The 144179-nt window shown below is 44.5% G+C and overlaps 2 protein-coding genes across 2 annotated transcripts; both read left to right on the top strand.

The window, feature by feature from the left end:
• Window positions 1-48501: 48501 nt before the first annotated feature.
• LOC311241263 (uncharacterized protein) lies at window positions 48502-110697 on the top strand. Its single transcript, XM_084330027.1, has 9 exons — window positions 48502-48541; window positions 59075-59236; window positions 88677-88787; window positions 88957-89148; window positions 89298-89391; window positions 89492-89579; window positions 89898-90053; window positions 90156-90402; window positions 108136-110697. The coding sequence occupies exons 2-8, from the start codon at window positions 59089-59091 to the stop codon at window positions 90399-90401; spliced, it is 1035 nt and encodes a 344-aa protein (XP_084186153.1). The 5' UTR covers window positions 48502-48541; window positions 59075-59088; the 3' UTR covers window position 90402; window positions 108136-110697.
• A 25290-nt stretch (window positions 110698-135987) lies between these two features.
• On the top strand, window positions 135988-143531 carry LOC311241536 (uncharacterized protein; the record flags this gene model as incomplete). Its single annotated transcript, XM_084330384.1, has 3 exons — window positions 135988-136016; window positions 139030-139470; window positions 143494-143531. The coding sequence occupies 3 exons, from the start codon at window positions 135988-135990 to the stop codon at window positions 143519-143521; spliced, it is 498 nt and encodes a 165-aa protein (XP_084186510.1). The 3' UTR covers window positions 143522-143531.
• Window positions 143532-144179: the final 648 nt, after the last annotated feature.

The raw sequence follows: 144179 nt of genomic DNA, 5'->3' as shown, positions 1-144179 counted from the left end.
GGTCTACACACTATGACTTATTGTGCGTTTTTACATTCCCTTTCTCTCTGAACCTGTGCCACCTAATTAAACAACTACAGAGTTTCTCTCCAGTATGACCTCCCATGTGTCTTTTCAGACCTCCTTTCTCACTGAACCCTTTCCCACAAACCGAACAACCAAATGGTTTCTCTCCCGTATGAGTCATCCTGATGTAAACAAGACGGAAGTCCGCATCCGCAGAAAGTCTCTGGTCCGCATCCCCTCAGCAACCGTGTGTACCGAGCCGCACTGCATTGTACCCACTCTGCAATCTGCCAATAAAGCCCTCAATCAATCAATCAATCAATCAGGCAGGAAGAACGGGCAGCCTCAGCCCCACTCCTCATCAGCCCGACCCCTGGAAAACAGAGCAAAATTAACAAAAAGAAAAACAACAACAACGCCCACACAACCCCCAGAAACACACACCCAAGAAAAAAACCACAATAGGCCACAAGACAGCTCCGACAGAGAGCCACCTCCCGCGAGGAGGGACGTCCAGCCTCGCTCCCACCACTGCTTCAGACGGAACAATGACGGCCTCCTCCATTCCCCCAGCTCCCACTGGAAAGAGAAGACTCACATCATTGTCATTACTCACATCAACACTAGATGGGGCCAACACACAAGCCGACGCCGACGTAGAGGGCACAATACCACTGTCATTATCATTGACAATACCAGGTGCAGCCACCACCAAGGCTGGCACCGGCATTCTGGGCATGGGAAAAAGGATAGGGATAGGATGGGCAGTACCATCAGGCACCGCGTCACTGACCGACAAGCCCACGTCAAACAAAACCCCCCCAGCACCACCCGTCATGGCCGTCGTAAGTGCATCTGATGGAACAACTCCCGTATGCACATTCGCCAGAACGTCCGCCACAACAGGCCCCGCTGAAACGCAAATGACATCTGATTTGATCAACACCTTACCCCCTGGCAAGTCATTACCGAGGATCAACGACACCCCCTCGACCGGAAAACGGCTATCCACCCCGATCACGACCGGGCCCGACACCAGATCCGACTCTAAATGAATATTGTGTAGCGGCATTCTCACCACCTGCCTACCAAAAGCTCTGACTCGTATCCCAGTATGTGTCCTTGATCTGTTATCAAAGGGTAGCACGTTCCTACGGATAACCGACTGAGACGCAGCAGTGTCTCGTAGAATAGTTACAGGCACCCTCCTACCACCCTTGCAAAATGATACCCACCCTCTGCTAATAAAGGGTAAATAGGTTGTCATGCCTTCAGGGCTGGGCGATATAACGATAAATATCGCGATATATTTTAATAATCGATATCGAATATCGGGAAAAAAATCGATTTTTTTTTTTTTTTTTTTTTTTTTTATTATAATAATTTTTATTTTTTTGTGACCTGCAACAGGGCAGTTTTAAAACCAGAGACAGTGGACAGACTTGTCTGCAACTTAAAGTAATGGCTTTGCTTGTCCAAATGACAATACTGACCAAATTGAGATTTATTTTTCTCTTGTCCATTTATTTTGTTTGCTTTCTAATTTAAGGCTACGTTTAGACGAGCGTTTTGTGAACAGAAACCGCAAAAGTCGTCTTGCGGTTTCACTTTTAATTTTGCGTTTAGACGAGCGTTTTGGGGTGGAATTCTCTGTGCAGACGAGGCTGTAACGACGGAGCACCGCTGTCACACGATTGGCGCATATGTCACATGACGTGCTGTGAAGACCCGCCCTACTCTGCCTCTGATTCGCAGACTGTGGATGGGGAATGTGATTGGACCAAAGCAGAGTCACTCACAGACAGTGGGTCCACTCACGCCGCGGGACAGATTCTTGTGTATTTAACCCTTTCACTGCCACACGACAGCCGGTTGTGTGATAGTAAAGGGTTAACCTTCTGTCGTGTGGCAGTGAAAGGGTTAAAAGTACTGCTATAACGCTACGTTCAGAACACAGAACGGCGCGGGCCAGTCGAGGCACCTGCTGGCCCTGTAATTGGAATGAGTACACTTTAAATCCTTTAACGAGGATCCATTGGAGGGCAAGTCTGGTGCCAGCAGCCGCGGTAATTCCAGCTCCAATAGCGTATCTTAAAACTGGACTGATTCTTGTGTCTTTAAAAGTACTGCCAATGTAGCCTTCAAGTGATCTCCGTTGATATAGTCAGACATACTTGCTTTGTTTACGTCTCGGCTACTGGCGCTTACCTGCTACCTGTGACGTAAGCAGTACGCGCGACCAGAGCCGTGACAACCCTTTCGTCATTGTTTTAACAGATTTATACGGTTTAATAGTTTAGACGAGAGCGCAAAGGTTTTGCGTTTCTAGGAATTCCACCCTGGAAGGTAGTCTCACTTTTTTGCGGTTTCACCCCGTAAAAACGCTGTTGCCGTATAAACGAAAGGCACATCCGTAAAAATATTTTTGCGGATTCACCTGCTAGCGTTTCCGTCTAAACGGGGCCTAAAATACAGTTTGAAACCGTCTGTACACAGTAGGCTATGTGTGCTAGCAGAGCTAGACTCCAGTCACGAGTCACGGTGCACATGTGCAGTGGTTTGTCCACCAAAAAAGCGCCAAAAGATCGAAAATAAACTAGCAGAGCCAGAACTGTTCAACTCCCCTAGGCTGGAGCCACAGCCAGCAGAGAAGCCGGTTTACTTTAGCTTTTAAACCAGCTGCAGCCTGAGAACTGGAGTGTGAGGGGATGTAACACTAAAGATGGCGGCAACGGGGGGGCTCCAGTAGCTCACCGCATATCTCGGTGCTATTTCTGCGTCGGGGAAAACCGTGCTGCGTCACGGATCTGGTGGACTCGAGTTCGATTCCCGGACCCGCCGTCATTTGCCAGAATGTCTTCCCCTGATCTATATCCCGTTTCACCCTGTATCTGTCGGGCATGCTTGACCAGAAAAGCGATAAACGCTAAAAAATTTAGTTTAAAAAAAAAAAAAAAAAAAAAATTGCAGCAACGACAAAGAATTGCTGCAAAATAAACATACATCTATTTTTTTTAACTTATAACAATTTTGATAATTATCGATATCGAGAAATATGATAACATTATCATATCGTTATCGCGATATGATTTTTTGCCATATCGCCCAGCCCTACCTTCACCCACAGCAGTGGGCGTCGCAACCAACGATATCTGTGGCATCTGTGTGGTAGGACTGTTAACCCTGTAAAGGAGAGCATAACAATTGTCTTTGATATGCCCTTTTTTCCCGCAATGAAAATATACGCGAGTGTCTCCCCCCATTCCTCGCTCACCAACTCCACCTGCGTCCGCATGTGTTAACTGCTATTGCCAGAGGCTACCAGTTTACCACCGGAGCTCCACCCCGGTCTGTCCTCTCCACCAGGACAGCCAGGCTTGACAAACAGCACCCTGTGTGTTAAAACAAACTCATCCGCAAGACCCGCAGCCACCGAGCACTTAGCCACCTTCCATTCATTGATATACATCGCCACATTCTCGGGCAAACAATATGACTTGAATTCCTCCAAGAGAATGAGCTCCCGCATTTTAGCCAGCACCACCGGTCAAACAACAGCTCTTTCTCATATGCAAACTCCACATAGGTCTGCAAGCTGCTCTTTCTCAGAGCCCTGAATCGCTGTCTGTATGCCTCAGGCACCAGCTCATATGCCCTGAGAATCGCAGCCTTGACCGTATCGTAGTCTTGGGTGTTCGGGCACAGCGACGCATATACATGTTGTGCTTTTCCCGTAAGATCACTCTGGAGCAGCAACGTCCAGTGTCGTGGCTACATTTTCGAACATGGAAAAATATTTATCCACATCCTTTTCTAAAAACTGCGGTACAAGACGTAGATACTTAGTCACATCAAACCTATCCTCAGGGTGTGCAGCGCGCGCCCCTACCCCAAGTCTCCTGAGTTCGAGCTCGTGCATGCGAGCACGCTCTGCCTCGGCTTGGTCACGGTCAACACGCTCAAACTCATGCGCACGAGCCCGTTCCGCCTCCGCACACACACGTTCCGCCTCCGTGCGCACACGTTCCGCCTCCTCGCGCACATGCACACGTTCCGCCTCCGCATGCTTTAGCTGTTAAGTTCTAGTTCCAATTTCCGCAGCCCTAGTGAGCCATCAGAGGCTCGGTCTAACTCCTCATCGTCATCCTCGCCCTGCAACACCTCCTGGGTGGTCAGAGCATCCACCAATATTCCCCGCTGCTGCTTTTTCCTACCCGGGGCAAGCTTAACCCCATAATACTCTGCTATCCCCGCCAGCTCATCTTTTGTGCATACGCCTAACAATCCCACTGTCGGCCTATGCACAAAGTCTGCCACTGTTACCGGCATCTTTGCGCCACCCAGAAATTAACAGGGGAGGAGAGAGAGAAACAAAACCGGATCCGCCCCTACCACTAAATATGACCAACCACTATATATATAAAAAAAAGAAACAATCTAGACACCTAGAGAACAAAAAAAATAAAAACGGCTTCACCCTATGTGTCTGTATAGTCTGGTCCTACCTACTTCGGCCACCGCTCCACTACCGCAGTGCTTAGGGCAGTCCCAACCACCAACCACTGTTACTGCACGTAAGAAATATGGACGAGCACTGGCATGACCGCCTAACGCCTCCACACCTAGAGATATTCGCAAATTAACAACTGTCGTGTGTCAAAACAAAACCTAAACCCATCCCCAGACGTTCTCAGCCCTCACTATAGCACCCCCTATGTAAGTAAACACTAGACACACGCCGGCCTAGGAGGAGCCTGACAGGGTTCTTCTAAAACCCTGACCACATATGGTGTGTCCCCAGGCGATGGAAGGCACCATATATAAAATGGTCCGACTGCCCTAGCTGGTTGAGAACGCTCCCTGTTGGAGAAGTATTTGCCAAGGGGTCTAAAACATGGGTCACACACGACACTGTCAACCATACCTCACAGTGTGGGTCCAGCCTAGCGGCCACCACCAAATGTTTGCTCCGAATAGTTTGGCTCGAGCCCCCATATTACGTTACCATTGACTACAGGAAGGCTCGTTGTCTGGTCAATGAAACATAATAAGGAGACGGTAGCCAAAGTCATTCATAAAGAATATGTAATATATAATTACCATGGTCTTTGTAATAAAGGAACATAAGATAATAAACAAAACAAACACAGAACTATACAGACAGGATCAGCACCAGACGAAAGGGAGGACAGAATACTTATACACAAGGGGATGACAAGACAAGACACACCTGGGTTAATGGTAATTGAATACACCTGGGGAAAAACAATAGGGACTACAACACTAGGACAGAGGACTACACCTAGACATGACGACTCACATTAGGAGCGCCTGATCAGGGCATAAAACTTAGACCCACACATAACAGTATGTTACTTTCTCATCTCATTAATTTATAAAACTTTGTTTCTCTATAGCTTCATCTCTTCTCATTCTCTTAAATAAATGTTTTATTTTAAAGGGGAACTATCTTATAAATGGCCTTTTTCAGTGTTTAGCATTGTTTCCTAGCTATGTGGACTTATATTAATATGATCTATGTCTCTAATTCTCATATTGGCGCATTCTTCCAATTCTCCTCTCATAATATTCACCCTCGCTGAACTGAGTCATCTGAAAATGTGCTGATTTGTGATGTCAGAGAGACACCGCTGCATGATAATCAGCTGAGTTTCCACACAGTTCCCACAGTGGCTGGAGCCCAGGCTCAAAACAGCTTAAGATCTTGAGGTAGAAAAATGCTGTTTTTGAGGACTTGATTAGAAATACAAAACAATTAATTAAAAAAAAATAAAAAATTACAGAGGTGTTCCATAAACCCACAGGAATTGTGTAAAAGTGCCCAAATAGTGAAAGAAATAGTAAAATAGTTCCCCTTTAAACAACACATACATACACAACATATAACAACATTCCCAATGCCCCCCCCCCCCACACACGCATACATACATACATAAGAGAAGAAGAAGGATGCGGAAAGAGACACACACAGGAGGGACAAATAAATAATTAAGAGGGCATTCTTCCCAGGTTGCCCATGTAGGTGAGAAACCGTAAACTTCTCTATGGAGCCCCTTGTGTCTTCCAACCAGGAATATGGTGATGTCGGACCAGATGACTTACAAGCAAAAATAATCCTCGCTGTAAGAGAGGAACATGCAATAACATCTCATTGGCTAGAGCGCAAATTCAAGATTATTTCAGGAACTACAAAGAGTAAAAATGGTTGTAGGAACGGTTTGGGAGGGGAGAGGGAGGTAGGGAGGGATTTTAGTTTGTGTGGTGGACGTGTTACAACTATAAATAACTAAATGTTCTAAATAAATAGCAATGTTGAAATTGAGAAGTTTGGACTTTTTTTTTTATTACAGAGAGAGCAAAGTAACGAAAAAGGTTCCGTTTGGTACCGGTATTGATTCCTAGGTACCGGTATTGGTTCAAATGTGGACGGTACCCAACCCTAATGGTAGGGCGATCCCTTGGCTTAGTTATATATATATATATTTGTCTTTACCTGTTTTTTTTTATTATTATTATAAAATGTGATAGAAAAAAACTGTGGATACATTTTCCACTCTGTGTCTCCCGTATTTGTAGATTGAAATGAGCCCACAGCCAGCTCTGTACATACATGTAAGAGATATAGCCCTAAACTACTGAGCATGCTCCAGCTTCCTGCTTTACAAAGGATTAAACTAAGGTGAAAAGTGGCCGGCTTCAGACGACAGCAGTCGAGGTTTACCACTCCTGCCCAACACACACAAGGAGGGGAGGCGCTGAGCATTTACTTCACGTTACTCCCATAGCTGGCGAGAGAGGGTGGGAAGCTGATTGAGGGAGACAATCAAGGTATCAGGAAATTCAAATGACATGCCCACTGCAGTTCTGTAGTCACTGTAGTGACTCAGAATGATGGGGGAAGAGTTCAGCAGGGGGAAAGAAGCTGTTCCTGAGCCTGCTGGTCCTGGATCTGAGATTCCTGTAGAGCCTCCCAGAGGCGAGGAGGGTAAACTGTGGCTGGGGTGAGAGGTGTCATTGCTGATACTGCGTGCCTTCCTCAGACACCGTTTGTGATGGACAGTCTTGTTAGCAGGGAGTGGTGAACTAGTGATGTGTTGGGCTGTTTTCACCATTCTATGCAGTGCTTTCCGAGGCAGAGCAGTCGCCATACCGTGGATAGAGAAGGGTGGGGGTTAGGGGGTTGGTTTGGGGACTTGAGATTCAAGCTATTGTTAGGATAAACAAGGGGATTCTTCCACAGAGTACCAATGTATTTTGTCCCCGGTGGCTAAATAATATTTCAGACCAAATCCATGCAAATACTAGACAAAACCTGTTTTTCATAATATGTCCCCTTTACGGTTGACATTGTTTTTGAAACTGTAAAAGTTATGTTTACAGTTGAGAATTGTATTTTGAGTCATGAACTATTTACTGAACTTTACTATCTAAAAGTAAAGCTCTTTTGGATCTTGTGGATTTAACAAAAATGTGATATTCAAATGGGTTCCAGGTTGTATCTTTAACCTTTATAATCATCCCTGATTATGCTTGACCTATGTTTTCTTAGTTATTTGAGTTAAATCTCTTTTCTTCCTCCTTCTTATCTCCAACTCAGATATCTTCCCTGTCATTCCCTCGAGCAACAAAGAGAAGGACATAGACAGAACAAGGCAATGGTTTGACGAGTGTGGGACAAACGTCACTACAAAGAGAAATGTCAAAAGACACACACACACCGGAGAGAGGCCATGTTGTGACCAGTGTGGGAAGACATTTACTACAAAGCAAAACCTCAGAATACACCAGCAAATACACACAGGACAGAAACCATACCACTGTGACTTTTGTGGGAGTAGCTTCAGGCACCAAACACATTTAAAGGTGCACCAGCGTATTCATACAGGAAAGAAACCCTACTCCTGTTGCCAATGTGGTAAATCCTTTAGTCAGTCTTCTAATTATTGGAAACACCAGCGTATGCATGTAGGAGCGAAACCCTGCCACTGTGACCAGTGTGGAAAGAGTTTCAGTCAGCTATCAAATTTAAAGGAACACCAACGTGTTCACACAGGAGAGAAACCATTCCACTGTGATGAGTGCAGAAAGTGGTTCAGTACATCATCTAATTTTAGGAAACACCAGCGTGTTCATGCGGGAGATAAACCCCATCGCTGTGACCAGTGTGGAAAGTGTTTTGGTACGTCATGCAGTTTAAAGCAACACCAGCGTATTCATGCAGGAGAAAAACCTTACAACTGTGACCAGTGTGGCAAGAGCTTCAGAACATCATCTGGGTTAAAGCGACACCAGCGTGTTCATATTGGAGAGAAACCATATGAATGTGACCAGGGAACAAACTTAACTTTTTGACTTACCAGCCATTTGGCTGGTATATTTTAAAAACGACCAGCCAGGCAGATTTTTTACCAGCCAAAAATTATAAATAGCTTTTTAGTATATCGTCATGTGTTATTATTACTATAATACTCTCATATGCTATTTTCAATTAATATCATAAACAACATAAGGAATATTAGCATAATTTTGAGTGGACTGAAGGAATGAGTCAGCGTTAATAGTTTTAAATGCAAATAATTTATTGAAACATAGTAGGGTCGGTTGGGACACACACACACACACAATGGGGGACCCTGATGTAAACAAGACGAAAGTCTTTCTCTGGTCTGCCTCCCCTTAACAATTGTGTGTATTGAGCCGTACTGTATAGTACCCATTCTGCAATCTGTTAAATAAAGTTTTCATTCATTCACACTGTTTCAACTCACCACCCCCGCATCATATTGTAGTCTAGTCTGTCTTCAAACTTCCACTCCTCTCGAAACTTTTTTATATTTGAATATCAACATTATCTGTCCATCCTCAGTAATCCTCAGTTTACTATAATATACTCCTGACTGACTTCGTCGTCTTTCCAAACGCACGCACACACACACACACCCTTTCCCCAGTCCACACTGTCTGCTGTTCTCTATGGCTCTGCCTCTGATCAGGATTAGCTTGTTAGCTTACACTAATGTAACGTTCATTTCGGGCGATGTGGGCATAAAGGAATGGCGACGATGCAAAGCGTGTTAGATGCATTTGACCCGTTGTGAGAAAAAAAAACACCAGACTTATTTCGGCTCGCAAAATAGCTGCACTGCTGTGTAGCGCTGCTCCTCTGCTTGACCGACCTGCGCCGCAGACAATAGTACGGACTGGGCGGATATGACTCATCGAGTTTGCCACAGAGTTTTTTCAAAATAAGAGTATCATATGAACCGAACGTTGCTAGCTGACGGAGCCATAGATATTATGACTGGAGCTGCGCTTGGGGCGGAAATGAGACCCGCACCGGATTTTTTCAAAATAAGAGTATTGATATGAACTACACGCCAGGTGGTGGGCAGACCTCTCATTGTTAGTCGCCAACCCTTAAATCGGGTACTTATTTTGTTCCCTGAATATGACTAGTGCTTTAAAGGCTGGTCAGTCAGTACAAATAAAAGATTCACCAGAAGTGTGTTCATGCAGGAGAGAAACCCTACCATGGTTGTGTTACCGATGACGTAGTTAATACTATAAGCCTTTTCTTTGTAGGTGCTTGTGTGAGACTGCCCATAATTAGTCATTGGGAGACTGTAGGATGACCGAACACACGGCAGTGGGGCTTGCAGTTTAAGTTTAAGGTTATTTGGATCCCCATTAGCTGTTACAAATGGCAACAGCTACTCTTCCTGGGGTCCACACAAAACAATAAATACAAACAAACAACATAATTAAAAATAAAACCAACAATAAACATACGAAACAATATACATAACATAATCAAACATAATTCCTCCCCACACACCCATCCAACCCAACCCACCTCATTACATTAGTGTTGTGAAGGGCCAGATTAAACCGAATATATATATTTATTTATATATATATATTTAATTGTATTTGTATATTCTCTAATATTCCCTGATATCCCTTGTATATTCCTTGTACAATATGCATTGAATATCCATTCTAGCCTACTGAACATCCCATAATAGTCTCCATTCTACTATTGGTCGAGACCTTGGTGCCAGGCTGCCATACCCCTCAGACCCAGTTCAAACGTACCGCTCAACATGTACGAACAAGTCCTAGTTCCGCGTAGGAATTTGGCTACCGCACCACTAATGGGACTATTTGTTCATAGTGCGTATATATACTGCGCTACTAAAGTAGGACTTCCTTTTCAGTCCAGTTTCTTACCCTCCAATAGAGTCACAGACCTCCCCGCGACGCCACGTGTGGGAGTAAGGCCAAGTTCGGCTTACCATCGGTATTGAGACATCGTGTATATTAATATTTGAATAGTCATATTTGGCACTATATCGTCGAGTTGGACGTAGTCTATTAAGCTAATAATAGTCTGTTAATATATAGTGCTTCGTGCGGTGAGAATACTACCGTAGTCAGTACCCCATCGTTTCGGGCAGAGAACTGGCTGCTTATCCAGGGTGGTTGACCCCACGTGAAGCTGCACCCGAGGAGCCCCAGAGCCGACGAGCGAGTGGACCTGTATACCGGATTATTCTACCGACGACAGCCCGCCTTCCCCGGCACGGATTATGCTTTGTATACGTTGATTATTCCATGGATAAAGACCCCCGACACTGCCGTGTGTTGGAACCCCCCCCCCTGGAGAGGACGCAAGGTGAGGAGACGCTCTGCAAGACGAGGTCGCTTCACGTCTCTCCTCCGTGGACCGGAGGACGCCGGCCCACAAAGAGTCCACCTGCTTTCATCTGTGGTCCAAGGATCGCCGGCGCATTGAACGGCACTACAGTGGGTTCACCTGGGATACCCTTGGCCGGATGAGGCAGCCGGATTCTACCCCCCCCCCCCTTCCTACTCCTGTCGGCTTACAAGCGACCGGATTAACCCCCCCTAGTGTATCCAGTATATAATCATTCAAGTATCATTGCTGTTATTCCTTAACTATTCCAGGTCGTATATGTACCACCTGCGCCTTCAGAGATTGGACATTCTCTATTGATATACCGACGAATACTCTTGCCATAAAAGTGCATACTAATTCCCATTCATAAATGTGATTGATTTGATTAAGTGCTTGCTCTACACACCATCGCTGTGTAGAAATAAAGACCTATTTCTAATTCGTACATTTGTGTTGGATCCGTTTCATCTACGTGACAGTGTTCATCATAATATATTTATGCCGAGTACTGGGTGGCCGAATATTAAGTACAAAGGTAGTGGTAGTAAGTATCATATCTAGTAATACAGTCAGGGAATTGTACCCCTCAGTTACAATTGGTCCTTCGAGCCGGATGGTAATTAGTGTAATATTAATATAGTGTTATTAATATTGAAATGGTCTATGATGAACACTCCACGAAACGATCCTCCTAACCAACGCCCGCAGCGCGAACGACGGCTCCCTCAGTACTTAGAGGCTTACGCTGTCAGTCAACAACCTAGTCTTCTACTAACAGTAAACGCGGTAAAACTAGAAAGTAAAAGTATGTCTAACCCCAACGCCCAGACTACCCCGACCATAGAGGCCCCTACGGGCTCTAATGTAACTGACCAAGTTCACGGTGGGGACCAGTGGGAACCAGACATGACTTCACACCCCGCCAGTACTGAAGAAGTAGTCCCCGATGAGTCCCGGGAGGAATACAACGCTACCGAGAGAGAACTCGGCACGGAAGAAGACGGGGAGAGCACCGTGGAGATAGAGCTCCAAGGCTCCGCAAGGAGTACCCCGAGGGAAGGCTCCCCTATACAACCGCCTTCCCCCAGCGAGGCAGAGAGGACCCTACAGCAGGCCTTCCTCATCAGCCTGAACGCCGCTGCTGAACGCGACCGACTGCAGATCCAGCAGCGGAGCGAAGAAGAGCATATACGTCTAGAAATAAGACGCATTCAGAGAGAAGAGAATGTGGCCCGAGACCGAGCAGACAGCCAGCGAGCAGCTGCTGGTGCTCTACGGGACGCAGAGCGCGACAGACAGCAAGCGCAACTAATAGAACAGCTGATCAGACGGACAACACCCTCTCCCTCCGCCAGAGGCTCCAGGAACTCGTCTAGACACACCTCCAGGGCGGCATCCCCTAGCCGAGTAAACAACCCTGAACTTGACCAACAGACGAGGTCTATACCCCCCACAGACCACCTCCCCCCACCGGTCCAAGCGAGACCTAGCAACCGGGAAGGAGCAGCATATCCTGTGGAGAGGCTAAACCAGAGACTACAAGCACTGGATGACCTAACTGAAGACGAAGAGGAAGAGGAGGAGAACCACGCCCGACGACAGCACAGTACTCTACCGGACCAGGAGGTCCGGTACAGCCCAGGCTATACTCCCGCGGAGCTGCGCTACAGACCCCCGACTCTATACACGGGTGAGCACGACGCACGACCCGCACCGAGGAACAGCACCTGGACAAGCGGGCCATGGTACACTGCCGGTACCAGCCCATACCAAGGAGCGGGAGGAGACTCGCCTAGGAGGCCTCTCCCCCAACGCTCGCCGATGTATCCACAGTCAGCGTCATACATTGGCACGCCTATGGTACCCGACTTCACCCAAGAGAACCGGGCCCAGTATACAGAACTCCGCATGTGTCTGGAGACCATGTTGGTGGATGTCTTGGATGAACGCCATAAATACGCCATCCTACTGAAGCACTTAAAGGTACCCCGCGCACATAATATAGCGCTCGCCTACGCGACTTCCACCACCCCATACACAGCAGCGCTGGTAGCATTGGACCAGAGGTATGGGCGCATATGGGATTACGTGATCCAGGAGATCCGACACATCGACCGCTTACCCCCAGCAATAGACAATCGAGCACTGGACGACCTGTCCATCAGAGTGCAGTCCCTGGTAGGGATGTTGGGAGCGCAGAGAGAGAAGGGGAGGCATGAACTTTACGCCAACTCAAATGTGGAAAGGATCTTGGAGAAGCTGCCGCCCGCTCGACAGGAGCGTTTTAGGCGGCAGAGAGACCACCGAGACCCGAATGGCCCCGAACCGAACCTCCTCGATCTAGCAGACTTCCTGGCGAGAGAAGTCAGCAGCCTACGGCTAGATACATTCGGACGGAGCACCCCTGGCTCCAGAGAAGGAACCAGACGACTAAATGATGGAAGAAGATCGGTGACTGTGATGCACCAATCGGAGTCAGTACCGAGCAGCAGGAGCCACAGTACCCCCTCCAGAACGGAGAAGTGGAAGATAGTGTGCCCCTACTGTGAGAAAGAACACTGGCTAGCGCAATGTGACTCCTTCCCCAAGCTGAACGCGGAGGAAGCAAGTCAATGGATAAAGTCCAACAAGCGCTGTTTTCGCTGTGCGCGCTCACACATGGCAGCCGAATGCCGCTTAAAGAAAAGGTGCACCAAGTGCGATGGAGCCCATCTGGACATACTTCACGACAGTAACAGACGGCGCCCTTCACCCGCACCATCCAGCAGCAAAGCGAGCGTCATGTACATCGATCCCGCCAGCAGTACTCCTAAAAGTAGTGCGTGTGACACTAAGCTACCAGAATAAAGTCCTGGACACTTACGCCGTCCTCGATGACGGGTCAGAGAAGACCCCGCTGCTCGCCTCCGCTGCGGCCCAGCTAGGGCTGCGGGGAAGCGAAACCCAAATGACAATTCGGACAATAAGACGAGATTTGAAGACGATAAAGGGCGAGAATGTCTCATTCTCTATCGCAGCAAGCGGCCAGCCTGAGCGACGGTACCAGATTACAGACGCTTTCACCAGCCAAGAAATAGGACTGTCGCGGTACACATACCCCGTCGCCAAGCTGATGGAGAAATATGTACATCTGCGCAAGTTACCGATCCCGCTCATAGACAATGCTATGCCGACCCTGTTGATAGGCTCCGACCATGCAGACCTCATTGTCCCGATAGACCGGGTTCATACCGGACCCCGAGGCTGTCCTGCAGCAGTCGAGACCCGTTTGGGATGGACTCTCCAAGGCCCGCTCGCCAAATCTCTCAACCGAAGTACAGCCACTAGATGTCTCCACTCCCGAGTCACAGAGGGAGAAACCGCACTCCTGCAACACGTAGAGCGGTTATGGACCTTGGAACAAATGCCCTTTAAGAACGGAAAGAAAGACATTCGCTCTAAAGATGACATTTACGCCATTCACCTCCTCGAGACAGGGACCAAGAGAGTCCCGGTCAACGGCGTGTTGAGATACGCCACGCCACTCCTGCGGCGAGAAGGAATGCCTACTTTCCACGCCAAGACAGACGCCACAGAACGGTACCTGCTGAACACGGAGCGGCGCTTAGCCAAGAACCCCGCCCAAGAGAGTGTATACCGCGCTGAGATTGAGAAGCTCATCACAGCGGGACACGTCACCAAGATGGACATTAAAGAGGCTGACCAGACCACTGAATCGTGGTACGTGCCTCACCACAAGGTCCATCACAACGGTAAAGACCGCATAGTATTTAACTGCAGCTACCAGATCGGATCCCAAAATCTGAATAAAGAGTTACTGCCCGGTCCCACACTCGGCCCCTCCCTACTCGGCGTTCTACTCCGCTTCCGCCAGGAAAAGGTGGCCATCAGCGGGGACATTAAAGGAATGTTCCTGCAGGTGAGATTAGTAGAGGAGGACAAGCCCCTGTTACGGTTCCTATGGAGAGAGAAGCCAGGAGATGAGCACCCAGCCATCTACCAATGGGAAGTCCTCCCCTTCGGAACGACGTGCAGCCCCTGCTGTGCTACATTTGCACTACAGAAACATGTAGCAGAGGACCCAGCAGCGGACGAAGAGGTCCGACACAGCGTAAAGAACAGCTTCTACGTAGACAACTGTCTACAAAGCCTTTCAACCCAGGAAGAAGCCGAGGCTCTCCTGATTAAACTCCGCGCCTCATTGATCAAAGGCGGCTTTGATCTCAGGCAGTGGGCCAGCAGCGATCCGCAAGTACTGCGCAGCCTCTCCTCCGAGGACAAGGCAGCCAGCAGCGAGACCTGGATGGCTACAATCCCGGGAGAAGCCCAGGAGATGACCCTGGGATTGGTGTGGCGATTCAAAACAGATTCGCTTCACTACAGACACAAGCCCCTGACTACGGAGCAGGGAAGGCCGGCGGCGGCGCCGACCACCAGACGGAGTGTGTACACAACACTCGCCCGACAATATGACCCGCTAGGATGTATTCTACCGTACACCACCAGGGCAAAAATGATTGTACGAGCATTGTGGGACAAGGACCAGGGCTGGGACGACCCCATTCCCGCACACCTTGCATCCACCTGGAGAGAGTGGGAGATGGAGCTCCACTCACTCCCAGGCGTTAATATGCGCCGAAGCTACTTCCCACCCACGGTGAGGCCAGAGACATGTAAAATGGACTTACACGTCTTCAGTGACGCCTCAGAGGTCGCATACGGATCAGTAGCCTACTTGCGGGCCCAAGAAAAGGGGGGAGAGATCTACACAGCATTTGTCCTCGCCCGCTCGAGAATAGCCCCACGCAAGCAACAATCTATCCCACGTCTAGAGCTCTGCGCAGCCCTAGCCGGAGCGCACCTAGCCACGCTCATCCAACGTGAGCTCACCATACCGGTGTCTAGAACAATCCTGTGGTCAGATTCCACGACAGTACTCGCCTGGATCAAATCGGACTCATGTAAGTACAAAGTCTTCGTGGGAGTCAGAGTCACCGAGATTCAAGACTTAACCGAAGAGTTAACCGGAGAAACAGAGTGGCGCTACGTTGATACAAAACAGAACCCAGCTGACGTCATCACCCGGGGAATGCCCCTAGATGACCTCACCCGTCGCAATGTCTACAGTGACGGCCCCGCATTCCTAAGACTCCCGGAAGGACAGTGGCCCATGCCTATCCCGAGGGAAGCAAGTCCAGAGGAGGTGGAAAATAAGAAGTCTGTGTTCTGTGGATTGAGCACCGTAGCCTCCACCGACCCTAACATAGACGATTGCACGTCCATAGAGAGTGCACAACAAAGAACATTCCTGCGGTACCACCCGGAGTGCAAGTCCCCCGCTGATATGTCAGCAGCTAACTACGAGGAAGCAGAATTGCTTCTACTGCAGCGAGCCCAGAGAGACTCGTTCCCCGATGAATTGGCCTGTCTACAGGGAGGAAAGCCCGTCCCATCCGACAGCAGATTAATTCATCTGGCCCCCGAGAGCGACGCTCATACCCTCATCAGAGTGGGTGGCCGCCTACGCAGAGCCCCCAATCTACCGGATGACATTAAATACCCGATCGTATTGAACAGCCGACACAAGGTCACAGAGCTGATTATAAAGAAATACGATGAGGATGTACATCACGCAGGAGCAGAAAGAGTCTTCGCGGAAATCAGACGTCGTTACTGGATCCTACAAGGAAGAGAGGCGGTACGACGCTTCCAGCGAACATGTCTAGACTGCCGCAAGTGGCGCGTGCAGCCCAGCATACCAAGGATGGCTGACCTTCCTCCATGTCGCCTCCGAATCGGTGACAAGCCATTCCACTCAACGGGTATGGACTGCTTTGGCCCGCTGCACATAAAGAAAGGAAGAGGAACCGAGAAGCGGTGGGGTATTGTATTCAAATGCATGACCACCAGAGCGATACACATCGAGCTTCTCCCGACCATGAGCACAGACTCATTCCTTATGGCCTTCCGTAGATTCACATCACGGAAAGGAAGACCGTCTACCCTATTGTCCGATCATGGGACAAACTTCAAAGGCGGCGAAAGAGAGCTGAGAGAGAGCTTCCAAGCTATGGGCCCAGAACTTAAGACCCACCTCGCTCCAGCACAGGTTGATTTCCAATTCAACCCCCCAAACGCACCCCACTTCGGTGGCACTTGGGAACGAGAAGTGCGCTCCATAAAGACAGCCCTGTACGCAGTACTTGGGGCCCAGACTGTGGCGGAAGAAGTCCTAATGACAGTCCTCACGGAGATTGAGGGAGTACTTAACTCGAAGCCCCTCGGATATGTCTCCAGTGATGTGGCGGATATCGACCCAGTTACCCCCAACACACTCCTGATGGGGCGGCTAGATCCTGCATTACCCCAGACAATGTACCGGCCTGAAGAAGCGAACGGCCGACGAATGTGGAGGTACAGCCAAGTATTAGCCGACAAGTTTTGGAGCAGTTTCCTACTGCACTACCTACCGTCTCTACAGACCCGCCAGAAGTGGGTAAAGGAGAGAGACAATTTGACAGAAGGAGCAGTCGTCATGATTATTGATCAATCACTGCCCAGAGCTATGTGGCCGGCCGGCCGCGTAAGCAAAGTGATCACCGGTGCCGACGGCAAGGTCCGAGCAGCTGAAGTGCTCGTCCAGGGTCGCACTTACACCCGTCCCGTGGCGAGGCTCATAGAACTGCCCCGACTCCCAGACACAATCGATGATGACCATGACCCTATAACCCTATGACTTTGTGAAGTTGACTGACCCCTACAGCAAACCCTTATGTGTAAATAGACAACGCGATTAATCTGTCTCTGTTTAACTGATTAGGTCTGGGACCAATCAGGGGGTGGCTGTTGTGAAGGGCCAGATTAAACCGAATATATATATTTATTTATATATATATATTTAATTGTATTTGTATATTCTCTAATATTCCCTGATATCCCTTGTATATTCCTTGTACAATATGCATTGAATATCCATTCTAGCCTACTGAACATCCCATAATAGTCTCCATTCTACTATTGGTCGAGACCTTGGTGCCAGGCTGCCATACCCCTCAGACCCAGTTCAAACGTACCGCTCAACATGTACGAACAAGTCCTAGTTCCGCGTAGGAATTTGGCTACCGCACCACTAATGGGACTATTTGTTCATAGTGCGTATATATACTGCGCTACTAAAGTAGGACTTCCTTTTCAGTCCAGTTTCTTACCCTCCAATAGAGTCACAGACGTAAAGCCTCCCCGCGACGCCACGTGTGGGAGTAAGGCCAAGTTCGGCTTACCATCGGTATTGAGACATCGTGTATATTAATATTTGAATAGTCATATTTGGCACTATATCGTCGAGTTGGACGTAGTCTATTAAGCTAATAATAGTCTGTTAATATATAGTGCTTTGTGCGGTGAGAATACTACCGTAGTCAGTACCCCATCGTTTCGGGCAGAGAACTGGCTGCTTATCCAGGGTGGTTGACCCCACGTGAAGCTGCACCCGAGGAGCCCCAGAGCCGACGAGCGAGTGGACCTGTATACCGGATTATTCTACCGACGACAGCCCGCCTTCCCCGGCACGGATTATGCTTTGTATACGTTGATTATTCCATGGATAAAGACCCCCGACACTGCCGTGTGTTGGAACCCCCCCCCCTGGAGAGGACGCAAGGTGAGGAGACGCTCTGCAAGACGAGGTCGCTTCACGTCTCTCCTCCGTGGACCGGAGGACGCCGGCCCACAAAGAGTCCACCTGCTTTCATCTGTGGTCCAAGGATCGCCGGCGCATTGAACGGCACTACAGTGGGTTCACCTGGGATACCCTTGGCCGGATGAGGCAGCCGGATTCTACCCCCCCCCCCTTCCTACTCCTGTCGGCTTACAAGCGACCGGATTAACCCCTCCTAGTGTATCCAGTATATAATCATTCAAGTATCATTGCTGTTATTCCTTAACTATTCCAGGTCGTATATGTACCACCTGCGCCTTCAGAGATTGGACATTCTCTATTGATATACCGACGAATACTCTTGCCATAAAAGTGCATACTAATTCCCATTCATAAATGTGATTGATTTGATTAAGTGCTTGCTCTACACACCATCGCTGTGTAGAAATAAAGACCTATTTCTAATTCGTACATTTGTGTTGGATCCGTTTCATCTACGTGACAGTGTTCATCATAATATATTTATGCCGAGTACTGGGTGGCCGAATATTAAGTACAAAGGTAGTGGTAGTAAGTATCATATCTAGTAATACAGTCAGGGAATTGTACCCCTCAGTTACAATTAGCATTATACCAAAATATTACAAAATTACTAGTGAAATATTCAAATGTTATATATCAAGCATTGTGCCTGTACCCAAAAGTAAGGGTTTGCACAATGTCCTTGAAGTGCTTGATTTGTCAAAAGAAAGTCAAGGCCTGGAATTCCTTGAAAACAGCAAAAAGAAATTAACAAGTCCTTGAAATTCAAATGAACCATTCGTATTGAAAGTTTTGTTCATCCATGATAAAATAGTTCTGAATCAAGAAATAATAATAATAAATAAATATTATTTTATTTTTATTATCTAAAGTGTAACTAATTGTCAGAAATTGGTTTTAAGCCATAAATATTGGATCCGATTTTCTTTTCAATAAAATACAGCATTTAAAAGTGAATTGTATCCTTTTAAATGCCCTTTTAAATGGAGAATAGTGCTTAGAAAGGTACTTGAAAGTCCTTGAATTTCATTTTGCAATGTCTGTGGGAACCCTGGGCTTGTAACCCAGACTGGGGAGCTGCATGGGTGCATTACAACCCCCCCAGCCCCGACTACTGACGTGAACCAGTAGCATCCCATCAAATATAATTATGTTGTTTCTATAATATACTGTATATCAAAATGGATCCGCTCCCCTTCAGAAGTTAATTCAACACAAGACGCCAGATAGGAGGGCGATGCGTCCCGACATTTGGCTCACACAACGACGTTGATGCGCCAACTGCACTGGCTATACTGCCACCTGGTAGCAGTGCTAGCCTTCAACTAACGCATGTGCTATTAAGCACATAATGGACAATATCACATGTAGTTGAGGTAGAGTATAACGTCTAAATATAATACTGAAAAGATTATCCTTGTGTAAATAAGGATAGGCAGCAGGGAGGTCTTTTCAGCACTGTAGGTTGTGCCTAATGTGCAGGTGAAGTTTTCCCTTCGGCGTCTCCATGTGTCGACAGACATGTTTCACTCTCAACATGATCACTGGCGAACAAAAAAAAAACTCCTAGACAGCCATCAATCTGTATTCCCCCTCAGTCAAAACGCTGAAATACGCGGACGACACCACCATCCTAGGGCTGATCTCCAACAACAAGGAGGATGACTACCGGCTGGAGGTGGAGCGGACACTAACATGGTGCAGAGAACACAACCTGATACTCAACGAAAGCAAGACCGTTGAACTCATCATTGACTTTCGGAAAATCACACCCACTAAAACACCCATGCTCATCAATAACCAACCCATTTCAGCCACAGACACATTTAAATACTTAGGAACACACATCAGCAATAAACTCAACTGGGATCATCACACCACTCATCTACTTAAAACAGCCAATCAAAGATTATTTCACTTGAGACAACTCAAGAAGTACAAGGTTAGGAAGACGTTAATGATACAATTCTACACAGCCATAATACAAAACATCATTTCACTCTCCATCACTGTATGGCGCGGCGCGATAGTTAGATAACCTTGGTGGGTGGGGAACAACCAGGATTTCACTGTCTGCGACAGAGTTGGAGAACTATCTGACTCTCTCCCTCGGATCACACACACACAATGGAGCCGCGCTGCCGCTTGTGATTGGTGGAGGCGGGACCAGGCGATACAACTGATTGACAGTGGAGGCGGCGAATGGAATGGCAGATGGCACTCTGCAGAATACTGTAACAGCCAGGCAGTGAGCCAGGTAGTTTTGTAATAATGAAAGGTCTGTTATTTAATGTTTGTGTAAGGGCTATTTTAACTGTTGATGGGTAGTGCATCAGTAAAGTGAATATGGTATTGTGCTCTTGCTCTGTTTGAATAGGTGGAGAGAGTGGTTAACTGTATTATAATAGTAAATAGACAAATATGTTGTGCTCTTGCTTTTTTCTTTTTGAAGGTGGAGAGAGTAGCATTGCTAGTGCCACAACAGTTTTATTTGAGGTTCATAACAGTACATTGTACTAAGCAATTGTTGGCTCATTAGTTTGTGATTCACATGCACTAAAATTCACCAGAATGCAGGAAATTAAGTCTTTGTAACAAAAAAAATCCTGGTGGGGGACCTTTTTAATCCCCGCTTAAAAAGTGGCCTGACTGGGGCTATATTTCGCGCTATATCTCCCGGTATGAATTATTTCCCCAGTCCGGCCCTGAGTCGGCAACACACCCAAACACACACTACACAGACTAGATAGGATCATAAAAAGGGCATCCAAAATCATTAACTGCACACTCCCCACCCTGGACTCCATACACAAACATCACACCATCACACGCGCACACAAAATCATCAGTGACCCCCTGCACCCAGCTCATCACCTCTTCCAACTCCTCCCCTCTGGTAGGAGGTTCAGGTCACTGGGCAGCCGCACAGTTAGGTTCAACAACAGTTTCTTCCCCAGGGCAATATTACTTAACTCCAACTCCTAATTTTACCCCCTGCTGTTATGTATGTTATGTTTATGTTATGTTATGTTCCATGTGTCTTCTTATGTCTTTGTGGACTGTGGTGTATTGTCGCAGCTACCACCTGCACTGTGCTCGAATTCCACCGGCCTGGCCGTGTGGCAATAAAAGGAACTTGAACTTTAATGTGTTCCATTATTATAGACTTCACAATTTTTTTTTTGATATACTTTTTTCTCCCATTTTCTATTTTTCTCCCATCCCAATTTCGTATCATCCAATTCTACCCTCCCCTGTCTCGAACGTTGTTATGCCATGCCTCCCACAAGCCGGCTGCAATGTGGACTAAGCCTTACATCACGTGTCCTCTCCGGTACTCGAGGAAGCAGCAGTCACATCTTTTCACCTGCACAGCGCGATCTCTCAGCATCGGGGGTCTGCGTTTGGAGGGCACGCCGCCCCCGTCGCTTCTTGATTCTGCTGCGCAGGCGTACCAACCGACCTGTAGGAGTCGCTGTCCACAACGTCCGATCCCCACCCATCAGCTTCCCACCCCCTAATACTGCCAATTGTATTAGTATGAACGACCAGCCAAGCTGATAGCAATGCGGAGAGCTGGGCTCGAACCCAGCGTCTCCTGCATTGGTGGTGAGCGCCTTGCCCACTGCACCACCTAGCCGCCCAGACGTCACTATTTAAACAGTGGCCACAGTCGTTATTGTTGACAGATCACATCAGAGATGTGAAATAATAACATTTTACAATTTTTAGAGTTTGAGAAATTACATGGACATGGATATTTGGACAAAATAGCTGATATTATCACATAGGCTGCCCACTATGGCTGCACGATTCATACTTTTTAACTTAACTTTTTAAAATGATGACGAAAAATAAGAATCGTGTGAGATAATCGTGATCTCAATTCTTAGAGAAAAATCGTGATTCACATTTGAGCAAGAATCGTGCAGCCCTACTGCCCACTGTTGTCATGAGCTTTCTACATCTTCACAGGGCCTTCCATGCATATTTGAGACAGATAATTGAACCGTTAATGTTGTATTGTTTATGTCAATAATGGGACATCCCCGGTAACTAGAGATGAACTTGTATTTTAATTAAAGATTCAGTATGAATAAAAAGCGTAAAAAATAAGCTTGATGCATTTTCTAATGGAACGTAATGTTGATGTAAATTACCCAAAATGTTAGAACTGTTGTTGTGAGAATGATGACTAAAGCCCTTTGATATCAACAAAGTAAAGCCATTTCAGACATCCAATCTGCGTCCTCTGAAATATTGCATAACGCACATGGGTTACTCTGATTGGCCCATCAGTCACATCTAGCTGAGGGGACACGGTGCTCCCAAAGGTTCTCCCAGGCACCATTGGGGGCTTTGAGAGACACACAGGTTCTTGAGGAAACCCAGGGGATCTTAGAGGTACTCCTGAGGAACTTCCCATTTTTACAGTGTATAGTGTCTAGTGAAGGCCACACCCCCTCAGCCTACTGAGAGTTGGCTCTGCCTATAAAACACTTATAATTAGTGCTGTCAATAGATTAAAAAAATTTACTAATTAATCTCACAATTTTCTGTAATTAATCTAGATTAATCTACTTAAAATCGAAGCTTGTAACAGATATTTACTTGAGTAAAATCATGGAATTAATGTAGAATCAACACAAAGAAAGTATATTTAGATTCAAAGACTATTTGAATAGCTTTCTTCTATAACTTTCTTAATAGTTTCTCTCCTGTGAAATACAAATGTTCAACAAAACCATCAACATTGACTCAGCTTTAAAGACCTCTTTCTTATATCCGCGGCGCTAACAGAAATAAAAACAGTGCAGATTGGCTTAGAGGACGATAATGTCTTGTATGAACTACCAGTAATATAAATCATAAACCCTTTGATCGCCGGGGTTAAATTCATAATTTACCATCCCTCGCCAGCCCTATTTAACATGGAGAAGTTCCCCTTCTTTGCAGGGCTATAACTTTTTAAATTGTATTGCTAAATTGACATTACCATGGCCCATTCAAAGGCCTATATCTATTGTTCAGGGTGTAGCAACGTTATACTTTTTCATTCACATATTCATACTAAAATACGGTCTAAAGTATAAGTATGTTTTTATCGTTTTCTGCAGCTTTCTCCAGAACGTGATTTATAGCCCCAAATGCATTATATTGATGATTGTATACAGTTTGATAGCAATCGGCGCGAGAAAAAAAAAATTCAAATGGACGTACTTCTAGAAGTTACTACGTATGATCTGATGATGACCGGATGGGCGGGGGGTCGCTTATAATTCCGTGGGCAACGTTATATCATTCATCTAGTGTGGGTGATATGATCATTGGAGCAGTTAGTATAGAAGACATTACAAAATAACGCTGAAACTCACCGTAGCTTCCTCTCGCCGTTGGGAGATGAGCGTGGAACAGAATTTTTTCTATTATGGGATATAGAAATACCCGATCCATTTCCAGGTTGTATAATAGTATATACGTCCAAATCATGTTGTTTATCGAGTTATTGGCAACGGATCGATATCCATTGTGTCGAGCTCGAGTCCCGGGACCTATAGCGAGTGATCGGACCAAATTGAAATGAGCACCAACTTCCACTTCCCTGTTTCTTCCCTGGGCGATCTGCCGATCGGCCACCAGATGGCGCTCTTGAACCGTTAGAGAGTTGACAGGGGTTCACCAGTACATATAATGTCTCCGGGGGAGAAATATGATTTCGATCACAGATTTTTGAAATATTGATATCAAAGACGCTGTACAGCGTCATCGGCAGAATAAGCATGGCGGGGAATGACGTGTTTCAGCGTCAACGGCGATTAAAGGGTTAACAAAATGTGTTCCATCTTCATGTCAGATGATTTTCAAAAAGGTGCATGAGTCGATGCAAAAAAAGAACAAGCAAAGATACTGCTGAAAGTTCAGAATGTTGAACATTTTTCACTCCATAGATTAATCGAGATACATTTTGTTTAACGCTTTAAATAATTTAAATTAATCTCAAATTAAAGCATTCACTTTGATAGCCCTACTTATAACAAATCAAATGATGCATCTGAAGTTGACCAGTTCACAATAAGCAATGTATGACTTCATTGTACTGCATATTTTGTTTTCCATTGGTCTATTATCATTTATTGCAAAATTCTAAATAATTTTTCATTAATTTATTTAAACGGGGAATAAAGCAGACAAAACAGAATGAAACGTGATTGAAATACTTGTGGGTTCTATTCAGCAGCTGGTTTTCAGAGGTTCAAATGTTTCTCCTTGTATTGAGATATTTATCTTGTTATATCGAGATCTATTATTCTTATGACATAATATTTGCTTGTTATATTGAGATATTTATCTTATTATATATCAAGATCTATTATCTTTATCTATATATTAACAATTATTATTGTTATGACATATTTTCTCATAATATTGAAATCTTTCTAATGAAATGTTTTGTTAATTGTAAGCATTTTACACCTGCTTCGATGTGGTAATAATATGTCAATGTTATCGTTCATAATAGAATGTAATTTCAGCGTTTCATATTGGAACGGTATTTATAGCCCTAATGTGTACAGGAGCCACATCCTGCCTCCTGAAGAAAGTTATTGGCTTTTTTATGGATCCTATCATCAAAAGATGGTCCTCTAATGCTTAATGTAAGGTGTCACAGGATCCTGTTAGGGTCATAAAAGCAGGGGGTAGAGGGATGTTGGCAACATAAATGTGGGTTAATGCAGAAAATGTAGGATAGGTTAAATCCACATCTTCATGGATGAAATAATTTTTTCATATTTAAATTATTGTGCGACCTTGTGGTCTCAAGCAAACTGATTTTATATGTCAAAGGTACTTGCTTGTTTAAGCTAATGCCATTCAAATTAGTATCAAATCAGTAAAGGAACCATTTTTAGCTTGAGGTGTAGTTTGGCCAACTGTCAACTGTTCACATCATTTTTGTAATCTTTCTTCCAGCAAGGCAGCAGGTAACCACTCCCCAGTGTCGCTGCGCCTTCTTGCCCCTCCCTGTATTTGTAAATTGTTTATGTAAAAAGAAATAAGAAAAAAAGGCTTGGGATACAACAGCCCGTACCTGTGCATATCCCCGGTCCCCAAGATGGATGGAAGTGAACGAGGAAACTGACCCTTCGGAGGGATAATGGTGCTGCAGTGCTAACCACAGGGACAACAGTGGTTGCTGTCGTACTTGTAGAAGATAGAGCAGTTGCGGCTCTACCACTAGGGGCGCTAGGGCGCCGACCCACCTGTGCATGCGTGTGTGTTCCGGTGTGTGTGCTAAAAAAACTAACCACTGTGTGTGTATCGCTAAAACATTGAGTGTCGTTGCATGCCGAATAAAGACCTCCTCCTCCTCCTCCACCTGCTGGCCAGCTGCTGTTAAATCAGAGAAGAAGACAATAAAACTTTTTCGTTTTTGTGTTTTATAGCCGTATAAATAATATAAACATGTTTAAAATTAATAATATTTACTCATTTTAAGTATGTTTGTATTTCCAATGCACAATATAACGTTATTATCTAAATAAAAAAAACATCGTTTTCCAGAGCAGGAAGTGACATCAAGTTTTTTTTATTTTTTTTATTTTTTCGTATTTCTCGGCCCGGGCTATACGCGATAGCGCTCTGAGTGCGCGTCACAGTTTGATCGCTGTCTCCGTCACAGCCAATCAGTGCATACGGCGTTGTGCGTTGAAATATGACTATTATGTTGGAATCCGAGCGCGATTTGAAGCGGTCTAGGCAGCAGCGTGACTTCCGTGAAGAATTTCCATAGCCGCATTTCGCGGAGACGCTCTCTGATTGGCCGACGCCAGTATTTTTTTCCATGGCAGAATTTCACAGAGACGATCTCTGATTGGCCGAATCCAATTTCTAATGTTCCAATTCTAGCTTCTAGCTTGGTTCCTAGGTTGGTCCTAGGTTGGTCGGTGGAGATAGTTGTGTTGTTGTGAGATGCATGCAGCTGTTTGTCTTAGAGCGTGCCGTGCCGTGACTGCAAGTTCTTTAGACTGTTAAGCTTAGGCACTCTTTCAAAGTTGGTTAAGGTTAGAGTTTGTCTTAGAGCATGGCGATAGAACGCCAGGTAGTTTGCAGTCTGTTCGAGCGGAAATGGACAAAGGAATGTACTTGTTGAGTGTTGTGCTAACGAGCTCAGCTGAGCTAACACTTGGCTAACAAGCTATATGGCGGATTATACACGTTTATCAAGCTCTCCTGCCCTGGACGTTTCAACTAAACAGTGAGTCTTTGTCTTAGAGCAGGGCGATAGAACGTCAGGTAGTTTGCAGGCTGTTTGACAAGGAAATGGGCAAAGACACAGCTCGTCACTCACACAGTACTTGTTGGCTAACTTGGCTAACAAGAAGCTATATATGGATTGCAGTGTGGACATGCATGGACATCAACACAGTCTGGACAGTGGAGTGGAGTGGATATACTTTATCAAGCCCTTCTGCCTGCTGGACCACTGTGCGTTTCAACTTAACAACAACAAGGTAGAGTTGCGATCTCGCTCGCTCGCTCTCTCGCTCGCTCGCTCTCTCGCTCGCTCACTCGCTCTCTCTCTCTCTCTCTCTCTCTCTCTCTCTCTCTCTCTCTCTCTCTCTCTCTGCTTAACGTTAACGTTTGTAAATAGTTTTTTTAGGAGCAGTACTGTTAGGCTACTGCTGTGCTGGCCATTCATGAAGCGAGACATTGCTGATTGTTTATTTATTTTATAACACAAGACTATGACTACCAACTGCCTAGCCAGCCGTGTATCAATCTTGGATGCAATAATAACGTTACTTACCACACTGACTATGTCGATGGCTCATTGATTTAACTACTGCAGCTCTCTCGGATTGAAAATACGTGGATTATGGCTTGTTCAATATCGTCTATGTTTGAATGAATGAATGAATGAGAACTTTATTAACAGATTGCAGAATGGGTACAATACAGTACGGCTCAATACACACAATTGTTAAGGGGATGCAGACCAGAGAAAGACGTTTGTCTTGTTTACATCAGGGTCCCAGATTTTCGATTCATATCGATAGTTTAATAGCTAGCCTTGGCTCGTTTAACAATATGCAAAATATGTGTACAGCCCTGTACTCATACTGAAGTTATTCTTGGTATATAATAGGTCTGATTGTGTAACGATTAACGAATCGATTCCACGTCGCGCTGTGTGTGAGAGAGAGAAGGAGAGAGGGAGAGATCTGCCTGTGTTTGGAGACGGAGCGAGTTTTGTTTCTAACTTTTCTATTTATATTGTGTTTCAAGTTGTGAATTAGAGTCTAGACTATACTTTATTTGACTGGTTGTGTGTTGTTGTAGTAACAGCTGAGCGACTCGTTCATAAGAGCCGATTCATTGCCGTGAGCGTGAGTCGAATCGCTCACGTCTTGCCATGAGTCTTGCGTGGTACAGTACTGTACTGTACAAAATATTTGGTATAGCGCCCCTAGTGGCGAAGTACCCACCGGCCGCCACTGAGATAGAGGTGAGACTACTAGTGAAATATCCCTTTAACCCTCAGGCATCAGTTTAATTTACTACCCTCTTAAATAGGGCCTGTCTAAGAAAAAGGTATATCATTTACAACATGATAATTACTGCTACAGATCCTGGAGTTTGCTGACGATGTCCAGTTATCTTGTTTGACTGCTATGGTCCATGTTGTGCTGGGTTGTTCCTTTCAGAAAATGAAGACTTTGATTTTGGATAATGTTAGAGAAATTATTTTAACTTACCGATGTCCTGATCATCTGTGGGCTCCCTTCAGTCTGGTAGAAATATAAAAACATTACAGATTCATATTTATTTCAGCATAAATCTTTTTAACAACTTCAGCCATGCTTAAAACTACCAAACATTCAATCATTTTGAGGATTTTAACCCTTTAAATGCCTGTTTGATTACTTGTTGTCACTGCTGTTATTTATGAAAAGAAAACAACGAAAAAGTAATTTTCCATGTAACAAATGTTGGGGGATTTCTTTCAGTCTTTCATCAGTCTTTAATGTGTCAAGGATTAGCCAAAATATTGATGCCTTATTCGTTTTTGTGTAGCATCAGATTAAGGACAAAAATGTCCACTTAGAAAAACTGCTATAAAGAGTATACAGATTCATTATTGTTTTCTTGTTTTTGGATTCAATCTTTTGATCAACTTCAGTCCTGATCAAAATGATCAGATATTGAATAACTATTAGGATTTTAACCCTTTAAATGCCAGTTTGATTACATGATGATACTACTTCTTGTGAAACAACACAAAAAAACAAGGTATTTTCCATATCATCATCAACCTTTATTTATTCTCGAAAATATAATTGAGGTCACCCTCATTTTTCAATGTCGTTGAGACTTTACAGACATTTCAATGCACACATTTCTACAATATAACAATAATAAATATGAATAACTATCTATATAGTACTCTTCACACATAGACCGCAGTCCAGAGTGCACCACAGCAATTAGTATAAAATGATCATAGGCATAAAATCAGCACACAAATTGACAAAAAAATAAATAAAATGCATAAATTGCAGACATAAGAATAGGTATAAAAGACAATAAAAGTAATGCAATGTAAACATGCAGACTTAAGAATAGGCATAAAATAAGTACAATAGTACAATGTTGCTCGAAGGCATGTGTGTGAACCCTCCCGGAACAGTCAGTCCCCCAAACACCCCACACATCAATCACATCCCCATCCAAGACACACCCCCCCGATAAAGCACGCCATGACCGAAGGAAAACACAAACAGCCCGCGCGCCACTCACACCGCCATGCACGGCGACGGGAATGCCACCTCTGCGGGCTGCCCCATCTCCCCCGGTCCCGGTGCCCCCGCCACCACGAGGAAAACCAGCGAATCCCACGCCCCCACCCCCAAACTACACAGAGGAATGACGCGCCCCAGGACCCGTAGCCACGCCAAAGGAGACACGACTCCACACACTCAAGCAGACAGACACAACAGCGGCCAAATGAGAAGACATGCAGGATCGGGATGGTCTGAGATGACACCGGGACCCCCGGGACACCCCAGAACACAGCAGAAGCCACAGCGAGCCCCCCACGCAAGGAACCCCAAAACCAGCCAGCGAACCGAGGGAGGGAGCCCAACGACAAAAAACAACCAAAATCCACCAAAGCACACGCAAGAGACCAGTACCCAACTCCAGGGAAGGTCCAGGAAAGGTCCAGCCGAAGCCATAGGCTCCAACCGAACCCCCAGACCACCAGTCCCCTGCATGCACCCCGACGGACCCTGGCCTGCCCCCATTGACGAACTCCCGCAACCCACCGACACCCCAGGGACCCCTCGCATGAAGAACCCACCACAACCCCCACAGCACCCCGAAGTGTCCCAAAGGTCCCAGTGCCATACCAGACCACCCACAACACCACACGCCCCCCCATCCAACCACCACCATGTCCATCTACCCGAACATCCAGAATCACTGCCCCCCCTGGCACGGCTACAGGCCATGGAGAACACAACCCGCCACCCCCCCATAGAATCCAAAAGCAAAAACATAGAACCCACCGATCCCCCCGCACCGGCAAGGCCACCAGGACCAGAGGCAACAAAGCAGCCCACAGAAACGATACCCCCACCACCACACACAAACAATCCAAGTACACTCAAACTGCCCACGTCCCCCACCAACCACAACACACCTCACAGGAAACTGCATCCCAAATGAAGACAAACAAAGACCAATGTGCGAAACACCTGAAAGACTATATACTGCTGTCGTAAATTAAATGGATCAAAATGACCCGTATAAGCATTACAGGAGGGATCAAAATCATCTAGCTGTTTCTGGAAAAGGCCACAGGAGACCTCAGTCAAAAGCTAACAGTGCAACCCTTCACCCTTCACCTAGCAGCTATAGGAAAAAGCCCAGAGTGCCATAAAAATAAGAACAGACCAAATGGCAAACAATGAATGAATGAATGAATGAATGAATGAATGAAAACTTTATTTAACAGATTGCAGAATGGGTACAATACAGTACGGCTCAATACATACAATTGTTAAGGGGATGCAGACCTGAGAAAGACGTTTGTCTTGTTTCCATCAGGGTCCCCCATTTTCAATTCATATAGACATTTATGACATACACAACATACATGACATTTATGGCATAGGGACATATAGGTATTTAGTACTGATACATTTGTGACATAGGCGGTATTCAAATATACAGTACTGTTACCCCTAGATCCTGACAGAGTATATACATATGATGGGGAGGGGACTGTACATTAGGAGGGGGTGGGTGGGTGGGAGGGAAATATACATACGGCGGGGAGGGAATATATACATGCGGTGGGGAGGAGACTGTCTATTAGGAGGTGGTGGGGGTTTTGGGCATTTACGGTGGCCAGTTTCGAATTGCAGCCTCCCGTAGGTGCTCTTTAAGGGCGGTTTTGAATGTGGGCAGGGATTCACATTCCTTTACAGCTTTGGGTAGGGCGTTCCACATTGTTGTGGCATAATTGCGAAACGTGTTTAGTCCCTTGTTTGAGCCGAATCTGGGTTTAACATGATTTGTTGAGCTTCCTCTGGTGTAGTGGTTGTGGTATTCACTGACCTTTGGGAAGTATTTTGACATGTACATGGGCACCCCGTCGTATATGGGGGGAAGATGACACATCTTCCCCCACACAACGAACAGGGATGGTGCGGCCAATAACTAACTTTAAGTCAAAAAATGACAGCCTGAAGGCCGGAGAGGAGATAAGAGGGAAGAGTTCTGTTTACTTTAGTTAGCAGACCAAACAGGCCATTCTGGGAGACCCACTGTTAGGGTGAGTGGATAATATATTGCAATCTGTATGAGGGCCGCATTCAGCGACATTTGGTTAAATCATTCTAAGAGAAAAACTAGTTCATGCCCCCACGGTAAGGCAGACTGCGTTAGGGTCACCTTGTAAAGGCAGCTGGCCAGAGGGATTATGCGTTACCAAAACTGTGCAAAAGCTAACTCCAAAAGTAAAATAGTCATCAAATAAAAAATAGTATAGGAACACGCAGCAATTAGAAGCAAACATTTTGATACCATGAAGGACAAATTGGCCACTGAGAAAAGCTAAAATGTATCATGGTGAACTTATATAAGGATTCATAAAATGATGTTAAATAATAACTGGTAAGAAAGCTAAGTTAGATTAAATCATATTATCTAAACAAAGTAAACTTAACAACCTACTTAATTAGTTGGTATATAAAACAACAGTACTGCCTTCTCTTGACTCATTCTTTATCAAACAAACAGTACTGCCTTCTCTTGACTCATTTTCTATCAAACAGCAGTACTGTAGTTGCAAAGCTGGTATGTAATGAATGTATAGATAACAGTACTGTATTTCTATGTATGAAATGCTTCATGTTCTGGAAAGTTGTGTGTGTTGAACTGGGCTGGAAAAAGGGTTTAATCAAACAATTTGATTTTAATCCGTATCATTACAAGAAACGGCCAGAAAAACTAGTCTACCTCCTTACATGGAGGAGGAGACAGCCAGCACAGGGCGTTAGCCAATGAGAAGAACGCCGGAGTCCTTGAGACCGTGACAGCACGTTTCAAGGACTCGACCAAGGGGGGAAGGGTCTTTTCTCCTATATAACGCAGGCATGCAATAGGAGAGGGAGGAGCGCTGAGACGAAAACTGAAACAGAGGAGACGGAGACGAAAAGCAACTTGAGACTCGAACCTGCAAAACTCCAACACTGAACGAGAAAAGAGATGCTACAACGAGAGACGCAAACCTGACAAACTGTCTAGAGATAGAAATAATTGATGCTGTAGTGTGAACCAGATAATTTAAGCTGTTGGATATTCCAATAAAGCAACGGTCAGACTGTTTACACCTGCCGCGCTGTCTCCGCCTCCACGTGATTTCCAAAGGACCACATTTGAATGAACTGTTACTTTAACGTGTAATACAACGAGCAGAGTAAGCTATTCCACTATACACTAGAGAACGATCATATAGCTATACATAGAATCATTGAGAATTTACGTTACTGCCCTAAACTAATATAAGTAGGCTAAGTCAAAAACAGTTACAGACTGTTGCAGGCAGGCATGCAAGTAAACCTCTAAACTTCCCCTGCGTTATAGGTAGTTTCATCTTCAGCGAGAGCTGAAGAGAGTTCCATGTAGTAGTAGGGGCACTATAATGAAAGGCGGATTTTCCAAGTTGGGTCTGTATATGGGGGACCTCCAGTGTAAGCCAATCATTTGAGAGTGTCATATAGGGTCTATAGTGTTCTGAACTAATAGTGATGAGATAAGGAGGTAATTTCCATTTATGGCCTAAGGATAAATAAATACCAGTGTTGATTTTGCCTATCTGCCAGAGAAGACTAACCCACTTTCTCATATAAGAATGATGAGCAGAATTTAGTGGTTTAAGAGTAGAAGGGGCAGCATTTCTATAAGTCACATCTCCATAATCCAAGACTATACCTTAATTTACTGGCAAGGTTGTTTATATGATATTTAAACAAAAATGTATCATCGAGCCAGATTCCAAGATATTTATATTCAGTTACCCTTTCTATATCAGACCCATTTCTAGTCGAGTAAACTATTTTGATCAATATTTCTGGCCCGGGAGAACACCATGAATTTAGTTTTGCTTGCATTTAATACAAGCTTAAGGGCCTATAAGCTTATCTTGCAGAGCATTAAATGCATGTTGTAGATTGTTAGTAGCTAATTGTACAGAATCTGCGGTACAGTAGATAATTGTGTCATCCGCATATAAATGGCAGCCCTTCAAGGATAGAATAATATCATTAATATAAATAGTAATAGGGCCTATAGGATCGATCCTTGTGGAACACCTTTTGTAATGGGCAAACATTCTGACTGGGTTTGGCCCACTTTCACACATTGGTTTCTGCCTAATAAATAGTTCCGGAACCAACCACAAACAATCTCATCAAAACCAATACTATACAGTCTATTCAACAGAAGAGAATGATCAACCGTATCAAACGCTTTGGATAAATCTATAAATAGGGCAGCACAATGTTTATTTTTGTCCAAATGCAGAAACAATATCAGCTATAAGTAAAGTGGTGGCTGAGATTGTACTATGGTTGGCTCTGAAACCAAACTTAGAACAGAGTTATTAGAGAGAAATGTTGTGAGAATGGGTTTTAAGCAGAGCCCAATCGCTGAACACAGGAGAGGAGAGAATGGAGCGTTTCAGGTTGTTTAATGGTATTCCCAAGTAGGCAAGAGTTACATCCAGAAATGTACAACAGATATGAATTGGGAATGTTCTTGGGGTAAAGGGAGCAGGTGCACTCCAGTGCTACTGTGGACGGAAGGCACGGGTCCGTGTCAAGAGAGGGAGCAGGAACTCCTTGGTAAGCTCCAGGAGGGTCCAGACCAGCGTTTCCGTTAGAACATATTCGTGCCGGTCTGGGTGACCTGCAAGATTTCTATCCCCGGACATATTCCTGAAATTCCGGTCAGAGTTTTAAACAGCAGTCTGTTATAATCACATTTTTATGAGCTAACGAATTCCGTTATATTGGACATTTGTATTAATTACATCAAGCGAAGAATGAGAAATTGATTTGCAGAATCAAATTACTATCTCTCGCCTCCCAAGTTAGTGCGATACGCTGATCCAGCATCAAGCTCCCGCCCCACAGGCTTGCGCTGCAGCAGCTCTGTCACACGCACCCCCAAATGAATCTCGAGTCGACATCGCTTCACCTCGTTGTATCAGACACGTCACGCATATCATAATGTTCAACTTCACACACAGCAAACTGTAGTTGATCATCACATTGCCTCGTTTGCATGCAGAGAGCGAGAGGACGAGCCACATGCTCGTAATGCGTTTGTTGATTTCATTATAGCCTACATTTAGTTATAATCAATTATATGCATTACTATGTGACACGGCAGTCAACCAACAGTTGCATTATGATTAAAAAATGTCAACACTTACTCACCCCGTCTCGTTCTGCCTATCCGTTTTGTACCTGCGACTAGATCCCCATTGCATTGGAACAGGTGGACTTCTGCGAGGCTCGCAACGGTAGCAGCAGACTGGGGATGCTCTTTGTGGTTCAATCAATAAAGTGTACTTTGTGTACGTTCAATCAATGTTATCTCTCGTACATCATAGACGCTAGACTACTAGACTATAATGTCGTACCTCAGCCAGGAGAATTTAACTTTCCACTCGGGCCGCCGCCTGAACGCTCGACATTTGTTTCTTTTCCGCGGGAGCATCGGCGGTCTCTGTGACTTCAGAAGACTCATCTTCGTTGTCAATGTCATTATTATTAGACCTGCTTGTGCTTGGTTTCATGAAATATTTGTTAAGTTTAGCTTGTTTGGCCATCTCTTTCTCTCGCTCGTATAGCTGTTTGTCGTTATTATGGTGGCCAGACAGGCTCAAAAAAAGAAAAAAAAATATTCACATCCGAGCGGCGCCATCCGCGCTTTATTAGAGCGAAGCACAATGAAACAAATGTAATGATTGTTTCGTTCATCGCATAGGCTATTTAATTTTAGCCTATTTTAATACAATTCAAATAATAAAATTGTGCTTAGAGGAATTATTTCCACCGGACATTATGACCGGAGATATTTAAATATTCGGACTTCAACATATTTTGCCAGTCAAATACCGGTAATTACCGGCTAACGGAAACGCTGGTCCAGACAGGGACACGCTGGCACGGAAGTCCTGGGCACAAGAGAGGAAAGTTAGAACAGGGAATAATCACACAGGGATGTCTAGCAGGTCTTCGGACCGAGGCGTCGTACCTAGGTAATGATACTAACACCACGACGACTTCTGGTCAGCGTCGTCCGGTTGAAGTAGGGTCTTCATCATCAGGGGATGGGATACAGCCGTGAGGAGTGAGGTGCCTGGCAGCGTGCGAATCAGGGGATGAGGTGCAGCTGAGTTGAGTGACAGGAGGTGAAGGGGTGCTGACCATATAAGGGCGTGAGGCTTCCGTGGTGGATGGAAGGGAGGATGAAGAGGAGTGTGTGGTGAATGTGAGGGGGGAAGGAGGAGGAGTGAAGAACGCTCTCGCTGTGATTATGACAAATGTTTTGAGTTGGTTATTCACTAGTGATTCCAGAATTTGAGCTAAGCAGGACAACTTGGAAATTGGACGATAATTGTTCAGGTCAGTTCTGTCTCCACCTTTATGCAAATGAGAGACATGGGCCGTTTTCCAAATACTGGGAACTATGCCTGTTAATTAATATAGAGTGATAAAAAAATATAGGCTATTTGCTCTGTGATTACAGGGGCAGCTCATTTAAGGGTCCAAGTTGTCCTCCCCAGTCGACTTTCTGGTATCAATAGACACCAACATATTAAAAACAGCATTAGGAGTAATAGGCTCAAAGAGAAATGTGGTGGTAGGCCCTTCATTTTGCTCTAGCAATCACCAGGAGGAGACCCTTCACAGTCATGCTCACAGTCTACTTCATTAAACAAATGTCCAGCTTTGGCAAAATGGCTATTGAAGGCTAAGAAAATATCTTTACCTTCAGTTATCAAACAGTCATTATATTTTACCTCTGTAGGCAGAGAAAGGGTAGCCTTGGTTTTATTTGAATTTACTGCTTTCCAACATTTAGTTGGGTCAGAGTATGAACTTGTGATTAATTCTAAATAATAGCTTGATTTAGCATTTTTTTTTTTTTTTTTTTTACAGATGTACATTTGTTTCTAATCTAAAAGATAACCAATGGGATGGATGCCCAGAGAGTCTGGCTAGAGTCGAGGCTCTATTCCTTTCTTTGAATAGCAATGATAGCTCAGGTGTAAACCAAGGAGTTGACCTATCCTTCACTCTGAATTTCTTAAATGGTGCGTGTTTATAAATTATTGATAGGAGAGTTTTACTGAAGTCTAAGGCCAATTCTATATCCGGAATTTCAGAAGTATATGAGATGTCACTATTGAGTAGATCCAGGGTTTCCCATTAATGACCTAGACTGTGGCGGCCCGCCACAGTCTAATTAGTCCCGCCACAGTTGTATAATGAACCAAAAAAAATTAATTAAAAAATAAATATATATATATATTTTTACAATTTTTTTAAAATATAAAGTTTGTCAATAGGTATGTATCAGTAGTATTGACATAAGGGTTTTCTCCGTTCTCCTTTATTAACGTACTTGATTGATTGAAATTGATTGATTGAAAACTGATTGCAGAATGGGTACAATACAATACAGCTCAATACACACAATTGTTAAGGGGATGCATGCAGACCAGAGAAAGACTTTTGTCTTGTTTATGTAGCATCCTGAATATTCTGCTAAGTATTCAGAAGTGCTGACTAACTGTTACTTCCCCTGTGTGTATAAAGTGTGATAAACAGTGTTCCTTTTGATATCTCGCCCGGACTACTAATGATGCGAAGTGCTACTCTTTCTCCGGCTTCGATATGGATCACTAACATAACATTGAAGCATCTTTCTCCCTTTCTGGAGTGGTCCTATAGTGGGATCAGTTGCGGTTGCCAGCAGGGGGCAGTGGTGGCAGGTGGAGCGGAGGAGAGAGAAGCAACGAGCAAGAGATGATTACCTGGAGGGCGGAGCACCAGGAAGTTCTCTTCGACAGTGAACTCGGACATGAACGGTCGCAACGGGCGTGTGCTCAGGAAGAGCCCCGTTGGAAGAGTGATGTTGAAGACCCCCATTGGAGAGCGACGGGTGATAGAGTACTTGCTAGATAACGTGTTATCCTAGAAGTACAAGCGATAGTGAAGTGTGTGAGTAAGCGATACGGAAAGAAGGACCAACGTCCATAGATAATGTGTTATAGTAGCAGTGTGTGCGGTGTATTAGCATGCTGCTAACGGCTATATTGACTCCAGTATACTACCGGGCGCGCGGCGCTGAAGACCGGTGGTGCATACAGCCACGTTGCGTTAGTAGTACAGACGATAGCAGGAGGGTGCACTAAGACCCACAGTTTAGCTGTGTTTAAGGTAGCCAAACAGTTTAGAGCACGCCAGCACCAGACAGCAGCCCGCAGTGGACGTCTCTTCGACGCCGCAGAGGACACCTCTCCCCACCAGCAGAGGTCGCCACAACACAGCACGCTCCTCCAGTTTCACCACTGCCCATGCTGTCTACCCCAGCCCGCTGGCTGTGCTCGCGGGATCGCCCGACGCCATCTTGTCACCCGGACGAGAGGTGATGAGAGTGGGTCCGCCATCTTGGCTAAGTACAACGGTACCTCGTGTGCCCACAACAATATCCATTCGAGCGAACGCTAACGACCAGTGTCTAGGGGTACCCCAAACATTATAAGCCGGCTTTAGAGTAGGTTTTATTTGGTAACGTGGGCCCACATTTAAATGGTTTCTTTTGTATTGGTGTATTACTGTGACATTCTTGAATTCCCATTGAACTACTTACCTTGTGCCTGGGTCTCCCCTAATCCAAGCAGGGTTATTATTACTGTATTGAGCACGAGGTGCCTATGATGGGAATAGTGTTCCCCTACAGTACAAGTGAGAGCACCCGTGCCGTTTATGAATACATGCCATATGAACCACATAAAGTACAACTTGTAACTGATAATTGACCAGGCTTATATATAAAGTAGATGTAAATGGGAGCACGGTGTGTGTGTCTATTTCTGATCATATGCTAACCTTGTGACCGGGTAAATACTTGTGACTGGTATAATTATTTAACCCTTCCACCCCATTCGCAGCATATTCATTGAGGGTCTATACAGGTGGTCAAGGAAGGGTACTGCTTAAAGGGAAGCCCAATATAACTATTGAACTGACAGTCACCGGGTGTGGGAGGGCTGACGGAGGTACTGGGGGAAGTGAGAGTGTGTGGGGAGCTACTGCTGACCGCCTTGGAAGGCGAGGAAGACCAGAGTACCACCCCCCAGGTTAGTAAATCCTGGGCCCCATCCGCTCCTGCTGCACGCCCTCCAGAACCACGTTCCGGGCCAAAGACGGGGGTACAGATAGATCCAACTCTATTGTATCCTGCTACCAGGTGGCTGTGTATCACTACTCCCATAAGCAGGGATAATCCACCCTTCTACATTTGGCGTCACAAACAGGATCAACATCCTACTCCACTTCCTTGACGCAGACCAGTAGAGAGACCATGATGTGGTCCGAAGACGAGAAGCGCGCCGCGCAGGAGATGGCGGACAAGTACGAGGAGTGGTGGCAGCAGGCCGACGCAGTGAAGGAATCGACCGAGCAGGCACTCCAGGAGAAGCGCTACCCTCAGGCGGCTCTACGGGAACAACGAGACGGCCAAGACGCCGCCACCGAAGTGAAGAAAGAGGAGGCAGTCACCAGGGAGGAATTGGCCGCACAGGTGAAGGCCCTGGCCGACACAGTGAACCGACAAGCAGGCCTCCTAGACCGACAGGCGCTGGCCCTGGAAAGGACCCAAGCCGCCCTTGATGGGGGAAGTGAGATGGTCCTGCCCCCCACGAAGGGTCCCGCCCGGGGCATGATCCACGCCGCCGCCGCGGAGGGACGCAAAACCCCTCCTCTCGCCGACACACTCCAAGAGTCGATCCGACAGCTGTTCGCAGGCCAAGAGCGGTTGGGCGCGCGCCAGGAACAGCTCTTCCAGGCATTGCAACAGGAGCGAGACTCGCCCCAGAGAGGCGCCGCCGGACGGCAACCTAGGAGAGACGTGCCCACGGCCCCGCGTGGAATGCCCAGGCGAGACGAGGACGGGAGGTTGATATGCTACACCTGCCAACAGCCGGGCCATATTGCCAGAGATTGCCCCTGCCTCGCCGGTGGACCACGCCCCGCCCCGCCCCTTCCCCCGCTCCCGAAGCGCCGGGCCCGTTGGGATTCCGACCTGGACCGCGAAGGGCGATCGACGGGAGCCGTCGACCCAGTCGCGTGCAACGGCTGCGTGGTGGTCCGGGTGGACGAAGTCCGGGCTCTGCTAGGCCCGGAGGGATGGACCGAACCGCGGGGGTCTCGACAGTCGTCACAGGACGGATGGTGACCCAGAAGAGGAACCGCGGGTACGACTGGGCGGAGTTGCGGCGGCTTCAGGCGGACGACCCCGAGCTGGAACCAGTGTAGCAGGCGGTGACCCGGGGGATCCAGCCCTCTAAGACCCCGTTCGATCGGCAACGGGAGCGGAGAGAGGAAAGCAGAGAGCTCGGAGGCGGCAGCGAGGCCGCCGAAACGCATCAACCATGGCAGACAGCTGAAGACGAGGAGAGCCCGTCCAGCCCGGCCGCCGAAGTGTTCGCGGCGGACAAGAAGGTCATCGCAACCAAAATCTTGGGGACAGTCAGATGGTTCAACGTCAGAAACAGATATGGTTTCATCCACAGGAATGACACGAAAGAGGACGTGTTTGTACACCAGACGGTCATCAGGAAGGACGACCCAAGGAGATACCTTTGCAGTGTGGGGTATGGAGAAACTGTGGAGTTTGATGTGGTTGAAGGGGAGAAGGGAGCGGAGGCGGCCAACGTCACCGGCCCAGCAGGCGTTCCCGTCCAGGGGAGCAAGTACGCCGCTGACCGGAACCGCTACCGGTGCTATCCCCGCAGGAGGGGCCCACCCTGCGATGGAGAATACCCGGAGGACTACCAGAGAGGTCCAGACCAGGGCGGCAGAGAAAGGAGAGGGCCTGAGAAGAGAGAGCCCGACAGGAGAGAGCCTGACAGGAGAGAGCCTGACAGGAGAGGGCCTGAAAGGAGAGAGCCCGAAAGGAGAGGGCCTGAAAAGAGAGAGCCCGAAAGGAGAGAGCCTGAGAAGAGAGAGCCCGACAGGAGAGGGCCTGAGAAGAGAGAGCCTGACAGGAGAGAGCCTGACAGGAGAGGGCCTGAAAAGAGAGAGCCCGAAAGGAGAGGGCCCGAAAAGAGAGAGCCCGAAAGGAGAGAGCCTGAGAAGAGAGAGCTTGACGGCAGAGAGAGAGACAGGAGACGCGACAGGTCCCGGAGTGGAAACCGAGACCGCGGGAAAGACAAACCCAGGAGACAGAACTATTACAGAGGCTTCCGACCAAGGGGTTCCCCCCGTCCCAGGCTAGTGCGAGACAGAGAGGAGAACAAGGGGAACAGGTCAAAAGGAGGTCAAGGAAGCGAGGACGGCCCGGACCAGGGGCCTCGTCGGCGCCGCTACCGGCGCAACTTCAACTACCGCCGCAGACGCCCACCGGCCGGCGGCAAGCCGGGCCCAGAGGGCGGCGATGGAAACGTCAAGGGGACGTCAGTGTTCACGGTTCGTCCCGAAAGAGGGGGCCCCGAAAGGACCGTGCATAGAGATCGGAGCCAGATCTGCTCCTTCCCGGCCTCCGACCCGGAAGAGCGGACGAGGGCTCCCCGGAGGATCCCGATGAGATCGCGGAGCTCATCCGAATCAGACGTGGGGGGTGCCTTCGTTTACCCTCGAGAACCGCACCCTAGTGCGTGTAACCCACCCAGGGCCCCGCGGGTCGTCGCTGAAGCAGCGCCGAACGAGGGAGGAGAGGTAGAGTTGGTCCCCTCAGGAGAGGACCTGCCAGCAGGGACGGACGAATCTGACACGGAGTCAGACGCAAGGGGGGTTGAGCGAACCCGGCCCCAGAGGAGCACCAGAGGTCGGCTACCCGCTCGGTATCGCCAGGACTATGTGCTGAAGAGTGTGTTTGTGGAACAATGTGTACAATTAATGAAACAATGTGTGAAACTGTTGGTCTAAGGACCGTTTTCATGTGATTAAACTGGTTTCATTGAAGTAACTTGCAGAGGACTTGGCAAGTTTAAAGTGGAGGGAAATGTAGCATCCTGAATATTCTGCTAAGTATTCAGAAGTGCTGACTAACTGTTACTTCCCCTGTGTGTGTATAAAGTGTGATAAACAGTGTTCCTTTTGATATTTCGCCGGGACCATCGGAACACACGTGGGCTGAGGAATGGCTTGAATGGAGCCATCGTGTCACGCAGCTTGGCATAGTTAGCCACCTGGTTAACAAGGCCGAACCAGCTCCTGATATCCGTCGTGGAGCCCGGTGTAGGGAAGTCCCGGATGGCGTCCAAGTATTTCGGGAGTGGTTCGATGGTAGACTCAGACACCCTGAAGCCAGCGAAATCGACGCACCTCTCCGCGAATTGAAGCTTATCCGGGTTCAACACGATGCCCGACCGGCCGACACGCATGAGGAAGTCGATGGTCCTCCACCAGTGTTGCTCCAGGTCAGTGTCATAGTGGATGACGTCATCCACACAGCGTTCCTTGCGCTCATAGTCCGAGAGGACGGTGTCGAACCGCCGGTTGTAGCCATCCCCTGACGACAGGAAGCCCTGTGGTGCCCTGGTGTAGCGCCAACGGCCGAAGGGCGTAATGAAGGTAGTGAGGTGGCGATCCAACTCACGCAGGGGGACGCTGTGGTAGCCGTTCCAGGCGTCAGTGACGGTCTTCCAGGTGCCCTTCGGGACACAATGTGCAAGGTGGAACGGAGACTCTGTGGCGAAGGTTTCACGTTGGCAGAACTTGTTGAGGGGGGAGAGGTCCACGGTTCTACGGGGGGAACCGTCGTGCTTCCGAGTGACTACCATACGATGGCACCACGTGACAGGCTTGCCGTATGGCACACGTTCAATGACCCCAAGGGCCTCGTCCCGCAGGAGGTCATCGTGGACCCTCCGCTGCCAGTGTAGAGGCACGTTGGCCGCGGTGTGGCATGCCTTGGGTGTAGCTGCGGGATCCACGTGCATCTCGATAGGCGGTCCTTCCATGCATGGCAATGCCCGATGAGGGCAGGTGTTGAACGTCGACGAGGCATATCTCCCGAGTAGCCAACCTTTCATCCGGCTGTTGTTCTCTGGCGTACAGGGGAACGGCAGTGCCGCGGGGCGCGCGGGGGGGACCGTGCGCTGGGGGCATGAGCACTGTGCATCCTGGGGGTCACCTGGCCCTACGCATCCGCCGTTGGTTGACCTAATAGCATTGACGGACAATGGTCGGTCTGGCGTGTCAGCCGTGTCGGGGCTACGCCCGTCCCTGGGCCCCCCTGTAACGTCGTCCGACGGGAAGTTCATAGGCAAGAGGCCGAGGTTGAGCAACGACTCGTAGGAGAGGAACATGGCCCGGACTGAGCTGCTCACGTATACCATGGAACGGCAGGACGTAACGCGCCCCCCGCTGCAGGTCGTCGAGAGCCTAGCGAAGAACGCTCCCTCGATGGCTATGGGGGATCGATTGGCGGCTGACAGGCTGAGGCTGACGGGTCGCAGGTCGTCCTGCGCGAAACCGCAGGCCAGGAACTCCTCCAGAGACCAAAGGTCCGACTGCGAGCCAGTGTCTGCGACGGCAGATATCCGAGCCCTGTTGGCTGAGCCCCGGTTGCTGGTGACATCTCTCCGTCCGACTGGCATGTCCACCGAGATGGTGATCAGTGCTCGGGGGTGGTCTCTCAGCCTGGCTCGTCTCCATTCGCCCTTGGAGAAGATGTGGTGCTCGAGTCTGACAGGTGCAGGCCTGTTGACACAGCCATGCGACGTAGGGGCGTGGCGTCGGCGATGGCTCCCGCAACGTCGGCCAGGGCGGGCTCCAGCTTGCACCGATGAGACCTGGGAGATCAGCTCCGACCCCACGGCGGCCTGTTGACCGTCGGATGGTGGCTGTTGACGCCTCTGTTGTCGGCGGGCCCTGTAGCAGCCGATGCACACTTGGTGAGGCTTAGGATTCCACCCGCGAGGCCCCTCCGTGAAAATGTTGAAGACGCTCTTGCATTCCGGGCATGACGCACGTTTAGCCCCGTCCGCAGGGCTCGGGGCGGGGCTCGTCTGTGGAGTCGTCTTAAGGCGCCGGAATGACGACATGGCTGACAAGGAGGACGACGGGAGAGCGTTACGGGCCATCTCCTTGTTCTCGACGAGCGCGATTACCTCGTTAACTGGCTTGACTAGGATGTCAGTCGTCCCCAGCGTCTCGCGGCGTATGTCCGAGTCATAAATGCCATTGAGCAGGACATCGCGGACAATGTGGTCGGTGTAGTCGACGTTCGCACCACACACGCATGCCGCACTGTATGCGCATGTCTCTGCTTTGCCCCGCACTCTGGCAGCGAGTGCGCGGAATGTCTCGTCTCGTTCCTGTCGCAGCTGAAGTAGCTCGGTGCGCAGGACACATGTAGCGGCCGGGATGACAGCCAGAGAGCGCATGACGGCGATCAGGTCCTGCAAAGGTCCGGTAGCGGCGCCGGGGGCGGCTTTCAGCAGGCTGTCTCCAAGCACAGGCCCGGCGCACTGAAACAATTGGACGGGGGCCTGGGCATCCTCTATGCCTGAGCCGGTGCAGAATACGTCCCAACGTCGGATGAACACATTCCATTCCTCTATTGACACGCCCACGTCAACCCTGGGCCGATCGAGTCTCGGGCCGCGAGGGGCTGGGGCCTGGGCCGGCGCGGCCATGACAGGCGCTGCGCGCTGGTGCAGGGACGTGCACAGGACTTTAGAGGGGCAGGTGCTCAAAGGCTGAAAAGGGCACTACACTTGTGTGTATATATTAACCGAGCGCGCGTAGCACGATTTTTAAGGGCCCTTTTCGGGTGGGGGCCCCCTTTTTACACTTATCCTTGAAAGACACTTTTATCACTGACTTAAAAGGCCCATACATCTCCATAAATGTTCAGGGGGGAGGGAATAAGTGCTTACCCTACAGACCCCAAGAAGTGCTGTATTGTTAAATGCATTATTTATTCCAATCCCGATTTGTATTTGAGATTCCCAAATCCCATCGGACTTGACTTCTTCGTGTCCCTCAATGAGTGTAATACCAGCATTCAACTGTATGCGCCATAGCGGTTTCTATCATCATCATCATCATCATCATCATCATCATCATCACCCACACTATGCATAAAATATATAGGTCCGCGGAGAGGCACGCTGAGGAGGCCATGCAAACTGCAATGGAATATGGGGCATCTCTCTCTCTTTACCTAATATTTTGATTCTATCCTGACATTTTTCAGTTGGAAGGGCAGTCTATATGCGTAACGGTAAAAAAAAAAAAAAAAAAAAATTATGTGTTTTTAGGCCTCTATGTGTGCACGTGCCTGCGCTGGTGGGCAAGTCCATGATTGTTCAACATAGCAATGGCGAGTGCTTCAGAAACGTCGCCGGATGTGAACTCACAGGCGGGGACAGAGCATCCAACGACGACCATGGTGTCTTCATGAAGAAACACACTCCTCAATGTCAGTTTCAGTATTTAATAAAAGACAAAGATGAAGACACCCTGAAACAGACAGCAGTCAGCTGACAACTTATATCATGAATACACAGTAACACTATAGTAACACATAAATATATATATCTATATAATGCATATATAATATAATATATAATATGTATGAACAGTAATGGTGCATCAAGCATCTCACGTGAATGAGTGAACGAACGTCTGTCTCTCCAGGAGGCAAAGTGAGGAATGAGAACTAAGATGGCCGCTCAGCAATACCAGCGCAGTGCAAGGCATATCCGGTTGGATGCTGGTAAGACGCTGCCCTCTAGTGGCCGGCGATAAACTCTTCAATAAGCAGGGATAATCCACCCTTCTACATTTACAGGGTCCCCCATTTTTTCCTCCTAAATATCACAATAGGAACTGGGACAGGTGTAAAAACAAACAATTTTCAATAGCCTGACTCTGTGTAATAATAAGTCGTTGTCACGGGAAACGGAGTAAATAAAATGTATGAATGTGTTGTGTGGCCTCTTAGGGCTTCCGTACTTTAGACTTGGGCAGAATCGTTCTTTTATTTTGAAAAGTTCAGACCGGAAGGATTGTTGTTTTGTCGCTAGCGGACCAGACAAGCAGGCTAGCTTTAGCTTGACTGAGTAGGGTCGAGCTGCAGACGAGTGACCCTATTGGCTTGACTTGGTGGCACTGGCACGCATCAGCATCGTCTTGCAGATCATTTAGAAAATGTTTGGTCAAAAGCCTGCATTAAACGTCTAACTAACATGGCGTCCACCGCGCGTTCCTGTAATTCTGGCGACGTGGGATCAAAGTTGTGATAATCGACCTAGGGAGGGACTATTTCCACCTCACCCGAGTAAGTTGTAGTTCTTCTTTCTCAAATATGGAGTGGAATATGCAGATATAACAAATTCAGTAAAAGTTCAACCTTATCGTAGAGCTTTATACGCGACGGTTTCGTGGTAAAAATACGGAATACAGACCAGCGCATCCGGGTACTTTGGCTCAACTCGCCGACTTCGCGAGTTCGTTTATGTTTTCAAAATGGCAGCGAAACAGCCGTTTGTGGCAATACAATAGTATGGTTTGTGATTGTGAGGTCTCACGGGGACGCACTTGATGTGTTGTGGAGTGGGAAATACTATGTATCTAGACTAGAGCTAACGTTGTATGTCAAGGGATTCAAGACAGTGTTTTTACAGTGATAGATCTATCTAAGCTATTCAGATTTTGACCATTGCTTATCTCAAAGACACTGACGTCACGAGACCGCCACCATCTTAGTTTAGGGATGAATTATGAATGAATGAACACCTTTTAACAGATTGCAGAATGGGTACAATACAGTACGGCTCAATACACACAATTGTTAAGGGGATGCAGACCAGAGAAAGACGTTTGTCTTGTTTACATCAGGGTCCCCATTTAATTCATATTGACATTTATGACATACACAACATACATGACATTTATGGCATAGGGACATACAGGTATTTAGTACTGATACATTTGTGACATAAACTGTATTCAAATATACAGTACTGTTACCCATAGATCCTGACAGAGTATATATATGATGGGGAGGGGACTGTACATAAGGAGGGGGTGGGTGGGTGGGAGACTGTACATTTGGAGGGGGGGGACTACATTTGGAGGGGGGGGGGGGTTGAGACTACATTTGGAGGGGGTGGGTGGGTGGGAGAGAAATATACATACGGCGGGGTAGGGCTGGGCGATATGGCCTAAATATGATATCACGATATTTTCTGACCTTTCGGCGATACACGATACGCATCACGATGTTTTTCTTTTTTTCCCCAAACAATTCATTATGAGGCTTACCAAGACAGTATTTGAGTTTGCAAGCTAACATTAAAGACAAAATAAAATACCCATGCATTTAGCATTTTTATATTATATATTAGATTTAGATTATTGGATTATTAGATTATATATTGCATATATTTAGCAATGAGATATTATATGATTTAGATATGAAATATGATGAATTGAAAATGGGGGACCCTGATGTAAACAAGACGAAAGTCTTTCGCTGGTCTGCATCCCCTTAACAATTGTATGTATTGAGCTGTACTGTACCCATTCTGCAATATGTTAATAAAGTTTTAAATCAATCAATAGGATTTTAGCATTTTTATGAAACTACTGTATATTTGTATGTCTCTAAATGTTTTGATGAATTGAAAATGGAGGACCCTTATGTAAAAAAGCCGAAAGTCTTTTTCTGGTCTTCATCCTCCAGTCAGTCCACTGTTGTTGTATTGAGCTGTACTGTATTGTACCCATTCTGCAATCGTTAATAACGTTCATTCATTCAATCATTCAGCCGGCAACATAATAATTTTGATTGACAGTCGAGTCTGCCAATTACGTCACACCGCTTGTACCCGCCCTGCTGTTCTTAGCACCAATCGGCAAGCAGCGCTATTCTTTTTTTACTTCCTGAATGCCCTCCTTGATTTTAACGAGAGCTCAGCTCAACGACAACAACAACAGCTCACCGCAGCCGACGAGTGATTACTAGCGCACCGCAGCATGACAACGAGGCATAATGATTTTACTGCAACAAATGTTATAATAAAAGCCTTTCCATACATCTGTCTGATTGAAAACTTTATTAACAGACCGCAGAATGGGCACGCACAACTCGGCACGGACTGAGATATGAACAGTAACGCTTGCTATCTATGTCGTCATCGGACGTTGCTATGTTTGAGTAAATACGCTGATGTGTAACTATATAACGTGTAACTATATAATGTTGATGCCACAAAACGAATGCCTTTGTTAATCATAAGTACTAACTAACTTTGATGCAGTAGTGTGTGTGTGGGAGCGGCGTTGTTCAAAAGTTTGAACGGGGTGGACCAGATTGACGCGACACAATCCTCTTGGGCAAAACATCACGATATCCACGATACGTTAAAAAAGTGTATCGTTAATGAACTGTACCCGATATTTATATAATATCGTCATATCGCCCAGCCCTACGGCGGGGAGAGAATATATACATGCGGTGGGGAGGAGACTGTCTATTAGGAGGGGGTGGGGAGTTTGGACATTTACGGTGGCCAGTTTCGAATTGCAGCCTCCCGTAGGTGCTCTTTAAGGGCGCGTTCACACCTACCCTGTTTGGTCCACTTTAAGTGGACCATGGTCCCTTTAGATCAGGGGTGGGCAATTATTTTTCCCAGGGGGCCGAATGAGCAACTGAAATTCTAAACTCAATTATGCATAATTACATTTTATTTCTATATAAAAAGCAGTAAATGGCATTGTTTTGACCCCTGGTAAAAGTATGTTATTATTTGGCAATTAAAAGGTGAGGTTAGCTTTAAAAAATATCATTTATTCAAATAGAATTTATTTCCAAAATGATAAACAAAATGTGAAACATTAACACTTTGGGTGCCGGGAAACGCCTAAACACGTCATTCCCGGCCATGCTCAAGTTGCCGAAGACGCCTTACAGCGTCTTTAATATCAATATTTCAAAAATCTGGGATCGGATTCATATTCCCCCTCCGCTGGCCTGAGATCCACCAGGAGGACCCACTGAGCTCTCTGGCGGTTCAGGAGCGCCATCTGGTGGCCGATCGGCGCAATCGCTTAACAGGAAGTGCTATAGAGATTGTGCTGGTCGGCCGTATTACTTCTGGGCACTCGATATAGGTTCCGGGACTCGATCTCGACACACTACATAGTGATCGATTGCCAATAACTCGATAAACAACATGATTTGGACGTATATACCATTATACAAGCTGGAGATGGACCGGGTAAATCGCCATCCCATAATGATAACATTTCTACTCTACGATGATCGCCCAACGGCGCACGGAGACTGGGGTGAGTTTTAGCGTGTAAAGTTACCGTCTTCGATACTAACTGCTATTATCAACATTTGACCCACATTAGATGATTGGTATAACGCTGCCCACGGAATTATAAACGCCCCCTAGCCCATCCGGTCAACATCAGATGACGTGTAGTAACTTCTAGAAGTACGTCTAGTTGGAATTTTTTATATCGCGCCAGATTGCCATAAAACTGTATTGCATCATCAATATAATGTATTTGGGGCTATAGATCACGTTCTGGAGAAAGCTGCAGAAAGAGATGAAAACATACTTATACATTAGACCATACTTTACTATGAATATGTGAATGAAAAAGTTTAACGTTGCTACACAATGAACAATACATATAGGACTTTGAATGGGCCCTAATAATGGCAATGTAGCAATAGAATTTAAAAAGTTATAGCCCTGCAAAGAAGGGGACTTTCTCTATAGACAAATAGAGCCGGCAACCTACGGTTGATAATGAATTTAGCCAAAGTGTTAATAACAAAGGGCATTTTGAGTTTCATATACTATTGAAACAAGGATTTTCTTAGCTTTCTAAAGACATCACATCATCTTATAGCCAAAATAAACAAGACATGTCACTGAACTGTGTAAAGAAAAGTGTCCCAGTTTTGTAGCCTTTTTTACTTTACATGCCTATATTAAACATTTAATGTTTTCAGAACTGTGCAAAAAAAAGAAAAAATATCAAGTGTCCCATTTCACTTGTTATATTTCCACATTTTAGTGTTCTTCAGTTATTTTTTTTTTCATTCAGTGTGAGAAATCCAGTCTCTGTTGAGCTTTAACAAGTCCATCAAAGTCAGGTTGCATGTCTGAGGTGGAGATGCGAAGCACAGCTGCCAGATGTTCATCAGTGAGAGAGGATCTGTACCTGGACTTGGTAAACGTCATGACTGAGAATGTCTGTTCACATATGTAGGTGGATCCAAAGAGAACCAACATCTTCTGAGCATGTCTCCTCATGTTTGGAAAGTTCTCCTTGAGAGCAGAGTAGAACTCTAGCAGTGATGCTGACTTAACCCTTTCTCTGCCACGCTTATATCCATCCTTATACCATCCTCTGCCAGCTCTATTTGTCTATGGAGATGTTCCCCTTCTTTGCAGGGCTATAACTTTTTAAATTGTATTGCTAAATTGACATTACTATGGCCCATTCAACGTCAAGTATCTTATCGTTTAGGATGTAGCAACGTTCTACTTTTTCATTCACATATTCATACTAAAATACGGTCTAAAGTATAAATTTAAAACGTTAAATAATTTATGTAATATGGGTGATATGTTGATCGGAGCAGTTTGCATGTATAATAATAATCAAACACGCTGAAACTCACCGCAGCTTCCTCGTAGCGTTGGGCGATCAGCGTGGAGCAGAAAGTTCGCTATTATGGGATGTTGATATACGCGATCCATTTCCAGGTTGTATAATACTATGTACGTCCAAATCATGTTGTTTATCGAGTTATTGGCAACGGATCGCTATCCAGTGTATCAAGCTGGAGTCCCGCTAGCGATAGCGAGTGGCCGGACGAAATATGGGTGAGCACCACTTCCGGCCGCTCACTTCCGGTGTTGGCGATTCGCCGATCGGCCACCAGATGGTGGTCTTGAACCGTTGGAGAGTTGAGAGGAGATCAACAGCAAGTCTCAAGTCTCCGTGGGTGAAATATGATTGCCATGACAGATTTTTGAAATATTGATCTCAAAGACGCTGTACGACGTCATTGGCAGATTACGCATGGCGAGGAATGACGTCTAAAGTTGTCCTTGGCGATTAAAGGGTTAAAGTGCTCTTTCAGTAGTGAATCAGACTGCAGGTCAATGAGTTCAAGCTGAACAACTATCAACACTGCAGGTAAAGGGAGAGGAAACCAGCTGCATTTCATCCTCAACCTTTTTGAAATCTTAAACGCCTTGAAAATTCATCATGCAGTGCTCCCAACATGGATGAGTACCTGTGCCGGTCATCAGCTGATGGTTTGACTTCTTTCAGGGTTTTCATGTGTTTGAGATTGTTGCTGCCTAGTTGCCTTGAAATTAATTGCAACTTTGTCATGAAGGCTTTCACATGGCTATGCATTTCATGAGCAAAAATGCCCTTGCCCTGCAGTGTGTTCAGTAGGGATGGGTACCGTTCACATTTGAACCGATACGGTACCGGTACCTGTGAATCGATACCGGTACCCAACGGTACCTTTTTTCTGTACTTTAGTCTCTAAAAATGTAATCTACCTACCTCAGTTGTGAAAAAAAAATCCAAACTTCAAATAACCACACGTTCGACCGTTTTCGGCTTGCCCCGACTGCTTTGTTGTTGAATCAAGTCAAATCCTAGGTAAGCGTATATTGTGCATGTGAACGTTGACATGGAAAAAAAGAAAAAAAATGTCTAATTATCATGTAATCTTTCGCAGGCCGGTCAGAATCATCCCGCGGGCCGTACAATGCCCAGGTCTGCTTTAGATCAATAATCCGTTTCGTTTGTACAGGTGTGAACACAAACCGAACTATTTTGAGGACCAAACAACCGAACCATGGTCCTCTTGAAAAGTTGGGACTCGGTTCGTTTCAAAAGTGGACCAGGCCTAACAAAATTAATAGTTGGTTTCAGGTTGCCGACCGACCCTGCCGATTTAGGTGCGACCCAATATATTTTATGAGTTTTAAAAAGAAATTATATATAATTTTTTTTTTTTTTTTTTTTTTTTTTTTTAATAAAGTTTCATAGAAATCTTAGTCAAACATTTAGTATTATGGATATTAAACATGCTGGCAGAGTACATGCATCCATGTTGTTGTGAACATTTTAATTAAATAAAGAAATTCCCTATCCATAGTCGCCGTGGGAAAGAATAAAATAAAAAAATAAATTCCCTACCTACCCATGGCCAAACTGACAACCAACCTGAAACCAACTATTAATTTTGTTAGGCCCCATGGTGCGTTTACTGTTGGTGTGAACGCGATCGAACTTTATATAGTACCTAATCTAGAGCAAATGAGTGACGGGTGCGCGGACAGTCTCTCTCTCTCCTCTCTAGACTCGCAGTCTCTCTTCCTCTCTCTCTCTACTCTAGACTCACGCCGCGCGCGGACAGTCTCGCTCTCTCTCTCCTCTCTAGTCAACTTGCGCCGCGCTCGTAATGACAGTATCTCTCTCACGCTGTCTGCAACTGTTTACGTTTGTGAGTGCTATAGTCCAATAGATGAACGACTTGGCGACCGCATGTCCTTTGTTTACAAATTAGATCCGCACCAAAAAGGGTAGTGTGAACGCAGACCAAAATCAAACTAATGTATCATTTTCACATTTGGTCCACCAGAAAGTCCGGACTATCCTTGTGACAATATTTGTCAGTGTCACCCACTGTAACTGAGAAGCTGTCGGTCTTGCTGAGTTTGTTATTTGAACCGAAGAGAATGGACTCTGTTTTGACTAGGGATGCCCCGATCGATCGGCCACCGATCGTTATCGGCCGATAATCAGTATAAATATGCGATCGGGGAATTCCGATAATTAGTCATATTCGCCGATCGCGGAAACTGATCAAGTGGATATCTCACTCGCTTGTCTCAGACGCACAGGACCTGCAAACTGCTCCTCCTCCCTAGCCCCGCCCGTACCCGTGTAGAGTTTGTAAACAGAGGAGGCGGACCTCCTCTGCTGAGTCTAGATAGTGCATTCGACCTGAGCTAACGTTAGCTACCTAGCTATCGTTACTGTTTAAACAAAATTACCCAGTCAACTATTCACTTTTAGTAGGCATTGTCTAACGGTATTTAGCCGGCTAGCTACTGATAGCTCCGGATATCAACAAATGCCCCAGAAGTCTAGTGGTCCATGTTGATATCTCCGTTAGCTTGCGTTAGCTGACGTTAGTTCACCGTTCAAAACGAAATGTCCGATTGAACTAAATAGTTGTCTTAACGTCATCTAGCCGGCTAGCAGTAGCTACAGATAGCTCCTGATATCAATGTCTTATATCAATGTCTTATCAATGTCTTATAACATCTAGTCGGCCAGCTACCGATAGCTCCTGACATCAACAAACGCTCCACAAAGTCTAGTAGAGACGTGTATGCTACCTGTTAGCTCACGTTAGCGCAAGTTAGTTCACCGTTCAAAACTAAATGTCCCATTGAACTAAATAATTCACTGAGGCGTTGTATTAACGTTATATATCCGGCTAGCAGTAGCTACAGATAGCTCCTGATATCAATGTCTTATAACACTGATTCGATGCGTATTCGAGCTGAGGGCTTGCTGAGCACAGTTAAGTAACGTTATGCCAATAGGGTCCAGGTGCAGCGCCGGAGAATCCTGGCCGTAGCTCTGCTCGAGGCTACTCGAGTATAGGTCCAGGTGCAGCTCCGGAGAATCCTGGCCGTAGCTGGAGGCTACTAGAGTACACACAGACAGTGGAGCTTGTTGCGTGGTGGCGATGTCTCGCAGATAATACAAGTACAAGTCTAATTATATAATATATATATTTTATAAAAAAAAACTTTTTATATAAAATAATTTTTAATTTCTTTTTAATCAAAAACGATCGGTATCGGATCGGTATCGGCCGATATGGCTCACGACGATCGGTGATCGGTATCGGTGGCAAAAAACGTGATCGGGGCATCCCTAGTTTTGACCATGTGTAATGATAGTTTATCAGCAAGCCATATGCAGATTTTGCCTAGTTCCAAGCTGAGGGTTTTTTCAACCTGCAACTTGTTCTTGTCAGAGACCAGCAGGGCTGAGTCGTCCGCAAACAGGAACAAGTTGCAGTCACAGGCTGACGACATGTCATTTGCAGAAATTAGGAACAGTAGCGGTCCTAGTATGCTTCCTTGTGGAACACCACAGCTCACTGTGAGGGGGGGGGGATAGAGTACCGTTTACCTCCACCATCTGTTCTCTCCCCTCCAGGTAGGATTGCATCCAGCTCACTGATAAACTATCAAAACCAATTGCTTTTAGCTTGTCAATCAGAATGGAGTGATTGACGGTGTCAAACCTTTTTATTTTTTTTACTAATATAATAATAGCATAATAATGCAAGGAAACCGTTTCAAAGTGCAATAAACCTTTATTTAACATTGGAAGACATTTTAAATATCCTAAATAAAAAAATGCTCATTTTGATTGTTTATTATAAAACAAACTGAAACTGGAAACAAGCCCTTTGTCTGGCTTTTTGTGTCATCCTTTTAACATGTACATGTATTATTAATGTACCTTGCGGTACCATGTACAAAATGTTAATAAAGTATGAGGAAAAAACTGTGGAAATGTAATAAATAAAAAGGCAGTGAAACAATAATCAAATAAACACAAATACTATCTCTATTGGAATGGAGACTTCAGCACAGGATAAACTAGGGATGGGCAAAAATAATCCAGATCGATTGATCACATGATGTACTCGAGTACTCGTGGAGGAAAACGCTGTACAAAATAAACGTCTTTTCCGGTGTTTTAGACTTTTATTTTGAAACCCACCCACCGACCGGAGCGGAAGTATTGTTGTTATTATCCTAGCAGCACCTATGAGCGGCCAACTTGTCTCGTCCGGTTCTGTGTTTTTGAGCTAATGATAAAACAAATGTATAGATTGTTGGTGAACAACTAACTTTAGGTTAGTTTTAACATTAGCTACTAACGTTAGATGCAGCTACTACAGGCAATCTACGATGAGGAGGACGCGTCAAAGTCGTATATAATAGAATAGTAGCCCTGTGGTGCGTAGGCACGACTCGAAACTACCTGTTATAATAAATTAATTCATGTTTAACTTGTGTCCAGTCCTTTGACTAGCCCCACCCGTTCATTGTAAACAATGATGCATGTAATTAGGGCTGACCTTCGAATTTTTTTTGGCAATCGAAGCTTCGGGGGCGAGCTTCGATTTTAATTCGAAGCTTCGAATTACATTTTTTTTTTTTTTTTTGTATCTTATGTTGTGGGACTTGTACAGCACTTTGGTAAACTTTGTTGTTTTTAAATGTGCTCTATAAATAAAGTGGATTGGATTAATGAATTAAGTAGTCCCTTTCGTGACTGTGACGCAGCCAACACGGCTGTGTGATTTAATTCAAGGTGGATCGCTGTTGTCGTTTGAACAACTTCAGATTTCATGGGAACTACCAATCCCCCAAATCAAGAATGTTTAAGATGAATGAAGTAAGATTTTGATTATTTGAAATATGGCCTGTGTAGACTAAACTATGCACAGAATTATGTCAGTCTACAAGGTCCGGATTCTACATGGTCCGGCAATGTAGACCTTGTAGACTCCACTACAGACCAATTATCAGTGAATGTTCATGCATTTTTAAGAAGGGCTACTTCCACAAAGAACTCACCAAAACATCTCAGTAGCACCTTATCTAAATGTTCTATTTCATATATGGAGATTCATATTTATTTATGTATTGCATGCATTTCTAAATTTTATTTCCTATTTTGTTTATTCATCCCAGTATCTTTCTTTCTTATGTGTGGAATTCTACAAGGCATTTACATTCACATTTACATTTAGTCATTTAGCTGACGCTTTTATCCAAAGCGACTTACAAGTTCTGTCATCAGGAAGGATACAACTCTATCAGCTGAGTAACAATATTCATCAAAGTGTTGCGTGTTACAGTGTAGGTTAGTTTATTAGGACAAGTGCATGACAGTAAGGTTAGTTAGGGTTAGATTTTTTTTATTTTTATTTTATTTTATTTCAGATAATGGTTGAAGAAGTGCGTCTTTAGTCGACGGCGAAAGATTGGACGGGATTCGGCTGTCCTAACTGGGGTGGGTAGTTCATTCCACCATTGTGGGGCAAGGACTGAGAATAGGCGTGTAGGTGGTGTATATGTGTTTGAGGATGATATCCTTCAAACAGGCAATAGTGATGATATAATTTGGGCAGTGCTGAGCTGGGTTACTTTCCTCCAGTGTATTTGTCCCCCGGCCCCACCCAATGGCCCCATGCACACACACAGACACACACACACGTCACACACACACCGAAGTAAATTTTTTTTTTTCTTTTTTTTTACTTCAATTTTTTTTATGTTCGAAGCTTGTGCCATCGAACGAAGCTTCGAAGTATTTAAGACAGCCCTACATGTAATTGTATTAACGTTATTCTGTGTTGTAGCTATGCTATACGTTGTATTTCGTTTGTTAGCTATGTAACTAATGTTGATGGCATTGAATAGCATCAACGCTAGATCTTTAATCTTTATTTAGCAGTCCAGTTTCTCCCGGCAGTAGCGAGTAACTACTTGGGTCTAAAAATAGCTACACTACAAAGAACGCTACTTGGTTAAAAGGAGCAACACTATTGATAAATGTAGTTAAGCTATGTGGCATTGCTAGTGCCCCACGGAGCTCCCGTGCTGTACTCTGTAGTAAGGCCAGCGGCCCCCCACACGGAGAGTGACTGACAAGGGGTACTGGACTGGTTCCGCCTCATTAAAACAAACGTGCAAATAGCAATTAATCGCGCCTGTCAAAATCATTGCATTCATTTTAATTATCGCGCCGATTAATCGATTTATTGCTTATCGTGGCAGGCCTAGGTACATGCATCTGCTTTTTATGCACTGAAGAAAATCGCCCTTTATTATGTTTAATATGCCACTTTCCGATCCGTTTTCTGCACTAAATGAACCGTAAACCATGTACCGTGAGTGACCCCCCCCCCGCACTGCAGTTGCATAGCAACAACAGACAGGAAGTTGACTTCGAGAATAGGATCAATAGCATAGGTTGCCATCAGTGTTTTACCTTTTTTCTTGCAAAAAGTAATGTCACAGGAACATGCTCGCTAGGGTTGGGCATCGTTTGGATTTGAACGATTCCGATTCTCCATATCAATTCCTGTTCTGAACGATTCTCGATTCCGATTCTTTGAGGTGCAGGTCACAGCTTATTTCGCAGGAGATTTTTTATTTTTATTTTTTTCATACTATTCACATTCAGTTGACTTGATACAGTTTAATTTGGTTGCTGTACTGTAACTAGGGTATTAATTAACAAAGTAAAAAAAATATATTAGAACCGGTTTTCGGTGCCCAACCCTAATGCTTGCATCACATCTATTGTAGCTTATCTTGTTCTTGTGTTCCAAGTGTATAATTTTAGATAACCTTATAATTCATATGTTCTATCTGCCAATTCAATGCTTGATCAATGTGTTACCGCTGACAAGTCACAGGTATGGGCCAGGGCCGGCTCTGACCAATTGGCTGCCAAAGGCAGGATTTTATTTGGTGCCGTCCCCCTTGCATCACAGTTTATTCACTACCATTATGCACCTCTTTCAGAAAGTTGCCATTGTCTGGTTTGTTTAATGTGTCTGTGGACCCCCTTAAATCCATGCTTCTTTGAGCTAAGGGTTGAATTATTGCCACCAATCGAGAGAGAACGTCACACCACCTGTTTCTCTCAGCTTCAGCTTGTGCCATCTCTTGTCTGTCTATTGTCAGCCCTTTTGCAAAACGGACCTCCAACTCTTTCCATGCTGCCATGTGGGTATTGTGCTCCTGGCTATCCTCATGGATCTTAAGCAAGTGGCCTGCATTTTTTCAGTCCTTTAACCCTTCCCTATTCAGTTTGTACACTCTTAGAAATAATTTAGCAGCAGAAGCAGTGCAAGGCAAGCTATCCTGCTTTTTGTTTTTGGAGTACATCAGCCAGCTTCTTTAGATTTTTTTTAACTAAAATGTCATAGGTTAGGGGGCTTTCTCACTCACCATTCTGGGTCGAATCAGAGCCCGATCGCACCCAAAAAGGGTGTGTCCGTCCTAGTGAGAACGCTCCCCCCCCGTCCCCGGGGACACTGATTCGCTCCAAACCTGGACCGCAGAAATAGGTGGTTCCGGGTGCGCGCCAGTGGGAGCGGGGTGTGGTGTACAAGCTTGTACCAAAACACGGGAGAGGCTTCTGACTGTATCAACTTGCTGACACACACAACGTCATTACTGTAATGCTTTCATGCTTGCTTGAATTTTGGGCAGATAAAAACATACAGCAACAACTGGACAATACCCAAAAAAACTATATTTATGGGCAATTTGGCGAGTTCAGAGAATTTCAGACCTCAACCAAACAAGCATGTTGAGCCTCACAGCTCAGTGGATGAAAACATGAAGCCACGTTACAAGTACGGATGCCCCGATCACGTTTTTTGCCACCGATACCGATCACTGATCGTCTTGAGCCATACCGGCCGATACCGATCCGATGTCGATCGTTTTTGGTTTTATATATATATTTTTTTAAATATATACTTTTTAATTTTTTTTATATATATATATATATATATATATATATATATTATATACTTGTAGTTGTATTATCTGCGATACATCGCCACCACGCAACAAGTCAAAATGCTCGCTATCTCCACTGTCTGTGTGTATACTCTGCTTTGGTTAAATCACATTCAGCATGCCGGCCCCTCAGCACAGCAGGGTATATCTGCGGCTGCGGCTCTGCAGATATACCCTACTCCCTCAGCTAGCCCCGTTTGTGACTGCGATGCAAGCCGGGGCTCGAATACGCATCGAATCAATGTTATAAGACATTGATATCAGGAGCTATCTGTAGCTACTGCTAGCCGGCTATATAACGTTAAGACAACGCCTCAGTGAACTATTTAGTTCAATGGGACATTTTGTTTTGAACAGTGAACTAACGTGAGCTAACGGAGGTATCAACATGCAATGCACTACTAGACTTGCTGGAGCATTTGTTGATATCAGGAGCTATCAGTAGCTAGCCGGCTAGATACCATTAGACAATGCCTACTAAAAGTGAATAGTTGACTGGGTAATTTTGTTTAAACAGTAACGATAGCTAGGTAGCTAATGTTAGCTCACGGTCGAATTCACTATAGACTCGAGCAGAGGAGCCTCCTCTCAGTCCTCTGTGTTTACAAACTTTACACGGGTGCGGGAGGGGCAAGGGAGGAGGAGGAGGAGCGGCAGTTTGCAGGTCCTGTGTGTCTGAGACAGACAGCGAGTGAGATCTTGTTGCGTGGTGGCGATGTCTCGCAGATAATACAACTACAAATATAATTATATATATATATATTTTATAAAAAAAAAAAAGTATATATATATATATATTTTTTTTAATATAAAACCAAAAACTCGGTATCGGCCGATATGGCTCAAGACGATCGGTGATCGGTATCGGTGGCAAAAAACGTGATCGGGGCATCCCTAGTGCCAATGTAACTAACGAAGGTCCGAACATTTGAACGTTTGGTCTCAGCCCTAGTGGGCAGTCTGGTAGCTTTGCTCTGGAGCCGGTCTCTGTGTCAGGCTATAGTGCGCGTGTTTAATTCCCAGGAAATTGATGTGTATTACATTGGTGTAACTTGAGCGCCCATGCTGCTTGAGTGCCGTTATTGTGTGCGCAGCCCAGTGACATAATGGCGAGAGCCCAGCACAGCAGACGCAAGGAAGATTCATTATTTCACTGCCACTGACTGTATGTTATTTTCCCCTCCAGATCTACCCAGAGACATGGATGATTCCCCTGGACTGATGGAGGCACCCAGAGACCCGCAAGACTTTATACTAAACATCAAAGAAGACGAGACTCTGGACTTTCCAGACCCACCCAGGGACATTTCTACCAGAAAGGAGGAGCCCGCAGATGATCAGGACATCTGTAAGTTACGTTTATTTCTGTGTAACAAGGTGGCTGCTGATCCATAAAGAGTCTTAATGTCTAGTGTTTAGTGACTAATTAAAGACTTAAAAAAGCATGAACTAGTTTTCTGTTTGTGAAGGCTTAAATATTTATTTAATGAATGCTATAAGCAGGGTCTAAAATGAATGCCTGGAAAACAATATTTTTTGAAGTACAATTTGAATGTCTCATTATCACGTTACAGTCTTTGGTGTTTGCTATTCGTGTTCTCAGATGTTGACCTTTATCTCTGTCCACTCTCACATGATTGGCTGTTGCGTCTGCATTTTCTTTTTTTTGATCAGATTTTTTATTATTAATTACACGAAACAGGACAACACAATAACCACAGTAACAAAAAACATAACTTCACAGGAGAATAACAAACAATAATAATACAGAATAATAAATTATAAAGACAAAAGAAAAAGAACAGCGTCCAACCTATCAATTACAGATGGCAATTTCAATAACAAAAATGTCTTCAAACATGCCAACCTTTCCCCACCTTTACAAAGTGGAGTGACTTAAAAGATTGTTTATGAGAGTGTTGCCGCAGATTTATTGTAGATAGCCTAGGTCCCTTACACATGTTCAAGACTGCCAAACTCGCAGAAGGTAAAGTGTAAGAAGAAAGAAATTCTTCCTCCAAGTTGGTTAACAGGTCAGTCAGTCTGCCAATATTAGTCCCTTGGGGAGATGGCATGTGAATTGACATATAGCGCAGAATAGCTAAATACCTACCCCCCCTAAAATCCCCCCAGTCAAAGTTAAGAAGGACAAGACAAAAACCAAGACAGACAAGACATTTCCTCCTCCCCCTCCCCAGAGACCGCCGGACCCCCCCGATCAAGCGCCCCAACCCCGCTCAGCCGCACACGGCGGTCTTTACCTTCTCAGCTGCTGCGAACCACAGGTCAATGCCAGCCTGCCCTACCCCAATCACCAGAGCCGTGGATATCTCAAGATAAATCACATCCAATAGAGTTAGGGACCAGTTAATCATTGTAAGCTTCTCAGGCTCCTTCCATCTCATTGCTATTAGCTTCTTCGCTGCTGTGACGCCCGCTAGGACAACCCTTTTCAGTTGTATGGACGCGGGTAGTGTTTGCGTCTGCATTTGTATGGATGGTATAGAGCTATATAGTTAGCTAACCTGCAAACACCCTGGCTGATGGCTCTCCTATGTGCTCATATAGCCATTTCTCCTGTTAACTCTCCTGTATTTCAGACCAATTCTCATTCATGATAGTTAACAAGTGTCATTGCAGCTGTCACTTGAACTGGTGATTCGTATCGCACTGTCCCTCAATGCATTCCCCTATAAATGTGAGGAACGACGGAAGTTAAATATTGTGTAGGAAATATTGCCAGGTAGAAAATGATCTAACTACACAGAAATCTGGGCAAAGGACAAGCTGTAAAAAGTAGGGCAATCATATAGGGCTACAGCTAGGGCTGACCTTCGAAGCTTTTTTTGGCAATCGAAGCTTCGTGGCCGAGCTTCGATTTTAATTTGAAGCTTCGAGAGAGAAAAAAAATAATAATAATTATTTTTTTTAATTTATTATTATTATTTTTGTATCTTATGTTGTGGGACTTGTACAGCACTTTGGTAAACTTTGTTGTTTTTAAATGTGCTCTATAAATAAAGTGGATTGGATTAATTAATTAAGTAGCCCCTTTCGTGACAAGGTTTCACTCGGCTGCGCTGCCTGGGTGCAGTGGGGCTGCTCTCACAGCCAACGACATGACATTACATAATTATGTTGCAACCTTCGTCTATCAAGCAAACAATTATATTATATTTAATTTATAATTTATAATTATATCAGACAATGCACCTACAAAAGCAGATGATTACAATTAAATTAGCCAACTTGGTAACACATTAGTCATAGCAGCATAGGCATAGCCTTATTAATGTTTTGTGTGGCGTCGCCGTCGTGTACAACGATACTTACGTTTTTTAGGTAATTTGACAAAGTTGTAGTAGAGTCGTGATATGCCATTTTCTTCTGGCATATCTGGCACTCGGCTTTTTGGGCATTGTCTTTGCATATTTTAAAGTGTAACCACACGTCTGATGACTTCTTCGTCGACATGTCTGCTGCACATGTCCTTGTTGTTTTCAACACAGATAATATCCACATGCTTGTTGTAGAGAGGTGGAGTCGAGGCGCCGCTTACTTTAGTTTCATTGGAATGGAGGCGCAAGATCTTTGAGGCAAAAAAGCTTGTGCCATCGAACGAAGCTTCAAAGTATTTAAGACAGCCCTAGTTTTTTGTGTATTCCAGTAAATGCCATTTATCACGGAATCTATATATTTTCCTGAAAAACAAGGGATTTTCAAAATGCTATAAAACGGAAATGAACCGCTTTAAAAAAATTAAATAAAAGAAAATCCGTTTCGACAATGTTGACTGCAAGCAAGTCATTGATAAGCGACGGGCAGATTAGACACATAAGCATAATTTAAGACAGAGATTATGCGTTCACAATGTTATCATTGAAGTGGGTGGTGGCATTCAACCACGTTTTACGATGTTAACAAGTGGCAACCAAAGTGTTAATGTCTATGCAACAGACTGTCTTAAACTAAGTTTATGCAACTAACCCCTGGTGCAGTTGTCTGCATGTTCTGAGTTACTTTACTATTGACCATAGTCAAAGTATTTTTCTTATCAATTGAAACCCAGCTGCATGATTTCTCAGGCCTGATATCTCTGAGGGGGGGGGGGGGGGGGGTTGCTTTACATGAGAGCATAAAAAATGGCTATTGAGCAATACACTTATCAACAACAGTTAATAATCTTAATTGTTTATTAAATCAACCTCTCCAAAATATGAAATTTATAGAGTGCTGGAATCCTTACCTTTCCTTGTTTTATTCATCTTGAAATGAGCCATTCAGAATTGCATCTTCAATCGACCTAGTTAGTAACGCCTTCAGGGGAGGAAATTAGGCCACTTTACTCGCCAAATGCGAGTATTTTTTACGTTTGGCGAGTGATTCATGAAGACCACTCGCCAGTCTGGCGAGTATACAAAAAAATAAAACATTCTGCAATCACTGCACTGGCAAACGGTGCGCGTCTTCTGAGTGTTCGCTTTAGTTGACAGTGCCACGAGAGCACTGCACAAGACCACCCGCGGACATATAATGTTTAATAAACGTTTGCGCAGTACTGGCCAACCCGCGGACATATAATAATAAAAGTCCCGCGGTACTAGGCTAGCCATCAGGAGCACTCGCAAACAGATAACGTTAAACACAGCAGAATATGGAAAACAGACAGACTGACCAACGGGGAACTGCATCCAACCCTAGTACAACCATCGAGTATAAGTTACTAAGGACACATTTAAATCACAGAGGTGTAATGTTGTCTACTGGAACTGTATACAGTGGTTAGCTTCTAGTTAGCGTTTTAGATAGCTGCTTGCTAGCTAACGTTAGCCCCGTGTGCTCAAAGCAGCCAGCTAGGTGTATATCTGTTATGACTATAATGTTTCCAAAAAAGCACCGGACTACGACGTAAGGTTAGACATTTTATTTCATGCTCAAAAGCCCCTGGCTTGCACATCGCAGTCACGAAAGGGGCTAGCTAAGCTCAACCAGTGCACTATGTGTGCACAACGTCAACAGCACCAACCCAACTGACGTTACCACAACACTTGACGGTACTTCACAGCACTGTCGTAAGACCACCGTGCTGTCTTAAAGGCACAGTGTGCCTACCCAGATGCATACACAACATTGACGCTGCTTGACATACAAAGAAGTAATTATCACAATTAGCGATTTTTTTTGTCTGGTAAAAAATCTGTTTGGCTGGTAAAAAAAATCAGATACTCGCCAGTTGGCTGGTAAGCCAAAAAGTTAGTTTCCTCCCCTGAACGCCTTGTATATGTGTGTGTGTGTGTGTGTGAAGAGACCTTGGGAAAATGTGCATGTACAAGATGGCAGCCTGCTCATAAATCTACTCTTTTCTATCTAAAGTAAAAAGAAATGCCATATTTAAAAATTGTAATGGTAAGTTTGATATGCTATTGCTGGATCTTGAGTCATATTTGATCTGCAATGCCTAGTCTGACAGTCTGAATTTTGAATCTGAATTTTCATTCGACGGTATAGGCTTGTGCACCACTGCTATGTTTATATACTTATATGCCTATACCTACTTATGTTACTGCCTGGAATCCTATACTATGTAGGGGTGGAACGGTTCACAAAATCCACGGTTTTGGGGTCACGGTTTTCGGTTAGGTGTACATTGGTTTTTTATATAAAAAATTTTTTTAACACTCCAAAAATGTAAACAAAAAAAAAGGTTTACAGCGGTTTGCCTTAAATAATGTTTGGCACACAAAGACCAAACTGACTGAAAAATATAGGCTACATTTGTCAAAGTATTAACTTAGTGCAAACAAACAAAATAATTAAACCTTTCTATTTTTGTGGCCACATTATAGACAAAGGCCATCAACATAAAGTATGCATTTGCTCAACCAGCACTAGACTTTCCTTTCTTTAAAATAGCACAAAAAAACGATGTCAACAATGTTTAAATTCCCTGATCGTCAGTTCTTAACACATTCCTGGCCAACCACGTATAAATACATTGGGCGCCATCCTTAACACTTTGGCTGCCATGGGTTAAATTAATGATATACCATAGATTGCCAGCGCTATTTGTCTATGGAGAAAGTCCCCTTCTTTGCAGGGCTATAACTTTTTAAATTCTATTGCTACATTGCCATTATTAGGGCCCATTCAAAGTCCTATATGTATTGTTCATTGTGTAGCAACGTTAAACTTTTTCATTCACATATTCATAGTAAAGTATGGTCTAATGTATAAGTATGTTTTCATCTCTTTCTGCAGCTTTCTCCAGAACGTGATATATAGCCCCAAATGCATTATATTGATGATGAAATACAGTTTGATGGCAATCCGCGCGATATAAAAAATTCCAACTAGACGTACTTCTAGAAGTTACTACACGTCATCTGATGTTGACCGGATGGGCGAGGGGGCGTTTATAATTCCGTGGGCAGCGTTATACCAATCATCTAATGTGGGTCAAATGTTGATAATATCAGTTATTATCGAAGACGGTAACGTTACACGCTGAAACTCACCCCAGTGTCCGCGCGCCGTTGGGCGATCATCGTCGAGTAGAAATTTTATCATTATGGGATATATTATTACCCGGTCCATCTCCAGCTTGTATAATGGTATATACGTCCAAATCATGTTGTTTATCGAGTTATTGGCAATCGATCGTTATGTAGTGTGACGAGCTAGAGTGCCGGAACCTATCCCGAGTGGCCGGAAGCAATACGGACATCTATCACAACCTCCACTGTGCTTCCTGTTAAGCGGTTGCGCGATCGGCCACCAGATGGCGCTCCTGAACCGCCAGAGAGCTCAGTGGGTCCTGCTGGTGGTTCTCAGGCCAGCGGAGGTACATTATGGATCAGATCGCAGATTTTTGAAATATTGATATAAAGACGACTTACAGCGTCCCCCGGCAACTTTAGCATCGCCAGCAAAGACGTTGTAAATCGTTTTTAGGCAGTCAAAGTGTTAACACATCTTGCGCCAAAAAAACGAGTTATCTCGTTATTGCCCGCCAATCGAATAGCGCCAACAATGAGGAAACTCGTTTTTATGATTATTTCCTTTATTCGCTATTGGCATTCATAATTTATCCAGGAAGGCTCCGGGAGCCAGCTGGACCCGGTCTGATATTTCAACGCCTCAATACCGCCGCCTGGTGGATTTCGGGCGAGTTGCACTCCACTCCAGGGTTAGAAAAAAAATAAAAATTCAAGGGCTTTTTTTGCCCCCCTTAATTGATTTTCGGGGGCTTTTTTTTTTTTCGGGGGCACAACATTTTTATAATGAAAATTAACATAAAGATTATAAAACATTGTTGACACTTTTTTTACAGTCTTCGTCCCTATGTTTGATAACGTAATGTTAATGTCTCCATATATAGGGCTCTACGCTAACCTTTTTCCCAAGGAGCACATGTGCTCCTAAATAAAATGTTAATAAATAAAATCTAAATACAAATTTAGGAGCACACAGAAATTTAGGAGCACAGTGACAATTGTTCAAGTAACACACACACACACACACACGATGTGTGACATGGCTTGGTTTCATGTTTTGAGGTACCTTCAATTATCTGTAAATAATACATACATACTCTATCTAAATAGATTAAATATGATTGTCCCTGAGGGCAAGTTGTGTTGTTGTCTTGATATATCTACAAATAGCAGACGAATAGCCGGTCTCTGGATCAATGAATGTCTAATATTGAATAATATTATTAGCTATTTTATTTTTAACATCCCTAATTCCAACAGTCAAGAGGCTTGTTTCAAATTGATACATGAAAAACCCCACACACGCAACAACGTCAACATCCACCTCAAACACAACAAAAGAACAGAGCATCTCATGAACTTATGTCATGGACTCTATGGACTGTCAGCTGAACTCGCACCAATGCATAGGGAAATAGTCAGACATCCCAGAATTATTTCATAATACAAGTTTTGAATGGACGTTTGGATTAAAATGATTCCGAAGACAGCACTGGAACGTTTGTGAGTATAGGCTCTGGCCAGATCGATCAATGAAATACGTTGCACGCTCAGCGCTGTGGAATGAAGGAAATGCGCATCGGGATCGGATTTGGATGTTATTCTTTGGAGTTGTGTTACAAATGGAACGGTCTTTCCCCGCCGAACACAAGTTACTTAACGTTACACAGGTCGTGCTATGCAGATGCTTAGCTTGCTAACGTTAAGATAGCAGTGTAACTTAGGCAGGGGTTACACACAGTGTTTTTGTGCTCGTTTTTATACGTTTTTGAATACGTTTCATGTCCCTTTTACACAGAAATGCGTTTTTTGGTGGATACGGCTGAAACGCTAAATTGTGTTTGCGTTTTGGAGAACCCCTAAAAAACGTGCCGACAACAGCCGTGTAGTCTGCACGGAGCCGTTGTTGCGAAAACGCCCATGCGCAGTAGATACCATCTGCGTGCCCTCCGGTGACAACAGAGTTTGTGTGTGTGTGTGTGTGTGTTTGGGACAGAGCTCCCAGCTCCGTGTCCCTGTGTCCCAAATAGCTGCAGCTACCATGTGTTGTCAAGTTATTCTTATAAGGACCCCAGTCCAAGCTACAACAGTCTGCATTCCCTTAACAATTGTTTGTATTGAGCCGTATTGTATTGTACCCATTATGCAATATGTTAAATAAAGTTTACATCCATTCATTCTGCTAGCATTACCACTGGCTAACATGAGCTAGCATTAGCTATCAGACCCTGTTAGCTCAAAGCTCCTCTTTCAACTTAACAAGCATTAAACAAAAAGGCCCAGTCATCTATTCACCTTTGTTTAATACACACAGCGTTGTCTCTAATGTTATCTAACTATTGATAGCTCCCGATATCATCAGTTTGGTGCTGGCTAACTAGCGTGAGCTAACGTTAGCTTCTAGCCACAATGCTATATTGTTATAATGGCATATTCCATTGACGTTAGCATGCAGCTAACTGTAGCTACCAATCTTTTTTTAGACTAAACTATCCGCTCTTGGTGGTCACTTGTGTTGATGTTAGTTTTGTTTCATCAACAAATGACAGGCAGAACACACAGTGAATGTATCCGTTTTGTTTATTGCACTTTTATTAGGCTTTGCTGAAAAATAATTGCTGCATTGAGTAAATAGGCAAGATGGTGGCGCCCATAGGCGCCTGCCTTGTTGACATTTTCTTTGCTGGAGCTTCCAGGAAGTGTATTGGCACATTCAAGTTATGATTGGTTGAAATTGCCTTCATGTTCGCCACCTACTGCCACCTACTGCTTTGGCAGTGTACTACATCACTGTGCCCAGGTGACAAAAACGAAAGTGTGACTCAAGGCTGCCACGTTGCGGCGAAACTCACTGACAATGAAACGAAAATGAAACGAAAGGTGTAACCGCCGCCTTAATGTTACACTAGAGCTCTCTGTCTGTCTGTGTTCGCACCTCTCAAGTACCCTGTAACACGCAGCGGGCCCCGCCTCCCTCCCTCCTTGCATTCCACCCAAAAACTGAATTTCAGTCCAGTTTCTGAACTATTAACAGCGGAGCTGTTTTGTAATCTTCACTCGTCTCGCACACTGCAAGTAAATGATTTTTCCGGTTCGCACACACACATTATTAGGGGCAAATACGAGGGAAATGCTCGCACTGTAGAGCATATATATAATTATATATATAATTAGTAAACTGTCAGGGGGCTTTTCTTGCCCCCCTTAACTGATTTTCGAGGCCATTTGGTCAATTTTCGAGGGCATTTTGCCCCAAGCCCTCGTTAATTTCAAACCCTGCTCCACTCTAAACCGCAAGTGGCGCTCTGTGCATGGGGGAAAAAGCTCCGGCAGAGAGATCTTGTAACGTGGATCAATATACACACCTCGAGTGCATGGGATCGCTTTCGAGACGCAAGAATCGATATGCTTTCGGCGTCTATTGCGTCATACAAGCGGAAAATGGATATAGCAGATTAGGGCTGGGCGATATGGCAAAAAATCATATTGCGATAACGATATGATATCATATTTCTCGATATCGATAATTATGGAAATTGTTATAAGTATAAAAAAAAAACATGTATGTTTATTTTGCAGCAATTCTTTGTCGTTGCCGCCATCTTTAGTGTTACATCCCCTCACACTCCAGTTCTCAGGCTGCAGCTGGTTTAAAAGCGAAAGTAAACCGGCTTCTCTGCTGGCTGTGGCTCCAGGGGAGTTGAACAGTTCTGGCTCTGCTAGTTTATTTTCGATCTTTTGGCGCTTTTTTGGTGGACAAACCACCGCACATGTGCACCGTGACTCGTGACTGGAGTCTAGCTCTGCTACTGTGTACAGACGGTTTCAAACTGTATTTTAAATTAGAAAGCAAACAAAATAAATGGACAAGAGAAAAATAAATCTCAATTTGGTCAGTATTGTCATTTGGACAAGCAAAGCCATTACTTTAAGTTGCAGGCAAGAAAGACAAGTCTGTCCACTGTCTCTGGTTTTAAAACTGCCCTGTTGCAGGTCAAAAAAAAATCGATATATATTTTTATTCGATATCGATTATTAAAATATATCGTTATCGTTATATCGCCCAGCCCTATAGCAGATCGACATCAAATAATTGGAATCTTTTTTCACCAGACGCATTTGCCACAGGTAAGAGGAATCTAACGTTATTTCCAGCTCGATTGTCCATTTATTTCATTGCAATCTATCCGATCGACGTATGGTGTCGTACTAAAGAAAGCCGTTGGTGACAATCGAGGAATCATAAACGACCCCCCCCCCCCTTTCCTTCACGCATGATTGAGCATAATGTATAGCGATCATATGCATTTGAATTCTTTAATATAGCGTGTATAGGAACGAAACGCCAATCGATTATGTGTAATACGCGTCGGGGCCTATAACGTGCGTTCTAGGAATTACTGCTATCCAGTCTAATAATATACTTATATTCTCGACGGTACTAACACGACAATGTATGAATGGAAAAATATAACGTTCCCACATCCTGAACGATAGATACCCGATGTTGAATGGGCCATAGACATGTCGATATAGCTATAATATTTAAAAAGTTATAGCCCTGCAAAGAAGGTGAGCCACTCTATAGGGTTACAGCACTGGCAGAGAGTGGTATAAGATGGGCATACTGCATGGCGCAGAATGTGTTAAACGGACAACCATGTATATATACGTGTTACCACTTGTTTTTGCTTTTATTCCATTTTAATATCCTACTCAATGTCACGGAGCCAGGGCACAAAATTAACTTTTTGACTCACCGGCCAGTGGTGGGTAGATGGGAAAAATATACCCGCCAAGCATATTTCTTACCAGCCAAAAGAAAACGCATTTTTGTGTCTCATAGAAAAAAATGTCAGTACATTTCAAGTAGATAAGGTATTATGTTGAAGAATACACTTAAATAAGAGGCCAGAGTAAAATTTTAAGCAAGTTATTTTAATATATTGATTTATTACTTAATCAATACAAGATGTCAATCTTAAACATAAATTGTAACCTAATGTTAACATCAAACATAACAGAACATAATAAAATGTGTAAAATAAATAAAACTTAAACCTCCTCATTCATGTCCTCATCAGAGTCCACAATCTCCACCCTCGTTGCCCGGTCACGTCCGTCCATGAAGTCCGGTCTCCTACTCCCTTTTTTTTTTATCCACTTTTTCTCCTTATTTTCTATTTTTCTCCCATCCCAATTTCATATTGCCAATTCTCCCCTGTCTTGAACGTTGCTAGACTATGCCCCCCACTGTTCGGTTGTAGTGAGGATAGAAGCCTTGCATCACGTGTCCCCTCCGGTACACGAGGAGGCAGCCTGTCGCATCTTTTCATCAGATAGCGCGACCTCTCAGTGGCGAGGAGTAACGTGTGGGAGGCTCACGCTGCCCCCGATACTTCCTGTCTCTGCTGTACAGGAGTCGCTGTCCACAACGTCCAATCCCCACCCATCGACTTTCCACCCGCTACCTAGGCTGGTAAAGCTATGACTCCTAAAGTGTGAATCGGAAATACAGAAATACCGGCTACAGGCTTTCCGGTTTCTGGGCACCCCCAGTTCTGTTTATAGTCCCCAGTGAAACAAACAACAAGCAGACGCTCGTACATCTCGAAAACAAGACAATGGAGTTATCAGCGGACATTTTCAACAAGACAATTATAGAAACGTGTGAAGTGCACAATATTTCCTCGTTTAAGCCACTGCAGCGGCTTTGCCTTAAGAATTTGCTACATGACCGGGACGTTCTAGCTTGTTTGCCGACAGGATTCGGGGGGAGTGCATTTTCACAAGCACCTGTCGTGATTTTAGGGGCGGGACTTCCTACCCGATTCACACTTTCAGCCGTAGTGCTTTACCAGACTTTATCTGCTGGAACGAGGTTACCCGCTACCTCTGCCAATTGAGATAGTATGACGACTGGCCCAAGCCGGAGGCAACGCTGACTCGGGGAGTCGAGACCGGAGTCTCTTGCATTGGTGACGAGCGCAATCTCCGCTACACCACCCAGCCGCCTCTCCGGTCTACTACTCCTGACGGAGTCCTGGTGCCGCCACAGATTCACAGCTTTTGTGGGGTCATACTCACTGAGCTCTGGAGAGGACAGCTGGAGCATCACGGAGCATCTACGGTAGGGCTGGGCGATATGGCCTAAATATGATATCACGATATTTTCTGACCTTTCGGCGATACACGATACACATCACGATGTTTTTCTTTTTTACCCCAAACAATTCATTATGAGGCTTACCAAGACAGTATTTGATTTTGCAAGCTAACATTAAAGACAAAATAAAATACCCATGCATTTAGCATTTTTATATTATATATTAGATTTAGATTATTAGATTATATATTGCATATATTTAGCAATGAGATATTATATGATTTAGATATGAAATATGATGAATTGAAAATGGGGGACCCTGATGTAAACAAGACTAAAGTCTTTCTCTGGTCTGCATCCCCTTAACAATTGTATGTATTGAGCTGTACTGTACCCATTCTGCAATATGTTAATAAAGTTTTAAATCAATCAATCAATAGCATTTTAATGAAACTACTGTATATATGTATGTCTCTAAATGTTTTGATGAATTGAAAATGGAGGACCCTTATGTAAAAAAGTCGAAAGTCTTTTTCTGGTCTTCATCCTCCTGTACTGTATTGTACCCATTCTGCAACCCTTTAACAAAGTCTTCACTCATTCATTCTGACGGAAACATATAATTTTGATTGACAGTCGAGTCTGCCAATTACGTCACAGCGCTTGCACCCGCCCTGCTGTTCTTAGCACCAATCGGCAAGCTCCTAGTTTTTTACTTCCTGAATGTCCTGTGGCTGAACAACGTCAACAAAGCTACTATCGTTAGCTCCCCGCGGCCGTCGAGTACGAGACCAGTGCTCAACAGGATGAGGACTAAATGAGGCATAATGATTTTACTACAACGAATGTTATAATAAAAGCCTTTCCATACATCTGTCTGATTGAAAACTTTATTAACAGACCGCGGAATGGGCATATCTCAGCACGGGCTGTAAGGCGTCTTTGGCAACTTGAGCATGGCCGGGAATGACGTGTTTAGGCGTTTCCCGGCACCCAAAGTGTTAAAGGAAAACTCCAACATTTTGGGAAATTAGCTTATTTGCCATCTACCCTGGAGTTAGACAAGAAGATACATACCTTTTTCTTCTCTGTGCATGCAGTAGGAGTAGGAAGACGTTGGGAACTAGGCTAATGGAGGAACCTACTTCCAGTGACTGGGCTAAGCTAGGCTAACGGTGCGCGTCTTCCTACTCCTACTTCAGCTCGCGTCTATAGCGTGTACAAGATTTGACACAGACGCGGTGGGATAGATATAGAAACTGCGTCGAACGGTGGCTTAACCTACCAGGCCAGAATCATACCATTGTGGAGACATAAACATTGTTTAGAGATCGATTTGTGTCATAAATGTCATGATATCTGTATGTTGTGTATGTCATAAATGTCATGATGAATTGAAAATGGGGGACCCTGATGTAAACAAGACGAAAGTCTTTCTCTGGTCTGCATCCCCTTAGCAGAGTTCGAGCTGCTGCGGTGAAAAGATGTGACGGGCTGCCTCCTCGTGTACCGGAGGGGACACGTGATGCAAGGCTTCTGTCCTCACTACAGCCAACCAGTTGGATGCATAGTCTAGCAACGTTCAAGACAGGGGAGGGGAGAATTGGATATACAAAATTGGGATGGGAGAAAAATAGAAAATGGGTAGAAAAAGTGGATACAAAAAAAAGAATACTCGACATGCATTATGCTTCAAGACAACTCTGAGACTGACTAGCGTCGCACGTAACAAGTCTCAGTCTCTCTTTCAAGTAGCCAAATGTTTTTTTTTTATTTACTTTTTCTCCCATTTTCTATTTTTCTCCCATCCCAATTTCGTATCGTCCAATTCTACCCTCCCCTGTCTCGAACGCTGTTAGGCCATGCCTCCCACAAGCCGGCTGTAATGTGGACGAAGCCATACATTGCCCGAGTCCCCTCCGGTACTCGAGGTAGCAGCCGTCGCATCTTTTCACCTGCACAGCACGATCTTTCAGCGTCGGGGGCAGGGAACAAACTTAACTTTTTGACTTACCAGCCATTTGACTGGTAGATTTTAAAAACTACCAGCCAGGCAGATTTTTTACCAGCCAAAAATTTTAAATAGCTTTTTAGTATATCGCCATGTGTTATTATTACTATATAATACTCTCATATGCTATTTTCAATTAATATCATAAACAACATAAGGAATATTAGCATAATTTTGAGTGGACTGAAGGAATGAGTCAGCATTAATAGTTTTAAATGCAAATAATTTATTGAAACATAGAAGTGGGGTCGGGGACACACACACTGTTTCAACTCACCACCCCTGCATCATATTGTAGTCTAGTCTGTCTTCAAACTTCCACTCCTCTCGAAACCTTTTTATATTTGAATATCAACATTATCTGTGCATCCTCAGTAATCCTGAGTTTACTACAATATACTCCTCTCCTGAGTCCTGACTAGTGACTTCATCGTCTTTCCAAACGCACGCACACACACAGAGAAAGGGAGAGTGCCCCCCCCCCATTTCCCTTTCCCCAGTCCACACTGTCTGCTGTTCTCTATGGCTCTGCCGCTGATCAGGATTAGCTTGTTAGCTTACGCTAACATAACGTTCATTTCGGGCGATGTGGGCATAAAGGAATGGCGACGATGCAATGCATGTTAGATGCATTTGACCCGTTGTGAGAAGAAGAAAAAACCACAGACTTATTTCGGCTCGCAAAATAGGCGCACTGCTGTGTAGCTCTGCTCTCAGGGAACAAACTTAACTTTTTGACTTACCAGCCATTTGGCTGGTAGATTTTAAAAACGACCAGCCAGGCAGATTTTTTACCAGCCATTGGCGGTTGGCTGGTACTTATTTTGTTCCCTGGTCGGGGGTCTGCGTGTTTGGAGGGCACGCCGCCCCCGTCGCTTCCTGATTCTACTGCGCAGGCGCACCAACCGACCTGTAGGAGTCGCTGTCCACAACGTCCGATCCCCACCCATCAGCTTCCCACCCCCTAATACTGCCAAATGTATTAGTATGAACTACCAGCCAAGCTGATAGCAATGCGGAGAGCTGGGCTCCAACCCAGCGTCTCCTGCATTGGTGGTGAGCGCCTTGCCCACTGCACCACTTAGCCTCCCCAAGTAGCCAAATGTTACACTATAAAAACGAACTGGATAGTTGACTTAATGATATTCTAAAATCATTAAGTCTGCTTAACACTTTGTGTGCCAGCGACGAGATTTCTCGTTAGTTCATGCCAACCGTTGAGTGCCAACCGACGAGAAATCTCGTTTTAATCGTTGTTATTTTTATCGATTTCCATTCATTTTTCATCAATCTAGCCTCACGTTACCAGTGGGGATCTGTCTGAACTCGAAGAGGGAAAATACCGCCCCCTATCGTCTCTCCGGATGGTATTGTACCCCATTGGACTGAATGAAATGGGTGGGGGAAAAAGAGTCCGGATTCCACATTTTACTTGTCAGGCATGTAATCCGAGCCTATTGCAGTCATCGCCCACCATCAGAACAGCGTGGAATATGTCTTTCGACCACCCAGCGTTGGATCAATAAACGCGATCGATATTTGGAATGGCGATCAGGAATTGGAATAATCTTTTTGGAGAACATCTGATCTGAGGTAAGGAATCTATTTTACCAGTATTGGGATAATCAGAGCTGTTTTCACATATCAACGTGTCCCATATGTGTGTGTGTGCGTGCTGATCAGGAAATAAGATAATCGATTTTTCAGCCCGCTTCTATAGCGTGCATAAGTACACATATACTATCGATAATCTAGCGTTTATTTTAAAACAATTCATAAATAGGCTGAAAAATGACAACGTGTTTTGTGTATTACAGTAAAGCGCGATTCCTGCAGAATCTTTAATTTTTTCTGAAAGTTTAAAAAACAACGCGTTTTTTCAAAATGGTATAAAACGGAAATTATCTGATTAAAAAAATAATAATAAATAAAAAAACATCCGTTTCGACAATGTTGCCTGCAAACAAGTAATTGATAAGCGACGGACGGTCGTATTAGACACATAGCCATAATTTAAGATATAGTTTATGCGTTCACAAATGTGAGAGCTCGTCTTTGAATAGAGCGTTGGCACTCAACAGGGTATGTAGGACTGGCACGGCTGGCACGAAAAGTCTTAACAGTTTTCATATAGTAGTCATAGTGATACTAATTTAAGAGAATAAACATGTTCACTTACTCGCACATCCACTCGAAGTCAGTAAAGGGTCTTGCCTTCTTTCCAATGGCATGTACAGTCCGAAACAGCATCTTAATTTTGTGCTGGTCTGATCTGACATGGCTGTTAGCCTAGCCACAGAGGGTCTTGAAAGGAGAGGCTCCGATGTAATCCGGGACGCAGACATGCAGCCAATGTGACACTGGCTCTGTTCATGGTCACAAATTGCTTCCAGCTTAATCGATTTACTCCCAATGACAAGTGTTGTTTCTGTTTTTGTTTTTTACATACTTGCGGCACACCAAACAAGTCATCACTCCAGCCCCAGCATCATACTGGAGCCAGTCTCTTGAGACACCGCTAACGGCATCTCCAAATTTCCACTCCTCTCAACTTTCTTTTATTCTGTGGTCCCGCTCTCGCTGCCACTTCCCCCTTTTCGTGTGAGAAAGCCGCAGTGAGTTCTCTTTTTACCAGCCGGCTTACTCCTTTAATATGGTTCCACATACTGTATCACATTTAACGTTATTACATTACGCTAACGTTGGCTAATTGGTGTTAGCTAGGTGGGCGTAACGTTAGCTCCCTAGTACAGAGCAGAAGAAGAGTAGCGGATGTGACGTTGGTAAACAAGCCAACAAGATGACGCGCCATGAGAGACGGGCTGCAAAAAAAGGCCAAAACACAGCAGTTTTAATAATTTTACATGACTATTTGGTTACCCGCCACATGGCGGACAGACCTCTGTGTCACTCGCCAAAGCTAAAATCTGCCCGCGGGTGGCGGCCTCTAATTTCGTGCCCTGCACGGAGCTGTATGTTGGCTGGGAACGGCATATCCGGACTCCGAAAGTGCAGTACCGGCCAGATCCTGGTATTGGCGCTGTCTCGATAATGCAGTTTTTCCTGTAACTTTTTTTTCATTCCGGGTAAACTTTTCTGTTAGCCTGAAGCTATGGCTTCAACCGATTGCCTGGAATACTTATTGCGACGCCGAATTCAGTATGCAGTAAAGGAATATAGCATCAGCCAATGGACATATCGATCTACCAGATGGCGATAACTGGGAAATTCTTTTTGGAATCCAACCGGCCACAGGTAAGAGCGATTTGACATCAATTTCCTGATCACTCAGCGTATGTTGTTGTAATAACAAATGCCGTTATTGGTAATCAATAATCGGAAACGACTTCCCCCGCCCCCCCCCCCACCCCCCTTTGATGCATTCACGGTGGACCATGATACCGATCATATGCATTTTGATTTTTAACTCTAGCTTGTGTAGGGCCGAAACGCCATCCATTAACGTTATTAGCTTAGCGCCCTATAACTAGCTTTGCAGGAATTACCCTAGACCATTCCGATATAACGTTCATATTCACAACGCTATAAAATGGGAACGTATTGATGAGAAAATTATTTCTTTATGGCATATTGAAGGGAAGGTTTATAGTCAATTGACAATGACAATAGACACATAGCAATAATATAAAATATAGATTTAGCTCTACAAACAACCTCACGCACAGTGAAACCTTGTGATGAAAAGCTGGCCTCATAGAATGAGATTAGACGGGCCCCAATCAGACCACGTGAGCGGATCGGCGCGGCCGAGAAATCCGCTCTTCGCTCTTTAAAGCTTGGTCCGCTCCGCTAATCACTCATGTTGACCCCGCCCCCAAGTCGCTCTCCGCTCGCTCCCCGCTCACCTTGAATCGAGCGCTCCCCGCTCCCCGCGCCAGATCGCTCGGCAGTTTTTTTTCTTCTTTTTTTGGAGCATGGTGTAAATGAGCTCAAACTACAACAGTCTACACCCCCTGGGCCCCTTAACAATTGTTTGTATTGAGCCGCATTGTAATTGTAGCCATTCTGCAATGTTAAATAACGTTGTTTATCCATTCACTATCTCTATTAAGCGATGATAGGCTAGCCGAGCCACAATGCTATGGTCGCTGCCATTAACGTTAGCATGTAAGCTAACGTCAACAACAATGGCGTCGATATACTTTTTCTAACTGGAGTGAGTGTGGGCGTCTCTACAGTGACAAAGCCTGAACGAACAGCCTATCACAGGTTCACCCTTCTCATTGGTTGAAAATGGCCTTCATGTTTGTACATCGCCATCTGTTGCTTTGGCATTGTACTGCATGTATATATTACATCAGTGTTAAACCACTGTGAGCGGCCTGGAGTGGATTGGAGCGGAGGAGAACTCTCGCTCCGGACGTCGCGCCGACTCATTTTAAAACCCACTCCTCGCTCACGTCAAAACCGGCCGCTCCGCGCCCCGCGCCGCTCACGCTCCGATCCGCTCACATGCACTGGCCCCAATGGCCCTGAATGTGTTAATGGAAAGATTAGTTTTCCGTTTGAAATTAAAGTGCAGTATTTGAAATACAATGAAAGGAATATGGCTGGATTTCTTATCAAAAGGAAAAGTGTCACTGTTATTTAAAATAAACAAACAAATTAGAATGCCATCAATATAAAAAGCAGCATAAATCAAACACACACACACACACACACACACACACTGTACTGTTTCAAAACAACACTGCTCTGTTTAATCTATTTTCAAAATACGTACATTGTCTGTCTACATTTATTTAAACTAACATTATTTAAATATTGAGTGCAACACAGTAATTGTGAAACTGTGGTGGATTAACGTAATTCACCCACGGAACTGTCTATGGGTTCAGGTTGGGGGTCCCCATGGACAATTTAGCGTGTGGTACCTTCGTTCTCGACTCTACCTGCAGTGGAATTTGAGTAGAGTCGAATCGAGTTGAAAAGCGGCAATAGTCCCGGTTGGAGTTAATAGTAAACACAGTTGTATGTTAGCCTTTTTTTTTTTTTTTTAAACTTAAATTTTTTATTAACATTTATTTAGACAGACAGCACTTACAAAAAATAAATAATAAAAAATGAAGAGACTAGTATCACAATAAAAACAAAAAGAAAAAACAGTGCACATAAATATTTACATGGGTATCACATGGTTAGTTGTCTGGTTCCCCTACTGTTGTTTTCTAGGTATTTGACACAAAGGCTGATTGTGTATCTCCCTTAAACAGGCATAAACAGGTAATTCCTACTCAAAGACAATAAATGCTGACTAAGGTTTGTATGTGTGATCTGGGTCCAGAGACCCTCCTTGAGTTTCTTTCTTCCCTTCTCCTTCGTCCTTTCTTTTTTTTTCTCTTGTTTATTAACTTTCACTTTGCCTTTTGTTTCACCCATACACTCTGAGCAAAGAAAGGAACTTAGATATTAATTGAGTAACGCTTGCCTTGCTATGTGGTCCGGTAAATACGAACGTGTAACTATACTAACGTTAATGCCACAAATCGAATGCCTTTGTAATCATAAGTAGTAACGTTATAATAATAAGAAGAAGAAAGGGTCGGGGGGGTAACCGGCGGGCGCGACACCGAGGGGAGACTTCGAATCCGTGTTTCACTTTTAATAACGAATGCGTGCATGCCGAATCCCAAACAATATTCATGCTGCAAAGTCATCCTCTAAAGATAGACATTTAGACTAGAGGCAGGCTATATGCTATATAAAGAGTAGACTACAAAAAAAATGCATTCAAACTTTTTTTTTTTGTGTGTGTGTGTTTATTACCGCGGCGGTAGGAAATATTTTGCAAATGTGTGCGGTAAGGAAAACATCAATACCGCGGCAGCTCTAATCCCGTATCCTAATATTCTGATCATTGCTTCCCCTATCTCCTCCCAATACCCCTTCAGCTTCTGACATCCCCAGAATATGTGCGTGTGATTTGCCCCCTCCTTCCCACACATCCTCCAGCATGCTTTTTGTGTTGGTGCATATTTTCCCTTCAGCTCTGGGGTTATAAAGAATCTGATTATGTTTTTCCATCCAAATTCTTTCCATATTCTCGATCCTGTTGTTGAATGTTGTACCTCGCATATGTTCCCCCATTCCTTCCCTGTTATTTCTATCTCTAGCTCTCTCTCCCATTTCTCCCTTATGTAATCGGTCGTGTGTCCCTTGCTGGTCATTATAGCCCGGTATATTGCTGATATTACTCTTCCTTGCCCCCCTTCATATGCCCATACTATCATCTTTATTATTCCATTCTGTTCCTCGTCTTTGGCCCCCCTTATTTCTTTGTTGTAGTAGTCTCTAACCTGTAGATATCTGAAGTGGTCCCTGTTTTCTAGTCCAAATTTCTCCTTTAATTTTTGTAGTGTCTGCATTTCTCCCTTCTCTATCATTTTGCATATTGCTGTTGCCCCCCCCCCCTCTCCCACCTTCTGAATCCATGGTCTAACCTCCCTGGTTTGAATCTCTTGTCATGTGCTACCCATCTCAGGACCCCTGACTGCTTCTCCAATTTGTGTGTTTTTACTACTCTGTTCCATATGGTCAAGGTGTATTTGGTGATTGGATCTAATAGTCCCTCTTTTTCTTTAAATAGTTCCCTATCCCCCACCAGAGCTTGTACCTTGTATCCCTCCCCTTCCTTTTCAATGTCTTTCCATCTTGCCTCATATCTGTCGTTACACCAGCACGTCACTGCTCTCAGTTGTGCTGCATAGTAATAATCTTGTAGGCTGGGTACTGCCATCCCTCCCTCTTCCTTTGGTAGTTGTAGTGTTTTATATCTGACCCGTGGTCTTCTCCCCGCCCATATGAACCTCGATATCAGTCTGTCCCACTCCCTGAATTGATTCTGTGGTATTTGTATCGGTAGTGACTGGAATAGGTACAGTAACCTTGATAGTATGTTCATTTTAATGACCTCTATTCTTGAATTGAAGTCCAAGGGCATTACTGTCCATCTCTCTAGGTCTCTCTTGATGTTCTGATTTATCTGTGTATAATTCGCCTCAAACAGTTTCTCCACCCCTCTCGTGATGTTCACCCCCAAGTATTTAATCTTGTCCATGTCCCATCTTATCCCGTACTGTTCTCTAATTTCCGTCGTTGGAGAGTAGTTCCATGCTAAGGTCTGTGTCTTTGTCACGTTTAGTTTGTATCCTGAGTAGTGACCATATTCCTTCAGTAGATCCATCAGTGCCGGGAAGCTCTTTTCTGGTTGCCTCATGTATACTATCACGTCGTCTGCAAATAAGCCTAGTTTATATTCCGTTCCCTTTATCCTTACTCCCTTGATGTCCTCGGTCTGCCTGATCAGTTGTGCCAGTGGTTCTATGAAAACGGCGAAGAGCGTCGGTGAGAGACAACATCCCTGTCTGGTAGCCCTCTCTAATCTGATTCTATCCGTCAAGCTGCCATTCACCTTAACCCTCGCTGTCGGCTCTTGATATAGCGCCTTGATCATCTTCATCGCCCTCCCGTTCAGTCCGAACCTCATCAATGTTTTATATAAAAATGTCCAGCTCACACTGTCGAACGCTTTTTCTGCATCTAGGCTAATCAGTACCGCGCTACCCCCTTGTTTTTGTATCTCCTCTACTATGTGTAATGTCTTTCTCACGTTGTCCTGTGTCTGTCTCCCTTTAATAAATCCAGTTTGATCTTCATCTATAATGTCTGGCATAAACGTCTCAAATCTTTTTGATATTATCGATGTATACATCTTGTAATCTACGTTGAGTATGGACACAGGTCTGAAACTACTACATAATTCCCTATCCTTCCCTTCCTTCGGTATCGTGGTGATTATGGCTTCCTTCCACGAGGGGGGCATTTTCCCCTCTTCCATCGTGTGTCTGAACGCCGCCCCTAACATGGGTGCTAATTCAGTTCTAAATGTCTTGTAGAATTCCGATGGGAATCCGTCGCTCCCCGGAGACTTGTTGTTTTTAGCTCTACTAATTGCATCTTCCAGTTCTTGTTCCGTAATTATTTTATTTAACTCTTCATTCTGTTCTTTCCCTATCGATGGTAACTCTAGCTTCTCCAGATATGTTTCTATTTCCTCTTCTCCCGCTGCTTTTGGCTGTGTGTATAATTTCTCATAGTATTCTCTAAATGTCCTCTCTATTTCAGCTGGGTCCCTCAATATTTCATTAGTCTTTGTATCCCTTATTGTGTGTATCGTGTTCAACTTCTGTTGCATTCTAATTCTCCTAGCCAACAGTCTGGTCGCTTTTGGTCCCCCTTCATAGTACGTTTGTTTCATGAACCTCGCTTTCTTTTCTATTTCCGTCAATAATTCCCTATTTATCCTGGCCTTTACTTCTTTGATTTCTCCGAGCGTTTCCTGTTCTTTTGATATCTGGTGTCTCCCCTCTAGCTTCTTTAGCTTCCCTATCAGATTGTGATATGTCTCCGTTCTGGCCTTCTTCAGCATTGCTGTTTTTTCCATCAATTTCCCCCTTATCACTACCTTCAGTGTGTCCCATAGAATGTTCGGGTCTACCGCCCCGTTGTCATTTTCTTCCTTATATCTGGCTATCTCCTCCTTGATCTGACTCACCACCCCTTTGTTATTTAATATTCCTACATTTCAAGTTTCAAGTTTCAAGTTTCTTTAATAGTTGTCATACAGAAGTACAGAATACTTTTGTACAAAATGCTTCTTACTGTTGCGCTCCAGAGACTGTGCATGACAAGATAAGTATGAAATAAAAACATAGTAAAAATTAGAAGAAAAAAAAGAGGTCACAGTGTTCAGTTTAGACATATGTACAATGTTCGTAGACGTAGTTACCATACAATATACAATACTGTGCAGTGTACTAATATACAATACTATATAGTGCAAGGCATAAATGGACGAGGTGCAGTTTAGGTACAATTCACAGTAGGTGTACGAGTTGTAGTGCAAATCCTTTATCAATAAATATAAAGTGTAAGTGTGTTTGTGTGATCTAAAGTGTGGAGAGTGGGTGCTGCAGTGTGTTGTTTGTTTGAGTGAGTGTGTGTGTGCGTGTGGGTGTGTGTGCTGTGTGCATTTGATGGTTGTTGCATAGTGATTATTGTTCGTTTAGCGATTATTGTTCGTTTAGCAGCCTGATGGCCTGGGGATAGAAGCTCCTTCTGAGTCTTTCTGTGCTCGCCATAAGACTCCGGTATCGCTTGCCTGACGGCAGCAGTTCAAAGAGGCAGTTGTTCGGGTGGCTCGAGTCCTTAATAATTCTCTTAGCCTTCCCCTTGCACCGCTTGTTGTAAATGTTCTGGAGGGTGGGAAGCCCCCCTCTAATTGTGCGTTCGGCTGAACGTGTCACTCTTTGTAGTCTGCTACGGTCTTGTGCAGTGCTATTCCCAAACCAGGAGGTGATGTTGCCGGTCAGGATGCTCTCTATTGTACATGAGTAGAAGTTCCTAAGGATCTTCTGACTGACTTGGAACTTCCTTAGGCGCCTGAGGAAGTAGAGGCGTTGTCGTGCCTTCTTCACAACACTGTCAATGTGTGTGGTCCATGTCAAGTCCTCGGATATGTGGGCTCCGAGGTACTTGAAACTGTTCACTCTCTCAACTGGTGCCCCGTCGATGCTGAGGGGGCTGTAGTCCTTGACCCCCGACCTCCTGAAGTCCACAATCATCTCTTTTGTTTTGCTGACGTTCAGGGAGAGGCAGTTCTCCTGACACCACTGTGACAGGTTCTCTACCTCTTCCAGGTAGGCCCTTTCGTCGTTGGCAGAGATCAGGCCCACCACTACTGTGTCATCAGCAAATTTGATGATGGTGTTGTTGTTCCGCTGTGCTACGCAGTCATGTGTGTACAGGGAGTAGAGGAGGGGGCTCAGAACACAGCCCTGGGGGGCCCCTATGTTGAGCGTGATGGATGAGGAGGTGCAGTTGCCGGCTCTTACCACCTGGGGTCTGCCCGTCAGGAAGTCCAGGACCCACTGGCACAGGTCATAGTTCAAGCCCAGGTCCCTGAGCTTGGCTATGAGTTTGGAGGGGACTATGGTATTGAATGCTGAGCTGTAGTCGATGAACAGCATTCTCACATAGTTCCCCTTCCTCTTGTCCAGATGTGATGCTGCTGTGTGCAGCACATGGGCTATGGCGTCCTCCGTGGACCTGTTGGGGCGATATGCAAATTGCAGAGGGTCCAGGTTGATGGGGAGGGAGGAACAGATGTAGCCCTTCACTAGCTTCTCAAAGCACTTCATGGCTATGGAGGTGAGGGCTACAGGGCGGTAGTCGTTGAGGCAAGCGGGCGTAGATTTTTTGGGTACAGGGATGATGGTGGACTTCTTCAGACAGGTGGGGATGACGGCCTGTTCCAAGGACAGGTTGAAGATGTCAGTGAATACCGGGGCCAGTTGGTCGGCACAGACTTTTAGGACGCGGCCGGGGATGCCGTCCGGTCCTGCTGCCTTCCTGATATCCACTTTTTTAAAGATCCGTCTCACCTCATGCTCTGTTACCCTGAACACTGAGTCTCCATCAGCAGACCCCCCCCCCCCCCATTGCCGTGGTTTGTAGGCTGGTGTTGTTATTCACAGCCTCAAACCTCGCATAGAAGGAGTTGAGATCATTTGCTAAGGAGATGTCACTGTTCAGTTTGAGGGGGGTTCCTTTGTAGTCTGTCATTGTTCTGAGGCCCTGCCACATGCCTCTAGAGTCAGCCTGTTCAAACTGAAGTTCAACTTTATCCCTGTAACGCCGTTTTGCCTCTATTACTGCTCTCCTGACGTTGTATCTTGCCATCTTGTGTTCTTCCATGTTGCCTGTCACCAGCCCGGTGTTGTATGCTGATGTGCGCACTTTCAGAGCCTCACGGACGGATTTGTCTACCCAGGGCTTTTGGTTTGGGTAGATATTAATTTTGGTGGTGGGGATTATTACTTCTACCTGAGTACAGACATAGTCAATCACCGTTTCGGTGTATTCGTTAATATTGGCTGTGTTATCACGGAGTACACTCCATTCTGTGCTTCCCAGCACTGCTTGGAGTGACTCTACTGACGTCACGGTCCAACGCTTAACCTCTCGCGAGACCACCGGCGTTCGCTTGAGACACTGTTTGTACTTAGGCAAGAGAAAAATTGCGGCGTGATCGCTTTTACCGAATGGACTAAGAGCCTGTGACTTGTACCCATTCTTAAATTGCGAGTATACATGGTCTAATATGTTCTCGCCTCTGGTGGGACAGGTCACATGCTGATAGAAATTCGGCAGCACCTTTTTAAGACGCGCGCTGTTGAAATCCCCCAAGACCAAAATGGCCGCGTCAACGTTAGCTGCCTGGAGTTTGTTTACCTCGTTGTGAAGTTTTGAAAGTGCGACCTCAGTGTTCGCGTGTGGTGGAATGTACACTCCGATGAGGATGATGGACGTTAACTCTCTTGGGAGGAAGAAGGGTCGACATTTTATCGTGATAAACTCCAGGTCTGGGGAGCAGTGGTTAGTCATTTCATTTAGTCTCCAAATCGTGTTCCTCCGTCTCCCTTCTAGATCTACTGTCGGATATATGGCACTGTGATCCGATATGTCCGCCACTCCTATACTGCTCTCCCGTGCCCTGTAACTGTCCCCCGTCGTCATCAAAAAGTAGTCTATTCTCGCATACGTCACGTGTGGGTGTGAGTAATGTGTGTATTCCCTGTCCATGGCGTGCATCTCCCTCCAAACGTCTGTAATTCCCATTTCCGTCATCTGAATATTCATATATCTACTGATGGGCGCCCGTCCTTTTCTAGTACTCGTGGTGTCTAGGTCGTGATTCAGTACTACGTTTAAATCTCCCGTACATATCAATATCCCTTCTAGTTCCATCACTATCATGTCAAAAATGGTCTCATATAAATCCCTCTCACTCTCTGGGGGTGCATAAACATTTACTAACGTAACCATTTGGCCCTCCATTTTCCCCTTCACCAAAACAAACCTTCCCTCCTTGTCTCTTACTTCCTTGATCAATTCAAATTTGACTGTTTTTGATTAACGTGATTACTCCTCTCCTCGGGTTTTGTTCAAAGGAACTATAGTATGCATTTTCATATCCAAATCTCTTCAGTTTCTCATGACCCTGTGCTACCAAATGTGTCTCCTGCAGAAAAATCACTTCCATCTCACTTTTTTTACATTTCAACATCACTTTGCCCCTTTTTATCGCATTATTCATTCCATTAACGTTTAACGACATAATTTTTATACCTTTAACCCTTGTCATCTTTCTTCTTCTTTCGTCTGTCAGTCCCCCCCATGTCACACTCATTCCCCCCTCCGGTTGGAGCCTCCGCTCTCTTCACCGAATACATATAATGGTTAACATAAATAAAAAACATAAACTTTACATAAAGTGCTCCCAAGGCGTTCGGGGGGTCCCTGTGTCCCCCCCTGTCCCCTGCTGGTGGGTGAGGGGTAATTGCCCTCCTAGCGAGTGGCCCCCTCCTGACAGCTTGGGGGTTTGAAACCCTTGCCCCCAATCGCTCGTCATATTTGTCCAGCTTTCTTACTGTTTTTTTTTTTGCTTTCGAGCTCCTGGTCAAAAGCGCTCTGTCCTTCCTTTTGATCAAAGACCCTCTTTTCTTGTTCCCTCTCAATGTGACTCATATGTTTCATTGTCCCTCCTTCCTCCCATATCCGTGTGCGGTGTCTACCGTGTACCCCTTATTATTTTCTTTTCCTCTCCTCTATTTTCTATGTGATGTCCATTTATCCCCTTAATCCCTCCCAACTGTGTTACTCACAGCGTGTTTCTATGTATCTGTTTCAGTATGGTCTGTGTCTCGCCTATCAAACCTAGTTATATTTCCATTTATTTCCTCCATCAGCTTGTGTATTATGTGTCCATGTATACGTTACGTTCATTTCTATATCCTGCCTCTACCTGGGAATGTGTGCTTATGCATATGTTATTTCAGTTTCTATACTTTGTCTCTATTTGAATAGTTTTTTCAATCTCTTGTGTGTGTACTCATCCGTTCGCCTCCTCCCGCCTCCTCTCCGTCTGGCCTCCTCATCCGTCTCCGTCCTCGCTCCGTCACGTTTCACCTCCTCCTCTCTCCTCCCTCCTGTTTCGGTCTCCCACTCTGATCCACCTGCGTGCTCCCTCCAATCTCTGCTGCAGGCTCCGCGTCTGTTCCTCCCGCCTCCTTCCTTCTCCGTCCTCCGACATCCTCATCCCTCGCCGTCTCATCTCTCGCTCCGCTTCTCGTGCCGTCGCGTACATCGCCGCTCCTTCCTCCCAGTGAATCCTTAGCGAGGTCATGGGTGACTGGAATCTCATTCCATTTTCTTTCAGGGTTTTCTTCAGCCCCGCGTAGGTCCTGCGTGTTATCGCTACCGCTGTCGAGTAGTCGTGATCAAATGATAGTCTTTTCCCTTCGATTTCAATCTTCTTGGTCCACGCGGTTCTGAGTACCAATTCCTTAACCTCGAATCTCAGAAAGTTAATAATCACCGCCCTCGGAGGTCTGTCCGGTTGTGGTCTCGGCGCCAACGCCCTGTGGGCCCTCTGTATCTCCATTTTTTCCAGTCCCGTTTCCTTCATTTGTTCTTTGATAAGTTTTTCCACATATAGGGTCACCGATTCCCCTTCGACTCCTTCTTTCAGTCCCCATATTCTGATGTTATTTCTCCGTGACCTCCCCTCCATGTCCGACATCTTTGTCTCCATCTGTTCTTGTTTCTGAATCACACATGTTAATACCTCGTGTATCTCCGTGTTCCATTCCTCCGCGTGAGCCGTCCTAGTCTGTAACTCGGTCACGTTTCTGTTCTGTTCCGCCATCTTCTCCTCCACCCTTTTGATTTCTGTATTCATTTCACCTCTGAAGTCCTCCTGTTCCTTCCTCAATTCCTCCCGTAGCTTCCCAATATCATTCCTTATCGTGTCCGTGTTCAGTTTTATCGCCGCTGTTATGTTCTCCAGTATCCCGGCCTGCATGTTCACGGCCCATCCTGGCATTACCGTGTCTGCCTCAGCGGTACCTCCCCCTTCTTTCGCCTGGCTTTTCTCGGCTTCGCTCCGGGGATTCTGTTTCTTCGGATTCTCTCCTTCTCGTATGTTCTCCATTTCTATTTCCTTCACAATCGTTGTCTCTTCCTTACTTCTCGTGAGCATTTTCCTTTTTAATTACTTTTCGGGTCTTTTTTTATCAGTTTTTTCACTCATTTGACCAGGAGCTCTTTCGCACGTGTGTTACCCGTCTGCTCTCATACCGGAAGTCGTATGTTAGCCTTCTTGAATGTTGAATAAACGGCATTGTCTTTCGACATCCCCCCTCAGACTCCCATTTTCTCCTCTGCTAGCTATGGTAACATTTCATTGATGTCTGTCTGATAATGATTTCACTGGCTGTATTGGAGCTGGCGGGCTACCAACGTGCGTTGTACGTGTGTGTGTGTGTAGGCCTATGTAATGTTAATGCCTATGTTTTTAAAGTCTTAATGAAGATTGATTTATATTGCGCTTGCCATTTCCACAAACTGACTAGCATCTGCTGCCAGCAGCCGGCGCGTCACCTCTCCCGCCTCCGTGCCAAATAAAGATTTTTTTGTGCATCCCCTAAACCGAACAATACACACACGCCCCGAACCGTGGAGGTCGTGCCAAACGGTGTACGGTTAGAATGCGTACTAGGCTTGGGCGGTAGCGTTTTTTTCATACCGTCACACCTTGATGACCTAATACCCCGGTATACGGTATATGACGGTATGACTTTCATTTTCATCAGCGTGGGGGGGGGGGCGGAGCTAACAATATACTCGTTATTATCACCATACATAACGCTTGCTTATATTGAAACACGTTGAGATTAGGGCCGTTCTTTCAACCTGAAAGTGCACTTTCTTCAACCTCGAAGTAAACAAATCACAGAAGGTAGCCCACTGCCGCCTGCCGGCACCATCCAGGTATCGACGTGAGCTAACGGTAGCTAGTTAGCCGGCAGCCCGGCACCAACGTATCAACGTGAGCCAGTTGCATTAGGATTAAAAAATGTCAACACTCACTCACCCCGTTTTATATTACATTCCCAAAGAAGTGCCTCCGTCTCTCGTAGTCTCGTTGTGCTGGATGAAGTCACTGGCGACTCGTGGCGGCGAGGGTTTTGCTTAAATCCGAACAGACTCCAGTCCTTTAATTGTCCAAATGCGACAAGTGTGTGCAAGTTTAGCTCTTGTTTGACAAAACGTTAGCCATCTGTGGTCAGGGAGCTCATCGTGGGCTGCAGTGACGGTGGTTAACTTCGACGCTTCATCGTTCAATGGTAACGTATTATTATTATTGCTTTAGCAGTCTGCTCAGAGATAGAGGAAATGCATACAGGTTAGTGTGACAGGTTAGTTCTCCTCACGTGACTCACAATAGCCAATGCTGCCACCATCTTGCTCAGCTCAGCTCTGTGCGGGAAATAGGGACAGCCTCCCCTGCCCTCTGCTGGCCGTGCTGTGTGTGTGCACTACAACCAATGCAGTCCCCGTCGAAACTCCGTTTCAGTGTAAATGGAAACTGAACCCCAACTGTGATTTTGACGGTATACCGTCGGTATCTCTAAATACCCCGGTATACCGTAATACCGTCATACCACCCAAGCCTAATGCGTACCGTTCCACCCCTACTACTATGCATTTAGAGTGAAGCACTTACGTTTGGCACTGCTAGACAAACAATACCACTTACCCTTAGCCGCCAGAGATGTACCCCTCCTGCTGACTTGTTGTACACAATTTGTAAGTCGCTTTGGATAAAATCGTTAGCTAAATGTTAATGGGGCAGCTCACAAACATATTTATGGGACATCAAAGACTTATATTATCTTGTTGAAAAGGACTAAAATATGTCTCCTTTTAATAATCATCTGCAAAACACTTTCTCAAGGTATCGTTTCAGCCCTATCAGTCCAATCTACAAGAGGAAGTTGACTAGATTCATTATGACAAAATGCTGCCTTTAGGCTAAAAGTGATGCGAGTCCTCTTGTTTGTAATATTCCCAAAATACTTCACTGTTGTTTTGCAAAGCTTGCATATTGTGTGAGTCTTATCAAGCTGCTCCTTCCAAGCAATCGGTAATGCCGTTTTGAATCGATTATTTTTCACACAAACAAAACTGGCTTTAAAATGCTTTACAAAGTACTGGACTATAAATACTTAGTTATGGTTTCCATCTGCCCCAGGTTCACCCAGCGACCTACTGATTATTAAAACGGAAGAGGAGGAGGACACACTTGACCCACCCGGGGATATTTCCTTTGAGATGAAGGAGGAGGACACAGACCAGGATATCGGTATGCTACTTTCTCTTTCTACTAGGGAGGTTAACAATTAATCAAAGATCGATTGATTGATTGTTAAGGATTTACTTGAACACATGACATTTATGCTGCGTCCTATTTCTCCCCTTGGCTCTACCACTTGGCCCTACCCCTCTGTTTTGCACGTTCCTGCGAAGTGTAGGGTTGTCCCATTTCACTTTCGATCAAGGTGTAGTGACGTTTCAGCCCTCCAGATGCCCCTACAAACGGAGTGTGCCAAGATGCAGGCTCGATAACAAGGGAGAGATTATATTTCCCAGAATGCACTCCAAACCTTTCGCAAATTTAAAAAAAATGAAAATGCCAGAGAGAGGTACCAGTAATTCATACAAATGTAAGTATTGATTCCTTCGTAATGAATCATTAAACAAATATACAGTCAACTGGATGCTAGTTGTTTACATATATGTTGGATTATGTCATTTGTTTGGCATGACGAACCAATAAAAAATCGCTAACGTAACACACATTTTAATACCCTAGGGAACCCCAAACAAACCAGGCTGCTTATCCGCTATCGAATGGAGAAGGAGGAGCAGTTCACCAAAAAGAAATATTCTGCTAAACAGCTGTGGGAGTGAGTGTCTGTCCGTTTACATTTGCAATGTTACCACATTGTTCAGTTCCATTAACATCCACGTATTATAACGTTAACCCGTATTATTGTCTCTGTATAGGTCACTGATTAAAGAATTGGGCCTTGAGGGCAAGGTGACCACCCAGCAGATCTCCAAAAAATGGGAGAACTTAAAAAAGAAATATAAGGTGGCTTGAACAGTTGTCAGTGGAAAATCTATGCAAATAACATGTTGTGCTTAGTGACCAGGGCAAGAAACCTTTGTCTTATCAGCCACAGTGACTGGTGGGCCCAAATCTACAAGCCACTTATTACATATTGTTTGACTAGCTAAATTATTTGTATACTACAAAAGAACTGTCAAATGATGGTTTGTTACCAGACAAGTGGTTGTCTTGGTTGTGACAGTAATGTTAGCCTACTGAAGGAAAACTGTTGTGATTAGTACTTTCCTTCATGCTGAGGCGTGTGTTTGTGTGTCTGTGTGTTTTTAAAATTGTATTCAGGATCTCAAAACTCCCAGGACTGGGTCAGGGACAGAGAGTGGCGAGGTAACGGCTGCGACCTGGCAATATTTTGCAGACATGCATGAGGTGATGGGTGCTAGGCCTTCAATTGCCCCTCCTGTTGTGGTGGCATCTTTCCAGCCAGAGTTAGATGAGGTTTGTATGAAAGCATACGGTTTAGATGTGCATGTCAATACAGTACTCTGAACTCAAGACTGAGTAGCCTTGGACTTTTCTTTTGTTTTCTTTTGTTTTTAGGAGACCCCTGTTACCTCTGCTGAGCCCACTGACCTTGCTGCAGCAGCCTCTACCTCATCTCTGCCCAACCCTGCTGTCCCCACCACTCCTTCCCCTGTAAAGAAAAAGGCCAGAAGCAACAACCCATTGCTAGATTTCCTGAAGAAGGAATCTGAGAATGAACAGAAGCGCCATGAAGAGAGGGAGGCCAAAACGGATCGCTTCTTGGCCCTGTTTGAACGCATGGTTGACAAAATGACAGAATAGGGTGGGTACTGTGTTAAATTATTATTTATTAAAGTTTATTTTCTACAATTGTTAATATTTGCAGTGGATTTGTATTCTCTTTACATATACTTGCGAATTACTAGAATTTATATCAAGAGAACTATAGAACACACAAATTATGAAATTCAAGTTTATCTTTTAAACTATTTTCTTATTACATAAACCTATACATCATTATTTTCAGAATTTCAAGACTAATATGAATAATACATGGAAAGATTAATAACACTTCATATCCAAGACGGCAGATTAAATCCATTATGGCTGGCATAACAGTGTCTTAGGTTTTTGTGTATGCTAAGCATAAATAATATACATAATACAAAATGTTGTAGGGCTGACCCCTATTAATCGATTAGTCGACTAATCGGTCTAAAGGAGCCGTAGTCGACTGGCCAACCTCTTAGTCGAATATAATAATTAAAAAAAAAATATATATACATTCTTTTTATTTTTTTGTATCATTCTTTCCAAAAGAAAAGAGGCCTAGAAGCGTGGCTAACGCTAATGGCACGCATACCAGAGGCTAACTGCCTACGAAAACAGGCACAGAGGCACTGAAAGAGGATTTCACCCATCTAATGAACACACTAGACTAGACAAATATCAAGATGTATCCATCAGTGGACCAATTGCATGCTTTTGCAGAGGACAAGAAGCCTTCAGTCGACTCCTTCAGACATTAAGCACCCCCCACAGCCCAAATGGAAGAATAAAAAATAAAAAAATATATACATTTTTTTTTTTTTATATTATACTTTTTTTTTAAGTCGACCAATAGTCTACTAACGGCAAATTTTGGCCAATCCTAGTCGACCATCCAAATCCTTATTCGGGGACAGCCCTAGTAACATGTATTATCCTTTAGTAACATGAAGTACCCTGTTGTATCCTGTAGTACAATTTAATATGTACTACCAGTACCATGTAATACACTGCAGTACTCTGTATTAACCTGCAATACCATGTTGTACCCTGTACTACCATGGTCATATTCTGTTGTATCATGTAGTACGCTATACTGCCATGTAGTACCATGCAATACCATGTAGTACTACTGTATGCTTTATTATAGTCTCACCCATTCATTTTCTATTTGACTGACATACTGTATGAATATAAGGAACCTGACTAACATTTGATTAACACTTGTGCTACAAAATACCAACACAAAGTCAAGAGTTTGGATACCAAAAACCTTTTTATGTAATTAATTAATTAATGAACAAAAAACTCTGGTGCTCAGACCAACTTCCAACACATGCCATCCATCATAATGCCGGTGCCAGCAGCTGTCGTAGCATTTGCCTTATTCATCTTTCACCACTTGGCCAGTAACAGAAATTCTGCGAGAAGAAGGCATTTTCGTCGCCTGAATGAACAAAAGACTCAGGTGCTCAGACTGCGGCATTCAGGTCAGCAGGTTGACCTGGGGCTTGCACAATGCACATGTCCAGAGATGAGGGTAGCAAGTCTGTCCCTTGTTGCGTTCCCTGGGGTCTCATTCTGTGCAAGGGGCTCACCAGCAGGTTGAGGGTCGAGGTTGTCCTGTGCCACATCTACTGGCTCATCATCTGGCTCCAACATGTCACTGTTGTCCAGGCACATGTTGTGGAGAAAGGCACATGATCCAATCACCAAGGGAGCGAATGTTGGACTGACCTCCAATGCCCTGAAAAGGGTTGACCTCCATCGTGTCTTCATCATCCCAAAGGCTTGTTCTATGATGGAACGAGCCCTTGAGTGACGGTAGTTGAATTGCTCCTGCACGTGACCACGTACAGGTTCTCTGTAAGGGGTGATCAGGCACACTGGAGTCTCCAAAAAAAGATAACCCCCATCACCAAGGAGGAAGTACCCATCGGTGGCAGGGTACTTTCTGGCCACATAGAATGAGCTGTTCTTCAGGACCCGGCTGTCATGAACCGAACCTGGGTAGGCCACAAAGACGTCAAGGAATCTCCCAGCTGAATCGCAAATGGCCTGCATGTTAATAGAAAAAAAAACTTTTATAATTTAAATAGTCTAATCGGTTCCGCGAGGGGGGTTTAATCCTTGTGTGGCAGCAGTCTATTGCACCCACTGCTTTGTCAAAGACTGTATGCCCTGATAGCTGACCAAATCCTTGTCCAACTGCAGCCAGCTCCTCTGGAGCAGGAAAACAAATGGCCCGCCCCATAGGAACATAGGAGGCAAGACGGCTGGTCTGTAATGGAACATAGGAGGCAACTTACAACACTTGCCAGCTGACAGTGGGACGTTAGCTACTTGCTATGTTTTGAGACAACAACATAAGCCTGCCAGAAACAGTTACCTACCTCGTTCAAATCCACCACTGTGATCCGGCGTCTTCTCGCCGAATTCCTGTTACTGGCCAAGTGGTGAAAGACTACAACATGAATCCAGACTGGTTTGACCCTCAAAAATGGTCCACCGAAGTCAAACACATGTGGGTAAAGCCCTATTTTTGATAGTGTTTTTTGTCTATTTCAGACATGTAACATCCATAACGCATAAATGTAACATCCATAACGGCACTTTTTTGTGATTCATTCCTTGAGAGGAAATGCCAGGTTTTCCTGAATGTGCTTTTTGGGTACCTCAAACCCTTCCCTACAAAGTGATAGTAAACATGTTATTCTTTGAAAAAGATATTCACAGAATTTTCATCACGTGTTCAGTGAGTCCGAAAAGCTTGTCCATTTCCGTAACATCCATAACGCTGTGTATTTTGTCACCTATCTCAAAATCCAAAAGGTAAAATAATTTTTTACTGCAGGCTCATCTTTATCTCTAAGTGTAACTAAAATGTGTAAATTATACTTCCAATTCAAATCGATGCCTTGTCAATGTTAAGTTAAGTTTCCAATTTTCTCTTGAATGTAACATCCATAACGCTGGAATTGCCCAGGAGACTTAAAGGTCAACCTCCACGTTGTATTTTTGTTCAATAAACAATGTGGACTAGGCCAACAGTGGCTTTCATGAAGAAGGGGGAAAAAAAAGTATTGAAATTGACCCAGTTTTAGCGTTTTTATCAAACATTTTGTCTGCCCAACACAATCACCACGCACATGCATATTTTAATCAATGGTTCATAACGTGCGTGTGTAATCGAAATGATCGTCACAACAGGTGCAGGACAACAGGGGGCTCACCAGGGGGCGCTGAGAGTCACACAGCTAGTGGCAGGCAGAGAGCCTTGCTACCATAGATATATGCTTGCTACTACTAGCCGAATGGAAATGTATCTGTTTCACCTCACTATTGCTCCGTGATTATAGCCATCCATCCATCTCTAAAGCTAACCACTATTTGTAAAAGCCACAACCACGTTACCATATTTGTAATAATGTAAATCATTGTGTCGTTGTACACATAGTGTTTATAACGTTAGTAGATAACATAGCTTAGCTTGGTAGCTATTGTGCTAACAACATATCCCGACATCCGGCTCGCTGGCCGGCATGAACGGCCGACCCAAAATGGTTCTCTCCTCTCTGTACACCCCGTCCCCACGGGTGCCCTGCCGTAGGGTGCTCGAGCCCGTAAAGGCTAGTGTTACACGATAGCTATGAGCTAACTAGCGCTGCGGGCTCGGGCGCCCTGCGGCCGCCGCTGTTGTCGAGTCCACAAGCTCCTCCGCGGGGACGGGGGCACACAAAGAGGAGAGAACCACCCGCAGGGACGGCGGGCTATAGGCTAACGTCAGTGAGTGTAGTGGTCCCGACTGCGTGTAGCAGGGACGGCGGAGATATAGGCTAACTGTGATGCACCGAGTGAGCCACCATTGATCTAGTACTATGACCCGGACGGACATAAGGCATACGTTTCCTGAAGTGACGTCACGGCCGTGCTAGGTGCTAGCGTCTGATAAGCTTTTAGATTCGGCTCATTAATATGCACCTGTTGTCCTGTTGTGACGTCGGCGTTTGATAAGCTTTTTTGATTCGCGCGTGCATGTTATTCGTGCATGGACCTTTTTAACTCTTTCAGAGTGGCATTTCCGGTGTCAAATGGAAATAAATAAATAATGAAATTATATACCAATGATGTAAACTACCCATAATTGATCAGTAGGGTTTAACCTGGAGATTGGGCTTTAAGGGTCTATAGCTGCCACATTCGGTGGGGTCCTTATCTTTCTTGAGTAGAACAGATATAAGTGCCATATTGACATCCCTGGAAAAATTGCCCTCCTCGACTGAGTGTAAAATCATTGAAAGTAATAAGGGACCAAGTATATCCCAAAACGCAGTATAGAGTTCCGGTGGAATGCCGTCCCAACCAGGAGCCTTGCCCCGCTGCATGTCAGCAATTGCTTCCCTGAGCTCACCTAGTGTGATAGGTTCAGCTAACCGTTTAGCGTCCTCCTCTGAGATTTGTGGTAGGTTAATTTGACTAAGATAGTCCTCCAGCTTGGCGTGATCAAAGACCACTTCCGACTCATACAGGTTGGAATAAAACGAGTGAAATGTATCATTGATTTTGTTGGGGTTGGTGGTTATCTACCCCTGTTGGTTCTTAATGGCAGGGATATCTGCAAATTGATTGCTGGCCCGTATCTTCATAGCCAGTAGGTGACTGGGTCTAGAGCCATGAAAGTAGTAGTGTTGTCTTGTTCTGTGCATTTGAAATTCAGACTGTTGTCTTAAAATGGAGTTAATCTCCTTTTTCAGCACTTTAATTTGGATTTCCAGTCGGCTAGAGTATCTGTGCTGCATAGAAGACATCATTGTTTTATGCAGCTCTTCCAATTCTACTAACTTGGAGAGACGCCCCTTGCTGAGATTGGAAGCAAATAGTGGTATTACTCCTAATAAACCCCTTAACCGCATTCCACAAAGTTCTGGGGTCCTGTACCGATCCAGCATTAAACTGCAAGAATTCAATGAGCTTCTCCCTAAATTGTAGGTTAAATTCCTCGTTCTTCAGCAGCGTTGAGTTAAAGCGCCATCTAGGGGCACGAGATGTAATTTTGCTGAGCGAACCCTTAAGGAGGATGTATTTGTGGTCTGACAGTGCAATGGGCTTCAATTCAATGTCAAAGCTATCGAATAGCCTATGGGAGGAAAAAACAATCAATTTTGGAGAGTTTTATGTCTCGCGGAGAAAAAAAGAGTAGTCTTGCGAGGTTGGGTTGAGTAACCGCCACATATCAATAACCCCTATGTCTTTAGACCAGCCACGTAGGGCCGCGGTAGCTTGCTTTTGATTGTGGGTTACAGCATCTCCGGATTTATCAATCAATGGATCCCACATGGCATTGAAATCAGCACCCACTATGAATGAGTACTCAGGTAGTTTCAGCATCGCTGTAGTAAGTGCAGTATAAAAGTGCGCGTCATACACATTAGGGGCGTAAGCAGCTATAAGAGCAATATTCCTGTTGGTGTATTCCATCTTTGCAATAGTGATTCGTCCTTCAGCATCAGACCACACGTCTAACAGTTTAATATTCAACTTCCCTTAGCCACTATGGCTACTCCCCGGGAGTTAGTGCTAAAAGAGGAGGAGCTTATATTATGATAAAATTTGTTTGCAAGTTTAGCACCGTCAGCCTTCAAAAGATGCGTTTCGCTCAGCAAAGCCACATCAACCTCCTGTCTTTTCAACCATGTTAGTACACTTGTGCGTTTATGTTGAATATTAAGCCCCCCTGAATTCCAGATCAAGATGTTTAAATTAGCCATAGTCCAACCAGGTTGCAGTATGACTGAACGTGATTCCCCCGAAGTAGAGCACCACAACATATACACATCCCCACGCTAAGGTCCTGTTGGGCGAGAGCAGACATACAGTAGAGCGAGACAAAAGAAATAAAAAACAAAAATCCCTCCCCCCACCCCCCCATCAAATATCTTGTCAGATGTCGATCAAACATCATTTGGCACTGTGACCGGGTCACAGCAACCAAAACCACATTACGTAACTTAACCATTCTAACCAGAATTGTATATTGTAACGAATTAGGAATAGGGGAACCCCCCATCTCTCAACAGAGAGAATCAATCTATATCTATATAGAGCTCAGTGCATAGAACATTATGCAGACGATAAAGGCACATAAAAACATAGTTCGTCCGAACTGAACTTGATTAAATTGAGGTACTCTTAACACATGTCGAAATAATACCACTGTGGAAATAAACCCCGATCATTACCGTGCTGCTATCGTTGAGGTAGTGCAGCGTCGGTGACGGTCTTGTGTTCTGCTGTGATAAGAGAGTTAAATGCATGCATTGTCCGCAGCGGTAGGATAGACTCGATCTGCCACCCGCATACAGTTCGTTGCAAAGGGGATCAACCTCCTCGGTTGAACGGATCATAAGCACATTCAGTCTGTTTGAGTGAAAATTGTGATCTTCATCCCGCTCGGTTAGAGCCGAATAAAGACAACAAACATACGTAACAAACCTCGCGCCTTTCAATGCATAAGTTCGAGTGCTAGATGATAAAAAAAGGCAAGAGATAAAGAATAAAGAAAAAACTGATAAAGAGTACAGGGCGTCTGAATTACATTCAAATAGTCAGTAATCATGTTTGTGATTGAGACAGTACCGTATAGAGAAGTCAAGTATTACCGTCCTGAAGGATTGAGAAAGCCACGGTCGAACGTGTTTACCATAGTGCTGGCCTGGATAGTTAGCCGGTGTGCTAACAGCTCACGTGCAGTGGAGTCGTTAGCTTGTATGCTAGCAGCCCACGTGTGGAACCAGCTCCACTCCTACAGGGCCGTTAGCTTGGATAGCTAGCATGTTAGCAGGCCACGCGTGAAGCCAGCCTCAGGTACCCGCTCTGGCCCCTCATTGCCCGTCGCTCGGTGTATGCTCCACCGTGGCCGGTCTGTTCCTCTCAGTCGGAATGACTGTTGCTTTTTCGAATGAAGTCCTCCGCCTCGGATGGTGACTTGAATAGGCCGTTGCACGACACCTCTCCCCGTCCCGTCTTCACCTTCAGCGTTGCTGAGAATAGTAGATATACCTCCACGCCCTCTCTCGTGCTAGATCCATGGCGCCGGCGAATGCTTTGCGATGTTTAGCTGTGTAATCGCTAAAGTCAGCTGCGAATCTCAAGGTACGGCCGTTCACCACCGGAGGTTTCAGTCTGGCCTCTCTCAATATATGCTGTCTCGTCTGGAATCTCAGGCAGCAGAATATGAATGTGCGAGGGTTTGCACGCTCGCCCTTCAACTGGGTAGCGGGTCTGAAGATCCTATGCGCTCTTTCGATCTCGGGGCGAGCCAGTTTCGGAAACCATTTTGGTATCATCACCATATTTTATCGGTTCGTCCTCCTCCGTTTCATCCGGTAACTTGTATATTCTAACATTACATCTTCTACCACGGTCCTCCAGATCCGCCGACTTCATCTCACAATCACGTATTTTGTCCTCCAAGTATAATATTCCTGCGACGTTGGTCTCAGCTACCTCCACGACCGCGGACAGACCTCCCTCCGCCATGGCTAATCGTGCGTCTATGGCGGTCACCGTCTCCTGTAGTGCATCTACCCTGCCGGCTAGCTTAGCCATGATGATCTGTTTCCTCACGGAATGTCGACCTGATGAGTTCCTTATCCACGTCGTTCAGGGTTCCCATCTTGTTCTGCGTCTGTTTAGACATAATTCTAACCTCAAGAAATCAAATGGTATAAAAAATAAAACGTAATCAGGTTTAATGTGGTTTGGTTGCCAAGCTCCGTAAAATCAGCCAGCCATGCGCTGCGGATCGGAAACCGGAAGTCGTTAAGCAACATTTTCAAACTTAACTTCTACTTTCAGCCCGGAAATGCATTCTGATAAACTGGATTAAGGATAAGCCTCCATCTATACAAATGTGGTATAGAGAGATCTTCGGTGTGCTACCCCATGAAAGACTCTGCAATGCATAGAGGCAACAACGCTTCCTTTCAGGAGGTGTGGGCCCCACTATTAGACTATTTTCCTGCTGATCCTTCTAGAGGCCCAATGCCCCATTGTATGGACAGACCTAGGATAGAAAAAAATAAATATATGTATGTCTACATGTGAATGGGCTCGAGGCAAGTGCAATACTGTACAGTGCCTGTCTTGGTTTGCCTTCCTTTTTGCTTGTTTTCCTTTTTGTTTTGTTTTTGCTTGCTTATGGTGTGGATGATGGCATAGAGATGAACTGGAGGACCCCCCCCCCCCCCCCCCCTTGTCCCAATGTGTGTTTTTGTAATGCAAGTAACTGTACGTGAAAAATCTATTACATTTTTTTTTTTTTTTTAAAGAACTATAAACTATAAATTAGTTCATTTTTGAAACCATGAACTTTAGTTCAAAATTTTGAATTATGAACTATGAACTGAACTAGTTCATGTAGAAAGTGAACTTTCCCAACACTGCTATTTCCTGTCTGCTGTGCAGGCGTCCCCCAACCGACCTGTAGGAGTCGCTGTCCACAACGTCCAGATTACCACCCATCGACTTCCACTCACTGACTCTGCCAATTGAGCCAGTATGACGGCCGGCCCAAGCCGGAGGCAATGCTGACACCCGGATTCGAGACTGGAGTCTCTTGCATTGGTGACGAGCGCAATCTCCGCTGCGCCACCCAGCCGCAGCTATAGCGCTTTAATTCTGTAATTTATATATTCGGCGAGAAATGCAGCCCGAGCCTTCAGACGCTCGCAAAGTGCCGTGAAACTGAAAAACCCGGACATTTTCATGAATTTATAAACCCCGGACAGGGCGTGAAAAGAGGACATGTCCTCTTTTTATTTTCTATTCCTTCGTTTGGGGAAGCGGGAGGATGGGGAGGTATGTGATGTGTTTGTGTTATTGTGCTCTCTTACATTGTTCATGATGTCCTATTTCACTCTATAAAGTCCGATTATGATGACTCCTAATATCAACCCTATAGGGCAGGGGTGCCCAACCTTTTTTGAACCAAGATCTACTTTTTAATTTGCCACCTAGCCGAGAGCTACCAGCCCAAATTTGACCTACTCTCGGCTGGTATTAGTATTAGTAATACCCATTCAGTGTGCACATGACAGAAAATATTATATGGCATATAGTGTTTTCTGTCATGTGCATATTGAATGGGTATATAATATGATATTTTATATATCATTGTAATGGTGTAGGAATTACAAGAATGACTAGACTAACTTCTCACGTTGGGCATGCAGGCAGCGTGACCCATTTATTTCACACTCTGCATACACACTGACAACACACACTCAATTCAATGGGCATGAGAAAACATGTTTACATTGCAAAAGTTGAATACAATCAAAAAACAATTCCACAAAAAGGTCTGTCAACAGTCACTGATAGTTCTCCTTTATCTATTTTTTTTGTAGAATTAAATTTCAGTCATATATGTCATCCTCACTGTCTTGCTCTGAATTGTCAGCTGTATTTACAATGCAGTGCTCTTTTCCATCAGTGGGTTTTCTTTTGCTTTTTTGACACACTTTTGCAAGGTGATTCTGTGTTTCCCAAATGCTGGGCAATGTTCTCTGCCCCTTGGATGAGAGTTGCCACAGTATTTGCATGTATAATCTGTCTCCAGTTCTGGGTGAATAGCTCCGTCTCCCTTGGTTATGCCTGACTTGTTGCCTAGCAACGGCGTGAACGGCGTCGGTGCATGGGCTCGCTATCTCCATCGCTCTCACTCCCATATCAGCCTGTTCCGCTGCTCGGCACATTTCAACAGCGGTGATTAACGTGAGCCCTTTCTCTCTCAACAGTCTGCGTCTTATGCTCTCGTTTGCAACACCTAGTACAATTTTGTCACGAATCATTTCATCTCTTAGCTGCCTGTACACATGTTGCTGCTTTTTCTCTCAGTCTGGTCACAAAACTGTCTATGGATTCGCCTTCCTCTTGTTGCTCCCGAACACGTACCTTTCATATTATGACGTTCTTCGCCGGTTTGAAGTACTTTTCAAACGTATCCAGTATGACTTTAGCGTCCCCTTGATCCTGTTCGGTGAGATTCAGGTTGTGACTGTAAATGTGCCTGCATTCGCTTCCCATCACACTCTTCAGAGTTGCAGCCTGAATGTTCATGTCCTTCTTGGTTATACCCGTAGCGAGTGCATAGTCCTCATATTCGGCACAGAATATGTCCCAGCTGACGCTCCAGTCGCCTGTGAAGCTCATCGGGGAGGGGGGTGGAATATTAGCCGCCATGCTAGCTGACAATAGCCCAACGTTACTTGTCTCGGCCTCCGTAATGTTGTCTTCAGAACCGGAGTCCGACTGTGACATAGTCAGCTAATATGTATACATGGACGTAAGTTCAACTACTTTTGACACCATGTTTGTGTGGATGTTTCTACGGCATGAATAACGACAGACACAAGTATCAAGTTCAGCGTCTGTAAGCAAAGTGCTTCACATTCCTCTACATCCGGGTATTCATGAAAACAAAAGCAAGCGATTGCCGATCACCTCGATCTAACTAGACCCCGTAACAATGATTTTCCAAAATAATCTCGCGGTCTACTTGAAACCAGCGTGCGATCTACCGTGGGCACCACTGCTATAGGGGATGGTAATATCACTTTAGCCAGCTGGAATGTCCGAGCGTTAAATACTCCCGTTAAATCTAACCAATAAAAGGTAATATGTCTCGGAACATTGGCTTGCAGTTACATTATTGCAAACTAAAGAAATGTGAATTCAAGAAGTTTAAAACGAAGTTTAGTCTATTCAATTGTTTTAGAAGCCTATAGCCAATGTTCGAGACAAACTGCTCTGAAGGTACAGATTAATGATTAGACTTAAGTCAAAAACACACGGCAGGCCAAGGATAATAAACTATCGATTTACGTTTGGGAGTTGTATTTTGATTGTATTTGGAGTATATTTCCTGACTGTAGTGAACTAGGCTAGATGTCTGCCCCACTTCCAGTGATGAAGCTAAGCTAGGCTAACGGTCCAGGTGTTCCTTAAGCTAGGGCTGGGCGATATGGCAAAAAATGATATTGCGATAACGATATCGATAACAATATCATATCACTCGATAAAAAAAAATCAAGTATTAAAAGATTTTTATTTATTTATTTATTTATTTTTTATTAAACAGATGTATGTTTAAAAAAATAAATCTCAATTTGGTCAGTATTGTCATTTGGACAAGCAAAGCCATTACTTTAAGTTGCAGGCAAGAAAGACAAGTCTATCCACTGTCTCTGGTTTTAAAACTGCCCTGTTGCAGGCCACAAAAAAAATCGATATATATATATATATTTTTGATATTTCTTTTCTTCCGATATCGATTATTAAAATATATCGCAATAAGTAAGGGATAGCTACGAGGTCATTGTCGCAAAATAATTGACCGACACGGAGTTTAGAATACCAAGGCGCCTCGCCGAGGTGTTCTAAATGTAGTGAAGGTCAATTATTTTGCGACAATGACCGAGTATAGCTATACATTATCCCGCTTATTACATGGCTAACTTACTAACAATATACCTAATTCATTTTACACCATCGACAAGACGAGATCAAATGCAGACGCAGTTGTTCTGTGGCTCCGTCCGCTGTCAGCCCAAATAAAGTTATTATCGCCGGCAGGTGTGTCTGATTGCAGTGTGTGTCAGTGGGCTTGATTGGTCCAGCTGCGAACAACGGTCATTATTGCTCGGCAGAGGTCCGGTATCGAGTAATAACGGACCTCTGACGAGCGCTATTGACCAATCACAATCAAGCATTTCGGCGAATGTTAAAACGCCATGTAATAATTATCGTTATCGTTATATTGCCCAGCCCTACCCTAAGCCCAATGCATGCAGAGAGAAGAAAAAGGTATGTATCTTCTTGTCTAACTCCAGGGAAGATGTTAAATAAGCTAATTTCCCAAAATGTTGGAGTTTTCCTTTAACACTTTCAGAGCCACCAGGGGGTGCCGTAATTACCCCCTTGAGTGCCCGGCCTTACGAGGCTGATTTAGCGATATTTCATGATTTCCGCGGATCGCTTTCTATATTCTATATTTTAGCTATGTGGAAATGGTTGGGCTCATTTGACAAAAGACGAGTTGCTGTACAATACGCCAAGAGCCGTTTGTTTATACATGCCGTTGTTCGTTCACAATTCCACGCCAAAAAAGGTAAACAATAGCCGAAATCGAAGCGGATTTCCTGGAAGCGGAGTTATGAATGGTTTTCTGCGGGGAGCGCAAATCATATTTTCTCGTCTGAGACACACTATTCCAAGTGCATAATTTCACACACTGTACACACACCACATATTGTTGTTTATCATTCATGAAATGCAACCGATATTATATAGGGATATTGTTATCGATTACGTTGTATGCATATATTTATTTTTACAATTACTGTATATATATTGCCTCAATGTCACACACTTACTGCATACATATCTCAGCATAGCAATACTATATATAGGCATATTCAACGTAAATCAAAATATCTATATAAAAAGCAGCCATTTACCAAAATGTCCATATAAGCTTTACTGCATTTCATAAATCATAAACAATAGGTGGTTGTCGTTATTTGCTCATTTCTATATTGTATAATTGCATATATATATATATATATATATATATATATACAATATAGAAATATCGATATGCAATATAGAAATTAGCAGAAACTACCTAAATTACGATTTGACCCTAACGACTACGACAACTACAACAACTTTTTTGACACCTTTTTTGACAGTATACATACAATATATAACCCATACTCAGCTGTTTGTGATGAATTTACCTGCGTATCACTACCTGTACCCCCCCCCCTTTCCCATGCTGCTATGTTGCCCCAAGGGGATCAATAAAGGAATATCTTATCTTATTTTTGCATTGCATTATAATGTATTCTGTATATTCTAATCTAAGACACACAAGTTATAAAAAAAGCATTCCATTATAATGTATTCTGTATATAATAAACATAAAACATAATTTTTTTTTTTTTTTATATAAACTAGACTTCACTCAGGTGTATTATTGATGCTCTCATTGATACTATGTGTGTGTGTGTGAGTGAGAGATATAGAGAGAGAGAGGGGTGAGATAGATGAGGAAGGGGCAAGAGAGAAAGAGAGCTGGGAGTGTGTGAGAGAGAGAGAGAGGGGTGTGTGATTAATCAGCCCTTGTGTGGGTGAATGTAACATTACAAGTTCCTAACGTTTTCTTTCCCCTATTATTTCATGCACACTTTATTCATTGTTTTAAATTATTATTTTCTTTTAAGTTATTTTGTGCATCACTGTTTTGAATTTGATGCAAATTTGCAATGCATGAGGGTCATCCTTTTGTGTTAAATAGCTGCATAAAGCAAGCATTTGTTGACTCGCATGTTGATAAGAGTATTAAAACTTGTAACTTGAAAAAGATCTGTTTAAGGTAAAAATGTGCGATTAATCGCGAGTTAACTATGGACAATCATGCGATTAATCGAGTTAAATATTTTAATCGGTTGACAGCACTAAAAGAAATACAAGCTAGAAAAAGAATCCAAGATACTGAGATGGATAACACACGACAACAAATTCAAACCAGGGATAGACGACCATGGGTTCAAAAGATGGGAACGGGGGGGGGAGAGGAGATAACAGCAATATGTACAATGATAGAAGGAGGGGAGATGCAGACTCTACAAACATTTTAAGAAAGATTCAGACTAGAGAATAGAGACCACTTTAGATATTTACAGATTAGAGATTACTATAACAAAGAAATAAAACAAGACTGAGACAAAGAACAGAATGGGGTAATTAAGATAATGGTAAAATCATATGAAGGAAGGAAGGGGAGGGTTATATCGGCACTATATCAGGCAATAATGGACAGTAAGGGAATTACAACCTTGTATATAAAAGAAAAGTGGGAGAAAGAGTTAGAAATAGAGATAACAGAGGAGGAATGGTATAACACATGTAAGATACAACAATCAACCACAGGATCAAGGATATGGAGGGAGTTTGGGTGGAAAAACATAATTCGATTATTTATAACACCAGCAATACAGGGCAATTACACACCAGCACAGAAACCATGTTGGAGAAAATGTGGACAGGAAGTAGCGAACCACACACACATATTCTGGGGATGTCAGAAAATAAGAAACTATTGGGAAGAGATAGGAGAGATAATAAATGAAATAGTAGGATATGAAATACCCCGGACAGGTCTAGTACTATACCTATGGAACTTGTCACAGAAAGACATTCAGGGAGAAGACAAATATTTGATTAAGATACTATTAGTAGCAGCCAAGAAAGCACTGACTAAGCTGTGGTACAGGGTAGAAGCACCGATGAAGGAACAATGGACAGAGATAATAGAGGGGATACAGGAAATGGAGAGAATCACACATATGCTGAGGCTGCAAGAGGAGACATTTTATTAAAAATGGGAAAAGTGGGAGGAATATAGGAAGAAAATGAACGACATCACAGAAGGATGAAAAGGAAACAAGAAAATAAATTGAAATGTAAAGATAGAAATGACCAATGAACCCATGTCACACCCTGACTTTTCAGTTATCTTTTTGATATTATAATTTTTTCTTTATTGTTTCTGTCTGTTTAATAGTATTGTAAATTCTGTCTTTGTATTTTGTACCTGTATTTTGACCTGTAAATCAAAAATGAAAATAAAAAATTAAATAAAAAAAAAATAGTCATTACAAAGTATGAATACTGGAAAATCCCCCGATTTGATGGTATTCCCCCTGAAGTTATCCTAGCATTTTGGCCTCTTAACAATTACTTCTCGATATGATACAATTCGCAATTCTTAACACTTTCAGAGCATTTGATTAACCTTGATTTACCCCGTTGAATGCCACCATCCACTTCAATGTTAGCGTTAAAAACGCCTAATCTATGTTTTAAATGATGGCTATGTGTCTAATCGGCCCGTCGCTTATCAATGACTCGTTTGCAGTCAACATTGTCGAAGCAGATTGTTTTTTTTATCGGTTCATTTTCGTTTGATAGCATTTAGAAAAGCCCTCGTTTTCAACGAAAATATAAAGATTCCATGATCAAAGACATTTACTGGAATATTCTAGAATACACAAAAAAGTTGTAATTTTTCGGCTTATTTATTAATCGTTTTCAAATAAACGCTAGATTATCGATAGTATATGTGTACGTATGCACGCTATTGACGCGAGCTGAAAAATCGATTATCTTATTTCCTCATCAGCGCACATGCACACAGACGCATCACACATAGGGCAAACGCTGACATCTCAGCGAATACAACTCTGATTATCCCAAGACTGGTCAAATAGATTCCTTACCTCAGATCAGATGTTCTCCAAAAAGATCATTCCAATTCCTGATCGCCATTCCAAATATCGATCACGCTTATTGGTTGATTATTGGCTGCTGTGAATATATATTCCAGGCTGATTCCCGTCCCGCGAGCAGATCCCTCTTGAGCATACTGCTCGCCAGCACAAGGAGCGAGTTGCCCCCCCCCCCCCCCCCCCCCCCAGAGATCTACAGATCCCAGGTCAGTCTAAGCGACTGACCTGCAGTTACACAGGGATAGACGATAGGGGGCGCTTTTTTCCAATCTGAGCTCCTGTAGGGGCTGGTGTACCAACGGGAGACTCGGTTGATGAAATATGAATTCAGATCGCTAATAAAAGAATCAAACGATATTTGTCGTCATGGGCATTCAACGGGCAGGCTGATAAAACGAGATGTTGTCCGTGGCACTGAAAGGGTTGAGGGCTCCTTCTCTAGGGATGTGAATACTGCAATCATTTCATTACTGCTGAAAAAAGATAAGGACCCATTGGACTGTACACATTACCGCCCCCTATCTTTGTTGAACGGAGATGCCAAACTGTATGCAAAGGTCTTAGCCCGCTGTCTAGAACCCCATATGACCTATTTGGTGCATCATGATTAGACTGGTTTTATGAAAACGCGACTGGCTGCTCATAATATCCGTAATTTACTACATATTATTGAGGCATCCTCAAATATTGCCACTCCACCTGCGGTTTTGCCATTAGATGCAGAAAAAGCATTTGACCGCTTGGAGTGGCAATATCTGTGGAAAGTGTTAAGGCTTATGGGTTTTGGGGAATATTTTATATAATTGATTCAGGTGCTTTACTCCAATCCTACGGCCATGGTTCTTATGGGCAAAACCTGCTCATCACAGTTCTTGGTCAGTAGGGGGAGCCGGCAAGGCTGCGTTCTCTCGCCTTTTGTTGTTCGCCCTATCTTAGGCTGTCCATTTATCGGAGCATCAGGATCCCATTTCTGTACAAAACACAGATCACCATATTTCTTTGTATGCCGATGATATTCTACTGTATGTTGGTAATGTACAATTGACACCATATGGAAAAAGGATTTATCACTAACTAACGTTGAAATTGATTGGCCCAGAGTCTGGACCAACATATCACTTTCATCAAGAAACCCAAACCACCAAATGATACACTATAATTTTACTCTCAGAACGTACTGTACCCCATGCAAACAATTTCAGATGAAAGTTTTTCAATCCCCAAACTGCACCCTCTGCCCCCCAGGGGGCTCCTGGCACTTTTCTCCATATGATTTTAGAGTGTCCAGAAGTATTTAATTTTTGGAATTGTGCATCTTCATGTCTGTCCGACATATTGAATTGCTATGTACCCTGCTCTCCATTAATTCTATTGTTGAATGATTACTCCAAGTTGAAATTATCTCACTGGCTGGCCTAACGGCGGCGAAGAAAATGATTGCTTTGCGTTGGCAGGCCCCACATTCACTGTCGAAGCAGCAGTGGTTACTAGCCTATTTAGATATCATTTATATGGAACGGTCCATTACACGGATACACGGTGCAAAACAGAAATGTTTTACTAATGCTGCTGAAACTATAAAGTTGATACTTTAGCCACTTTTGGCCTGTTGTTGCTCGGGCTGGCAGTAATTTTGGTGTGCAGGGAGGTCCTTGTACCCTCACGCTGCTTGACCTACAGCCCTTGGAGACATTAGGGTGTGTTATTTGTAGGCCGGTGAACGGTGTTCTTCTGGGAGACCTGTGGCTTGTGCTCGCAATCGCTTGTGGTGGGCACGCCTACCACGCTCTTGTGGGAAGTCCTGGTGAGGGGGGGGGGGGTCTTGTTTGTTGCTTGATATGTCCTGTGTCTTATGTGTTGTTTCCTAGGGCTGTCAAGTTTAATCGATTGATAGCCCTAGTTGTTACCTGTTGTGTATATGATTTAATGAAATAATATAAAAATAAAAACAATTTGATCACAAAGAAAATAATTATTAGTGTTCAAATATCTAAACTGACCAATGGATACCAGTGTATTGAGTTTCAGAGTGAATTGGCCTTTTATACGAACGGATGCCAGTGAAAATGACTTCTCTCCACCAGGGAGGACCAACTTGCCATTGACCAGGGCCTTCTAACAAAATTAGTTGGAATGCTAACATGTTCTGTTTACGATATACTGATAACACTGGCCACACAAAAGCTTAAACGCAACAGTTTCAAAATGAATGTGTATCCCTTGTCATGTTTGTAAACATCGGAGTACAAAATAATTGTATGTTGAACTAACCACAAAGCTTATTTTCCATCTCAAAGTAAAGTGCTTAAATTTTGTGGATTTAACAAAACTTTGATTGTACCTTTCTAGTCGTCCCTGTTCATGCTTGATCCTCTATGTTCTCTTAGTTATTTGAGTTTAATCTATTTTCTTCCTCCCTCTTTTCTCCAACACAGATATCTTCCCTGGCCTTCCCTCATCTAACAAACAGAAGAACATTGACAAACCAAGGCAATGGTTTGACCAATGTGGGACAAACGTTACTACACCGTACTGCTGTGACAAGTGTGGAAAGTGCTTCAGAACATCATATGAAATAAAGCGACACCAGCGCGTTCATGGAGAGAAACCATATAAATGTGGCCAGTGTGGAATGAGCTTCATCAGAAAGGATCAATTTCAAACACACCAGCGTATCCATACAGGAGAGAGGCTCTACCACTGTGACCAGTGTGATACGTGCTTTAATGAGTTATCTGGTTTAAAGCAACACCAACGTGTTCATACAGGAGAGAATCCCTATGAATTGAAGCGATACCAGCGTGTTCATACAGGAGTGATACCCTACCACTGTGGCCACTGTGGAAGAAGCTTCAGTACCTTAGAAACATTAAAGAAACACCTCTGTGTTCATACAGGAGATAAACCCTACCACTGTCACCAATGTGGGTTGCATTTCAGCCAGTTAAGTACTTTAAAGCAACATCATTCATCTTATTCACACAGGAGAAAAACCCATCAGACATTTGGCTCACACAATGATGTTCATGAGCCAACTGCAAGTGCTAGCCTTCAACTAACACCTCTGCCATCAAGCACATTATGGACTTAACAATATCACATGTAGTTGGGGTATAAAGACATAATGGCATTCCTCCATGCGTAAATATATCGAGAGGCCACAGAGAAAAAGAGGATTGACTATGGATTAGTTGAGAGGAATTGCTTCTATAGTAATCTTTAAACACACAAACCATTTTGTTGTGTCTTGACTTCCTACAAACATGTGACAACCAAGAGGATAGGAAGGAAGGATGTTTTCCTAGGGCTGTCGGACTGAATTTCAATATTAAAATTTCATTCACATTTTTTTAATTAAATACATTTGAATACCAGACTGCCAGTTGAATGTAAATATTTAATAAATAAATAAAAACATTGGACTTATGATCGAAAGTGTACATAACTATCTTCCCGTCGGTAGGTTAACCGTCGGTAGTGTGATAATAAAGGGTTAACCTTCTGTAGTGTGGCAGTGAAAGGGTTTAACTGAAAGCACGTTCTCGTACACCTGAATTTGCATACAGAAACGCCCCGCCAGCTCATAAGGGAGAGGCTAAGCATTGCACTCCGGTTGTGCTGCTGACTCCTGTGAATTCCCCACATGACGCCATGAGTCTCCAGCATCTCCTATGGTCTGTAAGATGTAGGAGTCAAGTACACCTCCTGGGAAGTGTGAGACCACGTAGAGCAGGTGGTTCTGGGCGTTGCAAATGATTTGATGGAGTGGTATTGTTTTCTGTTGAGATATGGAAATGCATCTGGGGAGGGTGCCTTGATGCGCACATGCCCAAGGTGGACTACCTGGACGTGTGGTGGCACGGTTTGAGCGTCTGGTCCGGCTCCTCAGTGCTCGATCAGCGATATCTTCCAGCAGCAGTAGATATACCATATTGTGTGTGTGTCTGTGCGCTGAGCGCAGCTGCCCAGGAGCGCTCTGTATGCATTAGGGATGCCCCGATCACGTTTTTTGCCACCGATCGTCTATGAGCCATATCGACCGATACCGATAGTTTTTGTTTTTATAAAAATAATAATAATAATTAAATATATAATTATTTTATTTATATATAAAATATATATATTATATAATCATACTTGTAGTTGTATTATCTGCGAGACATCGCCACCACGCAACAAGTCAAAATGCTCGATATCTGCAAACAGCTCCACTGTCTGTGTGTATACTCGAGTAGCCTCCAGCTGCAGCCAGGATTCTCCGGCGCTGCAGCTGGACCTATTGGTATACTCTGCTTTGGTCAAATCACATTCAGCATGCCCTCAGCTAGCCCCTTTCGTGACTGCGATGCAAGCCAGGGGCTCGAATACGCATCGAATCAATGTTATAAGACATTGATATCGGGAGCTATCTGTAGCTACTGCTAGCCGGCTAGATAACGTTAAGACAACGCCTCAGTGAACTATTTAGTTTACTGGGACATTTCATATAAAGTGAGCTAACGGAGGTATCATGCACTCGACTATTGCTGGAGCATTTGTTGATATCAGGAGCTATCAGTAGCTAGCCAGCTAGATACCGTTAGACAATGCCTTATGTATTAAACTAAAAGTGAATAGTTGACTGGGTCATTTTGTTTAAACGGTAGCTAACGTTAGCTCACAGAGGTTCCATGCACTAGACTAGAACAGACTGCCGGAGGCAATAGGAGCCTCTGTTGACACGGAATGCCAAAATAAAGCATTATCGGAATTCACCGATCTCATATTTATACTGAATATCGGCCGATACCGATCGCTGGCCGATCGATCAGGGCATCCCTAGTATGCATCCTCACCAAGCTGCCTGTATCAGGCTGTGCATCATTGCTAATAAACTATAGATTTATATGGAATTTGTTAAACGTATCCTTTGTATCTGTTGTCATTTTTGTGTGTTCAACTTGTGAATGTTTCTCCACTGGCTTACGATGTGCACACTAAGCAATGTAAGAAATTAATAAAACCAAATAAATAACAATAGAGAACAATAGTCTATTCCACTATTTATTTATTTACAGTCATTTGCAGTGTTTGTGTAGTGCTTTTATTTATTTTCGGACATCACAATGCCTCATTGAGTCATGACTATAACGATGTCCGATATTATCGGCATTAAAATGTGATATCTGAAATCTGTTTTAAAAAAAATATATATATATTTTACATTTATTTATTTAACCGTTATTTACCCAGGCAAGCAAGTAAGAACAAATTCTGATTTTATTTATTCTCAAAAGTATGCATAATGTTGTGTTAATTCCACGACAAGATATATGTAAGGGATAATGTATAGCTACGAGGTCATTGTCGCAAAATAATTGACCGACACAGAGTTTAAAATACCGAGCCGCTTCGGCGAGGTGTTTTAAACGTCAGTGAAGGTCAATTATTTTGCGACAATGACCGAGTATAGCTATACATTATCCCGCTTATTACATGGCTAACTTACTAACAATATACCTAATTCATTTTACATCGACTCGCAACACTGGTTCTGGCTGCGTTCTGGCTCCGCTCGTCGCTCCGCCCCCTGTCATCGCCGGCAGCAGAACACCGGCAGTGTCTAATTGCACTGAAACGGTGTGTGTCAGTGGGCTTGATTGCGAACAGCTGCGCACAGCGGTCATTATTGTCCCACAGCGGTCATTATTGAAAAATAATGACCGCTGTCGGGGGGCTATTGACCAATCACAAGCAAGCATTTCGGCGAATGTGAAAACGCCATGTAATAAGTAATGTTAATTACCTGAAATTATTCCGTTTTTGGGGGGGGGAACCCCTGCATATATCGGTATCGGAAATTAAGAGTTGGACAATATCGGTATCGGTAAAAAAGCCAATATCGAACATCCCTGTAATTGTTAATTCCGAGGATGTCTAGAATCTACGTGAATGCAATCACCATGATTTCTCCCAAATGTGCCTGTAATACAGGCCAATAAATGGGTGTTACAAAGCACAGCCCAGTGCCTAATGATAGTTTCCTATTGGTACTACCTATAGTCGCAAATACAACACACAATTGTAACCATTTCACGCCTGCTTTGATGTGGTAATAAAGTGTAAATTATCATTTATATTCATATTTCATTCAAATGTATGTCATTTCAGCATTCATATTGGAGGGGAAAGAATAACTCCAACCCACACATCAGACCAGAACAAAACATGTAAACCAAGAGCGGCTCTTTTGCCTGGACGTTGCTGTTTGACGATATTACGAGATTCCTTATCGCAAAACCTCTTTTGGGCAGACAGCTCTTTCTGTACAGGGTCAACATGTGGAATTCATTAGCAACACAACTCAAAACTGACAGTTTTGTAACCACTTTCAATATAAATTGGAACCGTTTTTGAAGAGCAACCAGTCATCCCGTCATCACAGGTGAACGAAGGTTATCCTATAACCTGAAATTGATTGATTGATTGAAAACTTTATTAACAGATTGCAGAATGGGTACAATACAGTACAGCTCAATACACAATTGTTAAGGGGATGCAGACCAGAGAAAGACTTTCGTCTTGTTTACATCAGGGTCCCCCATTTTCAATTCATCAGGACATATATGACATACATGACATACAGATATTCAGTACTGCTACATCTATACATTTATGACATACCAGATTTGCAAATACACTACTGTTTGTGATACAGAAGGAGTCAAGAAAAGGGAGTATATACATTTGACGTAGAAACTGTACATTGGAGGAGGTTGGGGGGGGTTGGGTACATTGGGATATTGTCAACCATACTGGGTAATTTACATTGGAGGTGGTTGGGGGGGGGGGGGGGGTGGGAGAAACACTGTATAAACAAGCAAAACTGTACATTGAGGGGGGGGGGGGGAGACACTGTACAAACAAGCAAAATTGTACATTGGACTATTGACAAAACCATACTAGGTAAATGACTGTACATTGGAGGGGGTTGGGTTAGGACATTTACAGGGGCCAGTTTTGAATTGCAGTCTCCCGTAGGTGTCCCTTGAGAGTGGTTTTGAAAGTGGGTAGTGATCCACATTCCTTTACAGCTTTGGGTAGGGCGTTCCACATTGATGTGGCATAATTGCGAAACGTGTTTAGTCCCTTATTTGAGCCGAATCTGGGTTTAACATGATTTGTGGCGCTCCCTCTGGTGTTGTGATCGTGGTATTCACTGACCTTTGGGAAGTATTTTGACATGTACATGGGTACCTTGGTCGTGTAGTGTATCTTGTAGACCAGGCCCATTGCAAGTTGCTGTACTCTGTCGTCTACTCTAAGCCATCCTAGGTTGTCAAAGTGGGCAGGGGTGAGGTGGGTTCTAGGAGTAAGGTCAAGCAGTAGTCTGACCAGTTTGTTTTGAGATGTTTGTAATTTTGTTTTTAGCGCCTTTGAGGTGCTTTGGTACCATGAGGTGCAAGCATAGTCGTAGTACCCTTGAATGAGTGCTCCTGCCAGAGTCTTCAGGGTATTCTTGTTTACCAGAGAGGAGATCCGGTACAAGAATCGAGTTCGTTGGTTGACTTTTTTTATTACACTGGATGCCACCTAGTTATATTAATACTGGCTGAGCATCTCGCTCTTCGCCATTATGAGATATCTCTTATCTCTTAGCACCTAATGTGCTCACGAACAAACAAATGCACTCGCATGCACGTGACCAGGCCACGCCCCCGCGTCCTACTATATGACGCCGGACATGGTCACACTCTACCTTCCTCAGAAAAAGTTTCCAACACTGAAAACCCATCCAAGGGACCTCAGGGCGCTAAGAGCGAGACGCTCAGCCAGTATTCATATAACTAGGTTATAGGATAACCTTTCGTTATATTATCATACTGGCCAATCGTGTCTCGCTCTTCGCCATTATGAGATATGGGGCAGAGCAGACGCGTGGCCCGACAAGTGTACCCCCTGAGGGCCCGTAAGCCCCAATCAGGGAGGAGGGGACTCCCATCTACCCGCCAGTCCTAACGAAGGGGGGGAGGCAGTCAACTCTACCAAAGTGCGGAAAAAGGTGGAACCAGACACCCCTGAAAACGCACAGCACAGGCGGGACCACGTGTGACACAGCACTCCGCGGCACACACCCCTGCTAGCCCACCAAATGGTGCGACGCAGGAGAGGTCCCAGACCTCAAAACCGACTGGGAGACAGAACCCCCAGTCACGTCCACGAGGTAAAACCTAACGAAGGGACCCGGGAAGGACCAGAAGGCCGCACCACAGATGTCCTCCACCGAGGCCCCCCCTAACAGGGCAGCAGCCCGAGGGGGGACCTGTCCAGCCAACGTGCAGCAAAAGGCAACGCCCCCACACAACCAATGTGACAGGTGCTGCTTGGACAGCGCCTCACCCGCGCAAGGGCCACCGTAACAAACAAACAGTTGAACGGAAGCCCTGAGAGCCCAAGTCCTGAGGTGCACGGACAGGACACGACAGGTGAAGGCCCGCCTCCAACTCACTAGCATGAGAAGGCGGACGAACGCCTGAACCACAATATCCCAGGAGCGAAAAGAGCTCCGGATATTCTTTGGCACGAAGACTGGATTAGGCCTCAGAGTCACACCGCTATCGGCCGAATAGACAGGCACTCAGGCTGCACCGAGAGAGCACACCGCTCACCCACGCACTAAGCGGAGGTGATGGCCAAAAAGAACGCGGTCTTCAAGACAGCCGATCCAATGGCGCCTGCTCAAGAGGCTCAAACGGGGCCTCCGACAACCGGCCCAGGACCAGTTGGAGGTCCCACTCGGAGACAGAGAACGTTCCACAGGCTTGAGACGCCGAGCAGGAATGTTCCACGAGAGGCCCCACACTTGACCATACGCCACTCCCCAGCGTAAGCCGCGGTAGAGGACGGAGTGCGCGCGTACCGGATAGCGTTAACCACAGAATAGTCAAGTCGCATCCCCACCAGATTCACACTGTCAGCAGTCAAGCCTAGAGGCTGCCCCAGAACAGGAGGCAGAACAGAGTTCTGCATGCCTGAGAGAGGGCCCCGCGGTGACCACGGAACAGGCCACGGCGGGGCCACCAAGAGCTGAATCAGGGCTGGGGACCACACAGCTGAGCCCCGGCCCGGCGCGATCAGGACCAAATCCCGTGCTCCCGACGTACCCGCCCCAACAGCTGAGCTATTGGGTGTAAGGGGGGGAATGTGTACAGAATCCCGGACAGCCACGGAATCGGTCCCAGACCTGCCCGACTATGTCTGGACGTAATCCCCACTCGTCAGGGTGAGGACTGCCCCGCGACATCACACCTGCACCCACATTCTCCCTGCCGGGGATGTGGAGAGCCCTCAGGCAACTCAGGTGGAGAACGCCCAGAGCCCGAGCGCCACCCGGTGCAGACGGGGGAAGCGCACTCCTCCCTGTCTGACAATATACGATGCTGACGTCGTGTTGTCCGTCCTGACCAAAACATGCTTGCCCACCACAAGGTGGCCGAGCCGTTTGAGGACCAGAAGGACTGCCTTCAATTCCAACACATTGAATGTAGCGCAGACCGGGCAGCATGGTCTTGCCAGCTGCCCCTTACTGCGTTGGCCCGACACGTCCCCCCCATCCCATGAGGGAGGCGTCTGTGAAGACCGTGACCTGTGACAGCCTGCTGCCCACAGGGCCCCCGCTGGTGAGGACACCAGGCCCTCCCCAGAGGACGAGGTCCCCCAGTACTGACATGGGAACCTTCAGCCGCTTCCACATGTCTCTCACCGGGTCTATTTCCATACTGGAAAAAAACACATCTGTATCCTCCTCATGAAGAGGAGGCCAAGAGGGACCACAGCAGCAGGCGCATCACGGACAGTGCCGTAACCGTCCTAGGACGGAACCTCCCGAGCGCGCCGAGAACCATCCACTCGCCGCCGCTCTGATAGGGATGCCTATATAGACCTTGAGCTTAGAAAAAGCCCAAGTACTCCACCCGTTGACTGGGAAGAGGAGTACTCTACTTCCAGTCTACAGCAAAACCCAGGCTGCCTGGTATGAGACCTGGCGATCTACCCTGACCGGCCAAGGACCAGAACTTCGTCCAGGGTAGAATAAAATTCGTAACCCCGACGACGCAGAGGCCCCAGCGCGGTCTCCACGCACTTGGTGAAGATGCGGGGAGCCAGAGAGTAGCCGAACGGCAGCCTCTGGTACCCGTACGCTAAGCCCTGCAAAGGAAGCGTAGATAAGCCCTAGGATGGAAGATCCGGAATGCGAATACGCATCCTATAGGTCTATGGAGGTGAACCAGTCCCCCACCTGACAGCGTCTAACAGGTGGGAGACGGTCAACATTCTGAACCTAACATTCTTACTACCACCCAAATCACGCGTGCCTGACTGACCACCGCCGGTCTTCCGGCCGTGGGAGGCACTAACGTGATACCCGGCCTGGCCTCGAGTTGCCCCGCTGACAACCTTCGTCGTTGACGGACACAACACCAGGCTCACCAAACACAGACGCAGAACGTGTGGCGTGGGAGCCGCTTGACAGCACAGCATTCCCACGGACAGACCCAGGCCTAGCCAGCAACTGGGTGTCAGCCCCTGTCCCCATGAGAAGCGAAACGTGGGGCCGCTTGTGCTTCACTGAAGGCACGCGGCCCGCAGCCAAAGGGAACAAATCCAAGCCCATATCCCGCTGGTATTTGGGGGGGGAGTGACCGGATAGCGAGCTAGACACTGCTAGACGGCGACGTTTTTTTAGGCGTGCTCATCTAATGTAGCCGATTCCTCGGCCGCCAAGGCTGTCGGCCTTGTGATCACCTGTTGTCTTTGTGTCCAGGGAAACATGGCCGCTGGTCGGGGGCCTCGCCACAGCCGCTGGCGAGGCCGCGCCCTCACCTCTGGCTGCGCGGTGTGGGGCCTAGGTCAAATACCGCCGCGCTCGCGCGGAAAGACCAAAAGTCCCTCTGCGGAGAGGGGAGCCCTGAGGAGGGAAAAAGCTTCTCTCCTCCTCAAGGGGAGACTGTTCCAACCAAAGATGTCTGTGAACAAGCGATGACAGCATCCTAGCCCTCCCTGCGGTTATAGCTTGCGGCTAGGTCAAAAGCTGAATAACCTCAAAACCTTGCGCGATGTTTTGACGTCGGCTGGCCCTAAGGCCCCACTACCCGACACCATTTTTTACCGAAAAAACAGCAATTTGAACAATGTTGCCAGTCGCTGCTAATTCTATACCGCGGCGGTATAGGCTTTAACAGCCCACCAGCCACCTGCTGGGCCAACTCTCCTCATGGCGTCGGCCGGGCGGGACACCGTTCCACCATGTCAGAGGCAAAGGACTGATGCCACCTGCTTCACAAGCACGGAACACCAGTGGTGGCTGCAGACAAGTCTACTACTAGTGAAGCACTGCCTCACTAGTAGGCATGCAGCAACCTCCACTGTGGTGTGCACCCATGAAGGGGTAAATGAATAAATGAACGAAAACTCCACTAACACACTGCAGAATGGGCTAGCCCATACACACAATTGTTAAGGGGATGCAGACCAGAGAAAAACACCAGTCCCGTCCACACAATTCATAGATTCACAAAAAGCACACCAGCCCTGAGCCTCAGCCCATCCACCCATGTAAATGGTAAACAAGCCCCCGTTAAACCCCCAACATTAGACACCGATTGACAGTCAGCATGAATGGTTAAGAGGAGGGAAGACCTTTTAGTAAAGACATCCCTCTGCGGGGAACAAAGGAACGGCGTCCTAGCATTGTAGCATTAGCATTAGCCGCGCGCTCTAGGATAGCTGGGAAAACACCCAAAACAGTCATGACGACCATGTTTTCCCAAATATCCTGCCCCTCGCGCCAATACATAACTCGGCTGTCTCACGGGACAACGAGCAGTATCACTCATGCTAGTATCAATGCCTGTTAGCGCAGGCCCTACCTGTGCGCGACGTAGCTCGACTGCTAACCGTCGCGCGATGTCCCTCGATCCGCTGTCACGAGATGAGGAAACCCCAGGACAGGCCCGATGCGCTGTTAGGATGTGCCGAGAAGATTCCAGGGGCTGGAGAACCTCCGGCGAAAACCCAACATTGTGTAATTTCTCCCTGCGTTTCATAACAGCTAGTTCACGGAGTGCACTGCTACGTCCGTGTTGGAAACAAAATAGAGGAAGGTAGTGTGACCATGTCCGGCATCATATAGTAGGACGCGGGGGCGTGGCCTGGTCACGTGCATGTGAGTGCATTTGTTTGTTCGTGAGCACATTAGGTGCTAGGAGATAAGAGATATCTCATAATGGCGAAGAGCGCGACGTGATTGGCCAGTATGATAATATAACTAGTCTTTCTTCCTCTCTCTCTCTTCTTTTCGGTTTCTCTCCCCCTTAACACATTGACCGCCAGCAGCAGGGGGCGCTGATCCCCCTTCAGCGCCAGGTCTTCATTCAATGGATATAGTTTTAGACTGCGACATTTGCGAGTGCTTAAAATATATCTTATATTATAGCTATCGGTCTAATACACCCGTCGATTGTCAGTGAGTTGCTTCCAGTCAACATGCACGAAACAGATTGTTTTTTCATCCGTACATTTCCGTTTTATACCGTTTTGAATATGAGTATGGTTTGGGTTATTCTGAGTAATTCCAGGAAAAGACGAGAAAAAGGTATTTTAGTGTAATCCAGTCATCACGTTGAAATTTTTCGGCTGATTATCTAATCATCCTGAAATCAACGCTAGATTATCATTATTATATCTCCTTGTGCATACATGAAATGGCCCTCGTAGCGCGGCGCTCCCCCCGCCACCTCCTCCCACTCAACAGTAATAAGCACATACACACAGATAGCTTTGATCCCGGTAGAAAGAAATATCAGATCAACGCAAGATTTTATATATAGTCCTTACCTGGTATCTGATGTAATGCAAAAAAAAGAATCCAATTATCTGATCGCCATTCCAGTTATCCACAGCGATCATGTCCCCGACATTACCGAGCGTTACACATGAACGGGTGGGCAGGGTTAGTATTCCATGCCGTCGTTGTAAGCCCCCCACGGCTCAGATCGGCTCATAAAACACACCAGCCCATTTCCAATGGAATGCAATAGCTCCGCAAGGCAGTAGAGGGCGGTGTTGACCGTCTGCTAGCTCAGACAGGTTCTGAAGGGTCTACAGAGGCTGCAGCCATGAATTATGAATAGATATAGCGAATAAAAGAAATAACGATCCCAAAAACGAGTTAACTCGTTGGCGCTGAACGCATGGCGGGCAATAACGAGTATACTCGTTCTTGGCAATTAATGTGTTAATGTCCTGATATTGTATTCTGTAAACTTCTTTGTATAGAAGTTGTACCTGCTGGCTCCAGTGTGTCTTCGGATTGGCCCTTCTGTGTCACTTCCCCCTGACGGGGGGCCACACACACAGACAGACACATGATGTCATGGGCTCATGGCCAGAGTATGAAAATAAAACGCCCTCAACATTAGATCAACAGGTAACAACAAAACAACCAAAGCAATAACAATATTGAAACACCTTTCTCATTTTATTGTCAGAGTAATACTGTGTGCGTGTGTGTGAGAGTGATGAATGAGTGAGAGAGCAAGCATCAAATCTCAGTCTCAGTTGCCTCAGTCTTTGTTTCTGTAGAAAAAGAGAAAATAAATGTATTTAGTCAAAAGGCAACTTATTTCACAAAAATTATGATAATGACACACATGAGATACAGATAGACAATACTGCTACATCTATACATTTATGACATACCAGATTTACAAATACAGTATTGTTTGATACAAAAATAGTCAAAAAAAGAGTATATACATTTGACGAAGAAACTGTACATTGGAGGAGGTTGGGTAGGTGGGGTGGGGGGACTGTACATTGGAGGTGGTTGGGTAGGCGGCGTGGGGGGGGGGGGGTAACTGTACATTGGATTATCGACGAAACCTTACTTGGTCCCAAGAAGAGGGTCTTATGTATTAAATAAAGTTTTCATTCATTCATTCACTCTGGATCTGGTAAATCCAGTAGCAATACACACGATTGTTAAGGGGATGCAGACCAGAGAAAGATGTTTGTCTTGTTTACATCATCAGGGTCCCCCATTTTCAATTCATAGTGACATTTATGACATACACAACATACATGACATCATGCCATTTATGACATAGGGACATACATGACTTACAGGTACATAGTACTGTTACATTTGTCACATATACGATATGCAAATATACAGTACTGTTACCCAGAGATCCTAACAGTAAATATATACATACGATGAGGAGGAGACTGTACATTAGGAGGGGGTGGGTGGGTGGTAAAAAATATATACAAACGGTGGGGAGGAGACTGTCCATTGTTGTTGTGGCATAATTGCGAAACGTGTTTAGTCCCTTGTTTGTATGATAACAAGCCGTTTAGTTCATGGTTCAAAGTAATGGGAAAGGGGTGCTAGCTCGCCATCAATCAGAAGCTAGCCACAAGACTTGCATTCACGCTCTCCAGCACACAGCCTCCCTGCCTGGCACAACAACCACAACAGTAGGGTCTATAGCAGGGAGGGGCAACTGGCGGCCCGCGGGCCGCATGCGGCCCTCACCGACGTTCCATGCGGCCCCAGGCCAATATTAAAAAAAATAAATAAAATTAATTTTTTAATTTTTTTAAAAAAATTTGTATTGTATTCGACTAAGAAGAGTTGGCAGTCGACTATGGCTCCTTTCGATCGATTAGTCGACTATTTGACTAATAGGGGTCAGCCCTAGTGTGGACCAGGGGCGGAGCTAGGGGGTGGCTACCTGGGCTCAAGCCCTGGATGTATTCTGAAAAGCCCCGAATCTATTTAAAAAAAAATTAAAAAAAATTAAAAAAATGACTTTTTTTTTTTTTTTTTTTTTTACAATTCATCATTGTTACATGAAAAGATGTTTGCACCAGATTTAGCAGAAGCTAATTTCCATCTGTGGTCTATCTAGCTGCTAACTGTATTTGAGTGAGTTAAGTCTTGGTGTTATGGTAGACTCAGACCTAAGCTTTAAATCACAATCAACAAGTTGACAAAAACTTAATTCTTCCACCTTAGAAACATAGCTAAAGTACGGCCATTTATAAATCAAAAGGACGCTGAAAACCAGATCCATGCCTTTATCTCAAGCCAACTCGACTACTGTAATGCACTCCTTACCGGCCTCCCGAAAAAATACGATGATAACTATTTTATTGCAATGCACTATTGCATTATTTTATTCTATTTTACTAACTATTTTATTGCACTGCACTATTTTACTTTGTATCAGTGAATCATAGACGCCTGGCATTCGGAGCATCTCTGCTCTCCCACTATTGAACTTGGGGGAGCAAAGGTATGATCTTGCTCCACCACTTTTTGATTATATGAAAAATATGATATATCCCCCCCCAATATATAAATCTAACCATAACTACGTTATGGTTAACTGAGTTTTATAGTGAAAAGAGCAGCTTTATTGGTCAAGATTGAAGGCTCTATATTGCAGGAAATTGCACGTACAGGTTCATTAAATTCAAAAAAAATCTGTTGTGCCGGACCCCCTCCAAACCACCCCTTGCCTGCCCAAAAGAAATTTTTTAAAAAAAAATTAAAAAATTAAAAAAATATTAAAAAAAAAAAAAAAAAAAAAAAAAAAAAAAAAAAAAAAAAAAAAAAAAAAAAAAAAAGGGGGGGGGGGGCCCATCTGGGCTAAGCCCCGGATCTCCTACAATCCTAAATCCGCCCCTGGTGTGGACATATGAAACGCTGTTGAAAGTGCCGTGCAGCAATATGGGGGTTTTGATAAACTGTCGGCTGTTGTTACCGATGGAGCACCGGCAATGAAAGGAAAACGCACAGGATTCGCCGGGCTTCTAAGGCAGAGTGGCGTTGAGTGTCCAATGCTGCACTGCATTATACATCAGGTAAGTTCGCTAACATAATTTCCATCTATTGTGGGTCACACTCACTAATAATGACCAATGCGAGTCGAGTGTAGTCAAATTATATGCGAGAGTCGTTAAATCGTTTTTCTTTTTTTTTTATCTGATATAGGAGGCTCTCTGTGCCAAGAAGCTTGACTACTACAGCCATGTTATGGATTTGGTTACCAAGGTTACCAATCTAATTCGTGGAGGCAACAGGTCACTAAACCATAGAAAGTTTGTCTCCTTTTTGGAAGAGATGGACACTGATTATGGCGACTTGCAGCTACACACAGAAATCCGATGGCTGAGCCGTCGGAAAGTACAGGAGCGACATTGAAACACTGCAAATGCAATTCAATGATCGGTTTGAAGATTTCAACGGCATTCAGTCACGGATAGCGCTGTTTGCCGGCCCCCTCACCGCTACGGTGTCAGAGCAGCCCCCACCGTTGCAGCTTGAACTGTGCGAGCTACAGTCAGATCCTTTTTTTCAAGCAAAGAGAAATGAGAGGGGAATTTCGTTTTGGAAACTGCTACCTGAGCCCCGCTTCCCACTCCTCAGGGACTTTGCCCTCTCTATGGCCAGTATGTTTGGGAGCACATACATATGTGAGAGCAATTTCTCAAACATGAAGCACATCAAGTCAAAGGAGAGAAACAGGCTGTCGGATGAAACATTATTTCATCTGATGCAGATTGCATGCACAAACATTGAAGTTGACATTCCTGCTATTGTGCGCCAACAAGAGAGACCACAAGTGTCTCATTAAAGACAGGGGGGGAGGATATGATGAAGAGGTGTAGAGGGGGGGGGGGAAGGAGATGATGAAGAGGTGTAGAGAAGGGGGAAGAGATGATGAAGAGGTGTAGAGAGGGGGGGGGGAGATGATGGAGAGGTGTAGAGAGGGGACCGTTATTATTATTATTATTATTATTATTATTATAACCATTATTGACCCACTGTGGGGCGAGGGTGAATGTCATGCCAGTTTGATAAAGGGTCAATGGGAGGCATGTAGTATTGCACTTTACTTTACTTGCACTTTACTTGTTTACTTTTGTAGTGTTCAGATAACACTAATAACACAAACACAAAGCAGCATTCCTGCTGCATTTCACTACAACAGTAAATCAAAAGTGCAATAATAAATGATTCTGTTAAATGTATACACTTTTATCCTGCTACTAAACAAAACATTCCTGAGTGCTTCATATCCATAACATGCATTTCAGTGTTATAATGTTTTGTTTAGTAGCAGGATAAAAGTTTATACATTTAACAATCATTTATTATTGCACTTTTGATTTACTGTTGTAGTGAAATGCAGCAGGAATGCTGCTTTGTGTTTGTTGAGCAGTGGGCTTTAAGTTCATACATTTATTTGATTAGAAGCCTTAATTATAATTGATCGTTTTTGTATATATTTGGGGTTACACAGCAATACTTTTAAATTCAGCTGTTTATAAATTCATAAAGTTGAAATTGCATTACTAAATGCATTTGAAATGGAATAAAAACAAAGTTACAACAAATTATAATTGTTTATATACCTTGTGACTATTAGGGCTATTTGAGTGATGGGGTACTACTGGCGGGACTGCCGATAAACAATGCGGCCCCCCAGATTGATTGTGGACATTTTGTGGCCCTCACCATATACAAAGTTGCCCACCCCTGGTCTATAGTCACAGTCAGGACAGTAGGCTCTACAAGTAGGCTCCCTTAAAACGCTAACGCTATTAAAAAAAAATACAGTGGAGGTTAAAATAAGAATATGACTTGGCCTGAAAAAAAGTTCAGTCAGGAGAATTTCTTTTGATTTTATCCCTGACTCTAGGGTTGGATGCAGTTCCCTGTTGGTCAGAGTGTCTGTTTTCCATCTTCTGCTGTGTTTAACGTTATCCTCTTCAAATAGTGCAGCATGTTTGCGAGTGCTCCCTTGACTGATAGGATGGCCAGTATCGAGGGAACTTTTATTAAATATTCTATATGTTCGCGGGTCTTGTGCAGTGGTCTCGTGCCACTGTCTTCTAAAGCGAGCACTCAGAAGATGTGCACCGTTTGCCAGTGACAGTGATATGCGCACTAGTGACAGTCGGCGCAGTTTCCAAGTGGGAAAAATAAATCCTCTTCATCCCCACTGCGTCCCGGGGAGGATTTTTGTTCGTCCCAAATACATATTTTATCGGTGACGGACGGTGTTGGTCTCAAGCCCTGAGCTATTTATTTATTTTGTGGCATTGTTGCTTATGTTATGATTTCCTACATGAATCATTTAACTTTTCTTTCCTGTAATGTGCTGAATATTCCTCACAATTGAGTTAGCTGGTTTGATTTTCTGCAGAGGAAGAAGGTAGAATTGGCATTTCTAAAGATGTCTGAAAATATTTACAATATAGGATTCTGCCCATTGCTTTAAGTGATCATTGTGCATTGTTTTGCAAAGTTTCTATACACCCGATGGTGTTTTAATACTATATTATTGCAGAATAACATTCAGATCTCAGATGGAGGAACAATTAGCAGAATTCATTGAGATCAATAAAACTCAGTAGATGACCCTAGGGTGGTGTGGGATGCGGTCAAATGTTTTATAAGATCTAATTCTATTTTTTCATCCAACCTAAATAAATCTCGTACACGCAAAAGGGCGGATTTGGAAGCAAGATTGTTATATTTAGAACGACAAATGCAGGTTGATGTTTCTCCCGAAGTATCTCTTGTGCATGAGGTTGTCAGAAAATAACTTATTTTAATCCAAAGACATCGAGCTTAATTTTCTGATTCATAGATCCCGGACAAATGATTATTTCCATGGTGCCCGCCCGAGCCGCCTCCTAGCTTATAAACTACGTGCCAATGAACAGTTTTCCAGTATTTCATCCATTAGATTGGGGGACGGCACAGTCAGTTTGGATCCAATTGTAGTAAATTCTAACTTTTGTGATTTTTATTCTAACCTATTACAGCTCAGAGGTTTCAGCTACGACGGCTGTAGTGACAGTGGTTAGCACTGCTGCCTCACAGCAAGACGGTCCTGGGTTCGAACCCCAGCAGGGGGCCTTTTTGTGTGAAGTTAGCATGTTCTCCCTGTGTTCGTGTGGGTTTCCTCTGGGTACTCCAGTTTCCTCCCACACCATAAAAGACATGCATGGTAGCCAGGCAGGGACTACAGATGGAAACGAGCTCATTAGCTAAGATCTGGCACATTTACTTTGATGTGGAAACTGAAGATGTTGATTAATGTGCACTGTCCCTGGGTACAAAATAAATAAACAAACTTAAACTTCACACAGTAGTGAAAATTGTAATGCCTTTCTGAGTAACCTTAATCTGCCTCAGGTAAAACCAGAGGGTAAAACATCACTGGAAGCTCCTATCACTTTGGTGAAGTTAAAAGAGGCATTACAAAGTATGAATACTGGAAAATCCCCCGATTTGATGGTATTCCCCCTGAAATTATCCTAGCATTTTGGCCTCGAATAGGACAACTACTTCTCGATATGATACAATTCGCAATTCTTAAGGGCTCCTTCTCTAGGGATGTGAATACTGCAATAATTTCATTACTGCTGAAAAAAGATAAGGACCCATTGGACTGTACACATTACCTTGCTGAGCGGAGATGCCAAACTGTATTCAAAGGTCTTAGCCCGCCATCTAGAACCCCATATGATCTATTTGGTGCATCATGATCAGACCGGTTTTATGAAAACGCGACTGGCTGCTGATAATATCTGTCATTTACTTTATTGAGGCATCCTAAAATATTGCCACTCCTGCGGTTTTGTCATTAGATGCAGAAAAAGCATTTGACCGCTTGGAGTGGCAATATCTGTGGAAAGTGTTAAGGCATATGGGTTTTGGGGAATATTTTATATAATTGATTCATGTGCTTTACTCCAATCCTACGGCCATTAGGGATGGGTACCGAATTCGGTACTTTTAAACGTACCTACCGAAACACGTCGGTACTACAGAGTATCAATTCACATGAGATCCAACGGTGCTAATTTTTGGTACAATGCAAAAAAAAGAAAAAAAAGTCCGATGTCACGTTTTGTTTACCGCAAAACGAAAGCGCACATTAATAACCCTTTGGAGGCCAAACCCGAGATAAGTCGGGTTAACTCGCCATGCTCTGGGCGCCAAGACCCGAGAAATCTCGGGTTTTAATCGATATCTCTTTTATTCGCTATATCCATTAATTAGATTGTTTAATCAGTTGTAAAATACTTTACATCAGTAAGATGTAAATAATAATAAAGTAATAATACATTATCTATTTATTAAATATTAAGTTTGGATTATTTTTTTTACAACTGAGGTAGGTAGATTACATTTTTAGAGACTAAAGTACCGAAAAAAGGTACCGTTGCGTACCGGTATCGATTCACAGGTACCGGTATCGGTTCAAATGTGAACGGTACCCATCCCTAATGGCCATGGTTCTTATGGGCAAAACCTGCTCATCACAGTTCTTGGTTAGTAGGGGCAGCCGGCAAGGCTGCATTATCTCGCCTTTGTTGTTCTTCCGTTTATCGGAGCATCAGGATCCCATTTCTGTACAAAACACAGATCACCATATTTCTTTGTATGCCGATGATATTCTACTGTATGTTGGATTGTTGGTATTGCCCCGAAATCAATACCATATCTCCTTCAGATTTTCAAGAACTTTGGTACCATATCTGGATACAAAATTAATTGGAACAAATCGGCTTTACTATCTCTCAATGAGGCATTGAATAATTCTAAATTGCCCCCAGACATCCCAATAGTCAAATATTTCCGATACTTAGGTCTCCAGATCCATCCCTCAGTTCACCTTATCACTAAAGAAATTTTCAATTATATTTTTAGAACGATAGAGGCCGATTTAGATAGATGGATACAAATGCCAAACTCCATACAGTCTCGATTCTCAATAATTAAAATTAATCTCCCAAATTTGAAATAGTATTCCTGGGCTTTCATTCTCCGCCCGCTACACTCTTGGTTTTTTTTTTATCCACTTTTTCTCCCATTTTTCTATATTTTCTCCCATCCCAATTTCGTATCATCCAATTCAACCCTTCCCTGTCACGAACGCTGTTTCTTGCCTCCCACAAGCCGGCTGCAATGTGGACTAAGTCATACATAGCACAAGTCCCCTCCGGTACTTGAGGTAACAGCAGTCGCATCTTTTCACCTGCGCAGCTCGATCTCTCAGTGGCGAGGAGTAACGCGTGGGAGGCTCACGCTGCCCCCGACACTTCCTGATTCTACTGCGCAGGCGCACCAACCGACCTGTAGGAGTCGCTGTCCACAACGCCCGATCCCCACCCATCAGTTTCCCACCCCCTAATACGGCCAATGTGTATTAGTATGAACGACCAGCTAAACTGAAAGCAATGTGGAGCGCTGGGCTCGAACAGGCATGCCCAGCGTCTCCGTCATTCGTGGCGAGCACCTTGCCCACTACGCCACGTAGCCGCCCCCCGCTACACTCTTGGTTAAACCCAAACTCAGCGGCGGCCTGGCACCCATTAGAGGAGAATCTAGTGTCTCCCCATAGGCTACAAGACCTAATCTACTCTAATATCCCATGTAAACAGTGTAGACTGTTTGGTTATATTATATCACCACTAATTTCAGTATGGCGCTTGGTGAGCAACCACACCAAGATCAATCCAAAATTCCACCCCAATAACCCATTATTCCATAATTATGCTTTACTCTTGGGCGGGCGGCCAGTCTCATTTCCTGGTCTGACAGAGGGATACACACATTATCCAATATTACCAAAGATTTTAGCCTCCGTACATTTCAGGAACTACAGCAACAGTTTAATTTCCCGGGCACTTCATTTTTCTTTTATTTGCAGCTTCGATCTGCCTTGTGTGCTTATGGAGTTCCCTGGGGGGAAGAAGTACCTCTGCATCCAATACATAGCATATATACAGGTCACTCTACTCAAGGTTTGCTCTCCAAAACATATTACATGCTGTTAAAAGCAACACTGAAGCCAAGTCCAATTGACACCATATGGAAAAAAGATTTATCACTAACTAACGTTGAAATTGATTGGGCCAGAGTCTGGATCAACATATCACTTTCATCAAGAAACCCAAACCACCAAATGATACACTATAATTTTACTCTCAGAACGTACTGTACCCCACGCAAATTATTTCAATCTCCAAACTGCACCCTCTGCCCCCCAGGGGGCTCCTGGTACTTTTCTCCATATGATTTGGGAGTGTCCGGAAGTATAACATTTTTGGAATTGTGTATCTTCATGTCCTTCCGACATAATAATAATAATAATAATAATAATAATAATAATAATAATAATAATAATAATAATAATAATAATAATAATAATAATAATAATAATAATAATAATAATAATAATAATAATAATAGATCAAATTTATATAGCGCCTTTCTAGAACCCAAGGTCGCTTCACAATCAGGACAAAAAATAGGGCTAGGGAAATAGGGGGGGAAAAGGCGGATGAGGTAAGGGATAATGGACCTAATCTAATCTAAACTAATTGATGGGGAAAAGCCTTGGTGAAGAGGTGTGTTTTTAGTGCAGATTTGAAGGTGTCCGGGGTTGGGGCGTTGCGGATTTCGGGGGGGAGAGAGTTCCAGAGAGTAGGGGACGCCACGCTGAAAGCTCTGTCCCCAAAAGTCCGTAACCTGGTGCGAGGGATGGAGAGGAGACCTAGATCAGAGGATCGTAGGTTCCGGCATGGAGTGTGCTGGTGGAGGAGATCAGACAGGTATCGGGAGGCGAGGGCATGGAGGGACTTGTAGGTGAGGAGCAGGAGTTTGAAGGTGATGCAGAACTTGACTGGGAGCCAGTGGAGGTGGATGAGGGTGGGGGTGATGTGCTGCCAGGGCTTGGTGTGAGTGAGAACCCTGGCAGCTGAGTTCTGAACATACTGGAGCCTGTCCAGGGCTTTGCTGGGTACCCCGAACAGGACTCCGTTACAGTAGTCCAACCGGGAGGTGATGAATGAGTGGATCAGGGTCTCAGCCACAGAGTCTGAGAGTGAGGGTCGGAGACAGGAGATGTTTTTGAGGTGGTAGAAGGCAGACTTGGTGACGGATTTGATGTGGGAGTGAAATGAAAGTGTGGAGTCAAGGGTCATCCTGGACTCCACCCTTTCTTTCCTCCCCCATGTGAACCACATAACCAAATCGGCCTTCTATCACCTCCGGAACATTGCTCGTCTTCGCCCCTCCCTATCACTCTCCGCTGCTGAAACACTGGTTCATGCATTCATATCATCAAGACTAGATTACTGCAACAGCATCCTCTACGGCTCACCAAACACTATTCTCAATAAACTCCAATATGTCCAAAACTCTGCTGCCCGCATGCTCACCTCCACCCGTCGCTCTGATCACATCACCCCTGTCCTCCACGACCTCCACTGGCTTCCAATCAAATACAGGATACATTTTAAAATACTACTCATCACATTTAAAGCCCTCAACAACCTTGCCCCTCCCTACCTGTCCGACCTCCTCCACCGTCACACGCCCACCCGTCGCCTTAGGTCTGCAGATGCCAACCTCCTAACACCTCCCACGACCAAGCTCCGGACCTGGGGTGACAGGGCCTTTGCTGCTGCTGCCCCCTCCCTCTGGAATGCCCTCCCCAGCCATATCCGTGATGCAAACACCCTGACATCTTTTAAATCAGCCCTCAAAACTCACCTTTTCAATCTTGCTTTTGACCTTCTAATTCTGTCGGTTTTATTTTATTTTGTCATGTATTATTTTTGTTCTATTTTGTTCTGTTTTTTTGTTTTGCCATAGTTTGTCTCTCCTGCCCATGTAAAGCGTCTTTGAGCACCTGGAAAAGCGCTATATAAAATAGATGTATTATTATTAAGGGTGACGCCCAGGTTACGGACTTCGAGAGACTGGGAGATGGAACAGCCGTCAATGTGGAGGAGGAGATCTCCAACCTTCCCGAGTAGTGCCTTGGGGGCCACAACCATGAGCTGTGTCTTTTTGCTGTTGAGTTTCAGTAATTTGGTTGACATCCAGGTTTTTATGGCGTGGAGGCAGTTGACTACAGACTGTGGGGGGAGCTGGGAGGATGGTGAGGTGCTGATATAGAGCTGAGTATCATCAGCATAACAATGAAAGTTAGGGGGGCAGGTGGCGCACGGAGATTACGTTCGTCACCAACACCGGGAGACACTGGATTCGCCTGTTCAAATCCAGCTCCCGGCGTTGCTATCAGCTTGGCTGGCCTCTCACACTGATACAATTGGCTGTATCAGAGGGTGGGAAAGCTGAAGGGTGGGTCCTGGGCGGTGTGGACAGCGACCCCTACAGTTCGGTCGGGGCGCCTGCTCAGCAAGGGTTGGAACTAAGGAGAGATAGTGTGGCCTCCCACACGCTACACTCTCCCCGGTGAGAACCTGCGCGGCCAGGTTGGCCTGCCGGCAGGCTGCACATGCATCGGAGGAAAGCATGTGACGGTCTCCGGTCTCCCGGACCAACAGTAGGGGAAAGTACGCAACAACCAGGAAGGGTGGGATGGGAGAAAAATCGGGAAAAAGAGGGGAAAAAAGATAATAAAAAAAAAACAATGAAAGTTGAGTCCATAGTGACGTATAATCTGACCAAGGGGGAGCATGTAAATGGTGAATAGTAGGGGACCCAGCACGGAGCCTTGGGGGACACCGTGGTTGACTGGGGCCGGGGGGGGAGGATGAGCCGCTGACACTGACAAACTGAGATCTATTTGTGAGATATGAATGAAACCAAGACAGAGCTGTACCGGTGATGCCAAGGTTGTCGGAGAGGCATTTGAATTGCTATGTACCCTGCTCTCCATTACTTCTATTGTTGAATGATGACTCCAAGTTGAAATTCTCTGGCTGGCTGGCTGGCTGGCCTAACAGCTGTGAAGAAAATGATTGCTTTGCGTTGGCAGGCCCCACATTCACTGTCGAAGCAGCAGTGGTTACTAGCCTATTTAGATATAATCTTTTACTGTTTTAGCTAATGCTGCTGAAACTATAAAGTTGCTACTTTAGCCACTTTTGGCCTGTTGTTGCTCGGGCTGGCAGTAATTTTGGTGTGCAGGGAGGTCCTTGTACCCTCACACTGCTTGACCTACAGCCCTTGGAGACATTAGGGTGTGTTATTTGTACGCCGGTGAACGGTGTTCTTCTGGGAGACCCGTGGCTTGTGCTCGCAATCGCTTGTGGTGGGCACGCCTACCATGCTCTTGTGGAAGGGGAGGGGGGATCTTGTTTGTTGATTGATATGTCCTGTGTCTTATGTGTTGTTTCCTAGGACTGTCAAGTTTAAAGCGATTGATAGCCCTAGTTGTTACCTGTTGTGTATATGATTTAATGAAATAATATAAAAATAAAAACAATTTGATCACAAAGAAAATAATTATTAGTGTTAAAATATCTAAACTGACCAATGGATACCAGTGTATTGAATTTCAGAGTGAATTGGCCTTTTATACGAACAGATGCCAGTGAAAATGACTTGAATGAATGAATGAATGAAAACTTTATTTAACAGATTGCAGAATGGGTACAATACAGTACGGCTCAATACATACAATTGTTAAGGGGATGCAGACCTGAGAAAGACGTTTGTCTTGTTTCCATCAGGGTCCCCCATTTTCAATTCATATAGACATATATGACATACATGACATACAGATAGTCAGTACTGCTACATCTATACATTTATGACATACCAGATTTGCAAATACAGTACTGTTTGTGATACAGAAGGAGTCAAGAAAAGGGAGTATATACATTTGACGTAGAAACTGTACATTGGAGGTTGGGTGGGGGGGGTTGGGTACATTGGGATATTGACAACCATACTGGGTAATTTACATTGGAGGTGGTTGGGGGGGGGGGGGGCGGGGGGCATACTGTATAAACAAGTAACACTGTACATTGAGGGGGGGGGGGGAGGAGACACTGTCCAAACAAACACAATTGTACATTGAACTATTGACAAAACCATACTAGGTAAATGACTGTACATTGGAGGGGGTTGGAATGATTGGGTTAGGATATTTACAGGGGCCAGTGTTGAATTGCAGTCTCCCGTAGGTGTCCCTTGAGAGAGGTTTTGAAAGTGGGTAGTGATCCACATTCCTTTACAGCTTTGGGTAGGGCGTTCCACATTGATGTGGCATAATTGCGAAACGTGTTTAGTCCCTTATTTGAGCCGAATCTGGGTTTGACATGATTTGTGGAGCTCCCTCTGGTGTTGTGATCGTGGTATTCACTGACCTTTGGGAAGTATTTTGACTTCTCTCCACCAGGGAGGACCAACTTGCCATTGACCAGGGCCTTCTAACAAAATTTGTTAGAATGCTAACATGTTCTGTTTACGATATACTGATAACACTGGCCACACAAAAGCTTAAACGCAACAGTTTCAAAATGAATATGTATCCCTTGTCATGTTTGTAAACATCGGAGTACAAAATAATTGTATGTTGAACTAACCACAAAGCTTATTTTCCATCTCAAAGTAAAATGCTTACATTTTGTGGATTTAACAAAACTTTGATTGTACCTTTCTAGTCGTCCCTGTTCATGCTTGATCCTCTATGTTCTCTTAGTTATTTGAGTTTAATCTCTTTTCTTCCTCCCTCTTTTCTCCAACACAGATATCTTCCCTGGCCTTCCCTCCACTAACAAACAGAAGAACATTGACAAACCAAGGCAATGGTTTGACCAAAGTGGGACAAACGTTACTACACCGTACTGCTGTGACAAGTGTGGAAAGTGCTTCAGAACATCATATGATTTAAAGCTACACCTGCACGGTGTTCATGGAGAGAAAACATATGAATGTGGCCAGTGTGGAATGAGCTTCATCCAAAAGGGTCGATTTAAAATACACCAGCGTCTCCATACAGGAGAGAGGCCCTACTACTGTGACAAGTGTGATAAGTGCTTTAATGAGTTTGGTCATTTAAAGTCACACCAACGTGTTCATACAGGAGAGAATCCCTATGAATTGAATACTTTGGGCAATAACAGCGATGGGATTTGGGATGTTACATTCAGAGAGAACATTGGAAACTTAACTTAACATTGACAAGGCATCGATTTGAATTGGAAGTATAATTTACACATTTTAGTTACACTTATTGAGATAAAGATGAGCCTGCAGTAAGAAATGTTTTGACCTTTTGGATTTTGAGATAGGTGACAAAATACACAGCGTTATGAATGTTACGGAAATGGACAAGCTTTTCGAACACATGATGAAAACTCTGTGAATATCTTTTTCAACGAATAACATGTTTACTATCACTTTGTAGGGAAGGGTTTGAGGTACCCAAAAAGCACATTCAGGAAAACCTGGCATTTCCTCAAGGAATGAATCACAAAAAAGTGCCGTTATGGATGTTACATTTTTGCGTTATGGATGTTACACGTCTGAAATAGACAAAAAACACTATAAAAAATTGTGCTTTATCCACATGTGTTTGGCTTCAGTGGACCATTTTGAGGGTCAAACCAGTCTGGATTCATGTTGTAGTCTGAAAAAAATGGCAGGAAATGCTACTTCCGGTTTTGCACTCAAACAAGAAGTCAACCGGAAGTAATGTTGCACTATTTTATTAGGTTATTAAATATACATCCAAATTCATTCATCAACAACAATAATGTTACAACATTAGATTTCCAAGTTAACATCCAAATTCCTTAACAACAAACATGTTAAAACATTAAATAAACATCCAAATTCATCAATCAACAACAAACATTAATCAACAACAAACATGATGTTAAAGGGAGAGGTATGAGGAGAGAGTAGGCTACGTGTCCCTTCAAAACCCATCTGAGACGATGGTTGGAGCTAAACCAAACCTGCACACATGTCTATAATTGGGTACATTTACACCTGATGTAATTTTATTTGAGTGTCCATTAATGTACTGTCCCCCCCTTGAACAAATAAATAAAAATCAAATCAAGTCCAATTCACTCTGCCTGGACTGTTTCAGAGAAATGGTATCTCCCTCTATTATCCATGTGAGGATTGAGATGTTCAAGAATCTGATCAAAACTGACCCAGGACTTGTCCTCTTTGGTTGGAAGTGCAAAGACCAGGCCCGGCTTGTCATTTCTTTTTTGAGAAATTGAATTTCAGCCCCTGTCTTGTCTTGCTAGGTGACCAATCCTACAAATTGCCTGTTAGTTTTGTTTGTCTCAAACTCAACGAGGAGACAATCCCCTGTCTTGATGGTAGGTGGTGGGCGACAGTCGACCTCGTCAGAGGATACAGGTGGTGGACGTCTGGCCTCTTCAATGAGACTACTGGCTTGTGTGCACGAGACAGCTCTGGCTGTTGACAAGAGAGAGGTGGTCTTGTCAGAGGAGACAGGTGGTCTGGCCAATTCAGAGGAGGAGAGAAAAGTGTGAAGGTATGATGTATCAGCGGTGGAGTACATCTTGTGTTTGATCTTCCCCTATGATAAAACCTCGATGTGATGCCATGCCTGTGTGCCATGAAGGGTGGGGACATCTGCCCACTTGGCCTCCAGCTCCTGTTTCTCACTGAAGCTCTTGATCTCCTCAGGTGTCACTTCGTGTAGGAGCCAAAGCTACATATTTAGGTTATTGTATTATATGAATGTTTAATATTGATTGGATTTAGATAGTCATTGAACCGTCGTATTTGTCATAATGGAACATTCTAGAGCATTTGTGATGTCACAGTATGATGTCATGGTCGAGCATTCTAGAGCATTTGTGATGTCATAGCCGAACATTCTAGAACATCGAACTTTCTAGAACGTTTGTGGTGATGTCATAGTCAAACATTCTAGTACATAGAACATTCTAGAACCTTGGTGATGTCACGTCATGATAGAACGTTCTGGAACATTCGCGATGTCACCGTATGATATCATAACCGAACATTCTAGAACATTTGTGTCTCTATAATAGTCCACGATTCTCTCTCTCTGGCAGTGTGTAGCTTGAACAGGACTGAACGGATGGACTCAACAACCAAGACTGAAGCCTTCATTTCTCAACCAAGCTGCCAAGCCTTCCGGTTTGCTGTGGAAAGAGCCGGCAAGTGGATTTACGGAAGTGTGGAGGAATTTTCATGTGTCGAGTCGGCTGTGATTTTGGAGACTGGGAAAATACAGTTTTCTTACCTTGTAGTAGTGACGTGAATATTTAGGAAAATAGATTTAGGACCACTTCTGTAAAGAAAGACTTTGCTGTGGAAGAGAAATAAACCATTTGGATATCTGTTTTACACTGGAGCGGCTGTGGACATTACTTTTCTTTATCAACGAACGTACTACTCACGAGTAAGTAATTTAACCAGTAGAGTGGAACGTCGGCCCTCATACTTCGTCAACAGATATGTTTGGGCACCTCTGCCCAGTGACTCAGGTGAAGTCGGCAGCAGTGTTGACAACTGCCGCCTGTCGGCTGACCACGGCTGTGCTGACTGCTCACTTGACCGTGCCTCCTACTCCGCTCCCTTGCCATGGCTGGTGGCAAAAAAGTGACACTCAACGTGGAGGTTGGGGAACATTTCCCGGAAACCTGACGATAAAAAGACTCACAAAAATGTGTTCTTGAACTGGGAGGCAGCTCCATCACTGAATATGTGCAGCTGTGTCATGTGGTGATGTTTCCTCCTGATGTTTTCAACAATCATTCCCATGAAGGTTGCCACAGCCTTCTTGTCGTGGTCCAGGCTGTCACTCACCACCACATAGGACAAGGGGTCGGCGTCAGACCAGGCAACGGAGGTGAAGATGGAGATTTGCTTCTGATTCCAGTGGGCAGACTGGATCTCATCCTGGTACGCCGCCGTGTAGTTCTCGGCGAAGTCCACTTGCAGAACCATGGAATCTCCATCTGCTTGGGCGGTCGCCTTCTTCTCCTCAAACGCATCACTTTGTTTCCTTTTTATGAAGCAGTGCTTCAGAAATTGTGGTGCACTGCTCGTGAGAAGACGAAGTACATCTCCTAGTACCCCAGTCTTCTGGACCTTCATCTGCACTCCACAGACCGTCTCCCAGGCATACCAGGTGGTCTTCCGTTTTTTTTCCTCATCTGGTATGTGGTCCACAATACTGTTCCGGAACAGTTTTGCATCTCTGCACTCCTCGCAAGTGTTCAGCATACATTGTCGCTCATCAGCGCTGCAAAACACGGAACTGACTAATTCTGTCGAACTCTTAAACACTTTGCGAGGAACATGTTGCCGCACACATTCCAGGAGAAGGGTAGTGTTTTCATGGTACCTACACAGACGCATGTTCCTTGGAGTTTCTGAACAGAGACAGACATGAGGTGGCCGGAGTTCAGCAAACTTGGATTTGCCAATTACAATGTCGGGATTGTCCTCCTTAAAACAGCGGTAAGCCTCCATAAGGGACATGGACATGTGGCGTTTCTGAACCCTCTGCTTGACTCCTTCTCTTATGGTCACTGCATCCTTCATTCCTGGGGCCTGTCTTGAAATGTCGTCCCTGGAATAATACTCATTTACTTTCTGTTTGGTTTCATTTGGGGTTTCTGTGTTTTTTGGGGTGGGTTTCTTGTCACGATACTCTTCAAAACAATAACAAATACACATGTAGGCTGAGCAGATGCGAGGGGGAGATGGCCGACAGCAGCCGATTAGCAGTAGGCTAACGTGGACACTGCTCTGCCTAGACCAACTGTGACAGGGTCCTTTTCCTCTCCCCCTCGAAACTCACAACAATGATGGCGTAGTCGGAATAAGTGGTGTTGGTGTTGCTTTTATTGCCAGCCTTCCAAAGTGCAGCGGTGACATTCCATAATTATGTGACATGAACAAAATAATAAAACCTATACTTCTACCTCTGCAGTCCGTCAGGTGGGTTCCACAATAACCTCACGTTGACAGACAAAACACTTACTGTGTGGAGCTCCCCTGGTTACCTTTTTGAAACCGTGGTTCTGGTGAAGCCCCACACAAAGACAAATAGACTAACATAACACTCACGGCGCTTCCCTCTGTTACCTTCACTGTAACTAACGCAGGCAAGACCAACAACTCCTTGGGCCGCAGCCCTCATGAACACCCTGGACTCCTCCCCCTCCACAGGTGCCACACATAATTAAATTAACCAAACTAAACAGGTGCTACACATCAATTAATTAGCAGTTTCCTATACACATTAAAATCGGACAACCTCCAACACCAATACCCTCACAACCCAATAAATAAATATATATACACAACCCAATAAATAAATATATGTACACAACACAATAAATAAATATATGTATGAATGGATATGAATGTATGGTAATATGTATGAATGCATGCATGATAAGATTAATGAATATGTATGCATGTTGGATTATGTATGAATGTTGTGTGTATGTGTGCGTGCGTGCTGCCTCGGAGTCAGTGACAGACCCACTCTGTCACACCAACAATGTGTGAAAAAGTTGTGTCTGGAAATATGTTGGATTTTAATCAAACAAGGAGTTATAAAATACTTCTGATTTAAATCAAACAAAGGGGTCATAATCGGACTTAACAACACACATTCGCAATGTAACATCCGTCACTCGCAATGTAACATCCGTCACGGTAACATCCATAACACTTGTAAAGAATACAAAAAATAAGACCAGAATTACTAATTGTTGTGTTGAAGTTAGATGTTATGTATGATTGCATGTAACTGTAACTGTTTCCACAAGAGGGCGCTATAGGCGTAGCTATTGAAGCTGACGCCAGATAAGAGGTATAAAAGGAGATGTTACCTCCCCCTCTGTCTCTTCCTCCGTCGCTCTCACGAGAGAAGGTCTCATGTGTACTCAATGTGATAATAAACCACGCCAAAGGCTAAAGAGAGAAACCTTGTCGTCATGAACATATTGTCGCTCCACAGCTCACTCTGTCAACAGGTTATGGGCCCAGATCACGCAGGGGTGAAATAATAAGGGTAGCAAGTTTAGCTGAAGTATAGGCCAGTTTAGCACCTGGAGCACCGCATGGCTAAGGCTAACGGGAGCTAAAGCTACGCCTACTATCAAAAGAGGATGGCGACCAAAGGAAGGAGCAAATGGCCCTCGTTCAACGGAAGGGTAGAGGACTATGAGCTCTGGGAAGAGCGAATGTTGTGCTATGTATGCACGGAGTGGGACTGAAGACAACGATCTTGACGGCCCCCACGGGAGAAGTAGCGGCGGCCGTGTAAGCCCTGGACACCAAGCAAAATGCCGACGCATACTGCGAGTTAGCACCACTGCTAGACGACACAAGCTTGGGGCTGATATTCCGCGACACTAAGGACAAAGGCCGAGAGAGCCTGAAAGTGTTGAGAGAACACTATATCGGACGGGGAAGACCCCGAATCGTATCCCTCTACATAACACTGACCTCGCTGAAGAAAGCGCACACCGAGACTGTGACCGAATACGTCATCAGGGCTGAGCAGATCATTACGGTGCTTAAGAGTGCAGGAGAAGCACAGAGCGACGGACTAATGATGGCAATGGTTATGAGAGGACTACCGGAGCTGTACAAACCGTTCACACTACTGGTGACACACGGTTCAGCGGACATGTCGCTGGGGGAGTTCAAGGCCAAGTTGCGAAACTTTGAGGCCTCAGAATAATAATAATAATGGATTGGATTTATATAGCACTCTTCATGACACCCAGAGCGCTTCACAGAGTCTATTATTCGTTCATACACAGTCATACCGGTGGTGGTAAGCTACAATTGCAGCCAGAGCTGCCCTGAGGCAGACTCACGGAAGCGTGGCGAATAATCATCGCCTACGGCCCCTCCGACCACCACCAACATTCATTCACATGCATACACATTCATACGAGGCAATGTGGGTTAAGTGTCTTGCCCAGGGACACAACGTCAATGGGATGGACATGGGCTTGAGCCAACCCTTCGATCATTGGACGACCCGCTCTACCCCTGAGCCGTTTTGCTCTTTGATTGGCCACGCACGTTTCTGGTCATGTGACATGTGCGCCAATCGTGGGACGGCACGTTTTTGCACGGTTAAGCTTAGGCACTCTTTCGAAGTTGGTTAAGGTTAGAGTTTGTCTTAGAGCGTGACGGCAAGTTTTTTCGACGGTTAAGCTTAGGCACTCTTTCGAAGTTGGCTAAGGTTAGAGTTTGTCTTAGAGCATGGCGATAGAACGTCAGGTAGTTTGCAGGCTGTTCGACGCGGAAATGGGCAAAGACACAGCTCGTCACGCTATTGGGCACACATGTCACATGACCAGAAACGTGCGTGTCCAATCAGAGAGCAAAACGGGAACGCGGAAGGACAAGCCAGTTGCCTAAAGCATAGACGCGGCCCGGGCGCGTACACAAGTTGGTTGCCTTTAATATTCACGCGGCCCGGGCGGCACTGAGAGAGAAGACCAGAGCTGGCGTGTTGGCGATGCGGAGAAAAAGGGCATCGGAAAGATAACTGCACAAAGACTGTTTGGTGTAGCTTCTGTAAGAGCACAGGGCACAAGGACAAAGTGTGCAGAAAGAAACGTGACCAGAGCGCTCGGTACGCGCATGGACAAGATGGCGGCTGTGGACAAGATGGCGACAACGGTGGACGTGAGGCGAGTCGAGACGACGCCCGGAGAGCAGCGGGACGAGAGGACTTCGTGTTCGGGGCGAAGACAATGTACGTCACCCAGCCAACGCAGCAGCAGCAGCAGCAGCAGGTCCAAAGGAAGGGACTGATCGTGGACACAGGTGCGTCGTCCCACGTCATCAACGACAGGAATCGATTCAAGAACTTTGACAACACCTTCGAGCCGGAGAGACACAGCATGGAGCTGGCAGACGGGAAGCGCACATTCTGGTATGCCTCATAGACAGTGAGGGGTGCCGGTGTACAGTGACGTTAAAGAACGCTCTCTACAAACCCTCGTTCCCACAAGAACTATTCTCTGTCAAATCTGCTACTGCGAACGGTGCCAAAGTGTTCTTCAATGAAGGTAAATATGTTCTTGTAGAGCCCGACGGTACGATTTAACATAGAGGTGTACAAGAGAATGTATTATCTACAAACAGAGTGTAATGATGACGATAAGTGTAATAATGATATGTGTAATGTGACTGTCAGTCACGATATTCAGCCATGGCATGAGATCATGGGTCATTTTAATTACGAGGATTTACTGAAACTGCAAGCAGTGACAGAAGGCATGCACAGGGCATGGGCATACCCCAACCCCCCCCCCACCTCCAATGTACAGCCCTCACCCAACCCACCCAACCCCACCCCACCAACCTCCTCCAATGTACAGTTTCTACGCCAAATGTATATACACTCCTTTTCTGGACACTTTGGTATCACAAACAGTACTGTATTTGCAAATCTGATATGTCATAAATGTATAGATGTAGCAGTACTGTCTATCTGTATGTCATGTATGTCATATATGTTATGATGAATTGAAAATGGGGGACCCTGGTGGAAACAAGACGAAAGTCTTTCTCTGGTCTGCATCCCCTTAACAATTGTATGTATTGAGATGTACTGTACTGTACCCATTCTGCAATCTGTTAATAAACTTTTCAATCAATCAATCAATCACATTAAAGGTGAAAAGCATAGACCTGACAAAGAATGTGAAGTGTGCATGAAGGGGAAGTTCACTCAATCGAGAAACAGAAGTCCCACAGAAAAAGTAAAGGTACCACTTGAGCTAGTTAACACAGATCTAGCCGGTCCAGTAAGCAACGAGTCCATAGGTGGCTTTAAATATGTACAGTATTTTACAGATGTGTGTACAGGGGCAGTGTTTGTTTACTTTCTCAAAGCAAAGAGTGACACACTCCAGGCCACGGAGAAATTCCTTGCAGATTATGGCAACATAAGATGCTTGAGGTCCGACAACGGAAGCGAGTTCACAAACAGAGTTCCAATCACTGTTGAGAAGGAACAAGATAAGACACGAGACGTCATGTCCTTACTCCCCGCACCAGAGAGGGAAGGACGTACTCTTTTCGAAATGGCTAGGTGTAAGCTAATAGATCAGGGGTGGCCAACCCGCGGCTCGCGAGCCGCATGCAGCTCTTTGCCCGTCAATGTGCGGCTCTTCCATCCATAAAAAAAATATATATTTTTTTTAACTTTTTTTTTTTTTTTTATGTTTTTCAGTTATGTATTTAGCATAAGGACGTAGAATAAACATTTTTTTTTTTTAAATGGTTCATTTGCATGTTTTTGGTATCTGAATCTAGGGACATATATGGATCAGTGTCAGAAATAGTGTGTCTGTTACTAGGCTTGAGTAAATTGTAATGAACCAAAGGAGAATATCAATTATATTTAAAAGAAAAGAAAAATCTTTGACTGTGAATAACACCATGCTAAAATTGACCAGACCTGAAAAACCTTAGCAAATGAATAAAGGGAAGATGATTAAACAGAAGGTTTTGTAGATACAGACGTGTGTGTATGACGTTAGCGCTGACCAGGTCATGGATAATAGATTTTTCAGCCCGCTTCTCTAGCGTGCATAAGTACACATATACTATCGATAATCTAGCATTTATTTGAAAACTATTCATAAATCAGCCGAAAAATGACAACATGTTTTGTGTATTCCACTAAAGAGCTATTATCGTGGAATTTCTCTGGAATTACTAGAACTCTCAAACTATACTCGTATTTAAAACGGAAATGTACCAATGAAAAAACAATCCGTTTCCTACATGTTGACTGCAAGCAAGTCATTGATAAGCGAGGGGTGTTTTAGACCCATAGCCATCATTTAAGATATAGTTTAAGCCTTCGCAAATTTCCCCGACCTCCCATTGACTTCAGTGCTGGCACTCTAGCCCATATATGGTCAAAGGGGCGTGGCACTCAATGTGGTAATGATACTAATCTATACAATCACCTGTTGTTGAATAAATACCATTACTTTCTAGTTATTACAAAAAACAGTATATATAAAACAGTATATGTAGCTGTAAAAATGTTTTTATATATACGTTATAATATACATTTTTGTCTTTAAATTATTATTTTCTTATGTATGCACTGGTATCGGATCAGTACTCTGTATCGGCCGATACCCAAAGCTTAGGTATCGGAATCGGATCGGGAAGGAAAAAATGGTATCGGAACATCTCTACTGACGACCTGCACTATTGTTATGCAAAGTAGCCAGGTGGGTACTTGGCGCATCAGTAGAGTGCAGCGCATTCCTGTGTGCACATCCGTGCATGTGCGTGCACGTGCTTCTGCTCACAGAGCCGGTTGCTCGGCGTGAAACCCCGTCCCATGAGCAACGCACCCCTGTCTTTCAGATGCATAGGACATAGTCCACCTGTGTGCACCTCCCCCCGCTTTTGTAATCCTGTGCTCCTCTCTCTTCCTGAAGTATGTGTTCACTACCGCCATACCCATCCTTTTTGCAAAGTCTGCCACCATCTGACCTTCCACATTTCTCTCTTTGGTGCTGAAACCCTTTGTTTCACTTTTTTTTCAGGTTCAGCTACTAGTGTTGTCGTGAGGCGCACATGTCAGGGATACGTGGTGTCAACAGTGTCATCATAAACGCGCGCAGTAAGGCGGTTGTTAGTATCGGTGCATTTCTCTACACTGAGCTGAAATGAAACGATTGCACATAAATTAGGTAATTAAATATTAACTATATTTATTTACAACACATAAATAAACTTATTTACAATTATACATACAGTAGTGACAACACACATATGAACTATTTACAATACAGGGAGTGTTTCCCACAGGATTTTGTGAGACTGTGGTGGGTCAGGGTGAACCTCGGACCCTCTAGGGGGGTCCGGGGGCATGCTCTCCTGGATTTTTCTTTTTTTGTACATTTTAAAGTTAAATGCATAAATCTGGTGCACTTTGAGAGCAAAATAAAGAGACCAGATCTATGATGAACTTTGTGCTCAAAACACAAAATCGACTAGACTAGAGCATACATTTGAGCCATCAAAGAAATTAAGCAAAAGTGGTTACCTGTGTTGAACTGGTTTATTTTTTAGAAAATATAAAAATATACTCGATTACTATTACGACTACTACCACTGCCAATACTACTGATACATCCCTATTGGCAATGTATCAGTCTAGGTAATTAATGGGAAACACTAAGGGAGGCACATACAACACTCATACCTATTTACAACCAGTGTCAGAGCGAGCGCACTCAAGTTGTTAGGAAATTCTGAGTGCACACTGGACGCTCTGACCAAAGAGTCAGTTTATCAGAGTTGAGCAGATTTTCAGAGTGAATTTATGAACTCACCTTAACTCAATCAGCACCGCAGCGATATGCGTGATATAGGTCAAGAATGCCATCGCTCAAGTCAATGGTGAGACTGCCACTACTTGCGAGTGCTTACACTTCATGGAAACGGATTAACGTTATGTCGAGTTCATACGTGTAGTGTAGTATGAACTTGACATAACTTTAACGTTACTCCATTTCCATGAAGTGTTTAATTAAGTCCATGGTGTTTCCAGTGTTGCTACCACCGTTGCGTCGCAGATGGATGGTACACTCTGTTAGCTCCGTAGCTAATCCGCTCCTAGACTACGATAGCAGAACCGATAACGTCGGAGCTTATCAATACTCAATTTTCTTCTAATTTAGTACCGGTTCCCGTTTAGAACCGGGTTTCGGGGGGCATCCCTAGTTTGCACTGTTTATTTTTTTCTGTTTTATTTTTATATTCCGATAAAAATTTATTTCTAACTGTATATTTATGTATTTCTTCTATTACCCTGCCCATACCTGTACATCTTATCTTATCTTAAAATTCTTACTCGGATGAGCATAATAAACAAAGTAGTGGACTATAAATATTTAGTTACCGTCTCTCTCTGCCCCAGGTTCAGCCAGCGACCTACCGATTATTAAAACAGAAGAGGATGAGGGCACACTTGACCCACCCGGGGATATTTCCTTTGAGATGAAGGAGGACGACACAGACCAGGATATCGGTATGTTACTTTCTCTTTCTACCATTCTCACATTTATAAGACTTTGTTTCTCTATATCTTTATTCGTGGTGGGGGAAAATATCGATACGTAGTAGTATCGCGATAGTTTGCGTGGCGATACAGGGACGCCAAGTATCGATATTTAATTATATATTTATTTATACAAAAAAAATCTTTTTGTATAAGGAAGTTGCATTGTTCATTTCAATACCTGTAATAGTACAATAGTCCACGCACACATGCGCATTCAGTTAAGTTGGAATATGACTGTAATACAAACAGTTCAGTTTGTCAGGTACATGCAACACAGATTACAGTGTTTACATCTGTCTGCTTGAGAAAATACCATGTTCTGCAATAAAAAGGATTGAAGTGAGATGAACAGACTGAACTTTATTTTATTAGATAAAACATGTTGGCAAAGTTTTGGTTAATATATCGGTAATATATCGCAATATTAATATCGCAATACTCAGCATATCGCAATATATTTAGTATCGCAATACTATCGTAACCTGACTCAAGTATCGTGATAGTATCGTATCGTGAGGCCTCTGGTGATTCCCACCCCTAAT

The sequence above is a fragment of the Notolepis coatsorum genome, assembly GCF_963971535.1.
Source record: "Notolepis coatsorum genome assembly, chromosome: 1".
Classification (NCBI taxonomy): domain Eukaryota; kingdom Metazoa; phylum Chordata; class Actinopteri; order Aulopiformes; family Paralepididae; genus Notolepis; species Notolepis coatsorum.
This window is presented reverse-complemented; position numbering and strand designations above follow the sequence as displayed.

Coding starts and splice junctions, on each gene's coding strand:
- LOC311241263 (XM_084330027.1), top strand. CDS start 59,089: ATGGATGATTCCCCTGGACTGATGGAGGCACCCAGAGACCCGCAAGAC. Junction 59,237..88,676: donor CGCAGATGATCAGGACATCT/GTAAGTTACGTT, acceptor CATCTGCCCCAG/GTTCACCCAGCGACCTACTG. Junction 89,392..89,491: donor TCTGCTAAACAGCTGTGGGA/GTGAGTGTCTGT, acceptor GTCTCTGTATAG/GTCACTGATTAAAGAATTGG.